Source organism: Phalangium opilio, unplaced genomic scaffold (genome assembly GCF_054372755.1).
Source record: "Phalangium opilio isolate 3A_F unplaced genomic scaffold, DU_Popi_V2 ptg001675l_1, whole genome shotgun sequence".
Lineage (NCBI taxonomy): Eukaryota > Metazoa > Arthropoda > Arachnida > Opiliones > Phalangiidae > Phalangium > Phalangium opilio.
Genome location: NW_028324261.1, coordinates 1,740,804 through 1,884,982, shown reverse-complemented (window position 1 = coordinate 1,884,982; position 144,179 = coordinate 1,740,804). Strand labels below are relative to the sequence as shown.

The 144,179-nt window shown below is 41.2% G+C and overlaps 2 protein-coding genes and 10 non-coding genes across 12 annotated transcripts; 1 reads left to right on the top strand and 11 right to left on the bottom strand.

Moving 5' to 3' along the window:
- Positions 1-10,952: 10,952 nt before the first annotated feature.
- On the top strand, positions 10,953-11,836 carry LOC149582493 (uncharacterized). Its single transcript, XM_089864133.1, has 2 exons — positions 10,953-10,998; positions 11,141-11,836. Coding segments are annotated over exons 1-2 (681 nt in total). The 5' UTR covers positions 10,953-10,996; the 3' UTR covers positions 11,820-11,836.
- A 4,981-nt stretch (positions 11,837-16,817) lies between these two features.
- LOC149582492 (uncharacterized) lies at positions 16,818-17,701 on the bottom strand. Its single transcript, XM_089864134.1, has 2 exons — positions 17,656-17,701; positions 16,818-17,513 (listed from the first exon to the last, which is right to left on the bottom strand). Coding segments are annotated over exons 1-2 (681 nt in total). The 5' UTR covers positions 17,658-17,701; the 3' UTR covers positions 16,818-16,834.
- A 36,845-nt stretch (positions 17,702-54,546) lies between these two features.
- TRNAH-AUG (transfer RNA histidin (anticodon AUG)) lies at positions 54,547-54,619 on the bottom strand. The gene has a single exon. It is a non-coding gene; the product is annotated as a tRNA-His (tRNA).
- Positions 54,620-56,252: 1,633 nt separating this feature from the next.
- Positions 56,253-56,325, bottom strand: TRNAH-AUG (transfer RNA histidin (anticodon AUG)). Its single transcript has one exon. It is a non-coding gene; the product is annotated as a tRNA-His (tRNA).
- Positions 56,326-57,279: 954 nt separating this feature from the next.
- On the bottom strand, positions 57,280-57,352 carry TRNAH-AUG (transfer RNA histidin (anticodon AUG)). Its single transcript has one exon. It is a non-coding gene; the product is annotated as a tRNA-His (tRNA).
- A 29,268-nt stretch (positions 57,353-86,620) lies between these two features.
- On the bottom strand, positions 86,621-86,693 carry TRNAD-AUC (transfer RNA aspartic acid (anticodon AUC)). Its single transcript has one exon. It is a non-coding gene; the product is annotated as a tRNA-Asp (tRNA).
- A 221-nt stretch (positions 86,694-86,914) lies between these two features.
- TRNAD-GUC (transfer RNA aspartic acid (anticodon GUC)) lies at positions 86,915-86,987 on the bottom strand. The gene has a single exon. It is a non-coding gene; the product is annotated as a tRNA-Asp (tRNA).
- Positions 86,988-87,649: 662 nt separating this feature from the next.
- On the bottom strand, positions 87,650-87,722 carry TRNAD-GUC (transfer RNA aspartic acid (anticodon GUC)). Its single transcript has one exon. It is a non-coding gene; the product is annotated as a tRNA-Asp (tRNA).
- A 2,420-nt stretch (positions 87,723-90,142) lies between these two features.
- Positions 90,143-90,215, bottom strand: TRNAI-AAU (transfer RNA isoleucine (anticodon AAU)). The gene has a single exon. It is a non-coding gene; the product is annotated as a tRNA-Ile (tRNA).
- An 806-nt stretch (positions 90,216-91,021) lies between these two features.
- TRNAI-AAU (transfer RNA isoleucine (anticodon AAU)) lies at positions 91,022-91,094 on the bottom strand. The gene has a single exon. It is a non-coding gene; the product is annotated as a tRNA-Ile (tRNA).
- Positions 91,095-99,934: 8,840 nt separating this feature from the next.
- TRNAN-AUU (transfer RNA asparagine (anticodon AUU)) lies at positions 99,935-100,007 on the bottom strand. The gene has a single exon. It is a non-coding gene; the product is annotated as a tRNA-Asn (tRNA).
- A 6,939-nt stretch (positions 100,008-106,946) lies between these two features.
- Positions 106,947-107,019, bottom strand: TRNAN-AUU (transfer RNA asparagine (anticodon AUU)). Its single transcript has one exon. It is a non-coding gene; the product is annotated as a tRNA-Asn (tRNA).
- Positions 107,020-144,179: the final 37,160 nt, after the last annotated feature.

Below are 144,179 nucleotides of genomic sequence, written 5' to 3'. Positions count from 1 at the left end.
GCTCGTAACTCTGTTTCTACTGGAGATACGGGGATGTCCTTTGAGTATTTTATAGTCCAATTTGTCACCCATCTAACCATACTAAAAACATTGAGCTACGACAAACAGGGGCCGAGATATTAAGCAAAATGTTCGTCAACTTTGGTATCGTCTCACTTATTTTTATTATGTTAGTTTTGATTTTTGCACTAAATTTTGGAGGCTCATAACTCTTGTTCTACAAGAGATACTGGGATCTCCTTTGGATATGTTATATCACTCTTTGCTCCCCATACAAGGATACTTTAAACTTAAGGCTACCTCAATATCGTCGTCAACTTATTTTTTGTCTCACTTATTGTTAGAAGGTTACTTTTGATTTTTGAAAATAAACTTTGCAGGCTCGTATCTCTGGTTCTACCAGAGATACGGGGATGTAAATAATGTGACCTTGACACAAATGTTCGGATAATTATAAAGGTCTTTGCATGTTCCAAGCAAAAAAAAAACTTCGCGGTTTCGAACCTGTGGCCTTCCGGGAGTGAGGCGGATGCGATAACCGCTACACTAAAACAAGCAACCCGTCCAAAGGAAATGCATTAGACTATGCTTTGCAGGCCCATAACTCTGTGTCTACTAGAGATACGGGGATGTCCTTAGGATATGTTATAGTCCAAATTGTCCTTCAGCTAACCATACTAAAAACTTTGGGCTACGACAAACAGCGGCCGAGTACTTAAGCAAAACGTAAAGAAACAAACCCCCTCCATAGGAAATGAGTTAGACTATATTTTGCAGGCTCGTAACTCTGTTTCCACTGGAGATACGGGGATGTCCTTTGAGTATGTTATAGTCCAATTTGTCTCCCATCTAACCATGTTAAAAACATTGAGCTACGACAAACAGGGGCCGAGTAATTAAGCTAAACGTAAACAAACAACCCGTCCATAGGAAATGCATTAGACTATACTTTGCAGGCCCATAACTCTGTGTCTACTAGAGATACGGGGATGTCCTTAGGATATGTTATAGTCCAAATTGTCCCCCATCTAACCATACTAAAAACATTGAGCTAAGACAAACAGGGGCCGAGATATTAAGCAAAATGTTCGTCAACTTTGGTATCGTCTCACTTATTTTTATTATGTTACTTATGATTTTTGCACTAAACTTTGGAGGCTCATAACTCTTGTTCTACAAGAGGTACTGGGATCTCCTTTGGATATGTTATAGTACTCTTTGCCCCCATACAAGGATACTTTAAACTTGAGGCTACCTCAATATCGTCGTCAACTTACTTTTTGTCTCACTTATTGTTAGAAGGTTACTTTTGATTTTTGAAAATATACTTTGCAGGCTCGTAACTCTGTTTCTACTGGAGATACGGGGATGTCCTTTGAGTATGTTATAGACCAATTTGTCCCCCATCTAGCCATACTAAGAATTAGGGCTACGACAAACAGTAGTCGAGTAATTAAGCTAATCGTAAACAAACAAACCCCTCCATAGGAAATACATTAGACTAAATTCTGGAGGCTCGTAACTCTGGTTCTACCAGAGATACGGGGATGTAAATAATGTGACCTTGACACAAATGTTCGGATAATTATAAAGGTCTTTGCATGTTCCAAGCAAAAAAAAAAGCTTCGCGGTTTCAAACCTGTGGCCTTCCGGGAGTGAGGCGGATGCGATAACCGATACACTAAAGATATGTTATTATTTTTAATCGAAAGAACAGGGTCAAGTAATTAAGCAATACGTGAACAAACAAACCCCTCCATAGAAAATGCATTAGACTATACTTTGCAAGGCCCATAACTCTGTGTCTACTAGACATACCGGGATGTCCTTAGGATATGTTATAGTCCAATTTGTCATTCATCTAACCATACTAAAAACATTGAGCTACGACAAACAGGGGCCGAGTAATTAAGCTAAACGTAAACAAACAACCTGTCCATAGGAAATGCATTAGACTATACTTTGCAGGCCCATAACTCTGTGTCTACTAGAGATACGGGGATGTCCTTAGGATATGTTATAGTCCAAATTGTCCCCCATCTAACCATACTAAAAACATTGAGCTAAGACAAACAGGGGCCGAGATATTAAGCAAAATGTTCGTCAACTTTGGTATCGTCTCACTTATTTTTATTATGTTACTTATGATTTTTGCACTAAACTTTGGAGGCTCATAACTCTTGTTCTACAAGAGGTACTGGGATCTCCTTTGGATATGTTATAGTACTCTTTGCTCCCCATACAAGGATACTTTAAACTTGAGGCTACCTCAATATCGTCGTCAACTTACTTTTTGTCTCACTTATTGTTAGAAGGTTACTTTTGATTTTTGAAAATATACTTTGCAGGCTCGTAACTCTGTTTCTACTGGAGATAAGGGGATGTCCTTTGAGTATGTTATAGACCAATTTGTCCCCCATCTAGCCATACTAAGAATTAGGGCTACGACAAACAGTAGTCGAGTAATTAAGCTAATCGTAAACAAACAAACCCCTCCATAGGAAATACATTAGACTAAATTCTGGAGGCTCGTAACTCTGGTTCTACCAGAGATACGGGGATGTAAATAATGTGACCTTGACACAAATGTTCGGATAATTATAAAGGTCTTTGCATGTTCCAAGCAAAAAAAAAAGCTTCGCGGTTTCAAACCTGTGGCCTTCCGGGAGTGAGGCGGATGCGATAACCGCTACACTAAAGATATGTTATTATTTTTAATCGAAAGAACAGGGTCAAGTAATTAAGCAATACGTGAACAAACAAACCCCTCCATAGAAAATGCATTAGACTATACTTTGCAAGGCCCATAACTCTGTGTCTACTAGACATACCGGGATGTCCTTAGGATATGTTATAGTCCAATTTGTCATTCATCTAACCATACTAAAAACTTTGGGCTACGACAAACAGGGGCCGAGTACTTAAGCAAAACGTAAAGAAACAAACCCCCTCCATAGGAAATGAGTTAGACTATACTTTGCAGGCTCGTAACTCTGTTTCTACTGGAGATACGGGGATGTCCTTTGAGTATTTTATAGTGCAATTTGTCCCCCATCTAACCATACTAAAAACATTGAGCTACGACAAACAGGGGCCGAGTAATTAAGCTAAACGTAAACAAACAACCCGTCCAAAGGAAATGCATTAGACTACGCTTTGCACGCCCATAACTCTGTGTTTACTAGAGATACGGGGATGTCCTTAGGATATGTTATAGTCCAAATTGTCCCCCATCTAACCATACTAAAAACATTGAGCTACGACAAACAGGGGCCGAGATATTAAGCAAAATGTTCGTCAACTTTGGTATCGTCTCACTTATTTTTATTATGTTACTTATGATTTTTGCACTAAACTTTGGAGGCTCATAACTCTTGTTCTACAAGAGATACTGGGATCTCCTTTGGATATGTTATAGTACTCTTTGCTTCCCATACAAGGATACTTTAAACTTGAGGCTACCTCAATATCGTCGTTAACTTATTTTTTGTCTCACTTATTGTTAGAAGGTTACTTTTGATTTTTGAAAATAAAGTTTGCAGGCTCGTAACTCTGGTTCTACCAGAGATACGGGGATGTAAATAATGTGACCTTGACACAAATGTTCGGATAATTATAAAGGTCTTTGCATGTTCCAAGCAAAAAAAAAAACTTCGCGGTTTCGAACCTGTGGCCTTCCGGGAGTGAGACGGATGCGATAACCGCTACACTAAAGATAAGTTATTATTTTTAATCGAAAGAACAGGGTCAAGTAATTAAGCAATACGTGAACAAACAAACCCCTCCTTAGAAAATGCATTAGACTATACTTTGCAGGCCCATAACTCTGTGTCTACTAGAGATACCGGGATGTCCTTAGGATATGTTATAGTCCAATTTGTCCTTCATCTAAATATACTAAAAACTTTGGGCTACGACAAACAGGGGCCGAGTACTTAAGCAAAACGTAAAGAAACAAACCCCCTCCATAGGAAATGAGTTAGACTATACTTTGCAGGCTCGTAACTCTGTTTCTACTGGAGATACGGGGATGTCCTTTGAGTATTTTATAGTGCAATTTGTCCCCCATCTAACCATACTAAAAACATTGAGCTACGACAAACAGGGGCCGAGTAATTAAGCTAAACGTAAACAAACAACCCGTCCAAAGGAAATGCATTAGACTACGCTTTGCACGCCCATAACTCTGTGTTTACTAGAGATACGGGGATGTCCTTAGGATATGTTATAGTCCAAATTGTCCCCCATCTAACCATACTAAAAACATTGAGCTACGACAAACAGGGGCCGAGATATTAAGCAAAATGTTCGTCAACTTTGGTATCGTCTCACTTATTTTTATTATGTTAGTTTTGATTTTTGCACTAAATTTTGGAGGCTCATAACTCTTGTTCTACAAGAGATACTGGGATCTCCTTTGGATATGTTATAGTACTCTTTGCTCCCCATACAAGGATACTTTAAACTTGAGGCTACCTCAATATCGTCGTCAACTTATTTTTTGTCTCACTTATTGTTAGAAGGTTACTTTTGATTTTTGAAAATAAACTTTGCAGGCTCGTATCTCTGGTTCTACCAGAGATACGGGGATGTAAATAATGTGACCTTGACACAAATGTTCGGATAATTATAAAGGTCTTTGCATGTTCCAAGCAAAAAAAAAACTTCGCGGATTCGAACCTGTGGCCTTCCGGGAGTGAGGCGGATGCGATAACCGCTACACTAAAACAAGCAACCCGTCCAAAGGAAATGCATTAGACTATGCTTTGCAGGCCCATAACTCTGTGTCTACTAGAGATACGGGGATGTCCTTAGGATTTGTTATAGTCCAAATTGTCCCCCATCTAACCATACTAAAAACATTGAGCTACGACAAACAGGGGCCGAGATATTAAGCAAAATGTTCGTCAACTTTGGTATCGTCTCACTTATTTTTATTGTGTTAGTTTTGATTTTTGCACTAAATTTTGGAGGCTCATAACTCTTGTTCTACAAGAGATACTGGGATCTCCTTTGGATATGTTATAGTACTCTTTGCTCCCCATACAAGGATACTTTAAACTTAAGGCTACCTCAATATCGTCGTCAACTTATTTTTTGTCTCACTTATTGTTAGAAGGTTTCTTTTGATTTTTGAAAATAAACTTCGCAGGCTCGTATCTCTGGTTCTACCAGAGATACGGGGATGTAAATAATGTGACCTTGACACAAATGTTCGGATAATTATAAAGGTCTTTGCATGTTCCAAGCAAAAAAAAAACTTCACGGTTTCGAACCTGTGGCCTTCCGGGAGTGAGGCGGATGCGATAACCGCTACACTAAAACAAGCAACCCGTCCAAAGGAAATGCATTAGACTATGCTTTGCAGGCCCATAACTCTGTGTCTACTAGAGATACGGGGATGTCCTTAGGATATGTTATAGTCCAAATTGTCCTTCAGCTAACCATACTAAAAACTTTGGGCTACGACAAACAGCGGCCGAGTACTTAAGCAAAACGTAAAGAAACAAACCCCCTCCATAGGAAATGAGTTAGACTATATTTTGCAGGCTCGTAACTCTGTTTCCACTGGAGATACGGGGATGTCCTTTGAGTATGTTATAATCCAATTTGTCTCCCATCTAACCATGTTAAAAACATTGAGCTACGACAAACAGGGGCCGAGTAATTAAGCTAAACGTAAACAAACAACCCGTCCATAGGAAATGCATTAGACTATACTTTGCAGGCCCATAACTCTGTGTCTACTAGAGATACGGGGATGTCCTTAGGATATGTTATAGTCCAAATTGTCCCCCATCTAACCATACTAAAAACATTGAGCTAAGACAAACAGGGGCCGAGATATTAAGCAAAATGTTCGTCAACTTTGGTATCGTCTCACTTATTTTTATTATGTTACTTATGATTTTTGCACTAAACTTTGGAGGCTCATAACTCTTGTTCTACAAGAGGTACTGGGATCTCCTTTGGATATGTTATAGTACTCTTTGCTCCCCATACAAGGATACTTTAAACTTGAGGCTACCTCAATATCGTCGTCAACTTACTTTTTGTCTCACTTATTGTTAGAAGGTTACTTTTGATTTTTGAAAATATACTTTGCAGGCTCGTAACTCTGTTTCTACTGGAGATACGGGGATGTCCTTTGAGTATGTTATAGACCAATTTGTCCCCCATCTAGCCATACTAAGAATTAGGGCTACGACAAACAGTAGTCGAGTAATTAAGCTAATCGTAAACAAACAAACCCCTCCATAGGAAATACATTAGACTAAATTCTGGAGGCTCGTAACTCTGGTTCTACCAGAGATACGGGGATGTAAATAATGTGACCTTGACACAAATGTTCGGATAATTATAAAGGTCTTTGCATGTTCCAAGCAAAAAAAAAAGCTTCGCGGTTTCAAACCTGTGGCCTTCCGGGAGTGAGGCGGATGCGATAACCGCTACACTAAAGATATGTTATTATTTTTAATCGAAAGAACAGGGTCAAGTAATTAAGCAATACGTGAACAAACAAACCCCTCCATAGAAAATGCATTAGACTATACTTTGCAAGGCCCATTACTCTGTGTCTACTAGACATAACGGGATGTCCTTAGGATATGTTATAGTCCAATTTGTCATTCATCTAACCATACTAAAAACTTTGGGCTACGACAAACAGGGGCCGAGTACTTAGCGAAACGTAAAGAAACAAACCCCCTCCATAGGAAATGAGTTAGACTATACTTTGCAGGCTCGTAACTCTGTTTCCACTGGAGATACGGGGATGTCCTTTGAGTATGTTATAGTCCAATTTGTCCCCCATCTAACCATACTAAAATCATTGAGCTACGAAAAACAGGGGCCGAGTAATTAAGCTAAACGTAAACAAACAACCCGTCCAAAGGAAATGCATTAGACTATGCTTTGCAGGCCCATAACTCTGTGTTTACTAGAGATACGGGGATGTCCTTAGGATATGTTATAGTCCAAATTGTCCCCCATCTAACCATACTAAAAACATTGAGCTACGACAAACAGGGGCCGAGATATTAAGCAAAATGTTCGTCAACTTTGGTATCGTCTCACTTATTTTTATTATGTTACTTATGATTTTTGCACTAAACTTTGGAGGCTCATAACTCTTGTTCTACAAGAGATACTGGGATCTCCTTTGGATATGTTATAGTACTCTTTGCTTCCCATACAAGGATACTTTAAACTTGAGGCTACCTCAATATCGTCGTCAACTTATTTTTTGTCTCACTTATTGTTAGAAGGTTACTTTTGATTTTTGAAAATAAACTTTGCAGGCTCGTATCTCTGGTTCTACCAGAGATACGGGGATGTAAATAATGTGACCTTGACACAAATGTTCGGATAATTATAAAGGTCTTTGCATGTTCCAAGCAAAAAAAAAACTTCGCGGTTTCGAACCTGTGGCCTTCCGGGAGTGAGGCGGATGCGATAACCGCTACACTAAAACAAGCAACCCGTCCAAAGGAAATGCATTAGACTATGCTTTGCAGGCCCATAACTCTGTGTCTACTAGAGATACGGGGATGTCCTTAGGATATGTTATAGTCCAAATTGTCCTTCAGCTAACCATACTAAAAACGTTGGGCTACGACAAACAGCGGCCGAGTACTTAAGCAAAAAGTAAAGAAACAAACCCCCTCCATAGGAAATGAGTTAGACTATATTTTGCAGGCTCGTAACTCTGTTTCCACTGGAGATACGGGGATGTCCTTTGAGTATGTTATAGTCCAATTTGTCCCCCATCTAACCATACTAAAAACATTGAGCTACGACAAACAGGGGCCGAGTAATGAAGCTAAACGTAAACAAACAACCCGTCCATAGGAAATGCATTAGACTATACTTTGCAGGCCCATAACTCTGTGTCTACTAGAGATACCGGGATGTCCTTAGGATATGTTTTAGTCCAATTTGTCCTTCATCTAACCATACTAAAAACATTGAGCTACGACAAACAGGGGCCGAGTAATTAAGCTAAACGTAAACAAACAACCTGTCCATAGGAAATGCATTAGACTATACTTTGCAGGCCCATAACTCTGTGTCTACTAGAGATACGGGGATGTCCTTAGGATATGTTATAGTCCAAATTGTCCCCCATCTAACCATTCTAAAAACATTGAGCTAAGACAAACAGGGGCCGAGATATTAAGCAAAATGTTCGTCAACTTTGGTATCGTCTCACTTAAGTAGGTAGAAAAGGCCGATTCAAATTCACTTGGTATTCAATGGTATCGATGGTATCGATGGTATTCAATGGTATCAATGGTATTCAATGGTATCGACGCCATTTTTTCTGGGCGCCATTTTTTTTTCTCGGCGCCATCTTGTTTTTCTCTGACGTCATTCTCGGCGCCATTTTTTTCTCGGTGGTATTTTCTTCTCGGCGCCATTTTGTTTTTATTTGGGCGGGAAATTTGAAAATGTTAAGCCTTATCGGACTTCAATCAAGACCAAAGTTCATTGTGATTTTCAAAATCCTGAGTTTGCTGATAAGGCAAGCAAAGATTGGGATGTCATACTACAGTTATAATGTATTAGGAACTAAACGTCTTATATACTAAGATATTTTGGGAATGGTGACAGACGGCATACATTCTGATTCAAACCTTAATATTAATTAATACATACCATTAATAATAATTTTATTGACTTAACAGGGTGCAACGCACGCTAACTTAAATAATTGTCGAAGAAAATAATTAATATTAATTATATTTATTTAAATATTTAAGAAAAACTGGAAATTCAAAAACACTTCAAAACTTTGACACGAAATTTGAAATTGTTAAGCCTTTGCGTGGGTAATTTAAATCTCGGGTATAAAACCAAACCAAACCCAACCTATTCTAAGCCTATCGCACTGCGAATATTCTATTTAAATCTCTACACTTATCCCCTAAGTTGATATTTTCAAATCTCGCGCCAAAGTGGAAATGGGATCGGAATTCCTGCTGTCTGTCCAAAATGTTTGTTTAGGAACTTTAGGGCTTTAGTCGACCTCGGGATGAAGTCAATTAACTAATATATTTAGCTAAATTATATAATTGTCGAAGAAAATAATTAATATTAATTGCATTTATTTAAATATTTAAGAAAAACTGGAAATTCAAAACACTTCAAAACTTTGACACGAAATTTGAAATTCTTAAGCCTTTGCGTGGGTAATCTAAATCTCGGGTATAAAACCAAACCAAACCTAACCTAACCTATTCTATCGTGCTTGAAAGTGTTGTTAAATGAATGAAAAGTCGTAGAAAGTGATGTTAAATTAATAAAAAGTCGTTGAAATGGCTGAGGAAAAAAAAAAAGATGGTTGAATGCGCTTATAAATGACTAAAAAGTGGTTGAAAGTGCCGTTAAATGACTAAAACATTAATGGAAACGTCTTTAAATGACAAAAACATTAATTAAAATGTCATTAAATGACTAAACATGATAGAAAATGTCGTTAAATTACTGAAAAGCGGTTGGAGGTGTTGTGAAATGGGTAAAATTTGGTTGAAAGTGTTGTTCGATGAGTAAATCGTGCGTGAAAGTGCTGTTATATGAATAAAAAGTCGTTGAAAGGGTTGAGAAAAAGATGGTTGAACTTGTTGATAAATGACTAAAATGTGATGACTGAAATGTGGTTGAAAGTGGCGTTAAATGACTAAAATGTGATGACTGAAATGTGGTTGAAAGTGTCGTTAAATGACTAAAATGTAGTTGAAAGTGTCGTTAAATGACTAATACATGATAGAAAATGTCGTTAAATTACTGAAAAGCGGTTGGAGGTGTTGTTAAATGGCTAAAATTTGGTTGAAAGTGTTGTTAAATGACTAAATCGTGCGTGAAAGTGCTGTTAAATGAATAAAAAGTCGTTGAAAGGGTTGAGGAAAAGATGGTTGAACTTGTTGATAAATGACTAAAATGTGTTTGAAAGTGTCGTTAAATTACTAACACATTAATGGAAACTTCGTTAAATGACTATTTATTTAAGTGGGTGTTGCTTGTCTCCGAAACAAAACATACGAATAATAAGAAAACTTGGTAAGAACTGTATGTAAATATAAGTTATAAACTGAATATTAAGCCTCGGATCTCTGTTTACAGTATATGGTAGTAGATATGCAATATTTCACCTATAAAATAAATTCAACTCACCATTTAAAACCATTCCGGAGGAGAATTAAAATGTTTAGACGGGTTTACATGTGGTGGTGGTTTGAAATATCTAGATATGTGAATGGACACGTTCCCGGCGATAAAAAAGAACCGATAAGAAATATGGAATCTTCTATCAATAAGATATGTTTCCACGTGGTAGGAAAATTTCCAGATAGTAAACTAGAACCGAAACTAGAACTATTTATCGATAAGATATCTTTCCACGTGGCGACGGAAACCAGAACCGAAACTAGAACTGTTTATCGATATCGTTTCACGTGGTGGGGGTAAACCAGAACCGATAACTGAAACAAGAACTGTTTATCGATATATTTCCACATGGCATGGGTAAACCAGAACCGATATCGTGCTATTTCCAAACTTATCGATGTCTTGGAGATCTTATCGGGCTTATCAAAGGTTTCTCAAGTATAAAAACTCCTGCACGTGGTGATAAGATATGTTTCTACGTGGTAGGAAAATTTCCAGATAGTATAGTAAACCAGAACCGAAACTAGAACTATTTATCGATAAGATATATTTTCACGTGGTGGGGGTAAACCAGAACCGATAACGGAAACAAGAACTGTTTATCGATATCTTTCCACGTGGTGGGGAAAAACCAGAACCGATATCGTGCTATTTCCAAGCTTATCGATGTCTTCATCGAGTGTTATCAGACTTATCAAAGGTTTTTGAGTTTATCGGGCATAAAAAATCAGGCACACGATGATAAGATCATTCTACGGCTAACCTAACTCTCTCCAGCAACTAAAGTACCAGCAGGACTCTCTCTCTCACCGCAGGAAACTCTACGCTAATGTAAGTACACTCTCCGGAGTCTAAAATTCTATCCTTAATTAAATATATATATAGAACATGTCTTAGACATTTAGAATATTTCTAGAGATAGGTTTAAATTATGTGTGTGTGGATTTTAATTAATTTGTTTTTCTCTAATTAGGGACACCACCAATATCTTCGAAATATCATCCACGAAGTCCGTCTCGGTTACTCCTGACTGTAAAGTTAGACTAGGCTTAACGGACGGTTCAACCGGCATCACGTTGACGGAGGCTGAATATTATCAACTCTACGGAATGCGGGAACAAGTAACCAACTATTTCCTGAATGATGGTGCTACACCGTCGTCTTCGTTCTTTGATGGGTCGAACCTGAAACGTATCGAACTGAATATGTACCAGGATTGGAAAGTACTCAACATTCGTGAGATGAGGGCGGGAAGTGGTGTAAACTACGGAACACTCTACCCGACCAGGATTGGGTTTGCAATTGGAGCCGTCCTTTGGGGGAAACTTTTGGAGAAGCACGATCAAGTGGTAACATTTCTAAACGCCGCTAAGCGCGTGTCCTCGGAGGTCGACGAGATTGTTAAACAACAACTGACCAAGTACATAAAGGATGCCTGCAACGGTTGTATCATATCCCACGGATCTCAGCTACAACACGAGTGCATGACTATGGACTGGATTGAACGCGTGAATTTACATTACGAAAATGCTGTTAATAATTTAGATATCAATGTAATTATCCAATTGTTTAATAATTCAACATTTTTAAGTATGGAATTTTGTAAAAGAATTGCTTCAAATGTAATATGTTATTCAAAACTTGCTTTATGAATAAAACTTGAAAAATATTGAAGTCTTATCATTTATAATGAATAATTAAATAGGTTAGTTTAAATTAGGCCTAAGGTTTTTGTGAATTAGAAGGTTCGCATCCTCGAAATGACTAAAAATATAATTTCGCACATTTTATTAATGTTTTACGGGGTCCATCTCCACGTGCTATAATTATATCGCGGACTTTCTATAACTACGTCTGACCTCGATTGTCTAAACGTGAAAGATTTATATCAATATAATATGGTTGAAAATGTATTTAAGACGAGTTGTATCTTTAAAACCATTCCGGAGGAGAATTAAAATGCTAAGACTGGTTTACACGTGGTGGTGGTTTGAAATATCTAGATACGTGAATAGACACGTTGCCGGCGATAAACAAGAACCGATAAGAAATATGAAATCTTCTATCGATAAGATATGTTTCCACGTGGTAGGAAAATTTCCAGATAGTAAACCAGAACCTAAACTAGAACTATTTATCAATATATTTCCACATGGCGGGGGTAAACCAGAACCGATAACCGATATCACTCACGCTATTTCCAAACTTATCGGGCTTATCGATGTCTTCATCGAAACTAGAAATCTTATCGGGTTTATCGATGTTTTCATTGAGACTAGAAATCTTATCGGGCTTATCAAAGGTCTCCGGTTTATCATGTATAAAAACTCCTGCACGTGGCGATAAGATCATTTTACGGCTAACCCAGCTCTCTCCAGCAACTAAAGTACCACAGCAGCGGAATTCAGCAACTATAGTCCCGCAAGAAACTCTACGTTATAATGTAAGTACACTCTCTGGAATCTAAATTTCTTAGTTTGTAATTTTATACATATAGTGCATGACCATAGTAATTTAAATTACTTAAATTAATATATATTAAATAATGTACAACTAAAATTGTTCCTAAATCATCTTTAATGCAAGTATGATTTTTTTTATGTTAAACCTATTTCTTTCGATATTATATTTTGTTCTCTGAGTATACTATATACTAGATCTTTCTCTCTCAATATTTTATTTTGTTCTCTGGGTATTTTATATACGATATCTTTCTCTCGATTTCAACAGGGATACACTCAAGGAAGAGTTGGAGAAATTGGGATTCGGCACTGTACCCGTTAGTGGAGAATTGGAGTGCCCCTACTGCGAGGGCGAGTTAAAGGAGTCCCCCGATTGCGGAAAACTTAACCACTATTGCATTTCACCGGAATGTGAAAGATTTCGGAGGGTCGTCCTTGTCCAGAGGAAAACCATCCTGAGGATTCCAACCACCGCCGAGTCTCGGCACTTATTGGACGCCCGGAACCATTGCGCTGAATGCGGGCAGTATAAGCGCGTCATTAAAAGTATTTGTCCATGTCGGGAGTGGGTAAAGGAAAACGAATGATGTATTTCAATTGTTTTGATTAAAAAAGAACATTTTGCACCGTCCTTAATGTGTATGCATTCATTTTTTTTTTAACTATTTTAAATCTGATGTTTTCATTGTTATTTACAAACATCCCATTACTACAGCTTAACACAGCACAGCCGCATTTATCACGATGTCAGAGATTAGGCGTATTTAAAAAAAAACATTTACTCTTGACTTCTATTTCAAAGCCCAATAACCTAAATTTCTATCAGATGTTATGGTGCAAACCCTAAGGCTTGACAATGAATTCCTAGAAGAGACGCCTTACTCTTAACCGAGATACATTAAAAACCAGTAAATTTCTGATTTTACAATGTTTTTGTTTGGTGCGATGTAGACTATAGATAAATTCATCAACCCACTTTAAAGGTTTAGGAAAAACGAATGTTCAAGGTGGCAGGTGCAGGGTGTAAAACGGGTGATTTGAATGCTCAAGCTAAATAACACAAAATCGTTGAAACACCATACGTTTAACATTAATTTCCAGTTTTATATTATCGCAGTTTAGTTGCCAATTAATTTATGGGGATTTGTGTAAGAGACCACGTTGTCAATTGACTGAAATGCGATTGATTTAGTTCTTAAGAAACTTAAAAGCGATTGAAACTGACATGAAATGACTACAACTCAATTAAGAGTATCAGCAAAACTCTTAAAAACTACGTTCAAGCTTCTTTAAATGTATTTATGTTTAATGACTAGTGGTACGGTAAAAAAGTGTTGCTATCCTACTTAAATGTTGTTAAAACGATGTCAAATAAACAACTTTCAATATAACGTGGAATTACTAACAATGCAGATGAAATTTTCGCTATTCATTCTACTTCAAATTTACCAATGTTTCACATATTCATCTAAACAAAATGGAATATCAAACCATTAATGACTGATATGCCATAACCCTGGCACGCTTGGGAGATACAGAACCTTATTCACAGTGTATTTGGAATAGAATAGGTTAGGTTTGGTTTTCAATGGGGTTAATTTTCCGAAAACCCAAGAAATGCCACTGCTCAGGGATAAAAAGGTCAAGTCTTTAAACCTCAAGGCTAGGGGGGCCGCCTAATAAAACACGCACCGGCGAATAGCAAAAACACGCGTGCGGCGGCCCTCCCAGCCTTGAGGTTTAAAGACTTGACCTTTTTATCCCTGAGCAGTGGCATTTCTTGGGTTTTCGGAAAATTAACCCCATTGAAAACCAAACCTAACCTATTCTATTCCAAATACACTGTGAATAAGGTTCTGTATCTCCCAAGCGTGCCAGGGTTATGGCATATCAGTCATTAATGGTTTGATATTCCATTTTGTTTAGATAAATATGTGAAACATTGGTAAATTTGAAGTAGAATGAATAGCGAAAATTTCATCTGCATTGTTAGTAATTCCACGTTATATTGAAAGTTGTTTATTTGACATCGTTTTAACAACATTTAAGTAGGATAGCAACACTTTTTTACCGTACCACTAGTCATTAAACATAAATACATTTAAAGAAGCTTGAACGTAGTTTTTAAGAGTTTTGCTGATACTCTTAATTGAGTTGTAGTCATTTCATGTCAGTTTCAATCGCTTTTAAGTTTCTTAAGAACTAAATCAATCGCATTTCAGTCAATTGACAACGTGGTCTCTTACACAAATCCCCATAAATTAATTGGCAACTAAACTGCGATAATATAAAACTGGAAATTAATGTTAAACGTATGGTGTTTCAACGATTTTGTGTTATTTAGCTTGAGCATTCAAATCACCCGTTTTACACCCTGCACCTGCCACCTTGAACATTCGTTTTTCCTAAACCTTTAAAGTGGGTTGATGAATTTATCTATAGTCTACATCGCACCAAACAAAAACATTGTAAAATCAGAAATTTACTGGTTTTTAATGTATCTCGGTTAAGAGTAAGGCGTCTCTTCTAGGAATTCATTGTCAAGCCTTAGGGTTTGCACCATAACATCTGATAGAAATTTAGGTTATTGGGCTTTGAAATAGAAGTCAAGAGTAAATGTTTTTTTTTTAAATACGCCTAATCTCTGACATCGTGATAAATGCGGCTGTGCTGTGTTAAGCTGTAGTAATGGGATGTTTGTAAATAACAATGAAAACATCAGATTTAAAATAGTTAAAAAAAAAATGAATGCATACACATTAAGGACGGTGCAAAATGTTCTTTTTTAATCAAAACAATTGAAATACATCATTCGTTTTCCTTTACCCACTCCCGACATGGACAAATACTTTTAATGACGCGCTTATACTGCCCGCATTCAGCGCAATGGTTCCGGGCGTCCAATAAGTGCCGAGACTCGGCGGTGGTTGGAATCCTCAGGATGGTTTTCCTCTGGACAAGGACGACCCTCCGAAATCTTTCACATTCCGGTGAAATGCAATAGTGGTTAAGTTTTCCGCAATCGGGGGACTCCTTTAACTCGCCCTCGCAGTAGGGGCACTCCAATTCTCCACTAACGGGTACAGTGCCGAATCCCAATTTCTCCAACTCTTCCTTGAGTGTATCCCTGTTGAAATCGAGAGAAAGATATCGTATATAAAATACCCAGAGAACAAAATAAAATATTGAGAGAGAAAGATCTAGTATATAGTATACTCAGAGAACAAAATATAATATCGAAAGAAATAGGTTTAACATAAAAAAAATCATACTTGCATTAAAGATGATTTAGGAACAATTTTAGTTGTACATTATTTAATATATATTAATTTAAGTAATTTAAATTACTATGGTCATGCACTATATGTATAAAATTACAAACTAAGAAATTTAGATTCCAGAGAGTGTACTTACATTATAACGTAGAGTTTCCTGCGGGACTATAGTTGCTGAATTCCGCTGCTGTGGTACTTTAGTTGCTGGAGAGAGCTGGGTTAGCCGTAAAATGATCTTATCGCCACGTGCAGGAGTTTTTATACATGATAAACCGGAGACCTTTGATAAGCCCGATAAGATTTCTAGTCTCAATGAAAACATCGATAAACCCGATAAGATTTCTAGTTTCGATGAAGACATCGATAAGCCCGATAAGTTTGGAAATAGCGTGAGTGATATCGGTTATCGGTTCTGGTTTACCCCCGCCATGTGGAAATATATTGATAAATAGTTCTAGTTTAGGTTCTGGTTTACTATCTGGAAATTTTCCTACCACGTGGAAACATATCTTATCGATAGAAGATTTCATATTTCTTATCGGTTCTTGTTTATCGCCGGCAACGTGTCTATTCACGTATCTAGATATTTCAAACCACCACCACGTGTAAACCAGTCTTAGCATTTTAATTCTCCTCCGGAATGGTTTTAAAGATACAACTCGTCTTAAATACATTTTCAACCATATTATATTGATATAAATCTTTCACGTTTAGACAATCGAGGTCAGACGTAGTTATAGAAAGTCCGCGATATAATTATAGCACGTGGAGATGGACCCCGTAAAACATTAATAAAATGTGCGAAATTATATTTTTAGTCATTTCGAGGATGCGAACCTTCTAATTCACAAAAACCTTAGGCCTAATTTAAACTAACCTATTTAATTATTCATTATAAATGATAAGACTTCAATATTTTTCAAGTTTTATTCATAAAGCAAGTTTTGAATAACATATTACATTTGAAGCAATTCTTTTACAAAATTCCATACTTAAAAATGTTGAATTATTAAACAATTGGATAATTACATTGATATCTAAATTATTAACAGCATTTTCGTAATGTAAATTCACGCGTTCAATCCAGTCCATAGTCATGCACTCGTGTTGTAGCTGAGATCCGTGGGATATGATACAACCGTTGCAGGCATCCTTTATGTACTTGGTCAGTTGTTGTTTAACAATCTCGTCGACCTCCGAGGACACGCGCTTAGCGGCGTTTAGAAATGTTACCACTTGATCGTGCTTCTCCAAAAGTTTCCCCCAAAGGACGGCTCCAATTGCAAACCCAATCCTGGTCGGGTAGAGTGTTCCGTAGTTTACACCACTTCCCGCCCTCATCTCACGAATGTTGAGTACTTTCCAATCCTGGTACATATTCAGTTCGATACGTTTCAGGTTCGACCCATCAAAGAACGAAGACGACGGTGTAGCACCATCATTCAGGAAATAGTTGGTTACTTGTTCCCGCATTCCGTAGAGTTGATAATATTCAGCCTCCGTCAACGTGATGCCGGTTGAACCGTCCGTTAAGCCTAGTCTAACTTTACAGTCAGGAGTAACCGAGACGGACTTCGTGGATGATATTTCGAAGATATTGGTGGTGTCCCTAATTAGAGAAAAACAAATTAATTAAAATCCACACACACATAATTTAAACCTATCTCTAGAAATATTCTAAATGTCTAAGACATGTTCTATATATATATTTAATTAAGGATAGAATTTTAGACTCCGGAGAGTGTACTTACATTAGCGTAGAGTTTCCTGCGGTGAGAGAGAGAGTCCTGCTGGTACTTTAGTTGCTGGAGAGAGTTAGGTTAGCCGTAGAATGATCTTATCATCGTGTGCCTGATTTTTTATGCCCGATAAACTCAAAAACCTTTGATAAGTCTGATAACACTCGATGAAGACATCGATAAGCTTGGAAATAGCACGATATCGGTTCTGGTTTTTCCCCACCACGTGGAAAGATATCGATAAACAGTTCTTGTTTCCGTTATCGGTTCTGGTTTACCCCCACCACGTGGAAATATATCTTATCGATAAATAGTTCTAGTTTCGGTTCTGGTTTACTATACTATCTGGAAATTTTCCTACCACGTAGAAACATATCTTATCACCACGTGCAGGAGTTTTTATACTTGAGAAACCTTTGATAAGCCCGATAAGATCTCCAAGACATCGATAAGTTTGGAAATAGCACGATATCGGTTCTGGTTTACCCATGCCATGTGGAAATATATCGATAAACAGTTCTTGTTTCAGTTATCGGTTCTGGTTTACCCCCACCACGTGAAACGATATCGATAAACAGTTCTAGTTTCGGTTCTGGTTTCCGTCGCCACGTGGAAAGATATCTTATCGATAAATAGTTCTAGTTTCGGTTCTAGTTTACTATCTGGAAATTTTCCTACAACGTGGAAACATATCTTATTGATAGAAGATTCCATATTTCTTATCGGTTCTTTTTTATCGCCGGCAACGTGTCCATTCACATATCTAGATATTTCAAACCACCACCACATGTAAACCCGTCTAAACATTTTAATTCTCCTCCGGAATGGTTTTAAATGGTGAGTTGAATTTATTTTATAGGTGAAATATTGCATATCTACTACCATATACTGTAAACAGAGATCCGAGGCTTAATATTCAGTTTATAACTTATATTTACAAACAGTTCTTACCAAGTTTTCTTATTATTCGTATGTTTTGTTTCGGAGACAAGCAACACCCACTTAAATAAATAGTCATTTAACGAAGTTTCCATTAATGTGTTAGTAATTTAACGACACTTTCAAACACATTTTAGTCATTTATCAACAAGTTCAACCATCTTTTCCTCAACCCTTTCAACGACTTTTTATTCATTTAACAGCACTTTCACGCACGATTTAGTCATTTAACAACACTTTCAACCAAATTTTAGCCATTTAACAACACCTCCAACCGCTTTTCAGTAATTTAACGACATTTTCTATCATGTATTAGTCATTTAACGACACTTTCAACTACATTTTAGTCATTTAACGACACTTTCAACCACATTTCAGTCATCACATTTTAGTCATTTATCAACAAGTTCAACCATCTTTTTCTCAACCCTTTCAACGACTTTTTATTCATTTAACAGCACTTTCACGCACGATTTACTCATCGAACAACACTTTCAACCAAATTTTACCCATTTCACAACACCTCCAACCGCTTTTCAGTAATTTAACGACATTTTCTATCATGTTTAGTCATTTAATGACATTTTAATTAATGTTTTTGTCATTTAAAGACGTTTCCATTAATGTTTTAGTCATTTAACGGCACTTTCAACCACTTTTTAGTCATTTATAAGCGCATTCAACCATCTTTTTTTTTTCCTCAGCCATTTCAACGACTTTTTATTAATTTAACAACACTTTCTACGACTTTTCATTCATTTAACAACACTTTCAAGCACGATAGAATAGGTTAGGTTAGGTTTGGTTTGGTTTTATACCCGAGATTTAGATTACCCACGCAAAGGCTTAAGAATTTCAAATTTCGTGTCAAAGTTTTGAAGTGTTTTGAATTTCCAGTTTTTCTTAAATATTTAAATAAATGCAATTAATATTAATTATTTTCTTCGACAATTATATAATTTAGCTAAATATATTAGTTAATTGACTTCATCCCGAGGTCGACTAAAGCCCTAAAGTTCCTAAACAAACATTTTGGACAGACAGCAGGAATTCCGATCCCATTTCCACTTTGGCGCGAGATTTGAAAATATCAACTTAGGGGATAAGTGTAGAGATTTAAATAGAATATTCGCAGTGCGATAGGCTTAGAATAGGTTGGGTTTGGTTTGGTTTTATACCCGAGATTTAAATTACCCACGCAAAGGCTTAACAATTTCAAATTTCGTGTCAAAGTTTTGAAGTGTTTTTGAATTTCCAGTTTTTCTTAAATATTTAAATAAATATAATTAATATTAATTATTTTCTTCGACAATTATTTAAGTTAGCGTGCGTTGCACCCTGTTAAGTCAATAAAATTATTATTAATGGTATGTATTAATTAATATTAAGGTTTGAATCAGAATGTATGCCGTCTGTCACCATTCCCAAAATATCTTAGTATATAAGACGTTTAGTTCCTAATACATTATAACTGTAGTATGACATCCCAATCTTTGCTTGCCTTATCAGCAAACTCAGGATTTTGAAAATCACAATGAACTTTGGTCTTGATTGAAGTCCGATAAGGCTTAACATTTTCAAATTTCCCGCCCAAATAAAAACAAAATGGCGCCGAGAAGAAAATACCACCGAGAAAAAAATGGCGCCGAGAATGACGTCAGAGAAAAACAAGATGGCGCCGAGAAAAAAAAATGGCGCCCAGAAAAAATGGCGTCGATACCATTGAATACCATTGATACCATTGAATACCATCGATACCATCGATACCATTGAATACCAAGTGAATTTGAATCGGCCTTTTCTACCTACTCACTTATTTTTATTATGTTACTTATGATTTTTGCACTAAACTTTGGAGGCTCATAACTCTTGTTCTACAAGAGGTACTGGGATCTCCTTTGGATATGTTATAGTACTCTTTGCTCCCCATACAAGGATACTTTAAACTTGAGGCTACCTCAATATCGTCGTCAACTTACGTTTTGTCTCACTTATTGTTAGAAGGTTACTTTTGATTTTTGAAAATATACTTTGCAGGCTCGTAACTCTGTTTCTACTGGAGATACGGGGATGTCCTTTGAGTATGTTATAGACCAATTTGTCCCCCATCTAGCCATACTAAGAATTAGGGCTACGACAAACAGTAGTCGAGTAATTAAGCTAATCGTAAACAAACAAACCCCTCCATAGGAAATACATTAGACTAAATTCTGGAGGCTCGTAACTCTGGTTCTACCAGAGATACGGGGATGTAAATAATGTGACCTTGACACAAATGTTCGGATAATTATAAAGGTCTTTGCATGTTCCAAGCAAAAAAAAAACTTCGCGGTTTCGAACGTGTGGCCTTCCGAGAGTGAGGCGGATGCGATAACCGCTACACTAAAGGTATGTTATTATTTTTAATCGAAAGAACAGGGTCAAGTAATTAAGCAATACGTGAACAAACAAACCCCTCCATAGAAAATGCATTAGACTATACTTTGCAGGCTCGTAACTCTGTTTCTACTGGAGATACGGTGATGTCCTTAGGATATGTTATAGTCCAATTTGTCATTCATCTAACCATACTAAAAACTTTGGGCTACGACAAACAGGGGCCGAGTACTTAAGCGAAACGTAAAGAAACAAACCCCCTCCATAGGAAATGAGTTAGACTATACTTCGCAGGCTCGTAACTCTGTTTCCACTGGAGATACGGGGATGTCCTTTGAGTATGTTATAGTCCAATTTGTCCCCCATCTAACCATACTAAAAATATTGAGCTACGACAAAAAGGGGCCGAGTAATTAAGCTAAACGTAAACAAACAACCCGTCCAAAGGAAATGCATTAGACTATATTTTGCAGGCCCATAACTCTGTGTCTACTAGAGATACGGAGATGTCCTTAGGATATGTTATAGTCCAAATTCTCCCCCATCTAACCATATTAAAGACATTGAGCTACGACAAACAAGGGCCGAGATATTAAGCAAAATGTTCGTCAACTTTGGTATCGTCTCACTTATTTTTATTATGTTACTTATGATTTTTGCACTAAACTTTGGAGGCTCATAACTCTTGTTCTACAAGAGATACTGGGATCTCCTTTGGATATGTTATAGTACTCTTTGCTCCCCATACAAGGATACTTTAAACTTGAGGCTACCTCAATATCGTCGTCAACTTATTTTTTGTCTCACTTATTGTTAGATGGTTGCTTTTGATTTTTGAAAATAAACTTTGCAGGCTCGTAACTCTGTTTCTACTGGAGATACGGGGATGTCCTTTGAGTATGTTATAGACCAATTTGTCCCCCATCTAGCCATACTAAGAATTAGGGCTTCGACAAACAGTAGTCGAGTAATTAAGCTAATCGTAAACAAACAAACCCCTCCATAGGAAATACATTAGACTAAATTCTGGAGGCTGGTAACTCTGGTTCTACCAGAGATACGGGGATGTAAATAATGTGACCTTGACACAAATGTTCGGATAATTATAAAAAAAAACTTCGCGGTTTCGAACCTGTGGCCTTCCGGGAGTGAGGCGGATGCGATAACCGCTACACTAAAGATATGTTATTATTTTTAATCGAAAGAACAGGGTCAAGTAATTAAGCAATACGTGAACAAACAAACCCCTCCATAGAAAATGCATTAGACTATACTTTGCAGGCTCGTAACTCTGTTTCTACTGGAGATACGGGGATGTCCTTTGAGTATGTTATAGTCCAATTTGTCCCCCATCTAACCATACTAAAAATATTGAGCTACGACAAACAGGGGCCGAGTAATTAAGCTAAATGTAAACAAACAACCCGTCCATAGGAAATGCATTAGACTATATTTTGCAGGCCCATAACTCTGTGTCTACTAGAGATACGGGGATGTCCTTAGGATATGATATAGTCCAAATTGTCCCCCATCTAACCATACTAAAAACATTGAGCTACGACAAACAGGGGCCGAGATATTAAGCAAAATGTTCGTCAACTTGGTATCGTCTCACTTATTTTTATTATGTTACTTATGATTTTTGCACTAAACTTTGGAGGCTCATAACTCTTGTTCTACAAGAGGTACTGGGATCTCCTTTGGATATGTTATAGTACTCTTTGCTCCCCATACAAGGATACTTTAAACTTGAGGCTACCTCAATATCGTCGTCAACTTATTTTTTGTCTCACTTATTGTTAGAAGGTTACTTTTGATTTTTGAAAATAAACTTTGCAGGCTCGTAACTCTGGTTCTACCAGAGATACGGGGATGTAAATAATGTGACCTTGACACAAATGTTCGGATAATTATAAAGGTCTTTGCATGTTCCAAGCAAAAAAAAAACTTCGCGGTTTCGAACCTGTGGCCTTCCGGGAGTGAGGCGGATGCGATAACCGCTACACTAAAGATATGTTATTATTTCTAATCGAAAGAACAGGGTCAAGTAATTAAGCAATACGTGAATAAACAAACCCCTCCTTAGAAAATGCATTAGACTATACTTTGCAAGGCCCATAACTCTGTGTCTACTAGAGATACCGGGATGTCCTTAGGATATGTTATGGTCCAATTTGTCCTTCATCTAACCATACTAAAAACTTTGGGCTACGACAAACAGGGGCCGAGTACTTAAGCAAAACGTAAAGAAACAAACCCCTCCATAGGAAATGAGTTAGACTATACTTTGCAGGCTCGTAACTCTGTTTCCACTGAAGATACGGGGATGTCCTTTGAGTATGTTATAGTGCAATTTGTCACCCATCTAACCATACTAAAAACATTGAGCTACGACAAACAGGGGCCGAATAATTAAGCCAAACGTAAACAAACACCCGTCCTTAGGAAATGCATTAGACTATACTTTGCAGGCCCATAACTCTGTGTCTACTAGAGATACGGGGATGTCCTTAGGATATGTTATAGTCCAAATTGTCCCCCATCTAATTATATTAAAAACATTGAGCTACGACAAACAAGGGCCGAGATATTAAGCAAAATGTTCGTCAACTTTGGTATCGTCTCACTTATTTTTATTATGTTACTTATGATTTTTGCACTAAACTTTGGAGGCTCATAACTCTTGTTCTACAAGAGATACTGGGATCTCCTTTGGATATGTTATAGTACTCTTTGCTCCCCATACAAGGATACTTTAAACTTGAGGCTACCTCAATATCGTCGTCAACTTATTTTTTGTCTCACTTATTGTTAGATGGTTGCTTTTGATTTTTGAAAATAAACTTTGCAGGCTCGTAACTCTGTTTCTACTGGAGATACGGGGATGTCCTTTGAGTATGTTATAGACCAATTTGTCCCCCATCTAGCCATACTAAGAATTAGGGCTTCAACAAACAGTAGTCGAGTAATTAAGCTAATCGTAAACAAACAAACCCCTCCATAGGAAATACATTAGACTAAATTCTGGAGGCTGGTAACTCTGGTTCTACCAGAGATACGGGGATGTAAATAATGTGACCTTGACACAAATGTTCGGATAATTATAAAAAAAAACTTCGCGGTTTCGAACCTGTGGCCTTCCGGGAGTGAGGCGGATGCGATAACCGCTACACTAAAGATATGTTATTATTTTTAATCGAAAGAACAGGGTCAAGTAATTAAGCAATACGTGAACAAACAAACCCCTCCATAGAAAATGCATTAGACTATACTTTGCAGGCTCGTAACTCTGTTTCTACTGGAGATACGGGGATGTCCTTTGAGTATGTTATAGTCCAATTTGTCCCCCATCTAACCATACTAAAAATATTGAGCTACGACAAACAGGGGCCGAGTAATTAAGCTAAATGTAAACAAACAACCCGTCCATAGGAAATGCATTAGACTATATTTTGCAGGCCCATAACTCTGTGTCTACTAGAGATACGGGGATGTCCTTAGGATATGATATAGTCCAAATTGTCCCCCATCTAACCATACTAAAAACATTGAGCTACGACAAACAGGGGCCGAGATATTAAGCAAAATGTTCGTCAACTTTGGTATCGTCTCACTTATTTTTATTATGTTACTTATGATTTTTGCACTAAACTTTGGAGGCTCATAACTCTTGTTCTACAAGAGGTACTGGGATCTCCTTTGGATATGTTATAGTACTCTTTGCTCCCCATACAAGGATACTTTAAACTTGAGGCTACCTCAATATCGTCGTCAACTTATTTTTTGTCTCACTTATTGTTAGAAGGTTACTTTTGATTTTTGAAAATAAACTTTGCAGGCTCGTAACTCTGGTTCTACCAGAGATACGGGGATGTAAATAATGTGACCTTGACACAAATGTTCGGATAATTATAAAGGTCTTTGCATGTTCCAAGCAAAAAAAAAACTTCGCGGTTTCGAACCTGTGGCCTTCCGGGAGTGAGGCGGATGCGATAACCGCTACACTAAAGATATGTTATTATTTCTAATCGAAAGAACAGGGTCAAGTAATTAAGCAATACGTGAATAAACAAACCCCTCCTTAGAAAATGCATTAGACTATACTTTGCAAGGCCCATAACTCTGTGTCTACTAGAGATACCGGGATGTCCTTAGGATATGTTATGGTCCAATTTGTCCTTCATCTAACCATACTAAAAACTTTGGGCTACGACAAACAGGGGCCGAGTACTTAAGCAAAACGTAAAGTAACAAACCCCTCCATAGGAAATGAGTTAGACTATACTTTGCAGGCTCGTAACTCTGTTTCCACTGAAGATACGGGGATGTCCTTTGAGTATGTTATAGTGCAATTTGTCACCCATCTAACCATACTAAAAACATTGAGCTACGACAAACAGGGGCCGAATAATTAAGCCAAACGTAAACAAACACCCGTCCTTAGGAAATGCATTAGACTATACTTTGCAGGCCCATAACTCTGTGTCTACTAGAGATACGGGGATGTCCTTAGGATATGTTATAGTCCAAATTGTCCCCCATCTAATTATATTAAAAACATTGAGCTACGACAAACAAGGGCCGAGATATTAAGCAAAATGTTCGTCAACTTTGGTATCGTCTCACTTATTTTTATTATGTTACTTATGATTTTTGCACTAAACTTTGGAGGCTCATAACTCTTGTTCTACAAGAGATACTGGGATCTCCTTTGGATATGTTATAGTACTCTTTGCTCCCCATACAAGGATACTTTAAACTTGAGGCTACCTCAATATCGTCGTCAACTTATTTTTTGTCTCACTTATTGTTAGATGGTTGCTTTTGATTTTTGAAAATAAACTTTGCAGGCTCGTAACTCTGTTTCTACTGGAGATACGGGGATGTCCTTTGAGTATGTTATAGACCAATTTGTCCCCCATCTAGCCATACTAAGAATTAGGGCTTCGACAAACAGTAGTCGAGTAATTAAGCTAATCGTAAACAAACAAACCCCTCCATAGGAAATACATTAGACTAAATTCTGGAGGCTGGTAACTCTGGTTCTACCAGAGATACGGGGATGTAAATAATGTGACCTTGACACAAATGTTCGGATAATTATAAAAAAAAACTTCGCGGTTTCGAACCTGTGGCCTTCCGGGAGTGAGGCGGATGCGATAACCGCTACACTAAAGATATGTTATTATTTTTAATCGAAAGAACAGGGTCAAGTAATTAAGCAATACGTGAACAAACAAACCCCTCCATAGAAAATGCATTAGACTATACTTTGCAGGCTCGTAACTCTGTTTCTACTGGAGATACGGGGATGTCCTTTGAGTATGTTATAGTCCAATTTGTCCCCCATCTAACCATACTAAAAATATTGAGCTACGACAAACAGGGGCCGAGTAATTAAGCTAAATGTAAACAAACAACCCGTCCATAGGAAATGCATTAGACTATATTTTGCAGGCCCATAACTCTGTGTCTACTAGAGATACGGGGATGTCCTTAGGATATGATATAGTCCAAATTGTCCCCCATCTAACCATACTAAAAACATTGAGCTACGACAAACAGGGGCCGAGATATTAAGCAAAATGTTCGTCAACTTTGGTATCGTCTCACTTATTTTTATTATGTTACTTATGATTTTTGCACTAAACTTTGGAGGCTCATAACTCTTGTTCTACAAGAGGTACTGGGATCTCCTTTGGATATGTTATAGTACTCTTTGCTCCCCATACAAGGATACTTTAAACTTGAGGCTACCTCAATATCGTCGTCAACTTATTTTTTGTCTCACTTATTGTTAGAAGGTTACTTTTGATTTTTGAAAATAAACTTTGCAGGCTCGTAACTCTGGTTCTACCAGAGATACGGGGATGTAAATAATGTGACCTTGACACAAATGTTCGGATAATTATAAAGGTCTTTGCATGTTCCAAGCAAAAAAAAAACTTCGCGGTTTCGAACCTGTGGCCTTCCGGGAGTGAGGCGGATGCGATAACCGCTACACTAAAGATATGTTATTATTTCTAATCGAAAGAACAGGGTCAAGTAATTAAGCAATACGTGAATAAACAAACCCCTCCTTAGAAAATGCATTAGACTATACTTTGCAAGGCCCATAACTCTGTGTCTACTAGAGATACCGGGATGTCCTTAGGATATGTTATGGTCCAATTTGTCCTTCATCTAACCATACTAAAAACTTTGGGCTACGACAAACATGGGGCCGAGTACTTAAGCAAAACGTAAAGTAACAAACCCCTCCATAGGAAATGAGTTAGACTATACTTTGCAGGCTCGTAACTCTGTTTCCACTGAAGATACGGGGATGTCCTTTGAGTATGTTATAGTGCAATTTGTCACCCATCTAACCATACTAAAAACATTGAGCTACGACAAACAGGGGCCGAATAATTAAGCCAAACGTAAACAAACACCCGTCCTTAGGAAATGCATTAGACTATACTTTGCAGGCCCATAACTCTGTGTCTACTAGAGATACGGGGATGTCCTTAGGATATGTTATAGTCCAAATTGTCCCCCATCTAATTATATTAAAAACATTGAGCTACGACAAACAAGGGCCGAGATATTAAGCAAAATGTTCGTCAACTTTGGTATCGTCTCACTTATTTTTATTATGTTACTTATGATTTTTGCACTAAACTTTGGAGGCTCATAACTCTTGTTCTACAAGAGATACTGGGATCTCCTTTGGATATGTTATAGTACTCTTTGCTCCCCATACAAGGATACTTTAAACTTGAGGCTACCTCAATATCGTCGTCAACTTATTTTTTGTCTCACTTATTGTTAGATGGTTGCTTTTGATTTTTGAAAATAAACTTTGCAGGCTCGTAACTCTGTTTCTACTGGAGATACGGGGATGTCCTTTGAGTATGTTATAGACCAATTTGTCCCCCATCTAGCCATACTAAGAATTAGGGCTTCGACAAACAGTAGTCGAGTAATTAAGCTAATCGTAAACAAACAAACCCCTCCATAGGAAATACATTAGACTAAATTCTGGAGGCTGGTAACTCTGGTTCTACCAGAGATACGGGGATGTAAATAATGTGACCTTGACACAAATGTTCGGATAATTATAAAAAAAAACTTCGCGGTTTCGAACCTGTGGCCTTCCGAGAGTGAGGCGGATGCGATAACCGCTACACTAAAGATATGTTATTATTTTTAATCGAAAGAACAGGGTCAAGTAATTAAGCAATACGTGAACAAACAAACCCCTCCATAGAAAATGCATTAGACTATAATTTGCAGGCTCGTAACTCTGTATCTACTGGAGATACGGGGATGTCCTTAGGATATGTTATAGTCCAATTTGTCCCCCATCTAACCATACTAAAAACATTGAGCTACGACAAACATGGGCCGAGATATTAAGCAAAATGTTCGTCAACTTTGGTATCGTCTCACTTATTTTTATTATGTTACTTATGATTTTTGCACTAAACTTTGGAGGCTCATATCTCTTGTTCTACAAGAGATACTGGGATCTCCTTTGGAAATGTTATAGTACTCTTTGCTCCCCATACAAGGATACTTTAAACTTGAGGCTACCTCAATATCGTCGTCAACTTATTTTTTGTCTCACTTATTGTTAGAAGGTTACTTTTGATTTTTGAAAATAAAGTTTGCAGGCTCGTAACTCTGGTTCTACCAGAGATACGGGGATGTAAATAATGTGACCTTGACACAAATGTTCGGATAATTATAAAGGTCTTTGCATGTTCCAAGCAAAAAAAAAAAACTTCGCGGTTTCGAACCTGTGGCCTTCCGGGAGTGAGGCGGATGCGATAACCGCTACACTAAAGATATGTTATTATTTTTAATTGAAAGAACAGGTTCAAGTAATTAAGCAATACATGAACAAACAAACCCCTCCTTGTTCACAGTGGCTGGTGCTCTGAAGTGTGAAAAATTGAGATTCCAAATTTTTCGTCGGTTGCTGATAAAATAAGAGATATTCGATTTTATTTTTTATATAGCGGGCGTTGAATGTTTCACGAAAGTACGTTGGTCTTGAATTTACACGCCAGTTTTTTTAGGTTGCGACGCAATTACAGAAGATTTTTTAACACGGTTTGCTAGTTACTCGTTTTTGATGGGGCCGGATTTGGCAACAAAACTAATCGATCACGAGCGAAAGCGAACTGATTTCTCACAAGTAGGGCACCACAGAAAGATAGCAATAATCACGGTAGTGGGAGCGTCGAGAATGCAGTTAGATCTTGTTACCAGTGACTGAAGCTCCAAAGCGTTGAGATCACAATTTAAATCCTCGGTTGTAGATGAGATAAGCGAGAGTAGTTCCTTTCTTTTTTTTTGGAAGCGGGCGTTGATTTTTTTAAGAAGACCGATGCTCTTGGCTTTGCACGCCAGGTCTTTTTTAAGCGACGCAAGAACGGATGTTTTTTGTTTCAGCACGGATTGTAAGTTATGCGTTAATGGTACTTATCACGAGGCAAATACGGGTCTTGGAGAAAGCTGTCCACCAGCAAAAGCGGGATCACTTACGACGATTTGCAAGTAGCTAAGCCGACGGTAGCGATCACAGTGGAAGGCGAGACGTTGAATACGTTAATCGAAAGGCTGGTGGTTCAGGCCCACCCGGAAGAGGTGTTGTGGGGTCTCAGATGTAGCGTAAAAAGTCAAAACTTATCCACAATACGTGACAACCATTTAATTACTGAGCTTCCGTGGCTCAATGGTTAGCGCGTTCGGCTGTTAACCGAAAGGTTGGTGGTTCGAGCCCAACCGGAAGAGGTGTTGTAGGGTCACACATGTAACGTAAAAAGTCGTAACTTATCCACAATACCTGACGAACATTTAATTTTTGGGCTTCCGTGGCGCAATTATTAGCGCGTTCAACTGTTAATCGAAAGGCTGGTGGTTCAGGCCCACCCGGAAGAGGTGTTGTGGGGTCTCAGATGTAGCGTAAAAAGTCAAAACTTATCCACAATACGTGACAACCATTTAATTTCTGAGCTTCCGTGGCTCAATGGTTAGCGCGTTCGGCTGTTAACCAATAGGTTGGTGGTTCGAGCCCACCCGGGAGCGGTGGTGTGGGATCTCAAATGTAACGTAGAAAGCCAAAGTTTTGCCACAATACTTGACGACCATTAAATTTTTGGGCTTCCTTGGCGCAATGGTTAGCGCGTTCGGCTGTTAACCGAAAGGTTGGTGGTTCGAGCCCAACCGGAAGAGGTGTTGTTGGGTCACACATGTAACGTAAAAAGTCATAACTTATCCACAATACCTGACAACCATTTAATTTCTGAGCTTCCGTGGCTCAAAGGTTAGCGCGTTCGGCTGTTAACCAATAGGTGTGTGGTTCGAGCCCATCCGGGAGCGGTTTTGTGACGTCTCAGATGTGACGTAAAAATTCAAGGTTTTTTCCACAACACTTGACGACCATTTAATTTTTGGTCTTCCGTGGCGCAATGGTTAGCGCGTTCGGCTGTTAACCAATAGGTTGGTGGTTCGAGCCCATCCGGGAGCGGTGTTGTGAGGTCTCAGATGTAACGTAAAATGTCAGAGTTTTTCCATAATACCTGACGAACATTTAATTTTTGGGCTTCCGTGGCGCAATGATTAGCGCGTTCAGCTGTTAACCGAAAGGTTGGTGGTTCGAGCCCATCCGGGAGCGGTGTTGTGACGTCTCAGATGTAACGTAAAATGTCAAAACGTTTCCACAATATGTGACAACCACTTAAATTCTGAGCTTCCGTGGCTCAATGGTTAGCGAATTCGGCTGTTAACCAACAGGTTGGTGGTTCGAGCCCACCCGGGAGCGGTATTTTGGGATCTCAAAAGTAACGTTGAAAGCCAAAATTTTTCCACAATACCTGACGACCATTTAATTTTTGGGCTTCCGTGGCGCAATTATTAGCGCGTTCAACTGTTAATCGAAAGGCTGGCGGTTCAAGCCCACCCGGAAGAGGTGTTGTGGGGTCTCAGATGTAGTGTAAAAAGTCAAAACCTATCCACAATACGTGACAACCATTTAATTTCTGAGCTTCCGTGGCTCAATGGTTAGCGCGTTCGGCTGTTAACCAATAGGTTGGTGGTTCGAGCCCACCCGGGACCGGTGGTGTGGGATCTCAAATGTAACGTAGAAAACCAAAGTTTTGCCACAATACCTGACGACCATTAAATTTTTGGGCTTCCTTGGCTCAAAGGTTAGCGCGTTCGGCTGTTAACGAATAGGTGTGTGGTTCGAGCCCATCCGGGAGAGTTGTTGTGACGTCTCAGATGTGACGTAAAAAGTCAAGGTTTTTTCCACAGCACCTGACGACCATTTAATTTTTGGGCTTCCGTGGCGCAATGATTAGCGCGTTCAGCTGTTAATCGAAAGGTTGAAGGTTCGAGCCCACCCGAGAGAGGTGTTGTGGGGTCTCAGATGTAGCGTAAAAAGTCAAAACCTTTCCGCAATACGTGACAACCATTTAAATTCTGAGCTTCCGTGGCTGAATGGTTAGCGCGTTCGCCTGTTAACCAATAGGTTGGTGGTTCGAGCCCATCCGGGAGCGGTGTTGTGACGTCTCAGATGTAGCGTAAAAAGTCAAAACTTTTCCACAATACGTGACAACCATTTAATTTCTGAGCTTCCGTGGCTGAATGGTTAGCGCGTTCGGCTGTTAACCAATAGGTTGGTGGTTAGAGCCCATCCGGGAGCGGTGTTGTGAGATCTCAGATGTAACGTAAAATGTCAGAGTTTTTCCACAATACCTGACGAACATTTAATTTTTGGGCTTCCGTGGCGCAATTATTAGCGCGTTCAACTGTTAATCGAAAGGCTGGTGGTTCAGGCCCACCCGGAAGAGGTGTTGTGGGGTCTCAGATGTAGCGTAAAAAGTCAAAACTTATCCACAATACGTGACAACCATTTAATTTCTGAGCTTCCGTGGCTCAATGGTTAGCGCGTTCGGCTGTTAACCAATAGGTTGGTGGTTCGAGCCCACCCGGGAGCGGTGGTGTGGGATCTCAAATGTAACGTAGAAAGCCAAAGTTTTGCCACAATACCTGACGACCATTAAATTTTTGGGCTTCCTTGGCGCAATGGTTAGCGCGTTCGGCTGTTAACCGAAAGGTTGGTGGTTCGAGCCCAACCAAAGAGGTGTTGTAGGGTCACACATGTAACGTAAAAAGTCATAACTTATCCACAATACCTGACAACCATTTAATTTCTGAGCTTCCGTGGCTCAAAGGTTAGCGCGTTCGGCTGTTAACCAATAGGTGTGTGGTTCGAGCCCATCCAGGAGCGGTTTTGTGACGTCTCAGATGTGACGTAAAAAGTCAAGGTTTTTTCCACAACACCTGACGACCATTTAATTTTTGGTCTTCCGTGGCGCAATGGTTAGCGCGTTCGGCTGTTAACCAATAGGTTGGTGGTTCGAGCCCATCCGGGAGCGGTGTTGTGAGGTCTCAGATGTAACGTAAAATGTCAGAGTTTTTCCACAATACCTGACGAACATTTAATTTTTGGGCTTCCGTGGCGCAATGATTAGCGCGTTCAGCTGTTAACCGAAAGGTTGGTGGTTCGAGCCCACCTGGGAGAGGTGTTGTACGGTCTAAGATGTAACGTAAAAAGTCATAACTTATCCACAAAACCTAACAACCATTTAATTTCTGAGCTTCTGTGGCTCAATGGTTAGCGCGTTCGGCTGTTAACCAATTGGTTGGTGGTTCGAGCCTATCCGGAAGAAGTGTTGTGACGTCTCAGATGTAACGTAAAATGTCAGAGTTTTTCCACAATACCTGACGAACATTTAATTTTTGGGCTTGCGTGGCGCAATGGTTAGCGCGTTCAGCTGTTAATCGAAAGGTTGGTGGTTCGAGCCCACCCGGGAGAGGTGTTGTTGGGTCTCATATGTAGCGTAAAAAGTCAAAACTTTTCCACAATACGTGACAACCATTTATTTTCTGAGCTTTCGTGGCTCAATGGTTAGCGCGTTCGGCTGTTAACCAATAGGTTGGTGGTTCGAGCCCACCCGGGAGCGGTGTTTTTGGATCTCAAATGTAACGTAAATAGCCAAAATTTTTCCACAATACCTGACGACCATTTAATTTTTGGGCGTCCGTGGCGAATGGTTAGCGCATTCGGCTGTTAACCGAAAGGTTGGTGGTTCGAGCCCATCCGGGAGCGGTGTTGTGAGGTCTCGGATGTGAAGTAAAAAGTTAAAGTTTTACCTCAATACCTGACGAGCATTTATTTTTTGGGCTTCCGTGGCGCAATGGTTAGCGCGTTCAGCTGTTAATCGAAAGGTTGGTGGTTCGAGCCCACCCGGGAGAGGTGTTGTGAGGTCTCAGATGTAGCGTGAAAAGTCAAACTTTTTCCATAATACGTGATAACCATTTATTTTCTGATCTTTCGTGGCTCAATGGTTAGCGCGTTCGGCTGTTAACCAATAGGTTGGTGGTTCGAGCCCACCCGGGAGCGGTGTTTTTGGATCTCAAATGTAACGTAAATAGCCAAAATTTTTCCACAATACCTGACGACCATTTAATTTTTGGGCGTCCGTGGCGAATGGTTAGCGCATTCGGCTGTTAACCGAAAGGTTGGTGGTTCGAGCCCATCCGGGAGCGGTGTTGTGAGGCCTCAGATGTGAAGTAAAAAGTCAAAGTTTTACCTCAATACCTGACGAAAATTTAATTTTTGGGCTTCAGTGGCGCAATGGTCAGCGCGTTCAGCTGTTAACCGAAAGGTTGGTGGTTCGAGCCCAAACGAGAGAGGTTTTGTGGGGTCTCAGATGTAGCGTGAAAAGTCGTAACTTTTCAACAATACCTGACAACCATTTAATTTCTGAGCTTCCGTGGCTCAATGGTTAGCGCGTTCGGCTGTTAACCAATAGGTTGGTGGTTCCAGCCCATCCGGGAGCGGTGTTGTGATGTCTCAGATGTAACGTAAAATGTCAGAGTTTTTCCACAATACCTGACGAACATTTAATTTTTGGGCTTCCATGGCGCAATGGTTAGCGCGTTCAGCTGTTAATCGAAAGGTTGGTGGTTCGAGCCCACCCGGAAGAGGTGATGTGGGGTCTCAGATGTAGCGTAAAAAGTCAAAACTTTTCCACAATACGTGACAACCATTCAATTTCTGAGCTTCCGTGGCTCAATGGTTAGCGCGTTAGGCTGTTAACCAATAGGTTAGTGGTTCGAGCCCACCCGGGAGCGGCGTTGTGGGATCTCAAATGTAACGTAGAAAGCTAAAGTTTTTCCACAATACCTGACGATCATTTAATTTTTGGGCTTCCGTGGCGCAATGGTTAGGGCGTTCGGCTGTTAACTAATAGGTTGGTGGTTCGAGCCCTCCCGGGCGCGGTGTTGTGGGATCTCAAACGTAACGTAGAAAGCCAAAGTTTTTCCACAATACCTGACGACCATTTAATTTTTGGGCTTCCGTGGCGCAATGATTAGCGCGTTCAGCTGTTAATCGAAAGATTGAAGGTTCGAGCCCACCCGGGAGAGGTGTTGTGGGGTCTCAGATGTAGCGTAAAAATTCAAAACTTTTCCACAATACGTGACAACCATTTAATTTCTGAGCTTCCGTGGCTCAATGGTTAGCGCTTTCGGCTGTTAACCAATAGGTTGGTGGTTCGAGCCCATCCGGGAGCGGTGTTGTGAGGTCTCAGATGTGACGTAAAAAGTCAAGGTTTTTACACAATACCTGACGAGCATTTAATTTTTGGGCTTCCGTGGCGCAATGGTTAGCGCGTTCAGCAGTTAACAAATAGGTTAGTGGTTCGAGCCCACCCGGGAGCGGCGTTGTGGGATCTCAAACGTAACGTAGAAAGCCAAAGTTTTTCCACAATACCTGACGACCATTTAATTTTTGGGCTTCCGTGGCGCAATGGTTAACGCGTTCGGCTGTTAACCAATAGGTTGGTGGTTCGAGCCCACCCGGGAGCGGTGTTGTGGGATCTCAAATGTAACGTAGAAAGCCAAAGTTTTTCCACAATACGTGACGACCATTTAATTTCTGAGCTTCCGTGGCTCAATGGTTAGCGCGTTCGGCTGTTAACCAATAGGTTGGTGGTTCTAGCCCATCCGGGAGCGGTGTTGTGATGTCTCAGATGTAACGTAAAATGTCAGAGTTTTTCCACAATACCTGACGAACATTTAATTTTTGGGCTTCCATGGCGCAATGGTTAGCGCGTTCAGCTGTTAATCGAAAGGTTGGTGGTTCGAGCCCACCCGGAAGAGGTGATGTGGGGTCTCAGATGTAGCGTAAAAAGTCAAAACTTTTCCACAATACGTGACAACCATTCAATTTCTGAGCTTCCGTGGCTCAATGGTTAGCGCGTTAGGCTGTTAACCAATAGGTTAGTGGTTCGAGCCCATCCGGGAGCGGTGTTGTGAGGCCTCAGATGTGAAGTAAAAAGTCAAAGTTTTACCTCAATACCTGACGATCATTTAATTTTTGGGCTTCCGTGGCGCAATGGTTAGGGCGTTCGGCTGTTAACCAATAGGTTGGTGGTTCGAGCCCTCCCGGGCGCGGTGTTGTGGGATCTCAAACGTAACGTAGAAAGCCAAAGTTTTTCCACAATACCTGACGACCATTTAATTTTTGGGCTTCCGTGGCGCAATGATTAGCGCGTTCAGCTGTTAATCGAAAGGTTGAAGGTTCGAGCCCACCCGGGAGAGGTGTTGTGGGGTCTCAGATGTAGCGTAAAAATTCAAAACTTTTCCACAATACGTGACAACCATTTAATTTCTGAGCTTCCGTGGCTCAATGGTTAGCGCTTTCGGCTGTTAACCAATAGGTTGGTGGTTCGAGCCCATCCGGGAGCGGTGTTGTGAGGTCTCAGATGTGACGTAAAAAGTCAAGGTTTTTACACAATACCTGACGAGCATTTAATTTTTGGGCTTCCGTGGCGCAATGGTTAGCGCGTTCAGCAGTTAACAAATAGGTTAGTGGTTCGAGCCCACCCGGGAGCGGCGTTGTGGGATCTCAAACGTAACGTAGAAAGCCAAAGTTTTTCCACAATACCTGACGACCATTTAATTTTTGGGCTTCCGTGGCGCAATGGTTAACGCGTTCGGCTGTTAACCAATAGGTTGGTGGTTCGAGCCCACCCGGGAGCGGTGTTGTGGGAACGCGCTAATCATTGCGCCACGGAAGCCCAAAAATTAAATGGTCGTCAGGTATTGTGGAAAAACTTTGGCTTTCTACGTTACGTTTGAGATCCCACAACACCGCGCCCGGGAGGGCTCGAACCACCAACCTATTGGTTAACAGCCGAACGCCCTAACCATTGCGCCACGGAAGCCCAAAAATTAAATGATCGTCAGGTATTGAGGTAAAACTTTGACTTTTTACTTCACATCTGAGGCCTCACAACACCGCTCCCGGATGGGCTCGAACCACTAACCTATTGGTTAACAGCTGAACGCGCTAACCATTGCGCCATGGAAGCCCAAAAATTAAATGTTCGTCAGGTATTGTGGAAAAACTCTGACATTTTACGTTACATCTGATACATCACAACACCGCTCCCGGATGGGCTAGAACCACCAACCTATTGGTTAACAGCCGAACGCGCTAACCATTGAGCCACGGAAGCTCAGAAATTAAATGGTCGTCACGTATTGTGGAAAAACTTTGGCTTTCTACGTTACATTTGAGATCCCACAACACCGCTCCCGGGTGGGCTCGAACCACCAACCTATTGGTTAACAGCCGAACGCGTTAACCATTGCGCCACGGAAGCCCAAAAATTAAATGGTCGTCAGGTATTGTGGAAAAACTTTGGCTTTCTACGTTACGTTTGAGATCCCACAACGCCGCTCCCGGGTGGGCTCGAACCACTAACACCTCTTCCGGGTGGGCCTGAACCACCAGCCTTTCGATTAACAGTTGAACGCGCTAATAATTGCGCCACGGAAGCCCAAAAATTAAATGTTCGTCAGGTATTGTGGATAAGTTATGACTTTTTACGTTACATGTGTGACCCTACAACACCTCTTCCGGTTGGGCTCGAACCACCAACCTTTCGGTTAACAGCCGAACGCGCTAACCATTGAGCCACGGAAGCTCAGAAATTAAATGGTTGTCACGTATTGTGGATAAGTTTTGACTTTTTACGCTACATCTGAGACCCCACAACACCTCTTCCGGGTGGGCCTGAACCACCAGCCTTTCGATTAACAGTTGAACGCGCTAATAATTGCGCCACGGAAGCCCAAAAATTAAATGTTCGTCAGGTATTGTGGATAAGTTATGACTTTTTACGTTACATGTGTGACCCTACAACACCTCTTCCGGTTGGGCTCGAACCACCAACCTTTCGGTTAACAGCCGAACGCGCTAACCATTGCGCCAAGGAAGCCCAAAAATTTAATGGTCGTCGGATGGGCTCTAACCACCAACCTATTGGTTAACAGCCGAACGAAGTGACGTAAAAAGTCAAGGTTTTTACACAATACCTGACAAGCATTTAATTTTTGGGCTTCCGTGGCGCAATGGTTAGCGCGTTCAGCAGTTAACAAATAGGTTAGTGGTTCGAGCCCACCCGGGAGCGGCGTTGTGGGATCTCAAACGTAACGTAGAAGGCCAAAGTTTTTCCACAATACCTGACGACCATTTAATTTTTGGGTTTCCGTGGCGCAATGGTTAACGCGTTCGGCTGTTAACAAATAGGTTGGTGGTTCGAGCCCACCCGGGAGCGGTGTTGTGGGATCTCAAATGTAACGTAGAAAGCCAAAGTTTTTCCACAATACGTGACAACCATTTAATTTCTGAGCTTCCGTGGCTGAATGGTTAGCGCGTTCAGCTTTTAACCAATAGGGTGGTGGTTCGAGCCCACCCGGGAGCGGTGTTGTGGGATCTCAAATGTAACGTAGAAAGACAAAGTTTTTCCACAATACCTGACGACCATTTATTTTTTGGGCTTCCTTGGCGCAATGGTTAGCGCGTTCGGCTGTTAACCGAAAGGTTGGTGGTTCGAGCCCAACCGAGAGAGGTGTTGTAGGGTCTCAGATGTAACGTAATAAGTCATAACTTATCCACAACACCTGACGACCATTTAATTTCTGAGCTTCCGTGGCTCAATGGTTAGCGCGTTCGGCTGTTAACCAATAGGTTGGTGGTTCGAGCCCATCCGGGAGCGGTGTTGTGAGGTCTCAGAAGTGACGTAAAAAGTCAAGGTTTTTCCACAATACCTGACGAACATTTAATTTTTGGGCTTCCATGGCGCAATGGTTAGCGCGTTCGGCTGTTAACCGAAAGGTTGGTGGTTCGAGCCCAACCGGGAGAGGTGTTGTGGGGTCTCAGATGTAACGTAATAAGTCATAACTTATCCACAATACCTGACAACCATTTAATCTCTGAGCTTCCGTGGCTCAATGGTTAGCGCGTTCGGCTGTTAACCAATAGGTTGGTGGTTCGAGCCCATCCGGGAGCGGTGTTGTGAGGTCTCAGATGTAACGTAAAATGTCAGAGTTTTTCCACAATACCTGACGAACATTTAATTTTTGGGCTTCCGTGGCGCAATGGTTAGCGCGTTCGGCAGTTAACCAATAGGTTGGTGGTTCGAGCCCACCCGGGAGCGGTGTTGTGGGATCTCAAATGTAACGTAGAAAGCCAAAGTTTTTCCACAATACGTGACGACCATTTAATTTCTGAGCTTCCGTGGCTCAATGGTTAGCGCGTTCGGCTGTTAACCAATAGGTTGGTGGTTCGAGCCCATCCGGGAGCGGTGTTGTGAGGTCTCAGAAGTGACGTAAAAAGTCAAGGTCTTTCCACAATACCTGACGAACATTTAATTTTTGGGCTTCCATGGCGCAATGATTAGCGCGTTCGGCTGTTAACCGAAAGGTTGGTGGTTCGAGCCCAACCGGGAGAGGTGTTGTGGGGTCTCAGATGTAGCGTAAAAAGTCAAAACTTTTCCACAATACGTGACAACCATTTAATTTCTGAGCTTCCGTGGCTGAATGGTTAGCGCGTTCAGCTTTTAACCAATAGGGTGGTGGTTCGAGCCCACCCGGGAGCGGTGTTGTGGGATCTCAAATGTAACGTAGAAAGACAAAGTTTTTCCACAATAACTGACGACCATTTATTTTTTGGGCTTCCTTGGCGCAATGGTTAGCGCGTTCGGCTGTTAACCGAAAGGTTGGTGGTTCGAGCCCAACCGTGAGAGGTGTTGTAGGGTCTCAGATGTAACGTAATAAGTCATAACTTATCCACAATACCTGACAACCATTTAATCTCTGAGCTTCCGTGGCTCAATGGTTAGCGCGTTCGGCTGTTAACCAATAGGTTGGTGGTTCGAGCCCATCCGGGGAGCGGTGTTGTGAGGTCTCAGATGTAACGTAAAATGTCAGAGTTTTTCCACAATACCTGACGAACATTTAATTTTTGGGCTTCCGTGGCGCAATGGTTAGCGCGTTCGGCTGTTAACCAATAGGTTGGTTGTTCGAGCCCATTCGGGAGCGGTGTTGTGAGGTCTCAGATGTGACGTAAAAAGTCAAGGTTTTTACACAATACCTGACGAGCATTTAACTTTAGGGCTTCCGTGGCGCAACGGTTAGCGCGTTCGGCTGTTAACCAATAGGTTGGTTGTTCGAGCCCATCCGGGAGCGGTGTTGTGAGGTCTCAGATGTGACGCAAAAAGTCAAGGTTTTTACACAATACCTGACGAGCATTTAATTTTTGGGCTTCCGTGGCTCAATGGTTAGCGCGTTCGGCTCTTAACCTAAAGGTTGGGGGTTCGTGCCCATCCGGGAGCGGTGTTGTGACGTCTCAGATGTAACGTAAAATGTCAGAGTTTTTCCACAATACCTGACGAACATTTAATTTTTGGGCTTCCTTGGCGCAATTATTAGCGCGTTCAACTGTTAATCGAAAGGCTGGTGGTTCAAGCCCACCCGGAAGAGGTGTTGTGGGGTCTCAGATGTAGCGTAAAAAGTCAAAACTTATCCACAATACGTGACAACCATTTAATTTCTGAGATTCCGTGGCTCAATGGTTAGCGCGTTCGGCTGTTAACCAATAGGTTGGTGGTTCGAGCCCACCCGGGAGCGGTGGTGTGGGATCTCAAATGTAACGTAGAAAGCCAAAGTTTTGCCACAATACCTGACGACCATTAAATTTTTGGGCTTCCTTGGCGCAATTCTTAGTGCGTTCGGCTGTTAACCGAAAGGTTGGTGGTTCGTGCCCAACCGGAAGAGGTGTTGTAGGGTCTCAGATGTAACGTAAAAAGTCATAACTTATCTACAATACCTGACAACCATTTAATTTGTGAGCTTCCGTGGCTCAAAGGTTAGCGCGTTCGGCTGTTAACTAATAGGTGTGTGGTTCGAGCCCATCCGGGAGCGGTGTTGTGACGTCTCAGATGTGATGTAAAAAGTCAAGGTTTTTTCCACAACACCTGACGACCATTTAAATTTTGGGCTTCCGTGGCGCAATGGTTAGCGCGTTCGGCTGTTAACCAATAGGTTGGTGGTTCGAGCCCATCCGGGAGCGGTGTTGTGAGGTCTCAGATGTAACGTAAAATGTCAGAGTTTTTCCACAATACCTGACGAACATTTAATTTTTGGGCTTCCGTGGCGCAATGATTAGCGCGTTCAGCTGTTAATCGAAAGGTTGAAGGTTCGAGCCCACCCGGGAGAGGTGTTGTTGGGTCTCAGATGTAACGTAAAAAGTCTTAACTTATCTACAATACCTGACAACCATTTAATTTCTGAGCTTCCGTGGCTCAAAGGTTAGCGCGTTCGGCTGTTAACCAATAGGTGTGTGGTTCGAGCCCATCCGGGAGCGGTGTTGTGACGTATCAGATGTGAAGTAAAAAGTCAAGGTTTTTTCCACAACACCTGACGACCATTTAAATTCTGAGCTTCCGTGGCTCAATGGTTAGCGAATTCGGCCGTTAACAAATAGGTTGGTGGTTCGAGCCCACCCGGGAGCGGTGTTTTGGGATCTCAAATGTATCGTTGAAAGACAAAATTTTTCCACAATACCTGACGACCATTTAATTTTTGGGCTTCCGTGGCGCAATGGTCAGCGCGTTCAGCTGTTAACCGAAAGGTTAATGTTCGAGCCCATCCGGGAGCGGTGTTGTGACGTCTCAGATGTAACGTAAAATGTCAGAGTTTTTCGACAATACCTGACGAACATTTAATTTTTGGGCTTCCGTGGCGCAATGATTAGCGCGTTCAGCTGTTAATCGAAAGGTTGAAGGTTCGAGCCCACCCGGGAGAGGTGTTGTGGGGTCTCAGATGTAGCGTAAAAAGTCAAAACATTTCCACAATACGTGACAACCATTTAATTTCTGAGCTTCCGTGGCTCAATGGTTAGCGCGTTCGGCTGTTAACCAATAGGTTGGTGGTTCGAGCCCATCCGGGAGCGGTGTTGTGAGGTCTCAGATGTGACGTAAAAAGTCAAGGTTTTTACACAATACCTGACGAGCATTTAACTTTGGGCTTCCGTGGCTCAATGGTTAGCGCGTTCGGCTGTTAACCAATAGGTTGGTGGTTCGAGCCCATCCGGGAGCGGTGTTGTGAGGTCTCATATGTGACGTAAAAAGTCAAGGTTTTTACACAATACCTGACGAGCATTTAACTTTTGGCTTCCGTGGCTCAATGGTTAGCGCGTTCGGCTGTTAACCAATAGGTTGTTGGTTCGAGCCCATCCGGGAGCGGTGTTGTGAGGTCTCAGATGTAACGTAAAATGTCAGAGTTTTTCCACGATACCTGACGAACATTTAATTTTTGGGTTTCCGTGGCGCAATGATTAGCGCGTTCAGCTGTTAATCGAAAGACTGGTGGTTTGAGCTCTCCCGGGAGCGGTGTTGTTGGATCTCAAATGTAACGTAAAAATTCAAGGTTTTTCCACAATACCTGACGAACATTTAATTTTTGGGGTTCCTTGGGGCAATGGTTAGCGCGTTCGGCTGTTAACCGAAAGGTTGGTGGTTCGATCCCAACCGGGAGAGGTGTTGTAGGGTATCAGATGTAACGTAATAAGTCATAACTTATCCACAATACCTGACAACCATTTAATTTCCGAGCTTCCGTGGCTCAATGGTTATCGCGTTCGGCTGTTAACCAATAGGTTTGTGGTTCGAGCCCATCCGGGATGCGGTGTTGTGAGGTCTCAGATGTAACGTAAAATGTCAGAGTTTTTCATAATACCTGACGAACATTTAATTTTTGGGCTTCCGTGGCGCAATGATTAGCGCATTCAGCTGTTAATCGAAAGGTTGAAGGTTCGAGCCCACCCGGGAGAGGTGTTGTGGGGTCTCATATGTAGCGTAAAAAGTCAAAACTTATCCACAATACGTGACAATTATTTAATTTCTGAGCTTCCGTGGCTCAATGGTTAGCGCGTTCGGCATTTAACCAATAGGTTGGTGGTTCGAGCTCATCCGGGAGCGGTGTTGTGAGGTCTCAGATTTGACGCAAAAAGTCAAGGTTTTTACGCAAAACCTGACGAGCATTTAATTTTTGGGCTTCCGTGGCGCAATGGTTAGCGCGTTCTGCTGTTGACCCATCGGTTGGTGGTTCGAGCCCACCCGGGAGCGGTGTTGTGGGATCTCAAATGTAACGTAGAAAGCCAAAGTTTTTCCACAATACCTGACGACCATTTAATTTCTGAGCTTCCGTGGCTCAATGGTTAGCGCGTTCAGCTGTTAATCGAAAGGTTGGTGGTTGTGGGGTCTCAAATGTAACGTAGAAAGCCAAAGTTTTTCCACAATACTTGACAACCATTTAATTTCTGAGCTTCCGTGGCTCAATGGTTAGCGCGTTCGGCTGTTAGCCAATAGGTTGGTGCTTCAAGCATACCCGGGAGCGGTTTTGTGGGATCTCGAATGTAACGTAGAAAGCCAAAGTTTTTCCATACCTGACGACCATTTAATTTTTGGGCTTCCGTGGCGCAATGGTTAGCGCGTTCGGCTGTTAACCGAAAGGTTGGTGGTTCAAGCCCATCCGGGAGCGGTGTTGCGACGTCTCAGATGTTACGTAAAAAGTCAAGGTTTTTCCACAATACCTGACGACCATTTAATTTTTGGGTTTCCGTGGCTCAATGGTTAGCGCGTTCGGCTGTTAACCAATAGGTTGGTGGTTCGAGGCCACCCGGGAGCGGTGTTGTGGGATCTCACATGTCACGTAGAAAGCCAAAGTTTTTCCACAATACCTGACGACCATTTAGTTTTTGGGCTTCCGTGGCGCAATGGTTAGCGCGTTCGGCTGTTAACCGAAAGGTTGGTGGTTCAAGCCCTACCGGGAGCGGTGTTGTGGGATCACGAATGTAACGTAGAAAGCCAAAGTTTTTCCAGAATACCTGACGACCATTTAATTTTTGGGCTTCCGTGGCGCAATAATTAGCGCGTTCAGCTGTTAATCGAAAGGTTGGTGGTTCGAGCCCACCCGAGAGAGGTGTTGTGGGGTCTCAGATGTAGCGTAAAAAGTCAAAACTTTTCCACAATACGTGACAACCATTTAATTTCTGAGCTTTCGTGGCTCAATGGTTAGCGCGTTCTGCTGTCGGCCAATAGGTTGGTGGTTCGAGCCTACCCGGGAGCGGTGTTGTGGGATCTCAAATGTAACGTAGAAAGCCAAAGTTTTTCCACAATACCTGACGACCATTTAATTTTTGGGCTTCCGGGGCGCAATGGTTAGCGCGTTCAGCTGTTATTCAAAAGACTGGTGGTTTGAGCCCTTTCGGGAGCGGTGTTGTGAGGTCTCAGATGTGACGTAAAAAGTCAAGGTTTTTCCACAATACCTGACGACCATTTAATTTTTGAGCTTCCGTGGCGCAATGGTTTTCGCGTTCTTCTGTTAATCGAAAGGTTGGTGGTTCGAGCCCACCCGGGAGCGGCGTTGTGGGATCTCAAATGTAACGTAGAAAGCCAAAGTTTTTCTACAATACCTGACGACCATTTAATTTCTGAGCTTCCGTGGCTCAATGGTTAGCGCGTTCGGCTGTTAACCAATAGTTTGGTAGTTCGAGCCCATCCGGGAGCGGTGTTGTGAGGTCTCAGATGTGACGTAAAAAGTCAAGGTTTTTCCACAATACCTGACGACCATTTAATTTTTGAGCTTCCGTGGCGCAATGGTTAGCGCGTTTTTCTGTTAATCGAAAGGTTGGTGGTTCGAGCCCATCCGGGAGAGGTGTTGTGGGGTCTCAGATGTAGCGTAAAAAGTCAAAACTTTTCCACAATACGTGACAACGATTTAATTTCTGAGCTTCCGTGGCTCAATGTTTAGCGTGTTCGGCTGTTAACCAATAGGTTGGTGGTTCGGGCCCACCCGGGAGCGGTGTTGTGAGTTCTCAGATGTGACGTAAAATGTCAGAGTTTTCCCACAATACCTGACGAATATTTAATATTTGGGCTTCCTTGGCGCAATGGTTAGCGCGTTTGGCTGTTAACAGAAAGGTTGGTGGTTCGAGCACACCCGGGAGCGGTGCTATGAGGTCTCAGATGTTACGTAAAAAGTCAAGGTTTTTCCACAATACCGGACGACCATTTAATTTCAGAGCTTCCGTGGCTCAATGGCTAGCGCTTTCGGCTTTTAACCGAAATTTTGGTTTTTCGAGCCCATCCGGGAGCGTTTTGTGAGGTCTCAGATGTAACGTAAAAAGTCAGAGTTTTTACAGAATGCATGACGACCATTTAATATTTAGGCTTCCGTGGTGCAATGGTTAGCGCGTTCAGCTGCTATTCAAAAGACTGGTGGTTTGAGCCCTCCCGGGAGCGGTGTTGTGACGTCTCGAATGTAACGTAAAATGTCAGAGTTTTTCCACAATACCTGACGAACATTTAATTTTTGGGCTTCCGTGGCGCAATAATTAGCGCGTTCAGCTGTTAATCGAAAGGTTGGTGGTTCGAGCCCACCCGGGAGAGGTTTTGTGGGGTCTCAGATGTGTGGTTCGAGCCCATCCGGGAGCGGTGTTGTGACGTCTCAGATGTGACGTAAAAAGTCAAGGTTTTTTCCACAGCACCTGACGACCATTTAATTTTTGGGCTTCCGTGGCGCAATGATTAGCGCGTTCAGCTGTTAATCGAAAGGTTGAAGGTTCGAGCCCACCCGAGAGAGGTGTTGTGGGGTCTCAGATGTAGCGTAAAAAGTCAAAACTTTTCCGCAATACGTGACAACCATTTAATTTCTGAGCTTCCGTGGCTGAATGGTTAGCGCGTTCGGCTGTTAACCAATAGGTTGGTGGTTAGAGCCCATCCGGGAGCGGTGTTGTGAGGTCTCAGATGTAACGTAAAATGTCAGAGTTTTTCCACAATACCTGACGAACATTTAATTTTTGGGCTTCCGTGGCGCAATTATTAGCGCGTTCAACTGTTTATCGAAAGGCTGGTGGTTCAGGCCCACCCGGAAGAGGTGTTGTGGGGTCTCAGATGTAGCGTAAAAAGTCAAAACTTATCCACAATACGTGACAACCATTTAATTTCTGAGCTTCCGTGACTCAATGGTTAGCGCGTTCGGCTGTTAACCAATAGGTTGGTGGTTCGAGCACACCCGGGAGCGGTGGTGTGGGATCTCAAATGTAACGTAGAAAGCCAAAGTTTTGCCACAATACCTGACGACCATTAAATTTTTGGGCTTCCTTGGCGCAATGGTTAGCGCGTTCGGCTGTTAACCGAAAGGTTGGTGGTTCGAGCCCAACCGGAAGAGGTGTTGTAGGGTCACACATGTAACGTAAAAAGTCATAACTTATCCACAATACTGACAACCATTTAATTTCTGAGCTTCCGTGGCTCAAAGGTTAGCGCGTTCGGCTGTTAACCAATAGGTGTGTGGTTCGAGCCCATCCGGGAGCGGTTTTGTGACGTCTCAGATGTGACGTAAAAATTCAAGGTTTTTTCCACAACACCTGACGACCATTTAATTTTTGGTCTTCCGTGGCGCAATGGTTAGCGCGTTCGGCTGTTAACCAATAGGTTGGTGGTTCGAGCCCATCCGGGAGCGGTGTTGTGAGGTCTCAGATGTAACGTAAAATGTCAGAGTTTTTCCACAATACCTGACGAACATTTAATTTTTGGGCTTCCGTGGCGCAATGATTAGCGCGTTCAGCTGTTAACCGAAAGGTTGGTGGTTCGAGCCCATCCGGGAGCGGTGTTGTGACGTCTCAGATGTAACGTAAAATGTCAAAACTTTTCCACAATATGTGACAACCACTTAAATTCTAAGCTTCCGTGGCTCAATGGTTAGCGAATTCGGCTGTTAACCAACAGGTTGGTGGTTCGAGCCCACCCGGGAGCGGTATTTTGGGATCTCAAAAGTAACGTTGAAAGCCAAAATTTTTCCACAATACCTGACGACCATTTAATTTTTGGGCTTCCGTGGCGCAATTATTAGCGCGTTCAACTGTTAATCGAAAGGCTGGCGGTTCAAGCCCACCCGGAAGAGGTGTTGTGGGGTCTCAGATGTAGTGTAAAAAGTCAAAACCTATCCACAATACGTGACAACCATTTAATTTCTGAGCTTCCGTGGCTCAATGGTTAGCGCGTTCGGCTGTTAACCAATAGGTTGGTGGTTCGAGCCCACCCGGGACCGGTGGTGTGGGATCTCAAATGTAACGTAGAAAGCCAAAGTTTTGCCACAATACCTGACGACCATTAAATTTTTGGGCTTCCTTGGTTCAAAGGTTAGCGCGTTCGGCTGTTAACGAATAGGTGTGTGGTTCGAGCCCATCCGGGAGAGTTGTTGTGACGTCTCAGATGTGACGTAAAAAGTCAAGGTTTTTACACAATACCTGACGAGCATTTAATTTTTGGGCTTCCGTGGCGCAATGGTTAGCGCGTTCAGCAGTTAACAAATAGGTTAGTGGTTCGAGCCCACCCGGGAGCGGCGTTGTGGGATCTCAAACGTAACGTAGAAAGCCAAAGTTTTCCACAATACCTGACGACCATTTAATTTTTGGGCTTCCGTGGCGCAATGGTTAGCGCGTTCAGCTGTTAATCGAAAGGTTGGTGGTTCGAGCCCACCCGGGAGAGGTGTTGTGGGGTCTCAGATGTAGCGTAAAAAGTCAAAACGTTTCCACAATACGTGACAACCATTTAATTTCTGAGCCTCCGTGGCTCAATGGTTAGCGCGTTCGGCTGTTAACCAATAGGTTAGTGGTTCGAGCCCACCCGGGAGCGGCGTTGTGGGATCTCAAATGTAACGTAGAAAGCTAAAGTTTTTACACAATACCTGACGATCATTTAATTTTTGGGCTTCCGTGGCGCAATGGTTAGGGCGTTCGGCTGTTAACCAATAGGTTGGTGGTTCAAGCCCTCCCGGGCGCGGTGTTGTGGGATCTCAAACGTAACGTAGAAAGCCAAAGTTTTTCCACAATACCTGACGACCATTTAATTTTTGGGCTTCCGTGGCGCAATGATTAGCGCGTTCAGCTGTTAATCGAAAGGTTGAAGGTTCGAGCCCACCCGGGACCGGTGGTGTGGGATCTCAAATGTAACGTAGAAAGCCAAAGTTTTGCCACAATACCTGACGACCATTAAATTTTTGGGCTTCCTTGGTTCAAAGGTTAGCGCGTTCGGCTGTTAACGAATAGGTGTGTGGTTCGAGCCCATCCGGGAGAGTTGTTGTGACGTCTCAGATGTGACGTAAAAAGTCAAGGTTTTTTCCACAGCACCTGACGACCATTTAATTTTTGGGCTTCCGTGGCGCAATGATTAGCGCGTTCAGCTGTTAATCGAAAGGTTGAAGGTTCGAGCCCACCCGAGAGAGGTGTTGTGGGGTCTCAGATGTAGCGTAAAAAGTCAAAACTTTTCCGCAATACGTGACAACCATTTAAATTCTGAGCTTCCGTGGCTCAATGGTTAGCGCGTTCGCCTGTTAACCAATAGGTTGGTGGTTCGAGCCCATCCGGGAGCGGTGTTGTGACGTCTCAGATGTGACGTAAAAAGTCAAGGTTTTTACACAATACCTGACGAGCATTTAATTTTTGGGCTTCCGTGGCGCAATGGTTAGCGCGTTCAGCAGTTAACAAATAGGTTAGTGGTTCGAGCCCACCCGGGAGCGGCGTTGTGGGATCTCAAACGTAACGTAGAAAGCCAAAGTTTTCCACAATACCTGACGACCATTTAATTTTTGGGCTTCCGTGGCGCAATGGTTAGCGCGTTCAGCTGTTAATCGAAAGGTTGGTGGTTCGAGCCCACCCGGGAGAGGTGTTGTGGGGTCTCAGATGTAGCGTAAAAAGTCAAAACGTTTCCACAATACGTGACAACCATTTAATTTCTGAGCCTCCGTGGCTCAATGGTTAGCGCGTTCGGCTGTTAACCAATAGGTTAGTGGTTCGAGCCCACCCGGGAGCGGCGTTGTGGGATCTCAAATGTAACGTAGAAAGCTAAAGTTTTTACACAATACCTGACGATCATTTAATTTTTGGGCTTCCGTGGCGCAATGGTTAGGGCGTTCGGCTGTTAACCAATAGGTTGGTGGTTCAAGCCCTCCCGGGCGCGGTGTTGTGGGATCTCAAACGTAACGTAGAAAGCCAAAGTTTTTCCACAATACCTGACGACCATTTAATTTTTGGGCTTCCGTGGCGCAATGATTAGCGCGTTCAGCTGTTAATCGAAAGGTTGAAGGTTCGAGCCCACCCGGGACCGGTGGTGTGGGATCTCAAATGTAACGTAGAAAGCCAAAGTTTTGCCACAATACCTGACGACCATTAAATTTTTGGGCTTCCTTGGCTCAAAGGTTAGCGCGTTCGGCTGTTAACGAATAGGTGTGTGGTTCGAGCCCATCCGATAGAGTTGTTGTGACGTCTCAGATGTGACGTAAAAAGTCAAGGTTTTTTCCACAGCACCTGACGACCATTTAATTTTTGGGCTTCCGTGGCGCAATGATTAGCGCGTTCAGCTGTTAATCGAAAGGTTGAAGGTTCGAGCCCACCCGAGAGAGGTGTTGTGGGGTCTCAGATGTTGCGTAAAGAGTCAAAACTTTTCCGCAATACGTGACAACCATTTAAATTCTGAGCTTCCGTGGCTCAATGGTTAGCGCGTTCGCCTGTTAACCAATAGGTTGGTGGTTCGAGCCCATCCGGGAGCGGTGTTGTGACGTCTCAGATGTAGCGTAAAAAGTCAAAACTTTTCCACAATACGTGACAACCATTTAATTTCTGAGCTTCCGTGGCTGAATGGTTAGCGCGTTCGGCTGTTAACCAATAGGTTGGTGGTTAGAGCCCATCCGGGAGCGGTGTTGTGAGATCTCAGATGTAACGTAAAATGTCAGAGTTTACCACAATACCTGACGAACATTTAATTTTTGGGCTTCCGTGGCGCAATTATTAGCGCGTTCAACTGCTAATCGAAAGGCTGGTGGTTCGAGCCCAACCGGAAGAGGTGTTGTAGGGTCACACATGTAACGTAAAAAGTCATAACTTATCCACAATACCTGACAACCATTTAATTTCTGAGCTTCCGTGGCTCAAAGGTTAGCGCGTTCGGCTGTTAACCAATAGGTTAGTGGTTCGAGCCCACCCGGGAGCGGCGTTGTGGGATCTCAAATGTAACGTAGAAAGCTAAAGTTTTTCCACAATACCTGACGATCATTTAATTTTTGGGCTTCCGTGGCGCAATGGTTAGGGCGTTCGGCTGTTAACCAATAGGTTGGTGGTTCGAGCCCTCCCGGGCGCGGTGTTGTGGGATCTCAAACGTAACGTAGAAAGCCAAAGTTTTTCCACAATACCTGACGACCATTTAATTTTTGGGCTTCCGTGGCGCAATGATTAGCGCGTTCAGCTGTTAATCGAAAGGTTGAAGGTTCGAGCCCACCCGGGAGAGGTGTTGTGGGGTGTCAGATGTAGCGTAAAAATTCAAAACTTTTCCACAATACGTGACAACCATTTAATTTCTGAGCTTCCGTGGCTCAATGGTTAGCGCTTTCGGCTGTTAACCAATAGGTTGGTGGTTCGAGCCCATCCGGGAGCGGTGTTGTGAGGTCTCAGATGTGACGTAAAAAGTCAAGGTTTTTACACAACACCTGACGAGCATTTAATTTTTGGGCTTCCGTGGCGCAATGGTTAGCGCGTTCAGCAGTTAACAAATAGGTTAGTGGTTCGAGCCCACCCGGGAGCGGCGTTGTGGGATCTCAAACGTAACGTAGAAAGCCAAAGTTTTTCCACAATACCTGATGACCATTTAATTTTTGGGCTTCCGTGGCGCAATGGTTAACGCGTTCGCCTGTTAACCAATAGGTTGGTGGTTCGAGCCCACCCGGGAGCGGTGTTGTGGGATCTCAAATGTAACGTAGAAAGCCAAAGTTTTTCCACAATACGTGACGACCATTTAATTTCTGAGCTTCCGTGGCTCAATGGTTAGCGCGTTCGGCTGTTAACCAATAGGTTGGTGGTTCGAGCCCATCCGGGAGCGGTGTTGTGAGGTCTCAGAAGTGACGTAAAAAGTCAAGGTTTTTCCACAATACCTGACAAACATTTAATTTTTGGGCTTCCTTGGCGCAATGGTTAGCGCGTTCAGCAGTTAACAAATAGGTTAGTGGTTCGAGCCCACCCGGGAGCGGCGTTGTGGGATCTCAAACGTAACGTAGAAAGCCAAAGTTTTTCCACAATACCTGACGACCATTTAATTTTTGGGCTTCCGTGGCGCAATGGTTAACGCGTTCGGCTGTTAGCCAATAGGTTGGTGGTTCGAGCCCACCCGGGAGCGGTGTTGTGGGATCTCAAATGTAACGTAGAAAGCCAAAGTTTTTCCACAATACGTGACGACCATTTAATTTCTGAGCTTCCGTGGCTCAATGGTTAGCGCGTTCGGCTGTTAACCAATAGGTTGGTGGTTCGAGCCCATCCGGGAGCGGTGTTGTGAGGTCTCAGAAGTGACGTAAAAAGTCAAGGTTTTTCCACAATACCTGACGAACATTTAATTTTTGGGCTTCCTTGGCGCAACGGTTAGCGCGTTCGGCTATTAACCGAAAGGTTGGTGGTTCGAGCCCAACCGGGAGAGGTGTTGTAGGGTCTCAGATGTAACGTAATAAGTCATAACTTATCCACAATACCTGACAACCATTTAATTTCTGAGCTTCCGTGGCTCAATGGTTAGCGCTTTCGGCTGTTAACCAATAGGTTGGTGGTTCGAGCCCATCCGGGAGCGGTGTTGTGAGGTCTCAGATGTGACGTAAAAAGTCAAGGTTTTTACACAATACCTGACGAGCATTTAATTTTTGGGCTTCCGTGGCGCAATGGTTAGCGCGTTCAGCTTTTAACCAATAGGTTGGTGGTTCGAGCCCACCCGGGAGCGGTGTTGTGGGATCTCAAATGTAACGTAGAAAGCCAAAGTTTTTCCACAATACGTGACGACCATTTAATTTCTGAGCTTCCGTGGCTCAATGGTTAGCGCGTTCGGCTGTTAACCAATAGGTTGGTGGTTCGAGCCCATCCGGGAGCGGTGTTGTGAGGTCTCAGAAGTGACGTAAAAAGTCAAGGTTTTTCCACAATACCTGACGAACATTTAATTTTTGGGCTTCCTTGGCGCAATGGTTAGCGCGTTCAGCAGTTAACAAATAGGTTAGTGGTTCGAGCCCACCCGGGAGCGGCGTTGTGGGATCTCAAACGTAACGTAGAAAGCCAAAGTTTTTCCACAATACCTGACGACCATTTAATTTTTGGGCTTCCGTGGCGCAATGGTTAACGCGTTCGGCTGTTAGCCAATAGGTTGGTGGTTCGAGCCCACCCGGGAGCGGTGTTGTGGGATCTCAAATGTAACGTAGAAAGCCAAAGTTTTTCCACAATACGTGACGACCATTTAATTTCTGAGCTTCCGTGGCTCAATGGTTAGCGCGTTCGGCTGTTAACCAATAGGTTGGTGGTTCGAGCCCATCCGGGAGCGGTGTTGTGAGGTCTCAGAAGTGACGTAAAAAGTCAAGGTTTTTCCACAATACCTGACGAACATTTAATTTTTGGGCTTCCTTGGCGCAACGGTTAGCGCGTTCGGCTATTAACCGAAAGGTTGGTGGTTCGAGCCCAACCGGGAGAGGTGTTGTAGGGTCTCAGATGTAACGTAATAAGTCATAACTTATCCACAATACCTGACAACCATTTAATTTCTGAGCTTCCGTGGCTCAATGGTTAGCGCTTTCGGCTGTTAACCAATAGGTTGGTGGTTCGAGCCCATCCGGGAGCGGTGTTGTGAGGTCTCAGATGTGACGTAAAAAGTCAAGGTTTTTACACAATACCTGACGAGCATTTAATTTTTGGGCTTCCGTGGCGCAATGGTTAGCGCGTTCAGCTTTTAACCAATAGGGTGGTGGTTCGAGCCCACCCGGGAGCGGTGTTGTGGGATCTCAAATGTAACGTAGAAAGACAATGTTTTTCCACAATACCTGACGACCATTTATTTTTTGGGCTTCCTTGGCGCAATGGTTAGCGCGTTCGGCTGTTAACCGAAAGGTTGGTGGTTCGAGCCCAACCGAGAGAGGTGTTGTAGGGTCTCAGATGTAACGTAATAAGTCATAACTTATCCACGATACCTGACAACCATTTAATTTCTGAGCTTCCGTGGCTCAATGGTTAGCGCGTTCGGCTGTTAACCAATAGGTTGGTGGTTCGAGCCCATCCGGGAGCGGTGTTGTGAGGTCTCAGATTTAACGTAAAATGTCAGAGTTTTTCCACAATACCTGACGAACATTTAATTTTTGGGCTTCCGTGGCGCAATGGTTAGCGCGTTCGGCTGTTAACCAATAGGTGGGTTGTTCGAGCCCATCCGGGAGCGGTGTTGTGACGTCTCAGATGTAACGTAAAAAGTCATAACTTATCTACAATACCTGACAACCATTTAATTTCTGAGCTTCCGTGGCTCAAAGGTTAGCGCGTTCGGCTGTTAACCAATAGGTCACAACACCTCTCCCGGATGAGCTCGAACCACCAACCTATTGGTTAACAGCCGAACGCGCTAACCATTGCGCCACTGAAGCCCAAAAATTAAATTTTCGTCAGGTATTGAGGTAAAACTTTGACTTTTTACTTCACATCTGAGACCTCACAACACCGCTCCCGGATGGGCTCGAACCACCAACCTTTCGATTAACAGCTGAACGCGCTAACCATTGCGCCACTGAAGCCCAAAAATTAAATGCTCGTCAAGTATTGTGGAAAAACTCTGACATTTTACGTTACATCTGAGACGTCACAAGACTTCTCCCGGATGGGCTCGAACCACCAACCTATTGCTTAACAGCCGAACGCGCTAACCATTGAGCCACGGAAGCCCAAAAATTAAATGTTCGTCAGGTATTGTGGAAAAACTCTGACATTTTACGTTACATCTGAGACGTCACAACACTTCTCCCGGATGGGCTCGAACCACCAACCTATTAGTTAACAGCCGAACGCGCTAACCATTGCGCCACGGAAGCTCAGAAAATTAAATGGTCGTCAGGTATTGTGGGAAAACTTTGGGTTTTTACGTTACATTAGAGATCCCAAAACACCGCCGCCGGGTGGGCTCGAACCACCAACCTTTCGGTTAACAGCCGAACGCGCTAACCATAGCGCAACGGAAGCCCAAATATTAAATGGTCGTCAGGTATTGAGGTGAAACTTTGACTTTTCACATCTGAGACCTCACAACACCGCTCCCGGATGGGCTCGAACCTCCAACCTTTCGGTTAACAGCCGAACGCGCTAACCATTGCGCAACGGACGCCCGAAAATTAAATGGTCGACAGGTATTGTGGAAAAACTTTGGCTATTTACGTTACATTTGAGATCCCAAAACACCGCTCCCGGGTGGGCTCGAACCACCAACCTATTGGTTAGCAGCCGAACGCGCTAACAATTGAGCCACGGAAGTTCAGAAAATAAATGGTTATCACGTATTATGGAAAAAGTTTGACTTTTCACGCTACATCTGAGACCTCACAACACCGCTCCCGGATGGGCTCGAACCACCAACCTTTCGATTAACAGCCGAACGCGCTAACCATTGCGCCACGGAAGCCCAAAATTTAAATGGTCGTCAGGTGCTGTGGAAAAACTATGACATTTTACGTTACATCTGAGACCTCACAACACCGCTCCCGGATGGGCTCGAATCACCAACCCATTGGTTAACAGCCGAACGCGCTAACCATTGAGCCACGGAAGCTCAGAAATTAAATGGTTGTCAGGTATTGTGGAGAAACTCTGACTTTTTACGTTACATCTGAGACCCCACAAAACGCTCCCGGAGGGGCTCGAACCACCAACCTTTTGAATAACAGCTGAGCGCACTAACCATTGCGCCACGTAAGCCCAAATATTAAATGGTCGTCAGGTATTGTGGAAAAACTATAACATTTTACGTTACATCTGAGACCTCACAACACCGCTTTCGGGTGGGCTCGAACCACCAACCTTTCGGTTAACAGCCGAACGCGCTAACCATTGCGCCACGGAAGCCCAAATATTAAATGGTCGTCAGGTATTGTGGAAAAACCTCGACTTTTTACGTCACATCTGAGACATCACAACACCGCTCCCGGGTACGCTCGAACCACCAACCTTTTGAATAACAGTTTAGCGCGCTAACCATTGCGCCACGGAAGCCCAAAAATTAAATGTTCGTCAGGTATTGTGGAAAAACTCTGACTTTTTACGTCACATCTGAGACCTCACAACACCGCTCCCGGATGGGCACGAACCACCAACCTTTCGGTTCATAGCCGAACGCGCTAACCAATGCGCCACGGAAACCCAAAAATTCAATGGTCGTCAGGTATTGTGGAAAAACTTTGGTTTTTACGTTACATTTGAGATCCCACAACACCGGTCCCGGGTGGGCTCGAACCACCAACCTATTGGTTAACAGCCGAACGCGCTAACCATTGAGCCACGGAAGCTCAGGAATTAAATGGTTGTCCCGTATTGTGGAAAAACTCTGACATTTTACGTTACATCTGAGACCTCACAGCAACGCTCCCGGGAGGGCTCAAACCACCACTCTTTTGAATAACAGCTGAACGCGCTAACCATTGCGCCACGGAAGCCCAAAAATTGAATGGTCGTCAGGTATTGTGGAAAAACCATGACTTTTTACGCCACATCTGAGACCTCACAACACCGATTTCGGGTGGGCTCGAACCACCAACTTACTGGTTAACAGCCGAACGCGCTAACCATTGAGCCACGGAAGTTCAGAAATTATATGGTTGTCTCGTATTGTGGAAAAACTCTGACTTTTTACGTCACATCTGAGACCTCACAACACCGCTCCCGGGAGGGCTTAAACCACCAGCTTTTGAATAACAGCTGAACGCGCTAACCATTGCGCCACGGAAGCCCAAATATTAAACGGTCGTGAGGTATTGTGGAAAACTCTTGACTTTTACGTCACATCTGAGACCTCACAACACCGCTCCCGGATGGGCTCGAACCACCAACCTTTCGGTTAACAGCCGAACGCGCCAACCATTGAGCCACGGAAGCTCAGTAATTAAATGGTTGTCAGGTATTGTGGAGAAACCTTGACTTTTTACGCCACATCTGAGACCTCACAACACCGGCTTCGGGTGGGCTCGAACCACCAACTTACTGGTTAGCAGCCGAACGCGCTAACCATTGAGCCACGGAAGTTCAGAAATTATATGGTTGTCTCGTATTGTGGAAAAACTCTGACTTTTTACGTTACATCTGAGACCCCACAAAACGCTCCCGGAGGGGCTCGAACCACCAACCTTTGGAATAACAGCTGAGCGCACTAACCATTGCGCCACGGAAGCCCAAAAATTAAATGTTCGTCAGGTATTGTGGAAAAACTCTGACTTTTCACGTTACATCTGAGACACAACAAAACGCTCCCGGATAAGCTCGAACCACCAAACTTTCGGTTCGTCAGTTATTGTGGAAAACGTTTGACTTTTTACGTTACATCTGAGACCTCACAACACCGCTCCCAGATGGGCTCGAACCACCAACCTATTGGTTAACAGCCGAACGCGCTAACCATTGAGCCACGGAAGTTCAGAAATTAAATGTTCGTCAGTTATTGTGGAAAAACTATGACATTTTACGTTACATCTGAGACCTCACAACACCGCTTTCGGGTGGGCTCGAACCACCAACCTTTCGGTTAACAGCCGAACGCGCTAACCATTGCGCCACGGAAGCCCAAATATTAAATGGTCGTCAGGTATTGTGGAAAAACCGCGACTTTTTACGTCACATCTAAGACATCACAACACCGCTCCCGGGTACGCTCGAACCACCAACCTTTTGAATAACAGTTGAGCGCGCTAACCATTGCGCCACGGAAGCCCAAAAATTAAATGTTCGTCAGGTATTGTGGAAAAACTCTGATTTTTACGTCACATCTGAGACCTCACAACACCGCTCCCGGATGGGCACGAACCACCAACCTTTCGGTTCATAGCCGAACGCGCTAACCAATGCGCCACGGAAACCCAAAAATTCAATGGTCGTCAGGTATTGTGGAAAAACTTTGGTTTTTACGTTACATTTGAGATCCCACAACACCGGTCCCGGGTGGGCTCGAACCACCAACCTATTGGTTAACAGCCGAACGCGCTAACAATTAAGCCACGGAAGCTCAGAAATTAAATGGTTATCACGTATTGTGGAAAAGTTTTGAATTTTTATGCTACATCTGAGACCCCACAACACCGCTCCCGGGTGGGCTCGAACCACCAACCTATTGGTTAACAGCCGAACGCGCTAACCATTGAGCCACGGAAGCTCAGGAATTAAATGGTTGTCCCGTATTGTGGAAACGTTTTGACTTTTTACGCTACATCTGAGACCCCACAACACCTCTCCCGGGTGGGCTCGAACCACCAACCTTTCGGTTAACTGCTGAACGCACTAACCATTGCTCCACGGAAGCCCAAAAATAAAATGTTCGTCAGTTATTGTGGAAAAACTCTGACATTTTACGTTACATCTGAGACCTCACAGCACCGCTCCCGGGAGGGCTCAAACCACCACTCTTTTGAATAACAGCTGAACGCGCTAACCATTGCGCCACGGAAGCCCAAAAATTGAATGGTCGTCAGGTATTGTGGAAAAACCTTGACTTTTTACGCCACATCTGAGACCTCACAACACCGGTTTCGGGTGGGCTAGAACCACCAACTTACTGGTTAACAGCCGAACGCGCTAACCATTGAGCCACGGAAGTTCAGAAATTATATGGTTGTCTCGTATTGTGGAAAAACTCTGACTTTTTACGTCACATCTGAGACCTTACAACACCGCTCCCGGGAGGGCTTAAACCACCAGCTTTTGAATTACAGCTGAACGCGCTAACCATTGCGCCACGGAAGCCCAAATATTAAATGGTCGTCAGGTATTGTGGAAAACTCTTGACTTTTTACGTCACATCTGAGACCTCACAACACCGCTCCCGGATGGGCACGAACCACCAACCTTTCGGTTCATAGCCGAACGCGCTAACCAATGCGCCACGGAAACCCAAAAATTCAATGGTCGTCAGGTATTGTGGAAAAACTTTGGTTTTTACGTTACATTTGAGATCCCACAACACCGGTCCCGGGTGGGCTCGAACCACCAACCTATTGGTTAACAGCCGAACGCGCTAACAATTAAGCCACGGAAGCTCAGAAATTAAATGGTTATCACGTATTGTGGAAAAGTTTTGAATTTTTATGCTACATCTGAGACCCCACAACACCGCTCCCGGGTGGGCTCGAACCACCAACCTATTGGTTAACAGCCGAACGCGCTAACCATTGAGCCACGGAAGCTCAGGAATTAAATGGTTGTCCCGTATTGTGGAAACGTTTTGACTTTTTACGCTACATCTGAGACCCCACAACACCTCTCCCGGGTGGGCTCGAACCACCAACCTTTCGGTTAACTGCTGAACGCACTAACCATTGCTCCACGGAAGCCCAAAAATAAAATGTTCGTCAGTTATTGTGGAAAAACTCTGACATTTTACGTTACATCTGAGACCTCACAGCACCGCTCCCGGGAGGGCTCAAACCACCACTCTTTTGAATAACAGCTGAACGCGCTAACCATTGCGCCACGGAAGCCCAAAAATTGAATGGTCGTCAGGTATTGTGGAAAAACCTTGACTTTTTACGCCACATCTGAGACCTCACAACACCGGTTTCGGGTGGGCTAGAACCACCAACTTACTGGTTAACAGCCGAACGCGCTAACCATTGAGCCACGGAAGTTCAGAAATTATATGGTTGTCTCGTATTGTGGAAAAACTCTGACTTTTTACGTCACATCTGAGACCTTAAAACACCGCTCCCGGGACGGCTTAAACCACCAGCTTTTGAATAACAGCTGAACGCTCTAACCATTGCGCCACGGAAGCCCAAATATTAAATGGTCGTCAGGTATTGTGGAAAACTCTTGACTTTTTACGTCACATCTGAGACCTCACAACACCGCTCCCGGATGGGCTCGAACCACCAACCTTTCGGTTAACAGCCGAACGCGCCAACCATTGCGCCATGGAAGCTAGAAACTTATATGGTCGTCAGGTATTGTGGAAAAACTTTGACTTTTTACGTCACATCTGAGACCTCACAACACCTCTCCCGGGTGGGCTCGAACCACCAAACTTTCGGTTAACAGCTGTACGAGCTAACCATTGAGCCACGGAAATTCAGAAATTAAATGTTTGTCCCGTATTGTGGAAAAGTTTTGACTTTTTACGCTACAACTGAGACCCCACAACGCCTCTCCTGGGTGGGCTCGAAACACCAACCTTTCGGTTAACTGCTGAACGCGCTAACCATTGCTCCACGGAAGCCCAAATGTTAAATGTTCGTCAGTTATTGTGGAAAAACTATGACATTTTACGTTACATCTGAGACCTCACAACACCGCTTTCGGGTGGGCTCGAACCACTAACCTTTCGGTGAACAGCCGAACGCGCTAACCATTGCGCCACGGTAGACCAAATATTAAATGGTCGTCAGGTATTGTGAAAAAACCTCGACTTTTTACGTCACATCTGAGACATCACAACACCACTCCCGGGTACGCTCGAACCACCAACCTTTTGAATAACAGTTGAGCGCGCTAACCATTGCGCCACGGAAGCCCAAATATTAAATGTTTGTCAGGTATTGTGGAAAAACTCTGACTTTTTACGTCACATCTGAGACCTCACAACACCGCTCCCGGATGGGCACGAACCACCAACCTTTCGGTTCATAGCCGAAAGCGCTAACCAATGCTGCACGGAAACCCAAAAATTAAATGGTTGTCAGGTATTGTGGAAAAACTTGGGTTTTTACGTTACATTTGAGATCCCACAACACCGGTCCCGGGTGGGCTCGAACCACCACTTTCAATGAGTGTTTTATAGGGAATTAAGCTGAATTCGGTCAAAAATTCCTCCAAAAAAATGCATTCAAAAAAGTACCGAAAAAATCGCAGGTTTTCCTTCTTCAAGACACAAAATCCGTGAATACGATTTCTTATTGAAAATTGAATTTTAAGTTTTTTGAATGAATATCGTTACATTGCTTGAATTAAAGCAAAAAGTATAAAAATAATGGTTTCAATGAATATATTTGAAAATAGTGAAGAAATACTCAAAGTATGATTCTTTGGCCGTGAAACGTCGATTTTGAAAATGTTATTAAAAATCGAGGTACATTTTTATTTATTGTTCAATCGAGATGAAATCACTTTTATTGAGTGTTTTATAGGGAATTAAGCTGAATTCGGTCAAACATTTCTCCAGGAAAAAATGCATTCAAAAGTGTACCGAAAAAATCGCATGTTTTTCTTCTTCAAGATACAAAATCCGTGACAACGATTTCTTATTGAAAAATTGAATTTTAACAGTTTTTTGAATGAATATCGTTATATTTGCTTGAATTAAAGCAAAAAGTATAAAAATAATGGTTTCAGTGGTTATATTTGAAAATAGTGAAGAAATACTCAAAATATGCTTCTTTGGCCGTGAAACGTCGATTTTGAAAATGTTATTAAAAATCGAGGTACATTTTTATTTATTGTTCAATCGAGATGAAATCACTTTTAATGAGTGTTTTATAGGGAATTAAGCTGAATTGGGTCAAAAATTTCTCCAGAAAAAAATGCATTCAAAAAAGTACCGAAAAAATCGCATGTTTTTCTTCTTCAAGATACAAAATCCGTGACAACGATTTCTGATTGAAAAATTTAATTTTAACAGTTTTTTGATTGAATATCGTTACATTTGCTTGAATTAAAGCAAAAAGTATAAAAATAATGGTTTCAGTGAACATATTTGAAAATAGTGAAGAAATACTACAGTCACTGGTAACAAGATCTAACTGCATTCTCGACGCTCCCACTACCGTGATTATTGCTATTTTTCTGTTGTGCCCTACTTGTGAGAAGTCAGTTCGCTTTCGCTCGTGATCGATTAGTTTTGTTGCCAAATCCGGCCCCATCAAAAACGAGTAACTAGCAAACCGTGTTAAAAAATCTTCTGTTATTGCGTCGCAAGCTAAAAAAAATGGCGTGTAAATTCAAGACCAACGTACTTTCGTGAAACATTCAACGCCCGCTATATAAAAAATAAAATCGAATATCTCTTATTTTATCAGCAACCGACGAAAAATTTGGAATCTCAATTTTTCACTCTTCAGAGCACCAGCCACTGTGAACAAGGACTAACTGTATTCTATCTTTCAGGTATGAATGATCACCTTTAACGTATTCAACGTCTCGCCTTCCACTGTGATCGCTACCGTCGGCTTAGCTACTTGCAAATCGTCGTAAGTCATCCCGCTTTTGCTGGTGGACAGCTTTCTCCAAGACCCGTATTTGCCTCGTGATAAGTACCATTAACGCATAACTTACAATCCGTGCTGAAACAAAAAACATCCGTTCTTGCGTCGCTTAAAAAATACCTGGCGTGCAAAGCCAAGAGCATCGGTCTTCTTAAAAAAATCAACGCCCGCTTCTAAAAAAAAAGAAAGGAACTACTCTCGCTTATCTCATCTACAACCGAGGATTTAAATTGTGATCTCAACGCTTTGGAGCTTCAGTCACTGGTAACAAGATCTAACTGCATTCTCGACGCTCCCACTACCGTGATTATTGCTATCTTTCTGTTGTGCCCTACTTGTGAGAAGTCAGTTCGCTTTCGCTCGTGATCGATTAGTTTTGTTGCCAAATCCGGCCCCATCAAAAACGAGTAACTAGCAAACCGTGTTAAAAAATCTTCTGTTATTGCGTCGCAACCTAAAAAAACTGGCGTGTAAATTCAAGACCAACGTACTTTCGTGAAACATTCAACGCCCGCTATATAAAAAATAAAATCGAATATCTCTTATTTTATCAGCAACCGACGAAAAATTTGGAATCTCAATTTTTCACACTTCAGAGCACCAGCCACTGTGAACAAGGAGGGGTTTGTTTGTTCATGTATTGCTTAATTACTTGAACCTGTTCTTTCAATTAAAAATAATAACATATCTTTAGTGTAGCGGTTATCGCATCCGCCTCACTCCCGGAAGGCCACAGGTTCGAAACCGCAAAGTTTTTTTTTTTTGCTTGGAACATGCATAGACCTTTATAATTATCCGAACATTTGTGTCAAGGTCACATTATTTACATCCCCGTATCTCTGGTAGAACCAGAGTTACGAGCCTGCAAACTTTATTTTCAAAAATCAAAAGTAACCTTCTAACAATAAGTGAGACAAAAAATAAGTTGACGACGAAATTGAGGTAGCCTTAGATGGGGGTCAATTTGGACTATAACATATCCTAAGGACATCCCCGTATCTCTAGTAGACACAGAGTTATGGGCCTGCAAAGTATAGTCTAATGCATTTCCTAAGGACGGGTTGTTTGTTTACGTTTAGCTTAATTACTCGGCCCCTGTTTGTCGTAGCTCAATGTTTTTAGTATGGTTAGATGGGGGACAAATTGGACTATAACATACTCAAAGGACATCCCCGTATCTCCAGTGGAAACAGAGTTACGAGCCTGCAAAGTATAGTCTAACTCATTTCCTATGGAGGGGGTTTGTTTCTTTACGTTTCGCTTAAGTACTCGGCCCCTGTTTGTCGTAGCCCAAAGTTTTTAGTATGGTTAGATGAATGACAAATTGGACTATAACATATCCTAAGGACATCCCGGTATCTCTAGTAGACACAGAGTTATGGGCCTTGCAAAGTATAGTCTAATGCATTTTCTATGGAGGGGTTTGTTTGTTCACGTATTGCTTAATTACTTGACCCTGTTCTTTCGATTAAAAATAATAACATATCTTTAGTGTAGCGGTTATCGCATCCGCCTCACTCCCGGAAGGCCACAGGTTCGAAACCGCGAAGCTTTTTTTTTTGCTTGGAACATGCAAAGACCTTTATAATTATCCGAACATTTGTGTCAAGGTCACATTATTTACATCCCCGTATCTCTGGTAGAACCAGAGTTACGAGCCTGCAAAGTTTATTTTCAAAAGTCAAAAGTAACCTTCTAACAATAAGTGAGACAAAAAATAAGTTGACGACGATATTGAGGTAGCCTCAAGTTTAAAGTATCCTTGTATGGGGAGCAAAGAGTACTATAACATATCCAAAGGAGATCCCAGTATCTCTTGTAGAACAAGAGTTATGAGCCTCCAAAGTTTAGTGCAAAAATCATAAGTAACATAATAAAAATAAGTGAGACGATACCAAAGTTGACGAACATTTTGCTTAATATCTCGGCCCTTGTTTGTCGTAGCTCAATGTTTTTAGTATGGTTAGATGGGGGACAATTTGGACTATAACATATCCTAAGGACATCCCCGTATCTCTAGTAGACACAGAGTTATGGGCCTGCAAAATATAGTCTAATGCATTTCCTATGGACGGGTTGTTTGTTAAGTTTAGCTTAATTACTCGGCCCCTGTTTGTCGTAGCTCAATGTTTTTAGTATGGTTAGATGGGGGACAATTTGCACTATAACATATCCTAAGGACATCCCCGTATCTCCAGTGGAAACAGAGTTACGAGCCTGCAAAGTATAGTCTAACTCATTTCCTATGGAGGGGGTTTGTTTCTTTACGTTTCGCTTAAGTACTCGGCCCCTGTTTGTCGTAGCCCAAAGTTTTTAAAATGGTTAGATGAATGACAAATTGGACTATAACATATCCTAAGGACATCCCGGTATCTCTAGTAGACACAGAGTTATGGGCCTTGCAAAGTATAGTCTAATGCATTTTCTATGGAGGGGTTTGTTTGTTCACGTATTGCTTAATTACTTGACCCTGTTCTTTCGATTAAAAATAATAACATATCTTTAGTGTAGCGGTTATCGCATCCGCCTCACTCCCGGAAGGCCACAGGTTCGAAACCGCGAAGCTTTTTTTTTTGCTTGGAACATGCAAAGACCTTTATAATTATCCGAACATTTGTGTCAAGGTCACATTATTTACATCCCCGTATCTCTGGTAGAACCAGAGTTACGAGCCTGCAAAGTTTATTTTCAAAAATCAAAAGTAACCTTCTAACAATAAGTGAGACAAAAAATAAGTTGACGACGATATTGAGGTAGCCTCAAGTTTAAAGTATCCTTGTATGGGGAGCAAAGAGTACTATAACATATCCAAAGGAGATCCCAGTATCTCTTGTAGAACAAGAGTTATGAGCCTCCAAAGTTTAGTGCAAAAATCATAAGTAACATAATAAAAATAAGTGAGACGATACCAAAGTTGACGAACATTTTGCTTAATATCTCGGCCCTTGTTTGTCGTAGCTCAATGTTTTTAGTATGGTTAGATGGGGGACAATTTGGACTATAACATATCCTAAGGACATCCCCGTATCTCTAGTAGACACAGAGTTATGGGCCTGCAAAATATAGTCTAATGCATTTCCTATGGACGGGTTGTTTGTTAAGTTTAGCTTAATTACTCGGCCCCTGTTTGTCGTAGCTCAATGTTTTTAGTATGGTTAGATGGGGGACAATTTGCACTATAACATATCCTAAGGACATCCCCGTATCTCCAGTGGAAACAGAGTTACGAGCCTGCAAAGTATAGTCTAACTCATTTCCTATGGAGGGGGTTTGTTTCTTTACGTTTCGCTTAAGTACTCGGCCCCTGTTTGTCGTAGCCCAAAGTTTTTAAAATGGTTAGATGAATGACAAATTGGACTATAACATATCCTAAGGACATCCCGGTATCTCTAGTAGACACAGAGTTATGGGCCTTGCAAAGTATAGTCTAATGCATTTTCTATGGAGGGGTTTGTTTGTTCACGTATTGCTTAATTACTTGACCCTGTTCTTTCGATTAAAAATAATAACATATCTTTAGTGTAGCGGTTATCGCATCCGCCTCACTCCCGGAAGGCCACAGGTTCGAAACCGCGAAGCTTTTTTTTTTGCTTGGAACATGCAAAGACCTTTATAATTATCCGAACATTTGTGTCAAGGTCACATTATTTACATCCCCGTATCTCTGGTAGAACCAGAGTTACGAGCCTGCAAAGTTTATTTTCAAAAATCAAAAGTAACCTTCTAACAATAAGTGAGACAAAAAATAAGTTGACGACGATATTGAGGTAGCCTCAAGTTTAAAGTATCCTTGTATGGGGAGCAAAGAGTACTATAACATATCCAAAGGAGATCCCAGTATCTCTTGTAGAACAAGAGTTATGAGCCTCCAAAGTTTAGTGCAAAAATCATAAGTAACATAATAAAAATAAGTGAGACGATACCAAAGTTGACGAACATTTTGCTTAATATCTCGGCCCTTGTTTGTCGTAGCTCAATGTTTTTAGTATGGTTAGATGGGGGACAATTTGGACTATAACATATCCTAAGGACATCCCCGTATCTCTAGTAGACACAGAGTTATGGGCCTGCAAAATATAGTCTAATGCATTTCCTATGGACGGGTTGTTTGTTTACGTTTAGCTTAATTACTCGGCCCCTGTTTGTCGTAGCTCAATGTTTTTAGTATGGTTAGATGGGGGACAATTTGCACTATAACATATCCTAAGGACATCCCCGTATCTTTAGTAGACACAGAGTTATGGGCCTGCAAAGTATAGTCTAATGCATTTCCTAAGGACGGGTTGTTTGTTTACGTTTAGCTTAATTACTCGGCCCCTGTTTGTCGTAGCTCAATGTTTTTAGTATGGTTAGATGGGGGACAAATTGGACTATAACATACTCAAAGGACATCCCCGTATCTCCAGTGGAAACAGAGTTACGAGCCTGCAAAGTATAGTCTAACTCATTTCCTATGGAGGGGGTTTGTTTCTTTACGTTTCGCTTAAGTACTCGGCCCCTGTTTGTCGTAGCCCAAAGTTTTTAGTATGGTTAGATGAATGACAAATTGGACTATAACATATCCTAAGGACATCCCGGTATCTCTAGTAGACACAGAGTTATGGGCCTTGCAAAGTATAGTCTAATGCATTTTCTATGGAGGGGTTTGTTTGTTCACGTATTGCTTAATTACTTGACCCTGTTCTTTCGATTAAAAATAATAACATATCTTTAGTGTAGCGGTTATCGCATCCGCCTCACTCCCGGAAGGCCACAGGTTCGAAACCGCGAAGCTTTTTTTTTTGCTTGGAACATGCAAAGACCTTTATAATTATCCGAACATTTGTGTCAAGGTCACATTATTTACATCCCCGTATCTCTGGTAGAACCAGAGTTACGAGCCTGCAAAGTTTATTTTCAAAAATCAAAAGTAACCTTCTAACAATAAGTGAGACAAAAAATAAGTTGACGACGATATTGAGGTAGCCTCAAGTTTAAAGTATCCTTGTATGGGGAGCAAAGAGTACTATAACATATCCAAAGGAGATCCCAGTATCTCTTGTAGAACAAGAGTTATGAGCCTCCAAAGTTTAGTGCAAAAATCATAAGTAACATAATAAAAATAAGTGAGACGATACCAAAGTTGACGAACATTTTGCTTAATATCTCGGCCCTTGTTTGTCGTAGCTCAATGTTTTTAGTATGGTTAGATGGGGGACAATTTGGACTATAACATATCCTAAGGACATCCCCGTATCTCTAGTAGACACAGAGTTATGGGCCTGCAAAATATAGTCTAATGCATTTCCTATGGACGGGTTGTTTGTTTACGTTTAGCTTAATTACTCGGCCCCTGTTTGTCGTAGCTCAATGTTTTTAGTATGGTTAGATGGGGGACAATTTGCACTATAACATATCCTAAGGACATCCCCGTATCTTTAGTAGACACAGAGTTATGGGCCTGCAAAGTATAGTCTAATGCATTTCCTAAGGACGGGTTGTTTGTTTACGTTTAGCTTAATTACTCGGCCCCTGTTTGTCGTAGCTCAATGTTTTTAGTATGGTTAGATGGGGGACAAATTGGACTATAACATACTCAAAGGACATCCCCGTATCTCCAGTGGAAACAGAGTTACGAGCCTGCAAAGTATAGTCTAACTCATTTCCTATGGAGGGGGTTTGTTTCTTTACGTTTCGCTTAAGTACTCGGCCCCTGTTTGTCGTAGCCCAAAGTTTTTAGTATGGTTAGATGAATGACAAATTGGACTATAACATATCCTAAGGACATCCCGGTATCTCTAGTAGACACAGAGTTATGGGCCTTGCAAAGTATAGTCTAATGCATTTTCTATGGAGGGGTTTGTTTGTTCACGTATTGCTTAATTACTTGACCCTGTTCTTTCGATTAAAAATAATAACATATCTTTAGTGTAGCGGTTATCGCATCCGCCTCACTCCCGGAAGGCCACAGGTTCGAAACCGCGAAGCTTTTTTTTTTGCTTGGAACATGCAAAGACCTTTATAATTATCCGAACATTTGTGTCAAGGTCACATTATTTACATCCCCGTATCTCTGGTAGAACCAGAGTTACGAGCCTGCAAAGTTTATTTTCAAAAATCAAAAGTAACCTTCTAACAATAAGTGAGACAAAAAATAAGTTGACGACGATATTGAGGTAGCCTCAAGTTTAAAGTATCCTTGTATGGGGAGCAAAGAGTACTATAACATATCCAAAGGAGATCCCAGTATCTCTTGTAGAACAAGAGTTATGAGCCTCCAAAGTTTAGTGCAAAAATCATAAGTAACATAATAAAAATAAGTGAGACGATACCAAAGTTGACGAACATTTTGCTTAATATCTCGGCCCTTGTTTGTCGTAGCTCAATGTTTTTAGTATGGTTAGATGGGGGACAATTTGGACTATAACATATCCTAAGGACATCCCCGTATCTCTAGTAGACACAGAGTTATGGGCCTGCAAAATATAGTCTAATGCATTTCCTATGGACGGGTTGTTTGTTTACGTTTAGCTTAATTACTCGGCCCCTGTTTGTCGTAGCTCAATGTTTTTAGTATGGTTAGATGGGGGACAATTTGCACTATAACATATCCTAAGGACATCCCCGTATCTTTAGTAGACACAGAGTTATGGGCTTGCAAAGTATAGTCTAATGCATTTCCTAAGGACGGGTTGTTTGTTTACGTTTAGCTTAATTACTCGGCCCCTGTTTGTCGTAGCTCAATGTTTTTAGTATGGTTAGATGGGGGACAAATTGGACTATAACATACTCAAAGGACATCCCCGTATCTCCATTGGAAACAGAGTTACGAGCCTGCAAAGTATAGTCTAACTCATTTCCTATGGAGGGGGTTTGTTTCTATACGTTTCGCTTAAGTACTCGGCCCCTGTTTGTCGTAGCCCAAAGTTTTTAGTATGGTTAGATGAATGACAAATTGGACTATAACATATCCTAAGGACATCCCGGTATCTCTAGTAGACACAGAGCTATGGGCCTTGCAAAGTATAGTCTAATGCATTTTCTATGGAGGGGTTTGTTTGTTCACGTATTGCTTAATTACTTGACCCTGTTCTTTCGATTAAAAATAATAACATATCTTTAGTGTAGCGGTTATCGCATCCGCCTCACTCCCGGAAGGCCACAGGTTCGAAACCGCGAAGCTTTTTTTTTTGCTTGGAACATGCAAAGACCTTTATAATTATCCGAACATTTGTGTCAAGGTCACATTATTTACATCCCCGTATCTCTGGTAGAACCAGAGTTACGAGCCTGCAAAGTATATTTTCAAAAATCAAAAGTAACCTTCTAACAATAAGTGAGACAAAAAATAAGTTGACGACGATATTGAGGTAGCCTCAAGTTTAAAGTATCCTTGTATGGGGAGCAAAGAGTACTATAACATATCCAAAGGAGATCCCAGTACCTCTTGTAGAACAAGAGTTATGAGCCTCCATAGTTTAGTGCAAAAATCATAAGTAACATAATAAAAATAAGTGAGACGATACCAAAGTTGACGAACATTTTGCTTAATATCTCGGCCCCTGTTTGTCGTAGCTCAATGTTTTTAGTATGGTTAGATGGGGGACAATTTGGACTATATCATATCCTAAGGACATCCCCGTATCTCTAGTAGACACAGAGTTATGGGCCTGCAAAATATAGTCTAATGCATTTCCTATGGACGGGTTGTTTGTTTACGTTTAGCTTAATTACTCGGCCCCTGTTTGTCGTAGCTCAATGTTTTTAGTATGGTTAGATGGGGGACACTTTGGACTATAACATATCCTAAGGACATCCCCGTATCTCTAGTAGACACAGAGTTATGGGCCTGCAAAGTATAGTCTAATGCATTTCCTAAGGACGGGTTGTTTGTTTACGTTTAGCTTAATTACTCGGCCCCTGTTTGTCGTAGCTCAATGTTTTTAGTATGGTTAGATGGGGGACAAATTGGACTATAACATACTCAAAGGACATCCCCGTATCTCCAGTAGATACAGAGTTACGAGCCTGCAAAGTATAGTCTAATGCATTTTCTATGGAGGGGTTTGTTTGTTCACGTATTGCTTAATTACTTGACCCTGTTCTTTCGATTAAAAATAATAACATATCTTTAGTGTAGCGGTTATCGCATCCGCCTCACTCTCGGAAGGCCACAGGTTCGAAACCGCGAAGTTTTTTTTTGCTTGGAACATGCAAAGACCTTTATAATTATCCGAACATTTGTGTCAAGGTCACATTATTTACATCCCCGTATCTCTGGTAGAACCAGAGTTACGAGCCTACAGTATTTAGTCTAATGTATTTCCTATGGAGGGGTTTGTTTGTTTACGATTAGCTTAATTACTCGACTACTGTTTGTCGTAGCCCTAATTCTTAGTGTGGCTAGATCGGGACAAATTGGTCTATAACATACTCTAAGGACATCCCCATATCTCTGGTAGAACCAGAGTTACGAGCCTGCAAAGTATATTTTCAAAAATCAAAAGTAACCTTCTAACAATAAGTGAGACAAAAAGTAAGTTGACGACGATATTGAGGTAGCCTCAAGTTTAAAGTATCCTTGTATGGGGAGCAAAGAGTACTATAACATATCCAAAGGAGATCCCAGTACCTCTTGTAGAACAAGAGTTATGAGCCTCCAAAGTTTAGTGCAAAAATCATAAGTAACATAATAAAAATAAGTGAGACGATACCAAAGTTGACGAACATTTTGCTTAATATCTCGGCCCCTGTTTGTCGTAGCTCAATGTTTTTAGTATGGTTAGATGGGGGACAATTTGGACTATATCATATCCTAAGGACATCCCCGTATCTCTAGTAGACACAGAGTTATGGGCCTGCAAAATATAGTCTAATGCATTTCCTATGGACGGGTTGTTTGTTTACGTTTAGCTTAATTACTCGGCCCCTGTTTGTCGTAGCTCAATATTTTTAGTATGGTTAGATGGGGGACAAATTGGACTATAACATACTCAAAGGACATCCCCGTATCTCCAGTAGAAACAGAGTTACGAGCCTGCAAAGTATAGTCTAATGCATTTCCTATGGAGGGGGTTTGTTTCGTTACGTTTTGCCTAAGTACTCGGCCCCTGTTTGTCGTAGCCCAAAGTTTTTAGTATGGTTAGATGGGGGACAATTTGGACTATAACAAATCCTAAGGACATCCCCGTATCTCTAGTAGACACAGAGTTATGGGCCTGCAAAGTATAGTCTAATGCATTTCCTATGGAGGGGTTTGTTTGTTTACGATTAGCTTAATTACTCGACTACTGTTTGTCGTAGCTCAATGTTTTTAGTATGGTTAGATGGGGGACAAATTGGACTATAACATACTCAAAGGACATCCCCGTATCTCCAGTAGAAACAGAGTTACGAGCCTGCAAAGTATAGTCTAATGCATTTCCTATGGAGGGGTTGTTTGTTTACGTTTAGCTTAATTACTCGGCCCCTGTTTGTCGTAGCCCAAAGTTTTTAGTATGGTTAGATGGGGGACAATTTGGACTATATCATATCCTAAGGACATCCCCGTATCTCTAATAGACACAGAGTTATGGGCCTGCAAAGTATAGTCTAATGCATTTCCTATGGACGGGTTGTTTGTTTACGTTTAGCTTAATTACTCGGCCCCTGTTTGTCGTAGCTCAATGTTTTTAGTATGGTTAGATGGGGGACAATTTGCACTATAACATATCCTAAGGACATCCCCGTATCTCTAGTAGACACAGAGTTATGGGCCTGCAAAGTATAGTCTAATGCATTTCCTAAGGACGGGTTGTTTGTTTACGTTTAGCTTAATTACTCGGCCCCTGTTTGTCGTAGCTCAATGTTTTTAGTATGGTTAGATGGGGGACAAATTGGACTATAACATACTCAAAGGACATCCCCGTATCTCCTGTGGAAACAGAGTTACGAGCCTGCAAAGTATAGTCTAACTCATTTCCTATGGAGGGGGTTTGTTTCTTTACGTTTCGCTTAAGTACTCGGCCCCTGTTTGTCGTAGCCCAAAGTTTTTAGTATGGTTAGATGAATGACAAATTGGACTATAACATATCCTAAGGACATCCCGGTATCTCTAGTAGACACAGAGTTATGGGCCTTGCAAAGTATAGTCTAATGCATTTTCTATGGAGGGGTTTGTTTGTTCACGTATTGCTTAATTACTTGACCCTGTTCTTTCGATTAAAAATAATAACATATCTTTAGAGTAGCGGTTATCGCATCCGCCTCACTCTCGGAAGGCCACATGTTCGAAACCGCGAAGTTTTTTTTTGCTTGGAACATGCAAAGACCTTTATAATTATCCGAACATTTGTGTCAAGGTCACATTATTTACATCCCCGTATCTCTGGTAGAACCAGAGTTACGAGCCTGCAAAGTTTATTTTCAAAAATCAAAAGTAACCTTCTAACAATAAGTGAGACAAAAAATAAGTTGACGACGATATTGAGGTAGCCTCAAGTTTAAAGTATCCTTGTATGGGGAGCAAAGAGTACTATAACATATCCAAAGGAGATCCCAGTATCTCTTGTAGAACAAGAGTTATGAGCCTCCAAAGTTTAGTGCAAAAATCATAAGTAACATAATAAAAATAAGTGAGACGATACCAAAGTTGACGAACATTTTGCTTATTATCTCGGCCCTTGTTTGTCGTAGCTCAATGTTTTTAATATAATTAGATGGGGGACAATTTGGACTATAACATATCCTAAGGACATCCCCGTATCTCTAGTAGACACAGAGTTATGGGCCTGCAAAGTATAGTCTAATGCATTTCCTAAGGACGGGTGTTTGTTTACGTTTGGCTTAATTTTTCGGCCCCTGTTTGTCGTAGCTCAATGTTTTTAGTATGGTTAGATGGGTGACAAATTGCACTATAACATACTCAAAGGACATCCCCGTATCTTCAGTGGAAACAGAGTTACGAGCCTGCAAAGTATAGTCTAACTCATTTCCTATGGAGGGGGTTTGTTTCTTTACGTTTTGCTTAAGTACTCGGCCCCTGTTTGTCGTAGCCCAAAGTTTTTAGTATGGTTAGATGAAGGACAAATTGGACCAAAACATATCCTAAGGACATCCCGGTATCTCTAGTAGACACAGAGTTATGGGCCTTGCAAAGTATAGTCTAATGCATTTTCTATGGAGGGGTTTGTTTGTTCACGTATTGCTTAATTACGTGACCCTGTTCTTTCGATTAAAAATAATAACATATCTTTAGTGTAGCGGTTATCGCATCCGCCTCACTCCCGGAAGGCCACAGGTTCGAAACCGCGAAGCTTTTTTTTTTTTGCTTGGAACATGCAAAGACCTTTATAATTATCCGAACATTTGTGTCAAGGTCACATTATTTACATCCCCGTATCTCTGGTAGAACCAGAGTTACGAGCCTCCAGAATTTAGTCTAATGTATTTCCTATAGAGGGGTTTGTTTGTTTACGATTAGCTTAATTACTCGACTACTGTTTGTCGTAGCCCTAATTCTTAGTGTGGCTAGATGGGGGACAAATTGGTCTATAACATACTCTAAGGACATCCCCGTATCTCTGGTAGAACCAGAGTTACGAGCCTGCAAAATATATTTTCAAAAATCAAAAGTAACCTTCTAACAATAAGTGAGACAAAAAGTAAGTTGACGACGATATTGAGGTAGCCTCAAGTTTAAAGTATCCTTGTATGGGGAGCAAAGAGTACTATAACATATCCAAAGGAGATCCCAGTACCTCTTGTAGAACAAGAGTTATGAGCCTCCAAAGTTTAGTGCAAAAATCATAAGTAACATAATAAAAATAAGTGAGACGATACCAAAGTTGACGAACATTTTGCTTAATATCTCGGCCCCTGTTTGTCGTAGCTCAATGTTTTTAGTATGGTTAGATGGGGGACAATTTGGACTATATCGTATCCTAAGGACATCCCCGTATCTCTAGTAGACACAGAGTTATGGGCCTGCAAAATATAGTCTAATGCATTTCCTATGGACGGGTTGTTTGTTTACGTTTAGCTTAACTACTCGGCCCCTGTTTGTCGTAGCTCAATATTTTTAGTATGGTTAGATGGGGGACAAATTGGACTATAACATACTCAAAGGACATCCCCGTATCTCCAGTAGAAACAGAGTTACGAGCCTGCAAAGTATAGTCTAATGCATTTCCTATGGAGGGGGTTTGTTTCGTTACGTTTTGCCTAAGTACTCGGCCACTGTTTGTCGTAGCCCAAAGTTTTTAGTATGGTTAGATGGGGGACAATTTGGACTATAACATATCCTAAGGACATCCCCGTATCTCTAGTAGACACAGAGTTATGGGCCTGCAAAGTATAGTCTAATGCATTTCCTATGGAGGGGTTTGTTTGTTTACGATTAGCTTAATTACTCGACTACTGTTTGTCGTAGCTCAATGTTTTTAGTATGGTTAGATGATGGACAAATTGGACTATAACATACTCAAAGGACATCCCCGTATCTCCAGTAGAAACAGAGTTACGAGCCTGCAAAGTATAGTCTAATGCATTTCCTATGGAGGGGTTGTTTGTTTACGTTTAGCTTAATTACTCGGCCCCTGTTTGTCGTAGCCCAAAGTTTTTAGTATGGTTAGATGGAGGACAATTTGGACTATATCATATCCTAAGGACATCCCCGTATCTCTAATAGACACAGAGTTATGGGCCTGCAAAGTATAGTCTTATGCATTTTCTATAGAGGGGTTTGTTTGTTCACGTATTGCTTAATTACTTGACCCTGTTCTTTCGATTAAAAATAATAACATATCTTTAGTGTAGCGGTTATCGCATCCGCCTCACTCTCGGAAGGCCACAGGTTCGAAACCGCGAAGTTTTTTTTTGCTTGGAACATGCAAAGACCTTTATAATTATCCGAACATTTGTGTCAAGGTCACATTATTTACATCCCCGTATCTCTGGTAGAACCAGAGTTACGAGCCTCCAGAAATTAGTCTAATGTATTTCCTATGGAGGGGTTGTTTGTTTACGATTAGCTTAATTACTCGACTACTGTTTGTCGTAGCTCAATGTTTTTAGTATGGTTAGATGGGGGACAAATTGGACTATAACATACTCAAAGGACATCCCGGTATCTCTAGTAGACACAGAGTTATGGGCCTTGCAAAGTATAGTCTAATGCATTTTCTATGGAGGGGTTTGTTTGTTCACGTATTGCTTAATTACTTGACCCTGTTCTTTCGATTAAAAATAATAACATATCTTTAGTGTAGCGGTTATCGCATCCGCCTCACTCCCGGAAGGCCACAGGTTCGAAACCGCGAAGCTTTTTTTTTTGCTTGGAACATGCAAAGACCTTTATAATTATCCGAACATTTGTGTCAAGGTCACATTATTTACATCCCCGTATCTCTGGTAGAACCAGAGTTACGAGCCTGCAAAGTTTATTTTCAAAAATCAAAAGTAACCTTCTAACAATAAGTGAGACAAAAAATAAGTTGACGACGATATTGAGGTAGCCTCAAGTTTAAAGTATCCTTGTATGGGGAGCAAAGAGTACTATAACATATCCAAAGGAGATCCCAGTATCTCTTGTAGAACAAGAGTTATGAGCCTCCAAAGTTTAGTGCAAAAATCATAAGTAACATAATAAAAATAAGTGAGACGATACCAAAGTTGACGAACATTTTGCTTAATATCTCGGCCCTTGTTTGTCGTAGCTCAATGTTTTTAGTATGGTTAGATGGGGGACAATTTGGACTATAACATATCCTAAGGACATCCCCGTATCTTTAGTAGACACAGAGTTATGGGCCTGCAAAATATAGTCTAATGCATTTCCTATGGACGGGTTGTTTGTTTACGTTTAGCTTAATTACTCGGCCCCTGTTTGTCGTAGCCCAAAGTTTTTAGTATGGTTAGATGGGGGACAATTTGGACTATAACATATCCTAAGGACATCCCCGTATCTCTAGTAGACACAGAGTTATGGGCCTGCAAAGTATAGTCTAATGCATTTCCTATGCAGGGGTTTGTTTGTTTACGATTAGCTTAATTACTCGACTACTGTTTGTCGTAGCTCAATGTTTTTAGTATGGTTAGATGGGGGACAAATTGGACTATAACATACTCAAAGGACATCCCCGTATCTCCAGTAGATACAGAGTTACGAGCCTGCAAAGTATAGTCTAATGCATTTTCTATGGAGGGGTTTGTTTGTTCACGTATTGCTTAATTACTTAACCCTGTTCTTTCGATTAAAAATAATAACATATCTTTAGAGTAGCGGTTATCGCATCCGCCTCACTCTCGGAAGGCCACATGTTCGAAACCGCGAAGTTTTTTTTTGCTTGGAACATGCAAAGACCTTTATAATTATCCGAACATTTGTGTCAAGGTCACATTATTTACATCCCCGTATCTCTGGTAGAACCAGAGTTACGAGCCTGCAAAGTTTATTTTCAAAAATCAAAAGTAACCTTCTAACAATAAGTGAGACAAAAAATAAGTTGACGACGATATTGAGGTAGCCTCAAGTTTAAAGTATCCTTGTATGGGGAGCAAAGAGTACTATAACATATCCAAAGGAGATCCCAGTATCTCTTGTAGAACAAGAGTTATGAGCCTCCAAAGTTTAGTGCAAAAATCATAAGTAACATAATAAAAATAAGTGAGACGATACCAAAGTTGACGAACATTTTGCTTAATATCTCGGCCCTTGTTTGTCGTAGCTCAATGTTTTTAGTATGGTTAGATGGGGGACAATTTGGACTATAACATATCCTAAGGACATCCCCGTATCTTTAGTAGACACAGAGTTATGGGCCTGCAAAATATAGTCTAATGCATTTCCTATGGACGGGTTGTTTGTTTACGTTTAGCTTAATTACTCGGCCCCTGTTTGTCGTAGCCCAAAGTTTTTAGTATGGTTAGATGGGGGACAATTTGGACTATAACATATCCTAAGGACATCCCCGTATCTCTAGTAGACACAGAGTTATGGGCCTGCAAAGTATAGTCTAATGCATTTCCTATGCAGGGGTTTGTTTGTTTACGATTAGCTTAATTACTCGACTACTGTTTGTCGTAGCTCAATGTTTTTAGTATGGTTAGATGGGGGACAAATTGGACTATAACATACTCAAAGGACATCCCCGTATCTCCAGTAGATACAGAGTTACGAGCCTGCAAAGTATAGTCTAATGCATTTTCTATGGAGGGGTTTGTTTGTTCACGTATTGCTTAATTACTTAACCCTGTTCTTTCGATTAAAAATAATAACATATCTTTAGAGTAGCGGTTATCGCATCCGCCTCACTCTCGGAAGGCCACATGTTCGAAACCGCGAAGTTTTTTTTTGCTTGGAACATGCAAAGACCTTTATAATTATCCGAACATTTGTGTCAAGGTCACATTATTTACATCCCCGTATCTCTGGTAGAACCAGAGTTACGAGCCTGCAAAGTTTATTTTCAAAAATCAAAAGTAACCTTCTAACAATAAGTGAGACAAAAAATAAGTTGACGACGATATTGAGGTAGCCTCAAGTTTAAAGTATCCTTGTATGGGGAGCAAAGAGTACTATAACATATCCAAAGGAGATCCCAGTATCTCTTGTAGAACAAGAGTTATGAGCCTCCAAAGTTTAGTGCAAAAATCATAAGTAACATAATAAAAATAAGTGAGACGATACCAAAGTTGACGAACATTTTGCTTATTATCTCGGCCCTTGTTTGTCGTAGCTCAATGTTTTTAATATGGTTAGATGGGGGACAATTTGGACTATAACATATCCTAAGGACATCCCCGTATCTCTAGTAGACACAGAGTTATGGGCCTGCAAAATATAGTCTAATGCATTTCCTATGGACGGGTTGTTTGTTTACGTTTAGCTTAATTACTCGGCCCCTTTTTAGTCGTAGCTCAATATTTTTAGTATGGTTAGATGGGGGACAAATTGGACTATAACATACTCAAAGGACATCCCCGTATCTCCAGTGGAAACAGAGTTACGAGCCTGCAAAGTATAGTCTAACTCATTTCCTATGGAGGGGGTTTGTTTCTTTACGTTTCGCTTAAGTACTCGGCCCCTGTTTGTCGTAGCCCAAAGTTTTTAGTATGGTTAGATGAATGACAAATTGGACTATAACATATCCTAAGGACATCCCGGTATGTCTAGTAGACACAGAGTTATGGGCCTTGCAAAGTATAGTCTAATGCATTTTCTATGGAGGGGTTTGTTTGTTCACGTATTGCTTAATTACTTGACCCTGTTCTTTCGATTAAAAATAATAACATATCTTTAGTGTAGCGGTTATCGCATCCGCCTCACTCTCGGAAGGCCACACGTTCGAAACCGCGAAGTTTTTTTTTGCTTGGAACATGCAAAGACCTTTATAATTATCCGAACATTTGTGTCAAGGTCACATTATTTACATCCCCGTATCTCTGGTAGAACCAGAGTTACGAGCCTCCAGAATTTAGTCTAATGTATTTCCTATGGAGGGGTTTGTTTGTTTACGATTAGCTTAATTACTCGACTACTGTTTGTCGTAGCCCTAATTCTTAGTATGGCTAGATGGGGGACAAATTGGTCTATAACATACTCAAAGGACATCCCCGTATCTCCAGTAGAACCAGAGTTACGAGCCTGCAAAGTTTATTTTCAAAAATCAAAAGTAACCTTCTAACAATAAGTGAGACAAAAAATAAGTTGACGATGATATTGAGGTAGCCTCAAGTTTAAAGTATCCTTGTATGGGAAGCAAAGAGTACTATAACATATCCAAAGGAGATCCCAGTATCTCTTGTAGAACAAGAGTTATGAGCCTCCAAAGTTTAGTGCAAAAATCATAAGTAACATAATAAAAATAAGTGAGACGATACCAAAGTTGACGAACATTTTGCTTAATATCTCGGCCCTTGTTTGTCGTAGCTCAATGTTTTTAATATGGTTAGATGGGGGACAATTTGGACTATAACATATCCTAAGGACATCCCCGTATCTCTAGTAAACACAGAGTTATGGGCCTGCAAAGCATAGTCTAATGCATTTCCTTTGGACGGGTTGTTTGTTTACGTTTAGCTTAATTACTCGGCCCTTGTTTTTCGTAGCTCAATGTTTTTAGTATGGTTAGATGGGGGACAAATTGGACTATAACATACTCAAAGGACATCCCCGTATCTCCAGTGGAAACAGAGTTACGAGCCTGCAAAGTATAGTCTAACTCATTTCCTATGGAGGGGGTTTGTTTCTTTACGTTTCGCTTAAGTACTCGGCCCCTGTTTGTCGTAGCCCAAAGTTTTTAGTATGGTTAGATGAATGACAAATTGGACTATAACATATCCTAAGGACATCCCGGTATGTCTAGTAGACACAGAGTTATGGGCCTTGCAAAGTATAGTCTAATGCATTTTCTATGGAGGGGTTTGTTTGTTCACGTATTGCTTAATTACTTGACCCTGTTCTTTCGATTAAAAATAATAACATATCTTTAGTGTAGCGGTTATCGCATCCGCCTCACTCCCGGAAGGCCACAGGTTCGAAACCGCGAAGCTTTTTTTTTTTTGCTTGGAACATGCAAAGACCTTTATAATTATCCGAACATTTGTGTCAAGGTCACATTATTTACATCCCCGTATCTCTGGTAGAGCCAGAGTTAAGAGCCTGCAAACTTTATTTTCAAAAATCAAAAGTAACCTTCTAACAATAAGTGAGACAAAAAATAAGTTGACGACGATATTGAGGTAGCCTCAAGTTTAAAGTATCCTTGTATGGGGAGCAAAGAGTACTATAACATATCCAAAGGAGATCCCAGTATCTCTTGTAGAACAAGAGTTATGAGCCTCCAAAGTTTAGTGCAAAAATCATAAGTAACATAATAAAAATAAGTGAGACGATACCAAAGTTGACGAACATTTTGCTTAATATCTAGGCCCCTGTTTGTCGTAGCTCAATGTTTTTAGTATGGTTAGATGGGGGACAATTTGGACTATAACATATCCTAAGGACATCCCCGTATCTCTAGTAAACACAGAGTTATGGGCCTGCAAAGCATAGTCTAATGCATTTCCTTTGGACGGGTTGTTTGTTTACGTTTAGCTTAATTACTCGGCCCCTGTTTTTCGTAGCTCAATGTTTTTAGTATGGTTAGATGGGGGACAAATTGGAATATAACATACTCAAAGGACCTCGCCGTATCTACAGTAGAAACAGAGTTACGAGCCTGCAAAGTATAGTCTAATGCATTTTCTATGGAGGGGTTTGTTTGTTCATGTATTGCTTAATTACTTGAACCTGTTCTTTCGATTAAAAATAATAACATATCTTTAGTGTAGCGGTTATCGCATCCGCCTCACTCCCGGAAGGCCACAGGTTCGAAACCGCGAAGCTTTTTTTTTTTGCTTGGAACATGCAAAGACCTTTATAATTATCCGAACATTTGTGTCAAGGTCACATTATTTACATCCCCGTATCTCTGGTAGAACCAGAGTTACGAGCCTGCAAAGTATAGTCTAATGCATTTCCTATGGAGGGGGTTTGTTTCGTTACGTTTTGCTTAAGTACTCGGCCCCTGTTTGTCGTAGCCCAAAGTTTTTAGTATGGTTAGATGGGGGACAATTTGGACTATAACATATCCTAACGACATCCCCGTATCTCTAGTAGACACAGAGTTATGGGCCTGCAAAGTATAGTCTAATGCATTTCCTATGGAGGGGTTTGTTTGTTTACGATTAGCTTAATTACTCGACTACTGTTTGTCGTAGCTCAATGTTTTTAGTATGGTTAGATGCGGGACAAATTGGACTATAACATACTCAAAGGACATCCCCGTATCTCCAGTAGAAACAGAGTTATGGGCCTGCAAAGTATAGTCTAACTCATTTCCTATGGAGGGGGTTTGTTTCTTTACGTTTCGCTTAAGTACTCGGCCCCTGTTTGTCGTAGCCCAAAGTTTTTAGTATGGTTAGATGAATGACAAATTGGACTATAACATATCCTAAGGACATCCCGGTATGTCTAGTAGACACAGAGTTATGGGCCTTGCAAAGTATAGTCTAATCATTCATCTAACCATACTAAAAACTTTGGGCTACGACAAACAGGGGCCGAGTACTTAAGCGAAACGTAAAGAAACAAACCCCCTCCATAGGAAATGAGTTAGACTATACTTTGCAGGCCCATAACTCTGTGTCTATTAGAGATACGGGGATGTCCTTTGAGTATGTTATAGTCCAATTTGTCCCCCATCTAACCATACTAAAAACATTGAGCTACGAAAAACAGGGGCCGAGTAATTAAGCTAAACGTAAACAAACAACCCGTCCAAAGGAAATGCATTAGACTATGCTTTGCAGGCCCATAACTCTGTGTTTACTAGAGATACGGGGATGTCCTTAGGATATGTTATAGGTCAAATTGTCCCCCATCTAACCATTCTAAAAACATTGAGCTACGACAAACAGGGGCCGAGATATTAAGCAAAATGTTCGTCAACTTTGGTATCGTCTCACTTATTTTTATTATGTTACTTATGATTTTTGCACTAAACTTTGGAGGCTCATAACTCTTGTTCTACAAGAGATACTGGGATCTCCTTTGGATATGTTATAGTACTCTTTGCTCCCCATACAAGGATACTTTAAACTTGAGGCTACCTCAATATCGTCGTCAACTTATTTTTTGTCTCACTTATTGTTAGAAGGTTACTTTTGATTTTTGAAAATAAAGTTTGCAGGCTCGTAACTCTGGTTCTACCAGAGATACGGGGATGTAAATAATGTGACCTTGACACAAATGTTCGGATAATTATAAAGGTCTTTGCATGTTCCAAGCAAAAAAAAAAGCTTCGCGGTTTCGAACTTGTGGCCTTCCGGGAGTGAGGCGGATGCGATAACCGCTACACTAAAGATATGTTATTATTTTTAATCGAAAGAACAGGGTCAAGTAATTAAGCAATACGTGAACAAACAAACCCCTCCATAGAAAATGCATTAGACTATACTTTGCAAGGCCCATAACTCTGTGTCTACTAGACATACCGGGATGTCCTTAGGATATGTTATAGTCCAATTTGTCATTCATCTAACCATACTAAAAACTTTGGGCTACGACAAACAGGGGCCGAGTAATTAAGCTAAACGTAAACAAACAACCCCTCCATAGGAAATGCATTAGATTATACTTTGCAGGCTCGTAACTCTGTTTCTACTGGAGATACGGGGATGTCCTTTGAGTATGTTATAGTCCAATTTGTCCCGCATCTAACCATACTAAAAACATTGAGCTACGACAAACAGGGGCCGAGTAATTAAGCTAAACGTAAACAAACAACCCGTCCATAGGAAATGCATTAGACTATATTTTGCAGGCCCATAACTCTGTGTCTACTAGAGATACGGAGATGTCCTTAGGATATGATATAGTCCAAATTGTGCCCCATCTAACCATACTAAAAACATTGAGCTACGACAAACAGTAGTCGAGTAATTAAGCTAATCGTAAACAAACAAACCCCTCCATAGGATATGCATTAGACTATACTTTGCAGGCCCATAACTCTGTGTCTACTAGAGATACGGGGATGTCGTTAGGATATGTTATAGTCCAAATTGTCCCCCATCTAACCATACTAAAAACTTTGGGCTACGACAAACAGGGGCCGAGTACTAAAGCAAAACGTAACGAAACAAACCCCCTCCATAGGAAATGCATTAGACTATACTTTGCAGGCTCGTAACTCTGTTTCTACTGGAGATACGGGGATGTCCTTTGAGTATGTTATAGTCCAATTTGTCCCCCATCTAACCATACTAAAAATATTGAGCTACGACAAACAGGGGCCGAGTAATTAAGCTAAACGTAAACAAACAACCCGTCCATAGGAAATGCATTAGACTATATTTTGCAGGCCCATAACTCTGTGTCTACTAAAGATACGGAGATGTCCTTAGGATATGATATAGTCCAAATTGTGCCCCATCTAACCATACTAAAAACATTGAGCTACGACAAACAGGGGCCGAGATATTAAGCAAAATGTTCGTCAACTTTGGTATCGTCTCACTTATTTTTATTATGTTACTTATGATTTTTGCACTAAACTTTGGAGGCTCATAACTCTTGTTCTACAAGAGATACTGGGATCTCCTTTGGATATGTTATAGTACTCTTTGCTCCCCATACAAGGATACTTTAAACTTGAGGCTACCTCAATATCGTCGTCAACTTATTTTTTGTCTCACTTATTGTTAGAAGGTTACTTTTGATTTTTGAAAATAAACTTTGCAGGCTCGTAACTCTGGTTCTACCAGAGATACGGGGATGTAAATAATGTGACCTTGACACAAATGTTCGGATAATTATAAAGGTCTTTGCATGTTCCATGCAAAAAAAAAAAGCTTCGCGGTTTCGAACCTGTGGCCTTCCGGGAGTGAGGCGGATGCGATAACCGCTACACTAAAGATATGTTATTATTTTTAATCGAAAGAACAGGGTCAAGTAATTAAGCAATACGTGAACAAACAAACCCCTCCATAGAAAATGCATTAGACTATACTTTGCAAGGCCCATAACTCTGTGTCTACTAGACATACCGGGATGTCCTTAGGATATGTTATAGTCCAATTTGTCATTCATCTAACCATACTAAAAACTTTGGGCTACGACAAACAGGGGCCGAGTACTTAAGCGAAACGTAAAGAAACAAACCCCCTCCATAGGAAATGAGTTAGACTATACTTTGCAGTCTCGTAACTCTGTTTCCACTGGAGATACGGGGATGTCCTTTGAGTATGTTATAGTCCAATTTGTCCCCCATCTAAACATACTAAAAACATTGAGCTACGAAAAACAGGGGCCGAGTAATTAAGCTAAACGTAAACAAACAACCCGTCCAAAGGAAATGCATTAGACTATGCTTTGCAGGCCCATAACTCTGTGTTTACTAGAGATACGGGGATGTCCTTAGGATATGTTATAGTCCAAATTGTCCCCCATCTAACCATAGTAAAAACATTGAGCTACGACAAACAGGGGCCGAGATATTAAGCAAAATGTTCGTCAACTTTGGTATCGTCTCACTTATTTTTATTATGTTACTTATGATTTTTGCACTAAACTTTGGAGGCTCATAACTTTTGTTCTACAAGAGATACTGGGATCTCCTTTGGATATGTTATAGTACTCTTTGCTCCCCATACAAGGATACTTTAAACTTGAGGCTACCTCAATATCGTCGTCAACTTATTTTTTGTCTCACTTATTGTTAGAAGGTTACTTTTGATTTTTGAAAATAAAGTTTGCAGGCTCGTAACTCTGGTTCAACCAGAGATACGGGGATGTAAATAATGTGACCTTGACACAAATGTTCGGATAATTATAAAGGTCTTTGCATGTTCCAAGCAAAAAAAAAAAAACTTCGCGGTTTCGAACCTGTGGCCTTCCGGGAGTGAGGCGGATGCGATAACCGCTACACTAAAGATATGTTATTATTTTTAATCGAAAGAACAGGTTCAAGTAATTAAGCAATACATGAACAAACAAACCCCTCCATAGAAAATGCATTAGACTATACTTTGCAGGCTCGTAACTCTGTTTCTACTGTAGATACGGCGAGGTCCTTTGAGTATGTTATATTCCAATTTGTCCCCCATCTAACCATACTAAAAACATTGAGCTACGACAAACAGGGGCCGAGTAATTAAGCTAAACGTAAACAAACAACCCGTCCATAGGAAATGCATTAGACTATATTTTGCAGGCCCATAACTCTGTGTCTACTAGAGATACGGAGATGTCCTTAGGATATGTTATAGTCCAATTTGTCCTTCATCTAAATATACTAAAAACTTTGGGCTACGACAAACAGGGGCCGAGTACTTAAGCAAAACGTAAAGAAACAAACCCCCTCCATAGGAAATGAGTTAGACTATACTTTGCAGGCTCGTAACTCTGTTTCTACTGGAGATACGAGGATGTCCTTTGAGTATTTTATAGTCCAATTTGTCCACCATCTAACCATACTAAAAACATTGAGCTACGAAAAACAGGGGCCGAGTAATTAAGCTAAACGTAAACAAACAACCCGTCCAAAGGAAATGCATTAGACTATGCTTTGCAGGCCCATAACTCTGTGTTTACTAGAGATACGGGGATGTCCTTAGGATATGTTATAGTCCAAATTGTCCCCCATCTAACCATACTAAAAACATTGAGCTACGACAAACAGGGGCCTAGATATTAAGCAAAATGTTCGTCAACTTTGGTATCGTCTCACTTATTTTTATTATGTTACTTATGATTTTTGCACTAAACTTTGGAGGCTCATAACTCTTGTTCTACAAGAGATACTGGGACCCCACAAAACCTCTCTCGTTTGGGCTCGAACCACCAACCTTTCGGTTAACAGCTGAACGCGCTGACCATTGCGCCACTGAAGCCCAAAAATTAAATTTTCGTCAGGTATTGAGGTAAAACTTTGACTTTTTACTTCACATCTGAGGCCTCACAACACCGCTCCCGGATGGGCTCGAACCACCAACCTTTCGGTTAACAGCCGAATGCGCTAACCATTCGCCACGGACGCCCAAAAATTAAATGGTCGTCAGGTATTGTGGAAAAATTTTGGCTATTTACGTTACATTTGAGATCCAAAAACACCGCTCCCGGGTGGGCTCGAACCACCAACCTATTGGTTAACAGCCGAACGCGCTAACCATTGAGCCACGAAAGCTCAGAAAATAAATGGTTGTCACGTATTGTGGAAAAGTTTTGACTTTTTACGCTACATATGAGACCCAACAACACCTCTCCCGGGTGGGCTCGAACCACCAACCTTTCGATTAACAGCTGAACGCGCTAACCATTGCGCCACGCAAGCCCAAAAATTAAATGTTCGTCAGGTATTGTGGAAAAACTCTGACATTTTACGTTACATCTGAGACGTCACAACACTTCTCCCGGATAGGCTCGAACCACCAACCAATTGGTTAACAGCCGAACGCGCTAACCATTGAGCCACAGAAGCTCAGAAATTAAATGGTTGTTAGGTTTTGTGGATAAGTTATGACTTTTTACGTTACATCTTAGACCCTACAACACCTCTCCCAGGTGGGCTCGAACCACCATCCTTTCGGTTAACAGCCGAACGCGCTAACCATTGCGCCAAGGAAGCCCAAAAATTAAATGGTTGTCACGTATTGTGGAAAAGTTTTGACTTTTAACGCTACATCTGAGACCCCACAACACCTCTTACGGGTGGGCTCGAACCACCAACCTTTCGATTAAGAGCTGGACGCGATAATTACTGCGCCACGGAAGCCCAAAAATTAAATGTTCGTCAGGTATTGTGGAAAAACTCTGACATTTTACGTAACATCTGAGACGTCACAACACCGCTCCCGGATGGGCTCGAACCACCAACCTTTCGGTTAACAGCCGAACGCGCTAGCCATTGCGCCACGGACGCCCAAAAATTAAATGGTTGTCAGGTATTGTTGAAAAGTTACGACTTTTCACGCTACATCTGAGACCCCACAAATCCTTTCTCGTTTGGGCTCGAACCACCAACCTTTCGGTTAACAGCTGAACGCACTAACCATTGCGCCACGGAAGCCCAAAAATTAAATGGTCGTCAGGTATTGTAGAAAAACTTTGGCTATTTACGTTACATTTGAGATCCAAAAACACCGCTCCCGGGTGGGCTCGAACCACCAACCTATTGGTTAACAGCCGAACGCGCTAACCATTGAGCCACGAAAGCTCAGAAAATAAATGGTTGTCACGTATTGTGGAAAAGTTTTGACTTTTTACGCTACATATGAGACCCAACAACACCTCTCCCGGGTGGGCTCGAACCAACAACCTTTCGATTAACAGCTGAACGCGCTAACCATTGCGCCACGCAAGCCCAAAAATTAAATGTTCGTCAGGTATTGTGGAAAAACTCTGACATTTTACGTTACATCTGAGACGTCACAACACTTCTCCCGGATAGGCTCGAACCACCAACCAATTGGTTAACAGCCGAACGCGCTAACCATTGAGCCACAGAAGCTCAGAAATTAAATGGTTGTTAGGTTTTGTGGATAAGTTATGACTTTTTACGTTACATCTGAGACCCTACAACACCTCTCCCAGGTGGGCTCGAACCACCATCCTTTCGGTTAACAGCCGAACGCGCTAACCATTGCGCCAAGGAAGCCCAAAAATTAAATGGTTGTCACGTATTGTGGAAAAGTTTTGACTTTTAACGCTACATCTGAGACCCCACAACACCTCTTCCGGGTGGGCTCGAACCACCAACCTTTCGATTAAGAGCTGGACGCGCTAATTAATGCGCCACGGAAGCCCAAAAATTAAATGTTCGTCAGGTATTGTGGAAAAACTCTGACATTTTACGTAACATCTGAGACGTCACAACACCGCTCCCGGATGGGCTCGAACCACCAACCTTTCGGTTAACAGCCGAACGCGCTAGCCATTGCGCCACGGATGCCCAAAAATTAAATGGTTGTCAGGTATTTTTGAAAAGTTACGACTTTTCACGCTTCATCTGAGACCCCACAAATCCTCTCTCGTTTGGGCTCGAACCACCAACCTTTCGGTTAACAGCTGAACGCACTAACCATTGCGCCACGGAAGCCCAAAAATTGAATGGTCGTCAGGTATTGTAGAAAAACTTTGGCTATTTACGTTACATTTGAGATCCAAAAACACCGCTCCCGGGTGGGCTCGAACCACCAAGCTATTGGTTAACAGCCTAACGCGCTAACCATTGAGCCACGAAAGATCAGAAAATAAATGGTTATCACGTATTATGGAAAAATTTTGACTTTTCACGCTACATCTGAGACCTAACAACACCTCTCCCGGTTGGGCTCGAACCACCAACCTTTCGGTTAACAGCTGAACGCGCTGACCATTGCGCCACTGAAGCCCAAAAATTAAATTTTCGTCAGGTATTGAGGTAAAACTTTGACTTTTTACTTCACATCCGAGACCTCACAACACCGCTCCCGGATGGGATCGAACCACCAACCTTTCGATTGATAGCCGAACGCGCTAACCATTGAGCCACGGAAGCCCAAAAATTAAATGCTCGTCAGGTATTGTGGAAAAACTCTCACATTTTACGTTACATCTGAGACGTCACAACACCGCTCCCGGGAGGGCTCGAACCACCAACCTTTCGGTTAACAGCTGAACGCGCTGACCATTGCGCCACTGAAGCCCAAAAATTAAATTTTCGTCAGGTATTGAGGTAAAACTTTGACTTTTTACTTCACATCCGAGACCTCACAACTCCGCTCCCGGATGGGATCGAACCACCAACCTTTCGATTGACAGCCGAACGCGCTAACCATTGAGCCACGGAAGATCAGAAATTAAATGGTTGTCACGTATTGTGGAAAAGTTTTGACTTTTAACGCTACATCTGAGACCCCACAACACCTCTTCCGGGTGGGCTCAAACCACCAACCTTTCGGTTAACAGCTGAACGCACTAACCATTGCGCCACGGAAGCCCAAAAATTAAATGGTCGTCAGGTATTGTAGAAAAACTTTGGCTATTTACGTTACATTTGAGATCCAAAAACGCCGCTCCCGGGTGGGCTCGAACCACCAAGCTATTGGTTAACAGCCGAACGCGCTAACCATTGAGCCACGAAAGATCAGAAAATAAATGGTTATCACGTATTATGGAAAAAGTTTGACTTTTCACGCTACATCTGAGACCTCACAACACCTCTCCCGGGTGGGCTCGAACCACCAACCTTTCGATTAACAGCTGAACGCGCTAACCATTGCGCCACGGAAGCCCAAAAATTAAATGCTCGTCAGGTATTGTGGAAAAACTCTCACATTTTACGTTACATCTGAGACGTCACAACACCGCTCCCGGGTGGGCTCGAACCACCAACCTTTCGGTTAACAGCTGAACGCGCTGACCATTGCGCCACTGAAGCCCAAAAATTAAATTTTCGTCAGGTATTGAGGTAAAACTTTGACTTTTTACTTCACATCCGAGACCTCACAACACCGCTCCCGGATGGGATCGAACCACCAACCTTTCGATTGACAGCCGAACGCGCTAACCATTGAGCCACGGAAGCTCAGAAATTAAATGGTTGTCAGGTATTGTGGAAAAGTTACGACTTTTCAAGCTACATCTGAGACCCCACAAAACCTCTCTCGTTTGGGCTCGAACCACCAACCTTTCGGTTAACAGCTGAACGCGCTGACCATATCGCCACTGAAGCCCAAAAATTAAATTTTCGTCAGGTATTGAGGTAAAACTTTGACTTTTTACTTCACATCTGAGGCCTCACAACACCGCTCCCGGATGGTCTAGAACCTCCAACCTATAGGTTAACAGCCGAACGCGCTAACCATTGAGCCACGGAAGCCCAGAAATTAAATGGTTGTCAGGTATTGTTGAAAAGTTACGACTTTTCAAGCTACATCTGAGACCCCACAAAACCTCTCTCGTTTGGGCTCGAACCACCAACCTTTCGGTTAACAGCTGAACGCGCTGACCATTGCGCCACTGAAGCCCAAAAATTAAATGTTCGTCAGGTATTGTGGAAAAACTCCGACATTTTACGTTACATCTGAGACGTCACAACACTTCTCCCGGATGGGCTCGAACCACCAACCTATTGGTTAATAGCCGAACGCGCTAACCATTGCGCCACTGAAGCCCAAAAATTAAATTTTCGTCAGGTATTGAGGTAAAACTTTGACTTTTTACTTCACATCTGAGGCCTCACAACACCGCTCCCGGATGGGCTCGAACCACCAACCTTTCGGTTAACAGCCGAACGCGCTAACCATTGCGCCACGGACGCCCAAAAATTAAATTTTCGTCAGGTATTGAGGTAAAACTTTGACTTTTTACTTCACATCTGAGGCCTCACAACACCGCTCCCGGATGGGCTCGAACCACCAACCTTTCGGTTAACAGCCGAACGCGCTAACCATTGCGCCACGGACGCCCAAAAAAAATGGTCGTCAGGTATTGCGGAAAAACTTTGGCTATTTACGTTACATTTGAGATCCAAAAACACCGCTCCCGGGTGGGCTCGAACCACCAAGCTATTGGTTAACAGCCGAACGCGCTAACCATTGAGCCACGAATGACCAGAAAATAAATGGTTATCACGTATTATGGAAAAAGTTTGACTTTTCACGCTTCATCTGAGACCTCACAACACCTCTCCCGGGTGGGCTCGAATACCAACCTTTCGATTAACAGCTGAACGCGCTAACCATTGCGCCACGGAAGCCCAAAAATTAAATGCTCGTCAGGTATTGTGGAAAAACTCTGACATTTTACGTTACATCTGAGACGTCACAACACCGCTCCCGGGAGGGCTCGAACCACCAACCTTTCGGTTAACAGCTGAACGCGCTGACCATTGCGCCACTGAAGCCCAAAAATTAAATTTTCGTCAGGTATTGAGGTAAAACCTTGTCTTTTTACTTCACATCTGAGACCTCACAACACCGCTCCCGGATGGGCTCGAACCACCAACCTTTCGGTTAACAGCCGAACACGCTAACCATTGCGCCACGGAAGCCCAAAAATTAAATGGTCGTCAGGTATTGTGGAAAAACTTTGGCTATTTACGTTACATTTGAGATCCAAAAACACCGCTCCCGGGTGGGCTCGAACCACCAAGCTATTGGTTAACAGCCGAACGCGCTAACCATTGAGCCACGGAAGATCAGAAATTAAATGGTTGTCACGTATTGTGGAAACGTTTTGACATTTAACGCTACATCTGAGATCCCACAACACCTCTTCCGGGTGGGCTCGAACCACCAACCTTTCGATTAAGTGCTCGACGCGCTAATTATTGCGCCACGGAAGGCCAAAAATTAAATGTTCGTCAGGTATTGTGGAAAAACTCTGACATTTTTCGTAACATCTGAGACGTCACAACACCGCTCCCAGATGGGCTCGAACCACCAACCTTTCAGTTAACAGCCGAACGCGCTAGCCATTGCGCCACGGACGCCCAAAAATTAAATGGTTGTCAGGTTTTGTTGAAAAGTTACGACTTTTCACGCTACATCTGAGACCCCACAAAACCTCTCTTTTGGGCTCGAACCACCAACCTTTCGGTTAACAGCTGAACGCGCTGACCATTGCGCCACTGAAGCCCAAAAATTAAATGTTCGTCAGGTATTGTGGAAAAACTCTGACATTTTACGGTACATCTGAGACGTCACAACACTTCTCCCGGATGGGCTCGAACCACCAACCTATTGGTTAATAGCCGAACGCGCTAACCATTGCGCCACTGAAGCCCAAAAATTAAATTTTCGTCAGGTATTGAGGTAAAACTTTGACTTTTTACTTCACATCTGAGGCCTCACAACACCGCTCCCGGATGGGCTCGAACCACCAACCTTTCGGTTAACAGCCGAATGCGCTAACCATTCGCCACGGACGCCCAAAAATTAAATGGTCGTCAGGTATTGTGGAAAAACTTTGGCTATTTACGTTACATTTGAGATCCAAAAACACCGCTCCCGGGTGGGCTCGAACCACCAACCTATTGGTTATTAGCCGAACGCGCTAACCATTGAGCCACGAAAGCTCAGAAAATAAATGGTTGTCACGTATTGTGGAAAAGTTTTGACTTTTTACGCTACATATGAGACCCAACAACACCTCTCCCGGGTGGGCTCGAACCACCAACCTTTCGATTAACAGCTGAACGCGCTAACCATTGCACCACGCAAGCCCAAAAATTAAATGTTCGTCAGGTATTGTGGAAAAACTCTGACATTTTTCGTAACATCTGAGACGTCACAACACCGCTCCCAGATGGGCTCGAACCACCAACCTTTCAGTTAACAGCCGAACGCGCTAGCCATTGCGCCACGGACGCCCAAAAATTAAATGGTTGTCAGGTTTTGTTGAAAAGTTACGACTTTTCACGCTACATCTGAGACCCCACAAAACCTCTCTTTTGGGCTCGAACCACCAACCTTTCGGTTAACAGCTGAACGCGCTGACCATTGCGCCACTGAAGCCCAAAAATTAAATGTTCGTCAGGTATTGTGGAAAAACTCTGACATTTTACGGTACATCTGAGACGTCACAACACTTCTCCCGGATGGGCTCGAACCACCAACCTATTGGTTAATAGCCGAACGCGCTAACCATTGCGCCACTGAAGCCCAAAAATTAAATTTTCGTCAGGTATTGAGGTAAAACTTTGACTTTTTACTTCACATCTGAGGCCTCACAACACCGCTCCCGGATGGGCTCGAACCACCAACCTTTCGGTTAACAGCCGAATGCGCTAACCATTCGCCACGGACGCCCAAAAATTAAATGGTCGTCAGGTATTGTGGAAAAACTTTGGCTATTTACGTTACATTTGAGATCCAAAAACACCGCTCCCGGGTGGGCTCGAACCACCAACCTATTGGTTATTAGCCGAACGCGCTAACCATTGAGCCACGAAAGCTCAGAAAATAAATGGTTGTCACGTATTGTGGAAAAGTTTTGACTTTTTACGCTACATATGAGACCCAACAACACCTCTCCCGGGTGGGCTCGAACCACCAACCTTTCGATTAACAGCTGAACGCGCTAACCATTGCACCACGCAAGCCCAAAAATTAAATGTTCGTCAGGTATTGTGGAAAAACTCTGACATTTTACGTTACATCTGAGACGTCACAACACTTCTCCCGGATAGGCTCGAACCACCAACCAATTGGTTAACAGCCGAACGCGCTAACCATTGAGCCACAGAAGCTCAGAAATTAAATGGTTGTTAGGTTTTGTGGATAAGTGTGACATTATGCTTTGTATTATTAGTAGGCCAGTTTATGAACAGCCCCATATTAGCTTAATGTCTATTATTTATCTAATCTCTCGTGTATAAAAAGGCCCCCTCTCTGTGTTAAAAATTCAGTCTATCTCGGACCTCGATCATGTATAAATCATTGTAAATAAAACCATAGTTTTAAAGTATCAACTCCTGTGTAGTCGTACAAACACACAACATGGTGTCAGAAGTTCGTTAATGTGGTATTTAGTCGCGCGATATCACGGTTAGCTTTAATTCGTTAATCAGTAATCGACTAGATTTGCGGTCTACCTCGACACGGAAAATGCAGAACGCCGCAGCCTTTCAAGTGCAACCGCCTTGCCAATTCAACTTTTCGAATTCCAATGAGTGGCCCCGATGGAGGAGGAGGTTCGAGAGATTCAGATCCGCGTCCGGTCTTAGTTCCAAGACAGGAGAGGAACAAGTCAACGCGTTAATATACATGATGGGCGACAAAGCTGATGACGTATTCTTGTCATTTAAGTTTGCCACCGATGCAGAGAAGTCTGACTTCAATGTCGTTATGAATAAATTCGAAGGACATTTCATTCTCCGGAGGAACGTTATCTACGAGCGAGCAACCTTCAACTCACGAGTTCAGCAAGATGGCGAACCGGTAGAAGAGTTTATCACCGCGTGTCGAGCCCAGATTGAGAAATGTGCCTACGGAACTCTCCAAGACGAATTGCTGAGAGACCGAATAGTAGTCGGGGTGCGAGACAAAGCCCTGTCGGAAAAAATGCAATTAGACGGAAACCTTACACTGGAGAAAGCGATCTCAACCGCCCGCCATGCCGAAGAAGTTCGCCGACAACAACAAGAATTAAACGCAGGAAGTTATAAAAACGGAACTCCGGCTGTTGTCGAAAAGCTTGGCTCTCGAAACACCTCTCAGACGAAGGAGAACAGGCGACCAAGAGCAACTCATCCTTCAAGACCAATTCAACGCGATCAAAAGGTTACTTCAGATACCTGCAAGAAATGCGGAATGTTCGAGAAACACAATCGAGAGCGATGCCCAGCATATAGAGCAGTTTGCAGGAAGTGTAAGAAGATTGGCCGCTACGAGCGTGTGTGTCAAAGGTCAACCACCAACTACAATCGTGAGGTCACATCGCAAATGATCTCTGTGGATGATGATGACTCAACGCCAATGGATACGTTCTTGGGAAAAGTCAGCAGCGACGAGATACAAGATCGTTGGATGGTAAACATTAGGATTAATGCAAAACAAGTTCAATTCAAGATAGATACCGGCGCGGACGTTTGCGTATTACCAGACTCGCTGTACAAGGCGAAATTTCAAGACTTAGCACTGAATAAATCTGACCGACGTCTGTTTGGACCAGGGAAGACCTTGATTAACTGCAAAGGTTTCATTGAAGCCTACCTGTCAAGTAGAGATACCACCATCCATGACAAGGTCTATGTCATCGACCAATTGCAAGTTCCACTTCTAAGCCTCAGAGCAAGTGAAGACCTGAAAATAGTTCAAAGAATCGATGAGCTGCAACTCACGGAGACGAGTATAAGACCAAAGGACCATTATCCTCAACTATTTACCGGCTTAGGACGAGTCAAACGAAGCTACAAACTGAAGCTGAAACCGAACGCAGTACCGTATGCAGTGACGACTCCACGTCGAGTTGCGATTCCTTTGATGTCACAAGTCGAAGCTGAATTGAAACGAATGGTGGACTTGGGAGTAATCCGGAGAGTCGAGGACCCCACAGACTGGTGCGCTCCCATGGTGGTCGTGAGAAAGGATTCTGGCGAATTAAGGATATGCGTGGATTATACGCAACTGAATAACTACGTACAACGTGAACGGTACCAGATACCGGCTGTAGACCATACGCTTGGACGACTGGCTGGAGCCGAGATCTTCTCAAAACTTGATTGTAATTCCGGTTATTGGCAGATACCGCTACATCCGGACTCCATATTACTAACGACTTTCATGACGCCATTTGGAAGATATTGCTGCAATTGCCTGCCCTTTGGTTTAACATCTGCATCCGAGCACTACCAAAGCCAAATGTCTTCGTATATTGAAGGCGTCAAGAACACAGTTTGTCATCAGGACGACATTCTAGTATGGGGCAAGGACATGGCCGAACATGATGAAAACCTAAAGGAAGTTCTCGAAAGATTGAAAGACCAAGGAGTCACGCTCAATGAAAGGAAATGCCTCTTTGGAGTCAAAATTCAAATTCAAATTCAAATTCAAAATGTTTATTTTTTACTTATCATTACATATACAGTTTGCTACGGGGCTAAGTCACATTGTGACTTGTAAGCCCCGTGCCTATCTGCTTAATTTAATACAACAATTTAATTTAAAAAATAGATTTAACAATGGTGTATTATAATAATTAGTGTTAAAGATTCATGAAAAAAGAATTAATGAATTTATGTTATATCCACTTAAAATTGAACAGTGGCATGGTATATTATAAAAAATTTAACAAAAGGATCAAGTTTTTGGGGCACGTAATAGACAGTGCCGGGATCAGTCCAGACGAGGAGAAGGTTCGAGCCATAGTCGAGATGAAATCACCATCTGATGTCGCAGAGCTACGTCGTCTATTAGGAATGGTAAATTATCTTGGAAAGTTCATTCCCCGAATGGCCGAGCAGCTTAAACCACTAAGTAGTCTATTGAGCACCAAGAACAGCTGGATTTGGGGCCCAAGTCAAGAAATGGCCTTCAAATACCTCAAGACGACACTCACAAGCAAGCCTGTTTTGGGTATCTTCGATCCGAGGAAGCCAACAGTAGTATCCGCCGATGCGTCAAGCTATGGGATTGGAGCAATACTTCGACAAGAACAAGCCAATGGAACTTACAAAGTCATTGCCTATGCCTCGAAGACGTTATCCTCGACAGAACAACGCTATGCGCAGATCGAGAAGGAGGCGTATGCATTAACGTGGGCATGCCAGCGATTTGAGGATTTCATAACGGGTATAACAATAAAGCTAGAAACTGATCATCAGCCCCTTGTTTCCATATTGCATTCGAAACAACTGGACGATTTATCTCCGAGACTGCAAAGGCTACGTCTACGCATGATGCGATACTCGTACAAGGTCTCCTACGTGCCTGGAAAATCCTTAGTTGCCGCTGATACATTGTCTAGAGCTCCGTTGATAGACGTTGACGACAACGAGCTACAACAAGAAATTTCTGCTCACGTACAGTTAGTAATGATGAACCTACCCACTACAGATCCAAAGCTTGCGGAAATTCTTCATAAACAACAGGAAGATGCTACATGCAGAACATTACAACGTTACCTCGAACATGGATGGCCGGAGAAAAAACTCGTACACAGTAGTTGTAATGACTACTTCAGCTACAGGCATGAAATCACCATCCAAGACGGAATCATCATGAAAGGCAGCAGACTGCTCATTCCAAGTTCCATGCGTCCAGAAATAATGGATCGAATTCATCAAGGTCACATGGGAATCGTCAAATGTCGAGAAAGAGCCAAACAATCCGTCTGGTGGCCTGGAATTTCACGGGAAATCGAAGATAAGGTGAAAAGATGCGAACGATGTCTCAAAGAATCAGTCAACTTTCATGAGCCCTTAAAGCCAACAAGCTTACCCGAACGACCATGGCAAGCAGTTGCCATAGATATGCTACATCATGGGAGAAAATGGTACCTGGTCATGATGGACTACTACTCAAAATATCTGGAATTGGCTCGAATGAAAGATCAAACTACAAAAACTGTCATCGAGATCATCGAAGATATATTTGCACGACACGGAATTCCAGAGGTGGTCCGCAGCGATAATGGCACTAATTTATCAGCGACAAGAACCTTGGAATTCATCGCATTCTCCAAGAAATATGGATTTCGATCTATCACGAGCAGCCCAAGATATCCTCAAAGTAATAGGTTCGCAGAAGCAGCAGTAAAGACAGCGAAATCCATTTTAAAGAAATCTGACAACATCCCTTTGGCACTGTTGGCGTACCGATCTACACCGACGTCCAATGGTTTCAGTCCAGCACAAATGCTTATGAGTCGCCATCTCCGAACAACGCTCCCATTACCGTCAAACATGCTTGTCCCGACGATCTTATCAGCAGAACGTATCAAAGAAACATCACTAACGCAGAAAAAAACTCAGAAACGAAATTACGACCAACGCCATAGAGTCAGAGAGCTACACAAATTAGATCTTGGGAAAAGGGTATGGATAACCGATTTACGCAAAGAAGGAACCGTTTTCGAGAAAGCAGAGGAGCCCGGATCATATATAATCGAGACGTCTAAAGGAAGGATTCGAAGAAACCGGTTCCATCTAGTTCCCCTACCGGACAGTCATCAAAATCACAAAATCAAGTCTTTCACTCCGGAATCGAGTATTGGCCCAGAGGACGTCATAGATCCACCAAACATCATTGATCGAGAGGAACCTGTCTCTGAGCCAGCCCACGACAATCATCCATGCAATGCTGAAAACCTTCAAGATACCGACAGAGAGAACTTGCGAGCTGATCCATCTGAGTCCAATACCACGAGGTCACCGGAAAGTACGAATAAGAGAAAGACAAGAAGCAAATTGCCAAAAGACGACAAAGGGACAGTAACACGATCCGGAAGAATCTCAAAGCCATCGACTAAGTTAAATTTATAAAACGCATTCTTATTTGTATAAAAAAAGGGGATGTGACATTATGCTTTGTATTATTAGTAGGCCAGTTTATGAACAGCCCCATATTAGCTTAATGTCTATTATTTATCTAATCTCTCGTGTATAAAAAGGCCCCCTCTCTGTGTTAAAAATTCAGTCTATCTCGGACCTCGATCATGTATAAATCATTGTAAATAAAACCATAGTTTTAAAGTATCAACTCCTGTGTAGTCGTACAAACACACAACAATAAGTTATGACTTTTTACGTTACATCTGAGACCCTACAACACCTCTCCCAGGTGGGCTCGAACCACCATCCTTTCGGTTAACAGCCGAACGCGCTAACCATTGCGCCAAGGAAGCCCAAAAATTAAATGGTAGTCAGGTATTGTGGAAAAACTTTGGCTTTCTACGTTACATTTGAGATCCCACAACACCGCTCCCGGGTGGGCTCGAACCACCAACCTTTCGATTAACAGCTGGACGCGCTAATTATTGCGCCACGGAAGCCCAAAAATTAAATGTTCGTCAGGTATTGTGGAAAAACTCTGACATTTTACGTAACATCTGAGACGTCACAACACCGCTCCCGGATGGGCTCGAACCACCAACCTTTCGGTTAACAGCCGAACGCGCTAACCATTGCGCCACGGACGCCCAAAAAAAATGGTCGTCAGGTATTGTGGAAAAACTTTGGCTTTCTACGTTACATTTGAGACCCCACAACACCTTTCCCGGGTGGGCTCGAACCACCAACCTTTCGATTAACAGCTGAACGCGCTAACCATAGCGCCACGGGAGCCCAAAAATTAAATGCTCGTCAGGTATTGTGTAAAAACCTTGACTTTTAACGTCACATCTGAGACCTCACAACACCACTCCCGGATGGGCTCGAACCACCAACCTATTGGTTAACAGCCGAACGCGCTAACCATTGCGCCACGGAAGCCCAAAAGTTAAATGCTCGTCAGGTATTATGTAAAAACCTTGACTTTTTATGTCACATCTGAGACCTCACAACACCGCTCCCGGATGGGGTCGAACCACCAACCTATTGGTTAACAGCCGAACGCGCTAACCATTGCGCCACGGAAGCCCAAAAATTAAATGGTCGTCATTTATTGTGCAAAAACTTTGGCTTTCTACGTTACATTTCAGATCCCACAACACCGCTCCCGGGTGGGCTCGAACCACCAACCTATTGGTTAACAGCCGAACGCGCTAACCATTGAGCCACGGAAGCTCCGAAATTAAATGGTTGTCAGGTATTGTGGAAAACCTTGACTTTTTACGTCACATCTGAGACCTCACAACACGGCTCCCGGATGGGCTCGAACCACCAACCTATTGGTTAACAGCCGAACGTGCTAACCATTGCGCCACGGAAGCCCAAAAATTAAATGGTCGTCAAGTATTGTGGAAAAACTTTGGCTTTCTACGTTACATTTGAGATCACACAACACCGCTCCCGGATGGGCTCGAACCACCAACCTATTGGTTAACAGCCGAACGCGCTAACCATTGAGCCACGGAAGCTCAGAAATTAAATGGTTGTCAGCTATTGTGGAAAAACTTTAGCTTTCTACGTTACATTTGAGACCCCACAACACCTTTCCCGGGTGGGCTCGAACCACCAACCTTTCGATTAACAGCTGAACGCGCTAACCATAGCGCCACGGGAGCCCAAAAATTAAATGCTCGTCAGGTATTGTGTAAAAACCTTGACTTTTAACGTCACATCTGAGACCTCACAACACCACTCCCGGATGGGCTCGAACCACCAACCTATTGGTTAACAGCCGAACGCGCTAACCATTGCGCCACGGAAGCCCAAAAGTTAAATGCTCGTCAGGTATTATGTAAAAACCTTGACTTTTTACGTCACATCTGAGACCTCACAACACCGCTCCCGGATGGGGTCGAACCACCAACCTATTGGTTAACAGCCGAACGCGCTAACCATTGCGCCACGGAAGCCCAAAAATTAAATGGTCGTCATTTATTGTGCAAAAACTTTGGCTTTCTACGTTACATTTCAGATCCCACAACACCGCTCCCGGGTGGGCTCGAACCACCAACCTATTGGTTAACAGCCGAACGCGCTAACCATTGAGCCACGGAAGCTCCGAAATTAAATGGTTGTCAGGTATTGTGGAAAACCTTGACTTTTTACGTCACATCTGAGACCTCACAACACGGCTCCCGGATGGGCTCGAACCACCAACCTATTGGTTAACAGCCGAACGTGCTAACCATTGCGCCACGGAAGCCCAAAAATTAAATGGTCGTCAAGTATTGTGGAAAAACTTTGGCTTTCTACGTTACATTTGAGATCACACAACACCGCTCCCGGATGGGCTCGAACCACCAACCTATTGGTTAACAGCCGAACGCGCTAACCATTGAGCCACGGAAGCTCAGAAATTAAATGGTTGTCAGCTATTGTGGAAAAACTTTAGCTTTCTACGTTACATTTGAGACCCCACAACACCTTTCCCGGGTGGGCTCGAACCACCAACCTTTCGATTAACAGCTGAACGTGCTAACCATTGCGCCACGGGAGCCCAAAAATTAAATGCTCGTCAGGTATTGTGTAAAAACCTTGACTTTTTACGTCACATCTGAGACCTCACAACACCGCTCCCGGATGGGCTCGAACCACCAACCTATTGGTTAACAGCCGAACGCGCTAACCATTGCGCCACGGAAGCCCAAAAATTAAATGGTCGTCATTTATTGTGCAAAAACTTTGGCTTTCTACGTTACATTTGAGATCCCACAACACCGCTCCCGGGTGGGCTCGAACCACCAACCTATTGGTTAACAGCCGAACGCGCTAACCATTGAGCCACGGAAGCTCAGAAATTAAATGGTTGTCAGGTATTGTGGAAAAACTTTGGCTTTCTACGTTACATTTGAGATCATACAACACCGCTCCCGGGTGGGCTCGAACCACCAACCTATTGGTTAACAGCCGAACGCGCTAACCATTGCGCCACGGAAGCCCAAAAGCTAAATGCTCGTCAGGTATTGTGCAAAAAACTTGACTTTTTACGTCACATCTGAGACCTCACAACACCGCTCCCGGATGGGCTCGAACCACCAACCTATTGGTTAACAGCCGAACGCGCTAACCATTGCCCCACGGAAGCCCAAAAGTTAAATGATCGTTAGGTATTGTGTAAAAACCTTGACTTTTTACGTCACATCTGAGACCTCACAACACCGCTCCCGGATGGGCTCGAACCACCAACCTATTGGTTAACAGCCGAACGCGCTAACCAATGCGCCACGGAAGCCCAAAAGTTGAATGCTCGTCAGGTATTATGTAAAAACCTTGACTTTTTACGTCACATCTGAGACCTCACAACACCGCTCCCGGATGGGGTCGAACCACCAACCTATTGGTTAACAGCCGAACGCGCTAACCATTGCGCCACAAAAGCCCAAAAATTAAATGGTCGTCATTTATTGTGCAAAAACTTTGGCTTTCTACGTTACATTTCAGATCCCACAACACCGCTCCCGGGTGGGCTCGAACCACGTACCTATTGGTTAACAGCCGAACGCGCTAACCATTGAGCCACGGAAGCTCCGAAATTAAATGGTTGTCAGGTATTGTGGAAAACCTTGACTTTTTACGTCACATCTGAGACCTCACAACACGGCTCCCGGATGGGCTCGAACCACCAACCTATTGGTTAACAGCCGAACGTGCTAACCATTGCGCCACGGAAGCCCAAAAATTAAATGGTCGTCAAGTATTGTGGAAAAACTTTGGCTTTCTACGTTACATTTGAGATCACACAACACCGCTCCCGGATGGGCTCGAACCACCAACCTATTGGTTAATAGCCGAACGCGCTAACCATTGAGCCACGGAAGCTCAGAAATTAAATGGTTGTCAGCTATTGTGGAAAAACTTTAGCTTTCTACGTTACATTTGAGACCCCACAACACCTTTCCCGGGTGGGCTCGAACCACCAACCTTTCGATTAACAGCTGAACGCGCTAACCATAGCGCCACGGGAGCCCAAAAATTAAATGCTCGTCAGGTATTGTGTAAAAACCTTGACTTTTAACGTCACATCTGAGACCTCACAACACCGCTCCCGGATGGGCTCGAACCACCAACCTATTGGTTAACAGCCGAACGCGCTAACCATTGCGCCACGGAAGCCCAAAAGTTAAATGCTCGTCAGGTATTATGTAAAAACCTTGACTTTTTACGTCACATCTGAGACCTCACAACACCGCTCCCGGATGGGGTCGAACCACCAACCTATTGGTTAACAGCCGAACGCGCTAACCATTGCGCCACGGAAGCCCAAAAATTAAATGGTCGTCATTTATTGTGCAAAAACTTTGGCTTTCTACGTTACATTTCAGATCCCACAAAACCGCTCCCGGGTGGGCTCGAACCACCAACCTATTGGTTAACAGCCGAACGCGCTAACCATTGCGCCACGGAAGCCCAAAAATTAAATGGTCGTCATTTATTGTGCAAAAACTTTGGCTTTCTACGTTACATTTCAGATCCCACAACACCGCTCCCGGGTGGGCTCGAACCACGTACCTATTGGTTAACAGCCGAACGCGCTAACCATTGAGCCACGGAAGCTCCGAAATTAAATGGTTGTCAGGTATTGTGGAAAACCTTGACTTTTTACGTCACATCTGAGACCTCACAACACGGCTCCCGGATGGGCTCGAACCACCAACCCATTGGTTAACAGCCGAACGTGCTAACCATTGCGCCACGGAAGCCCAAAAATTAAATGGTCGTCAAGTATTGTGGAAAAACTTTGGCTTTCTACGTTACATTTGAGATCACACAACACCGCTCCCGGATGGGCTCGAACCACCAACCTATTGGTTAACAGCCGAACGCGCTAACCATTGAGCCACGGAAGCTCAGAAATTAAATGGTTGTCAGCTATTGTGGAAAAACTTTAGCTTTCTACGTTACATTTGAGACCCCACAACACCTTTCCCGGGTGGGCTCGAACCACCAACCTTTCGATTAACAGCTGAACGCGCTAACCATAACGCCACGGGAGCCCAAAAATTAAATGCTCGTCAGGTATTGTGTAAAAACCTTGACTTTTAACGTCACATCTGAGACCTCACAACACCTCTTCCGGGTGGGCTCGAACCACCAACCTTTCGATTAAGAGCTAGACGCGCTAAATACTGCGCCACGGAAGCCCAAAAATTAAATGGTCGTCAGGTATTGTGGAAAAACTTTGGCTTTCTACGTTACACTTGAGATCACACAACACCGCTCCCGGGTGGGCTCGAACCACCAACCTATTGGTTAACAGCTGAACGCGCTAACCATTGAGCCACGGAAGCTCAGAAATTAAATGGTTGTCAGCTATTGTGGAAAAACTTTAGCTTTCTACGTTACATTTGAGACCCCACAACACCTTTCCCGGGTGGGCTCGAACCACCAACCTTTCGATTAACAGCTGAACGCGCTAACCATAACGCCACGGGAGCCCAAAAATTAAATGCTCGTCAGGTATTGTGTAAAAACCTTGACTTTTAACGTCACATCTGAGACCTCACAACACCGCTCCCGGATGGGCTCGAACCACCAACCTATTGGTTAACAGCCGAACGCGCTAACCATTGCGCCACGGAAGCCCAAAAATTAAATGGTCGTCAGGTATTGTGGAAAAACTTTGGCTTTCTACGTTACACTTGAGATCACACAACACCGCTCCCGGGTGGGCTCGAACCACCAACCTATTGGTTAACAGCTGAACGCGCTAACCATTGAGCCACGGAAGCTCAGAAATTAAACGGTTGTCAGGTATTGTGGAAAAACTTTGGCTTTCTACGTTACATTTGAGACCCCACAACACCTCTCCCTGGTGGGCTCGAACCACCAACCTTTCGATTAACAGCTGAACGCGCTAACCATTGCACCACGGAAGCCCAAAAATTAGATGCTCGTCAGATATTGTGTAAACACCTTGACTTTTTACGTCACATCTAAGACCTCACAACACCGCTCCCGGATAGGCTCGAACCACCAACCTATTGGATAACAGCCGAACGCGCTAACCATTGCGCCACGGACGCCCAATAATTAAATGGTTGTCAGGTATTGTTGAAAAGTTACGACTTTTCACGCTTTTTCTGAGACCCCACAAATCCTCTCTCGTTTGAGCTCGAACCACCAACCTATTGGTTAACAGCTGAACGCGCTAACCATTGAGCCACGGAAGCTCAGAAATTAAACGGTTGTCAGGTATTGTGGAAAAACTTTGGCTTTCTACGTTACATTTGAGACCCCACAACACCTCTCCCGGGTGGGCTCGAACCACCAACCTTTCGGTTAACAGCTGAACGCGCTAACCATTGCGCCACTGAGGCCCAAAAATTAAATGGTCGTCAGGTATTGTGGAAAAACTTTGGCTATTTACGTTACATTTGAGATCCCAAAACACCGCTCCCGGGTGGGCTCGAACCACCAACCTATTGGTTAACAGCCGAACGCGCTAAACATTGAGCCACGGAAGCTCAGAAAATAAATGGTTATCACGTATTATGGAAAAGTTTGACTTTTCACGCTACATCTGAGACCTCACAACACCGCTCCCGGATGGGCTCGAACCACCAACCTTTCGATTAACAGCCGAACGCGCTAACCATTGAGCCACGGAAGCTGAGAAATTAAATGGTTGTCACGTATTGTGGAAAAGTTTTGACTTTTTACGCTACATCTGAGACCACACAATACCTCTTCCGGGCGGGCTCGAACCACCAACCTTTCGATTAACAGCTGAACGCGCTACCCATTGCGCCACGGAAGCCCAAAAGTTAAATGTTCGTCAGGTGTTTTGGAAAAACTCTGACATTTTACGTTACATCTGAGACGTCACCACACCGCTCCCGGGAGGGCTCGAACCACCAACCTTTCGGTTAACAGCTGAACGCGCTGACCATTGCGCCACTGTAGCCCAAAAATTAAATTTTCGTCAGGTATTGAGGTAAAACCTTGACTTTTTACTTCACATCTGAGACCTCACAACACCGCTCCCGGGTGGGCTCGAACCACCAACCTTTCGATTAACAGCTGAACGCGCTAACCATAGCGCCACGGGAGCCCAAAAATTAAATGCTCGTCAGGTATTGTGTAAAAACCTTGACTTTTAACGTCACATCTGAGACCTCACAACACCACTCCCGGATGGGCTCGAACCACCAACCTATTGGTTAACAGCCGAACGCGCTAACCATTATGTAAAAACCTTGACTTTTTACGTCACATCTGAGACCTCACAACACCGCTCCCGGATGGGGTCGAACCACCAACCTATTGGTTAACAGCCGAACGCGCTAACCATTGCGCCACGGAAGCCCAAAAATTAAATGGTCGTCATTTATTGTGCAAAAACTTTGGCATTCTACGTTACATTTCAGATCCCACAACACCGCTCCCGGGTGGGCTCGAACCACCAACCTATTGGTTAACAGCCGAACGCGCTAACCATTGAGCCACGGAAGCTCCGAAATTAAATGGTTGTCAGGTATTGTGGAAAACCTTGACTTTTTACGTCACATCTGAGACCTCACAACACGGCTCCCGGATGGGCTCGAACCACCAACCTATTGGTTAACAGCCGAACGTGCTAACCATTGCGCCACGGAAGCCCAAAAATTAAATGGTCGTCAAGTATTGTGGAAAAACTTTGGCTTTCTACGTTACATTTGAGATCACACAACACCGCTCCCGGATGGGCTCGAACCACCAACCTATTGGTTAACAGCCGAACGCGCTAACCATTGAGCCACGGAAGCTCAGAAATTAAATGGTTGTCAGCTATTGTGGAAAAACTTTAGCTTTCTACGTTACATTTGAGACCCCACAACACCTTTCCCGGGTGGGCTCGAACCACCAACCTTTCGATTAACAGCTGAACGTGCTAACCATTGCGCCACGGGAGCCCAAAAATTAAATGCTCGTCAGGTATTGTGTAAAAACCTTGACTTTTTACGTCACATCTGAGACCTCACAACACCGCTCCCGGATGGGCTCGAACCACCAACCTATTGGTTAACAGCCGAACGCGCTAAACATAGCGCCACGGAAGCCCAAAAGTTAAATGCTCGTCAGGTATTGTGTAAAAACCTTGACTTTTTACGTCACATCTGAGACCTCACAACACCGCTCCCGGATGGGCTCGAACCACCAACCTATTGGTTAACAGCCGAACGCGCTAACCATTGCGCCACGGAAGCCCAAAAATTAAATGGTCGTCATTTATTGTGCAAAAACTTTGGCTTTCTACGTTACATTTGAGATCCCACAACACCGCTCCCGGGTGGGCTCGAACCACCAACCTATTGGTTAACAGCCGAACGCGCTAACCATTGAGCCACGGAAGCTCAGAAATTAAATGGTTGTCAGGTATTGTGGAAAAACTTTGGCTTTCTACGTTACATTTGAGATCACACAACACCGCTCCCGGGTGGGCTCGAACCACCAATCTATTGGTTAACAGCCGAACGCGCTAACCATTGCGCCACGGAAGCCCAAAAGCTAAATGCTCGTCAGGTATTGTGCAAAAAACTTGACTTTTTACGTCACATCTGAGACCTCACAACACCGCTCCCGGATGGGCTCGAACCACCAACCTATTGGTTAACAGCCGAACGCGCTAACCATTGCGCCACGGAAGCCCAAAAGTTAAATGCTCGTCAGGTATTGTGCAAAAACTTTGGCTTTCTACGTTACATTTCAGATCCCTCAACACCGCTCTCGGGTGGGCTCGAACCACCAACCTATTGGTTAACAGCCGAACGCGCTAACCATTGCGCCACGGAAGCCCAAAAGTTAAATGCTCGTCAGGTATTGTGTAAAAACCTTGACTTTTTACGTCACATCTGAGACCTCACAACACCGCTCCCGGATGGGCTCGAACCACCAACCTATTGGTTAACAGCCGAACGCGCTAACCATTGCCCCACGGAAGCCCAAAAGTTAAATGATCGTTAGGTATTGTGTAAAAACCTTGACTTTTTACGTCACATCTGAGACCTCACAACACCGCTCCCGGATGGGCTCGAACCACCAACCTATTGGTTAACAGCCGAACGCGCTAACCAATGCGCCACGGAAGCCCAAAAGTTGAATGCTCGTCAGGTATTATGTAAAAACCTTGACTTTTTACGTCACATCTGAGACCTCACAACACCGCTCCCGGATGGGCTCGAACCACCAACCTATTGGTTAACAGCCGAACGCGCTAAACATAGCGCCACGGAAGCCCAAAAGTTAAATGCTCGTCAGGTATTGTGTAAAAACCTTGACTTTTTACGTCACATCTGAGACCTCACAACACCGCTCCCGGATGGGCTCGAACCACCAACCTATTGGTTAACAGCCGAACGCGCTAACCATTGCGCCACGGAAGCCCAAAAATTAAATGGTCGTCATTTATTGTGCAAAAACTTTGGCTTTCTACGTTACATTTGAGATCCCACAACACCGCTCCCGGGTGGGCTCGAACCACCAACCTATTGGTTAACAGCCGAACGCGCTAACCATTGAGCCACGGAAGCTCAGAAATTAAATGGTTGTCAGGTATTGTGGAAAAACTTTGGCTTTCTACGTTACATTTGAGATCACACAACACCGCTCCCGGGTGGGCTCGAACCACCAATCTATTGGTTAACAGCCGAACGCGCTAACCATTGCGCCACGGAAGCCCAAAAGCTAAATGCTCGTCAGGTATTGTGCAAAAAACTTGACTTTTTACGTCACATCTGAGACCTCACAACACCGCTCCCGGATGGGCTCGAACCACCAACCTATTGGTTAACAGCCGAACGCGCTAACCATTGCGCCACGGAAGCCCAAAAGTTAAATGCTCGTCAGGTATTGTGCAAAAACTTTGGCTTTCTACGTTACATTTCAGATCCCTCAACACCGCTCTCGGGTGGGCTCGAACCACCAACCTATTGGTTAACAGCCGAACGCGCTAACCATTGCGCCACGGAAGCCCAAAAGTTAAATGCTCGTCAGGTATTGTGTAAAAACCTTGACTTTTTACGTCACATCTGAGACCTCACAACACCGCTCCCGGATGGGCTCGAACCACCAACCTATTGGTTAACAGCCGAACGCGCTAACCATTGCCCCACGGAAGCCCAAAAGTTAAATGATCGTTAGGTATTGTGTAAAAACCTTGACTTTTTACGTCACATCTGAGACCTCACAACACCGCTCCCGGATGGGCTCGAACCACCAACCTATTGGTTAACAGCCGAACGCGCTAACCAATGCGCCACGGAAGCCCAAAAGTTGAATGCTCGTCAGGTATTATGTAAAAACCTTGACTTTTTACGTCACATCTGAGACCTCACAACACCGCTCCCGGATGGGGTCGAACCACCAACCTATTGGTTAACAGCCGAACGCGCTAACCATTGCGCCACGGAAGCCCAAAAATTAAATGGTCGTCATTTATTGTGCAAAAACTTTGGCTTTCTACGTTACATTTCAGATCCCACAACACCGCTCCCGGGTGGGCTCGAACCACGTACCTATTGGTTAACAGCCGAACGCGCTAACCATTGAGCCACGGAAGCTCCGAAATTAAATGGTTGTCAGGTATTGTGGAAAACCTTGACTTTTTACGTCACATCTGAGACCTCACAACACGGCTCCCGGATGGGCTCGAACCACCAACCTATTGGTTAACAGCCGAACGTGCTAACCATTGCGCCACGGAAGCCCAAAAATTAAATGGTCGTCAAGTATTGTGGAAAAACTTTGGCTTTCTACGTTACATTTGAGATCACACAACACCGCTCCCGGATGGGCTCGAACCACCAACCTATTGGTTAATAGCCGAACGCGCTAACCATTGAGCCACGGAAGCTCAGAAATTAAATGGATGTCAGCTATTGTGGAAAAACTTTAGCTTTCTACGTTACATTTGAGACCCCACAACACCTTTCCCGGGTGGGCTCGAACCACCAACCTTTCGATTAACAGCTGAACGCGCTAACCATAGCGCCACGGGAGCCCAAAAATTAAATGCTCGTCAGGTATTGTGTAAAAACCTTGACTTTTAACGTCACATCTGAGACCTCACAACACCGCTCCCGGATGGGCTCGAACCACCAACCTATTGGTTAACAGCCGAACGCGCTAACCATTGCGCCACGGAAGCCCAAAAGTTAAATGCTCGTCAGGTATTATGTAAAAACCTTGACTTTTTACGTCACATCTGAGACCTCACAACACCGCTCCCGGATGGGGTCGAACCACCAACCTATTGGTTAACAGCCGAACGCGCTAACCATTGCGCCACGGAAGCCCAAAAATTAAATGGTCGTCATTTATTGTGCAAAAACTTTGGCTTTCTACGTTACATTTCAGATCCCACAAAACCGCTCCCGGGTGGGCTCGAACCACCAACCTATTGGTTAACAGCCGAACGCGCTAACCATTGAGCCACGGAAGCCCAAAAATTAAATGGTCGTCAAGTATTGTGGAAAAACTTTGGCTTTCTACGTTACATTTGAGATCACACAACACCGCTCCCGGATGGGCTCGAACCACCAACCTATTGGTTAACAGCCGAACGCGCTAACCATTGAGCCACGGAAGCTCAGAAATTAAATGGTTGTCAGCTATTGTGGAAAAACTTTAGCTTTCTACGTTACATTTGAGACCCCACAACACCTTTCCCGGGTGGGCTCGAACCACCAACCTTTCGATTAACAGCTGAACGCGCTAACCATAACGCCACGGGAGCCCAAAAATTAAATGCTCGTCAGGTATTGTGTAAAAACCTTGACTTTTAACGTCACATCTGAGACCTCACAACACCTCTTCCGGGTGGGCTCGAACCACCAACCTTTCGATTAAGAGCTAGACGCGCTAATTACTGCGCCACGGAAGCCCAAAAATTAAATGGTCGTCAGGTATTGTGGAAAAACTTTGGCTTTCTACGTTACACTTGAGATCACACAACACCGCTCCCGGGTGGGCTCGAACCACCAACCTATTGGTTAACAGCTGAACGCGCTAACCATTGAGCCACGGAAGCTCAGAAATTAAATGGTTGTCAGCTATTGTGGAAAAACTTTAGCTTTCTACGTTACATTTGAGACCCCACAACACCTTTCCCGGGTGGGCTCGAACCACCAACCTTTCGATTAACAGCTGAACGCGCTAACCATAACGCCACGGGAGCCCAAAAATTAAATGCTCGTCAGGTATTGTGTAAAAACCTTGACTTTTAACGTCACATCTGAGACCTCACAACACCGCTCCCGGATGGGCTCGAACCACCAACCTATTGGTTAACAGCCGAACGCGCTAACCATTGCGCCACGGAAGCCCAAAAATTAAATGGTCGTCAGGTATTGTTGAAAAACTTTGGCTTTCTACGTTACACTTGAGATGACACAACACCGCTCCCGGGTGGGCTCGAACCACCAACCTATTGGTTAACAGCTGAACGCGCTAACCATTGAGCCACGGAAGCTCAGAAATTAAACGGTTGTCAGGTATTGTGGAAAAACTTTGGCTTTCTACGTTACATTTGAGACCCCACAACACCTCTCCCTGGTGGGCTCGAACCACCAACCTTTCGATTAACAGCTGAACGCGCTAACCATTGCGCCACGGAAGCCCAAAAATTAGATGCTCGTCAGATATTGTGTAAAAACCTTGACTTTTTACGTCACATCTAAGACCTCACAACACCGCTCCCGGATAGGCTCGAACCACCAACCTATTGGATAACAGCCGAACGCGCTAACCATTGCGCCACGGACGCCCAATAATTAAATGGTTGTCAGGTATTGTTGAAAAGTTACGACTTTTCACGCTTTTTCTGAGACCCCACAAATCCTCTCTCGTTTGGGCTCGAACCACCAACCTATTGGTTAACAGCTGAACGCGCTAACCATTGCGCCACGGACGCCCAATAATTAAATGGTTGTCAGGTATTGTTGAAAAGTTACTTTTCACGCTACTTCTGAGACCCCACAAATCCTCTCTCGTTTGGGCTCGAACCACCAACCTTTCGGTTAACAGCTGAACGCGCTAACCATTGCGCCACTGAGGCCCAAAAATTAAATGGTCGTCAGGTATTGTGGAAAGAATTTGGCTATTTACGTTACATTTGAGATCCCAAAACACCGCTCCCGGGTGGGCTCGAACCACAAACCTATTGGTTAACAGCCGAACGCGCTAACCATTGAGCCACGGAAGCTCAGAAAATAAATGGTTATCACGTATTATGGAAAAGTTTGACTTTTTACGCTACATCTGAGACCCCACAACACCTCTTCCGGGTGGGATCGAACCACCAACCTTTCGATTAAGAGCTAGACGCGCTAATTACTGCGCCACGGAAGCCCAAAAATTAAATGGTCGTCAGGTATTGTGGAAAAACTTTGGCTTTCTACGTTACACTTGAGATCACACAACACCGCTCCCGGGTGGGCTCGAACCACCAACCTATTGGTTAACAGCTGAACGCGCTAACCATTGAGCCACGGAAGCTCAGAAATTAAACGGTTGTCAGGTATTGTGGAAAAACTTTGGCTTTCTACGTTACATTTGAGACCCCACAACACCTCTCCCTGGTGGGCTCGAACCACCAACCTTTCGATTAACAGCTGAACGCGCTAACCATTGCGCCACGGAAGCCCAAAAATTAGATGCTCGTCAGATATTGTGTAAAAACCTTGACTTTTTACGTCACATCTAAGACCTCACAACACCGCTCCCGGATGGGCTCGAACCACCAACCTATTGGTTAACAGCCAAACGCGCTAACCATTGCGCCACGGACGCCCAATAATTAAATGGTTGTCAGGTATTGTTGAAAAGTTACTTTTCACGCTACTTCTGAGACCCCACAAATCCTCTCTCGTTTGGGCTCGAACCACCAACCTTTCGGTTAACAGCTGAACGCGCTAACCATTGCGCCACTGAGGCCCAAAAATTAAATGGTCGTCAGGTATTGTGGAAAGAATTTGGCTATTTACGTTACATTTGAGATCCCAAAACACCGCTCCCGGGTGGGCTCGAACCACAAACCTATTGGTTAACAGCCGAACGCGCTAACCATTGAGCCACGGAAGCTCAGAAAATAAATGGTTATCACGTATTATGGAAAAAGTTTGACTTTTCACGCTACATCTGAGACCTCACAACACCGCTCCCGGATGGGCTCGAACCACCAACCTTTCGATTAACAGCCGAACGCGCTAACCATTGAGCCACGGAAGCTCAGAAATTAAATGGTTGTCACGTATTGTGGAAAAGTTTTGACTTTTTACGCTACATCTGAGACCACACAATACCTCTTCCGGGCGGGCTCGAACCACCAACCTTTCGATTAACAGCTGAACGCGCTAACCATTGCGCCACGGAAGCCCAAAAGTTAAATGTTCGTCAGGTGTTTTGGAAAAACTCTGACATTTTACGTTACATCTGAGACGTCACAACACCATTCCCGGGAGGGCTAGAACCACCAACCTTTCGGTTAACAGCTGAACACGCTGACCATTGCGCCACTGTAGCCCAAAAATTAAATTTTCGTCAGGTATTGAGGTAAAACCTTGACTTTTTACTTACCATCTGAGACCTCACAACACCGCTCCCGGATGGGCTCGAACCACCAACCTTTCGGTTAACAGCCGAACGCGCTAACCATTCGCCACAAAGGCCTAAAAATTAAATGGTCGTCAGGTATTGTGGAAAAACTTTGGCTATTTACGTTACATTTGAGATCCAAAAACACCGCTCCCGGGTGGGCTCGAACCACCAACCTATTGGTTAACAGCCGAACGCGCTAACCATTGAGCCACGGAAGATCAGAAATTAAATGGTTGTCACGTATTGTGGAAAAGTTTTGACTTTTAACGCTACATCTGAGACCCCACAACACCTCTTCTGGGTGGGCTCGAACCACCAACCTTTCGATTAAGAGCTGGACGCGCTAATTACTGCGCCACGGAAGCCCAAAAATTAAATGTTCGTCAGGTATTGTGGAAAAACTCTGACATTTTACGTAACATCTGAGACGTCACAACACCGCTCCCGGATGGGCTCGAACCACCAACATTTCGGTTAACAGCCGAACGCGCTAACCATTGCGCCACGGACACCCAAAAATTAAATGGTTGTCAGGTATTGTTGAAAAGTTACGAATTTTCACGCTACATCTGAGACCCCACAAAACCTCTCTCGTTTGGGCTCGAACCACCAACCTTTCGGTTAACAGCTGAACGCGCTGACCATTGCGCCACTGAAGCCCAAAAATTAAATGTTCGTCAGGTATTGTGGAAAAACTCCGACATTTTACGTTACATCTGAGACGTCACAACACTTCTCCCGAATGGGCTCGAACCACCAACCTATTGGTTAATAGCCGAACGCGCTAACCATTGCGCCACTGAAGCCCAAAAATTAAATTTTCGTCAGGTATTGAGGTAAAACTTTGACTTTTTACTTCACATCTGAGGCCTCACAACACCGCTCCCGGATGGGCTCGAACCACCAACCTTTCGGTTAACAGCCGAACGCGCTAACCATTGCGCCACGGACGCCCAAAAAATAATGGTCGTCAGGTATTGCGGAAAAACCTTGGCTATTTACGTTACATTCGAGATCCAAAAACACCGCTCCCGGGTGGGCTCGAACCACCAACCTATTGCTTAACAGCCGAACGCGCTAACCATTGAACCACGAAAGCTCAGAAAATAAATGGTTATCACGTATTATGGAAAAAGTTTGACTTTTCACGCTACATCTGAGACCTCACAACACCGCTCCCGGATGGGCTCGAACCACCAACCTTTCGATTAACAGCCGAACGCGCTAACATTGAGCCACGGAAGCCCAAAAGTTAAATGTTCGTCAGGACAATAAATAAAAATGTACCTCGATTTTTAATAACATTTTCAAAATCGACGTTTCACGGCCAAAGAAGCATATTTTGAGTATTTCTTCACTATTTTCAAATATAACCACTGAAACCATTATTTTTATACTTTTTGCTTTAATTCAAGCAATGTAACGATATTCATTCAAAAAACTGTTAAAATTCAATTTTCAATAAGAAATCGTATTCACGGATTTTGTGTCTTGAAGAAGAAAAACCTGCGATTTTTTCGGTACTTTTTTTGAATGCATTTTTTTCTGGAGAAATTTTTGACCGAATTCAGCTTAATTCCCTATAAAACACTAATTAAAAGTGATATCATCTCCAGAAAAAAAAAATTTCTCCAGAAAAAAAAGCATTCAAAAAAGTACCGAAAAAATCGCAGGTTTTTCTTCTTCAAGACACAAAATCCGTGAATACGATTTCTTATTGAAAATTGAATTTTAACAGTTTTTTGAATGAATATCGTTACATTGCTTGAATTAAAGCAAAAAGTATAAAAATAATGGTTTCAGTGGTTATATTTGAAAATAGTGAAGAAATACTCAAAATATGCTTCTTTGGCCGTGAAACGTCGATTTTGAAAATGTTATTAAAAATCGAGGTACATTTTTATTTATTGTTCAATCGAGATGAAATCACTTTTATTGAGTGTTTTATAGGGAATTAAGCTGAATTCGGTCAAAAATTTCTCCAGAAAAAAATGCATTCAAAAAAGTACCGAAAAAATCGCATGTTTTTCTTCTTCAAGATACAAAATCCGTGACAACGATTTCTTATTGAAAAATTTAATTTTAACAGTTTTTTGATTGAATATCGTTACATTTGCTTGAATTAAAGCAAAAAGTATAAAAATAATGGTTTCAGTGAACATATTTGAAAATAGTGAAGAAACACTCAAAGTATGCTTCTTTGGCCGTGAAACGTCGATTTTGAAAATGTTATTAAAAATCGAGGTAAATTTTTAATTATTGTTAAATCGAGATGAAATCACTTTCAATGAGTGTTTTATAGGGAATTAAGCTGAATTCGGTCAAACATTTCTCCAGAAAAGAATGCATTCAAAAGTGTACCGAAAAAATCGCATGTTTTTCTTCTTCAAGATACAAAATCCGTGACAACGATTTCTTATTGAAAAATTTAATTTTAACAGTTTTTTGGTTGAATATCGTTACATTTGCTTGAATTAAAGCAAAAAGTATAAAAATAATGGTTTCAGTGGTTATATTTGAAAACAGTGAACAAATACTCAAAATGTTTTTCTTAGGCCGAGTTACGTCGATTTTGAAAATGTTATTAAAAATCAAGGTACATTTTTATTTATTGTTCAATCGAGATGACATCACTTTTAATGAGTGTTTTATAGGGAATTTAGCTGAATTCGGTCAAAAATTTCTCCAGAAAAAAATGCATTCAAAAAAGTACCGAAAAAATCGCATGTTTTTCTTCTTCAAGATACAAAATCCGTGACAACGATTTCTTATTGAAAAATTTAATTTTAACAGTTTTTTGATTGAATATCGTTACATTTGCTTAAATTAAAGCAAAAAGTATAAAAATAATGGTTTCAGTGAATATATTTGTAAATAGTGAAGAAATACTCAAAATATGCTTCGTTGGCGGTGAAACGTCGATTTTTAAAATGTTATTAAAAATCGAGGTACATTTTTAATTATTGTTCAATCGAGATGAAATCACTTTTAATGAGTGTTTTATAGGGAATTAAGCTGAATTCGGTCAAACATTTCTCCAGAAAAAAATGCATTTAAAAGTGTACCGAAAAAATCGCATGTTTTTTTTTTCAAGATACAAAATCCGTGACAACGATTTCTTATTGAAAAATTGAATTTTAACAGTTTTTTGAATGAATATCGTTACAATTGCTTGAATTAAAGCAAAAAGTATAAAAATAATGGTTTCAGTGGTTATATTTGAAAATAGTGAAGAAATACTCAAAGTATGCTTCTTTGGCCGTGAAACGTCGAATTTGAAAATGTTATTAAAAATCGAGGTAAATTTTTAATTATTGTTCAATCGAGATGAAATCACTTTCATTGAGTGTTTTATAGGGAATTAAGCTGAATTCGGTCAAACATTTCTCCAGAAAAAAATGCATTCAAAAGTGTACCGAAAAAATCGCATGTTTTTCTTCTTCAAGATACAAAATCCGTGACAACGATTTCTTATTGAAAAATTTAATTTTAACAGTTTTTTGGTTGAATATCGTTACATTTGCTTGAATTAAAGCAAAAAGTATAAAAATAATGGTTTCAGTGGTTATATTTGAAAACAGTGAACAAATACTCAAAATGTTTTTCTTAGGCCGAGTTACGTCGATTTTGAAAATGTTATTAAAAATCGAGGTACATTTTTATTTATTGTTCAATCGAGATGAAATCACTTTTAATGAGTGTTTTATAGGAAATTAAGCTGAATTCGGTCAAAAATTCTACAGAAAAAAATGCATTCAAAAGTGTACCGAAAAAATCGCATGTTTTTTTTCTTCAAGATACAAAATCCGTGACAACGATTTCTTATTTAAAATTGAATTTTAACAGTTTGTTGAATGAATATCGTTACATTTGCTTGAATTAAAGCAAAAAGTATAAAAATAATGGTTTCAGTGGTTATTTTTGAAAATAGTGAAGAAATACTCAAAATATGCTTCTTTGGCCGTGAAACGTCGATTTTGAAAATGTTATTAAAAATCGAGGTACATTTTTATTTATTGTTCAATCGAGATGAAATCACTTTTAATGAGTGTTTTATAGGGAATTAAGATGAATTCGGTCAAAAATTTCTCCTGAAAAAAATGCATTCAAAAAAGTACCGAAAAAATCGCATATTTTTCTTCTTCAAGACACAAAATCCGTGAATACGATTTCTTACTGAAAATTGAATTTTAACAGTTTTTTGAATGAATATCGTTACATTGCTTGAATTAAAGCAAAAAGTATAAAAATAATGGTTTCAGTGGTTATATTTGAAAATAGTGAAGAAATACTCAAAATATGCTTCTTTGGCCGTGAAACGTCGATTTTGAAAATGTTATTAAAAATCGAGGTACATTTTTATTTATTGTTCAATCGAGATGAAATCACTTTTAATGAGTGTTTTATAGGGAATTAAGCTGAATTCGGTCAAAAATTTCTCCTGAAAAAAATGCATTCAAAAAAGTACCGAAAAAATCGCATATTTTTCTTCTTCAAGATACAAAATCCGTGACAACGATTTCTAATTGAAAAATTTAATTTTAACAGTTTTTTGATTGAATATCGTTACATTTGCTTGAATTAAAGCAAAAAGTATAAAAATAATGGTTTCAGTGAACATATTTGTAAATAGTGAAGAAATACTCAAAGTAAGCTTCTTTGGCCGTGAAACGTCGATTTTGAAAATGTTATTAAAAATCGAGGTAAATTTTTAATTATTGTTCAATCGAGATGAAATCACTTTCAATGAGTGTTTTATAGGGAATTAAGCTGAATTCGCTCAAACATTTCTCCAGAAAAAAATGCATTCAAAAGTGTACCGAAAAAATCGCATGTTTTTTTTCTTCAAGATACAAAATCCGTGACAACGATTTCTTATTTAAAATTGAATTTTAACAGTTTGTTGAATGAATATCGTTACATTTGCTTGAATTAACGCAAAAATTACAAAAATAATGGTTTCAGTGGTTATATTTGAAAACAGTGAACAAATACTCAAAATGTTTTCCTTAGGCCGAGTTACGTCGATTTTGAAAATGTTATTAAAAATCGAGGTACATTTTTATTTATTGTTCAATCGAGATGAAATCACTTTCAATGAGTGTTTTATAGGGAATTAAGCTGAATTCGGTCAAAAATTTCTCCAGAAAAAAATTCATTCAAAAAAGTACCGAAAAAATCGCAGGTTTTCTTCTTCAAGACACAAAATCCGTGAATACGATTTCTTACTGAAAATTGAATTTTAACAGTTTTTTGAATGAATATCGTTACATTGCTTGAATTAAAGCAAAAAGTATAAAAATAATGGTTTCAGTGAACATATTTGAAAATAGTGAAGAAATACTCAAAGTATGCTTCTTTGGCCGTGAAACGTCGATTTTGAAAATGTTATTAAAAAACGAGGTAAATTTTTAATTATTGTTCAATCAAGATGAAATCACTTTCAATGAGTGTTTTATAGGGAATTAAGCTGAATTCGCTCAAACATTTCTCCAGAAAAAAATGCATTCAAAAGTGTACCGAAAAAATCGCATGTTTTTTTTCTTCAAGATACAAAATCCGTGACAACGATTTCTTATTTAAAATTGAATTTTAACAGTTTGTTGAATGAATATCGTTACATTTGCTTGAATTAACGCAAAAATTACAAAAATAATGGTTTCAGTGGTTATATTTGAAAACAGTGAACAAATACTCAAAATGTTTTCCTTAGGCCGAGTTACGTCGATTTTGAAAATGTTATTAAAAATCGAGGTACATTTTTATTTATTGTTCAATCGAGATGAAATCACTTTCAATGAGTGTTTTATAGGGAATTAAGCTGAATTCGGTCAAAAATTTCTCCAGAAAAAAATTCATTCAAAAAAGTACCGAAAAAATCGCAGGTTTTTCTTCTTCAAGACACAAAATCCGTGAATACGATTTCTTATTGAAAATTGAATTTTAACAGTTTTTTGAATGAATATCGTTACATTGCTTGAATTAAAGCAAAAAGTATAAAAATAATGGTTTCAGTGGTTATATTTGAAAATAGTGAAGAAATACTCAAAATATGCTTCTTTGGCCGTGAAACGTCGATTTTGAAAATGTTATTAAAAATCGAGGTACATTTTTATTTATTGTTCAATCGAGATGAAATCACTTTTAATGAGTGTTTTATAGGGAATTAAGCTGAATTCGGTCAAAAATTTCTCCTGAAAAAAATGCATTCAAAAAAGTACCGAAAAAATCGCATGTTTTTCTTCTTCAAGATACAAAATCCGTGACAACGATTTCTTATTGAAAAATTTAATTTTAACAGTTTTTTGATTGAATATCGTTACATTTGCTTGAATTAAAGCAAAAAGTATAAAAATAATGGTTTCAGTGGTTATTTTTGAAAATAGTGAAGAAATACTCAAAGTATGCTTCTTTAGCCGTGAAACGTCGATTTTGAAAATGTTATTAAAAATCGAGGTAAATTTTTAATTATTGTTCAATCGAGATGAAATCACTTTCAATGAGTGTTTTATCGGGAATTAAGCTGAATTCGGTCAAAAATTTCTCCAGAAAAAAATGCATTCAAAAAAGTACCGAAAAAAATCGCATGTTTTTCTTCTTCAAGATACAAAATCCGTGACAACGATTTCTTATTTAAAATTGAATTTTAACAGTTTGTTGAATGAATATCGTTACATTTGCTTGAATTAACGCAAAAATTACAAAAATAATGGTTTCAGTGGTTATATTTGAAAACAGTGAACAAATATTCAAAATGTTTTCCTTAGGCCGAGTTACGTCGATTTTGAAAATGTTATTAAAAATCGAGGTACATTTTTATTTATTGTTCAATCGAGATGAAATCACTTTCAATGAGTGTTTTATAGGGAATTAAGCTGAATTCGGTCAAAAATTTCTCCAGAAAAAAATTCATTCAAAAAAGTACCGAAAAAATCGCATGTTTTTCTTCTTCAAGATACAAAATCCGTGACAACGATTTCTTATTGAAAAATTTAATTTTAACAGTTTTTTGATTGAATATCGTTACATTTGCTTGAATTAAAGCAAAAAGTATAAAAATAATGGTTTCAGGGGTTATTTTTGAAAATAGTGAAGAAATACTCAAAATATGCTTCTTTGGCCGTGAAACGTCGATTTTGAAAATGTTATTAAAAATCGAGGTACATTTTTATTTATTGTTCAATCGAGATGAAATCACTTTTAATGAGTGTTTTATAGGGAATTAAGCTGAATTCGGTCAAAAATTTCTCCAGAAAAAAATTCATTCAAAAAAGAACCGAAAACATCGCAGGTTTTTCTTCTTCAAGACACAAAATCCGTGAATACGATTTCTTACTGAAAATTGAATTTTAACAGTTTTTTGAATGAATATCGTTACATTGCTTGAATTAAAGCAAAAAGTATAAAAATAATGGTTTCAGTGAACATATTTGAAAATAGGGAAGAAATACTCAAAGTATGCTTCTTTGGCCGTGAAACGTCGATTTTGAAAATGTTATTAAAAATCGAGGTAAATTGTTAATTATTGTTCAATCAAGATGAAATCACTTTCAAAGAGTGTTTTATAGGGAATTAAGCTGAATTCGGTCAAACATTTCTCAAAAAAAAAATGCATTCAAAAGTGTACCGAAAAAATCGCATGTTTTTTTTCTTCAAGATACAATATCCGTGACAACGATTTCTTATTGAAAATTGAATTTTAACAGTTTTTTGAATGAATATCGTTACATTGCTTGAATTAAAGCCAAAAGTATAAAAATAATGGTTTCAGTGGTTATATTTGAAAATAGTGAAGAAATACTCAAAATATGCTTCTTTGGCCGTGAAACGTCGATTTTGGAAATGTTATTAAAAATCGAGGTACATTTTTATTTATTGTTCAATCGAGATGAAATCACTTTTAATGAGTGTTTTATACGGAATTAAGCTGAATTCGGTCAAAAATTTCTCCAGAAAAAAATGCATTCAAAAAAGTACCGAAAAAATCGCATGTTTTTCTTCTTCAAGATACAAAATCCGTGACAACGATTTCTTATTGAAAAATTGAATTTTAACAGTTTTTTGAATGAATATCGTTACATTTGCTTGAATTAAAGCAAAAAGTATAAAAATAATGGTTTCAGTGAATATTTTTGTAAATAGTGAACAAATACTCAAAATGTTTTTCTTAGGCCGAGTTACGTCGATTTTGAAAATGTTATTAAAAATCGAGGTACATTTTTATTTATTGTTCAATCGAGATGAAATCACTTTCAATGAGTGTTTTATAGGGAATTAAGCTGAATTGGGTCAAAAATTTCTCCAGAAAAAAATGCATTCAAAAAAGTTTAGAAAAAATCGCATGTTTTTCTTCTTCAAGATACAAAATCCGTGACAACGATTTCTTATTGAAAAATTGAATTTTAACAGTTTTTTGAATGAATATCGTTACATTTGCTTGAATTAAAGCAAAAAGTATAAAAATAATGGTTTCAGTGAATATATTTGTAAATAGTGAACAAATACTCAAAATGTTTTTCTTAGGCCTAGTTACGTCGATTTTGAAAATGTTATTAAAAATCGAGGTACATTTTTATTTATTGTTCAATCGAGATGAAATCACTTTTATTGAGTGTTTTATAGGGAATTAAGCTGAATTCGGTCAAACATTTCTCCAGAAAAAAATGCATTCAAAAGTGTACCGAAAAAATCGCATGTTTTTTTTCTTCAAGATACAAAATCCGTGACAACGATTTCTTATTTAAAATTGAATTTTAACGGTTTGTTGAATGAATATCGTTACATTTGCTTGAATTAACGCAAAAATTACAAAAATAATGGTTTCAGTGGTTATATTTGAAAACAGTGAACAAATACTCAAAGTAAGCTTCTTTGGCCGTGAAACGTCGATTTTGAAAATGTTATTAAAAATCGAGGTAAATTTTTAATTATTGTTCAATCGAGATGAAATCAATTTCAATGAGTGTTTTATAGGGAATTAAGCTGAATTCGGTCAAACATTTCTCCAGAAAAAAATGCATTCAAAAGTGTACCGAAAAAATCGCATGTTTTTTTTCTTCAAGATACAAAATCCGTGACAACGATTTCTTATTTAAAATTGAATTTTAACAGTTTGTTGAATGAATATCGTTACATTTGCTTGAATTAAAGCAAAAAGTATAAAAATAATGGTTTCAGTGAATATATTTGTAAATAGTGAACAAATACTCAAAATGTTTTTCTTAGGCCGAGTTACGTCGATTTTGAAAATGTTATTAAAAATCGAGGTACATTTTTATTTATTGTTCAATCGAGATGAAATCACTTTAATTGAGTGTTTTATAGGGAATTGAGCTGAATTCGGTCAAAAATTTCTCCAGAAGAAAATGCATTCAAAAAAGTACCGAAAAAATCGTATGTTTTTTTTCTTCTAGATACAAAATCCGTGACAACGATTTCTTATCTAAAATTGAATTTTAACAGTTTGTTGAATGAATATCGTTACATTTGCTTGAATTAAAGCAAAAAGTATAAAAATAATGCTTTCAGTGGTTATTTTTGAAAATAGTGAAGAAATACTCAAAATATGCTTCTTTGGCCGTGAAACGTCGATTTTGAAAATGTTATTAAAAATCGAGGTAAATTTTTAATTATTGTTCAATCGAGATGAAATCACTTTCAATGAGTGTTTTATAGGGAATTAAGATGAATTCGGTCAAACATTTCTCCAGAAAAAAATGCATTCAAAAGTGTACCGAAAAAATCGCATGTTTTTTTTCTTCAAGATACAAAATCCGTGACAACGATTTCTTATTTAAAATTGAATTTTAACAGTTTGTTGAATGAATATCGTTACATTTGCTTGAATTAACGCAAAAATTACAAAAATAATGGTTTCAGTGGTTATATTTGAAAACAGTGAACAAATACTCAAAATGTTTTTCTTAGGCCGAGTTACGTCGATTTTGAAAATGTTATTAAAAATCGAGGTACATTTTTATTTATTGTTCAATCGAGATGAAATCACTTTCAATGAGTGTTTTATAGGGAATTAAGCTGAATTGGGTCAAAAATTTCTCCAGAAAAAAATGCATTCAAAAAAGTTTAGAAAAAATCGCATGTTTTTCTTCTTCAAGATACAAAATCCGTGACAACGATTTCTTATTGAAAAATTGAATTTTAACAGTTTTTTGAATGAATATCGTTACATTTGCTTGAATTAAAGCAAAAAGTATAAAAATAATGGTTTCAGTGAATATATTTGTAAATAGTGAACAAATACTCAAAATGTTTTTCTTAGGCCTAGTTACGTCGATTTTGAAAATGTTATTTAAAATCGAGGTACATTTTTATTTATTGTTCAATCGAGATGAAATCACTTTTATTGAGTGTTTTATAGGGAATTAAGCTGAATACGGTCAAAAATTTCTCCAGAAAAAAATGCATTCAAAAAAGTACCGAAAAAATCGCATGTTTTTTTCTTCAAGATACAAAATCCGTGACAACGATTTCTTATTTAAAATTGAATTTTAACGGTTTGTTGAATGAATATCGTTACATTTGCTTGAATTAACGCAAAAATTACAAAAATAATGGTTTCAGTGGTTATATTTGAAAACAGTGAACAAATACTCAAAGTAAGCTTCTTTGGCCGTGAAACGTCGATTTTGAAAATGTTATTAAAAATCGAGGTAAATTTTTAATTATTGTTCAATCGAGATGAAATCAATTTCAATGAGTGTTTTATAGGGAATTAAGCTGAATTCGGTCAAACATTTCTCCAGAAAAAAATGCATTCAAAAGTGTACCGAAAAAATCGCATGTTTTTTTTCTTCAAGATACAAAATCCGTGACAACGATTTCTTATTTAAAATTGAATTTTAACAGTTTGTTGAATGAATATCGTTACATTTGCTTGAATTAACGCAAAAATTACAAAAATAATGGTTTCAGTGGTTATATTTGAAAATAGTGAACAAATACTCAAAAGGTTTTTCTTAGGCCGAGTTACGTCGATTTGGAAAATGTTATTAAAAATCGAGGTACATTTTTATTTATTGTTCAATCGAGATGAAATCACTTTTATTGAGTGTTTTATAGGCAATTAAGCTGAATTCGGTCAAAAATTTATCCAGAAAAAAATGCATTCAAAAAAGTACCGAAAAAATCGCATGTTTTTCTTCTTCAAGATACAAAATCCGTGACAACGATTTCTTATGGAAAAATTGAATTTTAACAGTTTTTTGAATGATTATCGTTACATTTGCTTGAATTAAAGCAAAAAGTATAAAAATAATGGTTTCAGTGGTTATATTTGAAAATAGTGAAGAAATACTCAAAATATGCTTCTTTGGCCGTGAAACGTCGATTTTGAAAATGTTATTAAAAATCGAGGTACATTTTTATTTATTGTTCAATCGAGATGAAATCACTTTTAATGAGTGTTTTATAGGGAATTAAGCTGAATACGGTCAAACATTTCTCCAGAAAAAAATGCATTCAAAAAAGTTTAGAAAAAATCGCATGTTTTTCTTCTTCAAGTTACAAAATCCGTGACAACGATTTCTTATTGAAAAATTGAATTTTAACAGTTTTTTGAATGAATATCGTTACATTTGCTTGAATTAAAGCAAAAAGTATAAAAATAATGGTTTCAGTGAATATATTTGTAAATAGTGAACAAATACTCAAAATGTTTTTCTTAGGCCTAGTTACGTCGATTTTGAAAATGTTATTAAAAATCGAGGTACATTTTTATTTATTGTTCAATCGAGATGAAATCACTTTTATTGAGTGTTTTATAGGGAATTAAGCTGAATTCGGTCAAACATTTCTCCAGAAAAAAATGCATTCAAAAAAGTACCGAAAAAATCGCATGTTTTTTTTCTTCAAGATACAAAATCCGTGACAACGATTTCTTATTTAAAATTGAATTTAAACGGTTTGTTGAATGAATATCGTTACATTTGCTTGAATTAACGCAAAAATTACAAGAATAATGGTTTCAGTGGTTATATTTGACAACAGTGAACAAATACTCAAAGTAAGCTTCTTTGGCCGTGAAACGTCGATTTTGAAAATGTTATTAAAAATCGAGGTAAATTTTTAATTATTGTTCAATCGAGATGAAATCAATTTCAATGAGTGTTTTATAGGGAATTAAGATGAATTCGGTCAAACATTTCTCCAGAAAAAAATGCATTCAAAAGTGTACCGAAAAAATCGCATGTTTTTTTTCTTCAAGATACAAAATCCGTGACAACGATTTCTTATTTAAAATTGAATTTTAACAGTTTTTTGAATGAATATCGTTACATTTGCTTGAATTAAAGCAAAAAGTATAAAAATAATGGTTTCAGTGAATATATTTGTAAATAGTGAACAAATACTCAAAATGTTTTTCTTAGGCCTAGTTACGTCGATTTTGAAAATGTTATTAAAAATCGAGGTACATTTTTATTTATTGTTCAATCGAGATGAAATCACTTTTATTGAGTGTTTTATAGGCAATTAAGCTGAATTCGGTCAAAAATTTATCCAGAAAAAAATGCATTCAAAAAAGTACCGAAAAAATCGCATGTTTTTCTTCTTCAAGATACAAAATCCGTGACAACGATTTCTTATGGAAAAATTGAATTTTAACAGTTTTTTGAATGATTATCGTTACATTTGCTTGAATTAAAGCAAAAAGTATAAAAATAATGGTTTCAGTGGTTATATTTGAAAATAGTGAAGAAATACTCAAAATATGCTTCTTTGGCCGTGAAACGTCGATTTTGAAAATGTTATTAAAAATCGAGGTACATTTTTATTTATTGTTCAATCGAGATGAAATCACTTTTAATGAGTGTTTTATAGGGAATTAAGCTGAATTCGGTCAAAAATTTCTCCAGAAAAAAATGCATTCAAAAAAGTACCGAAAAAATCGCATGTTTTTCTTCTTCAAGATACAAAATCCGTGACAACGATTTCTTATGGAAAAATTGAATTTTAATAGTTTTTTGAATGATTATCGTTACATTTGCTTGAATTAAAGCAAAAAGTATAAAAATAATGGTTTCAGTGGTTATATTGGAAAATAGTGAAGAAATACTCAAAATATGCTTCTTTGGCCGTGAAACGTCGATTTTGAAAATGTTATTAAAAATCGAGGTACATTTTTATTTATTGTTCAATCGAGATGAAATCAATTTCAATGAGTGTTTTATAGGGAATTAAGCTGAATTCGGTCAAACATTTCTCCAGAAAAAAATGAATTCAAAAAAGTACCGAAAAAATCGCATGTTTTTCTTCTTCAAGATACAAAATCCGTGACAACGATTTCTTATTTAAAATTGAATTTTAACAGTTTGTTGAATGAATATCGTTACATTTGCTTGAATTAACGCAAAAATTACAAAAATAATGGTTTCAGTGGTTATATTTGAAAACAGTGAACAAATACTCAAAGTAAGCTTCTTTGGCCGTGAAACGTCGATTTTGAAAATGTTATTAAAAATCGAGGTAAATTTTTAATTATTGTTCAATCGAGATGAAATCAATTTCAATGAGTGTTTTATAGGGAATTAAGATGAATTCGGTCAAACATTTCTCCAGAAAAAAATGCATTCAAAAGTGTACCGAAAAAATCGCATGTTTTTTTTCTTCAAGATACAAAATCCGTGACAACGATTTCTTATTTAAAATTGAATTTTAACAGTTTGTTGAATGAATATCGTTACATTTGCTTGAATTAACGCAAAAATTACAAAAATAATGGTTTCAGTGGTTATATTTGAAAACAGTGAACAAATACTCAAAATGTTTTTCTTAGGCCGAGTTACGTCGATTTTGAAAATGTTATTAAAAATCGAGGTACATTTTTATTTATTGTTCAATCGAGATGAAATCACTTTCAATGAGTGTTTTATAGGGAATTAAGCTGAATTGGGTCAAAAATTTCTCCAGAAAAAAATGCATTCAAAAAAGTTTAGAAAAAATCGCATGTTTTTCTTCTTCAAGATACAAAATCCGTGACAACGATTTCTTATTGAAAAATTGAATTTTAATAGTTTTTTGAATGATTATCGTTACATTTGCTTGAATTAAAGCAAAAAGTATAAAAATAATGGTTTCAGTGGTTATATTGGAAAATAGTGAAGAAATACTCAAAATATGCTTCTTTGGCCGTGAAACGTCGATTTTGAAAATGTTATTAAAAATCGAGGTACATTTTTATTTATTGTTCAATCGAGATGAAATCAATTTCAATGAGTGTTTTATAGGGAATTAAGCTGAATTCGGTCAAACATTTCTCCAGAAAAAAATGCATTCAAAAGTGTACCGAAAAAATCGCATGTTTTTTTTCTTCAAGATACAAAATCCGTGACAACGATTTCTTATTTAAAATTGAATTTTAACAGTTTGTTGAATGAATATCGTTACATTTGCTTGAATTAAAGCAAAAAGTATAAAAATAATGGTTTCAGTGAATATATTTGTAAATAGTGAACAAATACTCAAAATGTTTTTCTTAGGCCGAGTTACGTCGATTTTGAAAATGTTATTAAAAATCGAGGTACATTTTTATTTATTGTTCAATCGAGATGAAATCACTTTTATTGAGTTTTTTATAGGGAATTAAGCTGAATTCGGTCAAAAATTTCTCCAGAAAAAAATGAATTCAAAAAAGTACCGAAAAAATCGCATGTTTTTCTTCTTCAAGATACAAAATCCGTGACAATGATTTCTTATTTAAAATTGAATTTTAACGGTTTGTTGAATGAATATCGTTACATTTGCTTGAATTAACGCAAAAATTACAAAAATAATGGTTTCAGTGGTTATATTTGAAAACAGTGAACAAATACTCAAAGTAAGCTTCTTTGGCCGTGAAACGTCGATTTTGAAAATGTTATTAAAAATCGAGGTAAATTTTTAATTATTGTTCAATCGAGATGAAATCAATTTCAATGAGTGTTTTATAGGGAATTAAGATGAATTCGGTCAAACATTTCTCCAGAAAAAAATGCATTCAAAAGTGTACCGAAAAAATCGCATGTTTTTTTTTCTTCAAGATACAAAATCCGTGACAACGATTTCTTATTTAAAATTGAATTTTAACAGTTTGTTGAATGAATATCGTTACATTTGCTTGAATTAACGCAAAAATTACAAAAATAATGGTTTCAGTGGTTATATTTGAAAACAGTGAACAAATACTCAAAATGTTTTTCTTAGGCCGAGTTACGTCGATTTTGAAAATGTTATTAAAAATCGAGGTACATTTTTATTTATTGTTCAATCGAGATGAAATCACTTTCAATGAGTGTTTTATAGGGAATTAAGCTGAATTGGGTCAAAAATTTCTCCAGAAAAAAATGCATTCAAAAAAGTTTAGAAAAAATCGCATGTTTTTCTTCTTCAAGATACAAAATCCGTGACAACGATTTCTTATTGAAAAATTGAATTTTAATAGTTTTTTGAATGATTATCGTTACATTTGCTTGAATTAAAGCAAAAAGTATAAAAATAATGGTTTCAGTGGTTATATTGGAAAATAGTGAAGAAATACTCAAAATATGCTTCTTTGGCCGTGAAACGTCGATTTTGAAAATGTTATTAAAAATCGAGGTACATTTTTATTTATTGTTCAATCGAGATGAAATCAATTTCAATGAGTGTTTTATAGGGAATTAAGCTGAATTCGGTCAAACATTTCTCCAGAAAAAAATGCATTCAAAAGTGTACCGAAAAAATCGCATGTTTTTTTTCTTCAAGATACAAAATCCGTGACAACGATTTCTTATTTAAAATTGAATTTTAACAGTTTGTTGAATGAATATCGTTACATTTGCTTGAATTAAAGCAAAAAGTATAAAAATAATGGTTTCAGTGAATATATTTGTAAATAGTGAACAAATACTCAAAATGTTTTTCTTAGGCCGAGTTACGTCGATTTTGAAAATGTTATTAAAAATCGAGGTACATTTTTATTTATTGTTCAATCGAGATGAAATCACTTTTATTGAGTTTTTTATAGGGAATTAAGCTGAATTCGGTCAAAAATTTCTCCAGAAAAAAATGAATTCAAAAAAGTACCGAAAAAATCGCATGTTTTTCTTCTTCAAGATACAAAATCCGTGACAATGATTTCTTATTTAAAATTGAATTTTAACGGTTTGTTGAATGAATATCGTTACATTTGCTTGAATTAACGCAAAAATTACAAAAATAATGGTTTCAGTGGTTATATTTGAAAACAGTGAACAAATACTCAAAGTAAGCTTCTTTGGCCGTGAAACGTCGATTTTGAAAATGTTATTAAAAATCGAGGTAAATTTTTAATTATTGTTCAATCGAGATGAAATCAATTTCAATGAGTGTTTTATAGGGAATTAAGATGAATTCGGTCAAACATTTCTCCAGAAAAAAATGCATTCAAAAGTGTACCGAAAAAATCGCATGTTTTTTTTTCTTCAAGATACAAAATCCGTGACAACGATTTCTTATTTAAAATTGAATTTTAACAGTTTGTTGAATGAATATCGTTACATTTGCTTGAATTAACGCAAAAATTACAAAAATAATGGTTTCAGTGGTTATATTTGAAAACAGTGAACAAATACTCAAAATGTTTTTCTTAGGCCGAGTTACGTCGATTTTGAAAATGTTATTAAAAATCGAGGTACATTTTTATTTATTGTTCAATCGAGATGAAATCACTTTCAATGAGTGTTTTATAGGGAATTAAGCTGAATTGGGTCAAAAATTTCTCCAGAAAAAAATGCATTCAAAAAAGTTTAGAAAAAATCGCATGTTTTTCTTCTTCAAGATACAAAATCCGTGACAACGATTTCTTATTGAAAAATTGAATTTTAACAGTTTTTTGAATGAATATCGTTACATTTGCTTGAATTAAAGCAAAAAGTATAAAAATAATGGTTTCAGTGAATATATTTGTAAATAGTGAACAAATACTCAAAATGTTTTTCTTAGGCCTAGTTACGTCGATTTTGAAAATGTTATTAAAAATCGAGGTACATTTTTATTTATTGTTCACTCGAGATGAAATCACTTTTATTGAGTGTTTTATAGGGAATTAAGCTGAATACGTTCAAAAATTTCTCCAGAAAAAAATGCATTCAAAAAAGTACCGAAAAAATCGCATGTTTTTTTTCTTCAAGATACAAAATCCGTGACAACGATTTCTTATTTAAAATTGAATTTTAACGGTTTGTTGAATGAATATCGTTACATTTGCTTGAATTAACGCAAAAATTACAAAAATAATGGTTTCAGTGGTTATATTTGAAAACAGTGAACAAATACTCAAAGTAAGCTTCTTTGGCCGTGAAACGTCGATTTTGAAAATGTTATTAAAAATCGAGGTAAATTTTTAATTATTGTTCAATCGAGATGAAATCAATTTCAATGAGTGTTTTATAGGGAATTAAGCTGAATTCGGTCAAACATTTCTCCAGAAAAAAATGCATTCAAAAGTGTACCGAAAAAATCGCATGTTTTTTTTCTTCAAGATACAAAATCCGTGACACGATTTCTTATTTAAAATTGAATTTTAACAGTTTGTTGAATGAATATCGTTACATTTGCTTGAATTAACGCAAAAATTACAAAAATAATGGTTTCAGTGGTTATATTTGAAAATAGTGAACAAATACTCAAAATGTTTTTCTTAGGCCGAGTTACGTCGATTTTGAAAATGTTATTAAAAATCGAGGTACATTTTTATTTATTGTTCAATCGAGATGAAATCACTTTTATTGAGTGTTTTATAGGCAATTAAGCTGAAATCGGTCAAAAACTTATCCAGAAAAAAATGCATTCAAAAAAGTACCGAAAAAATCGCATGTTTTTCTTCTTCAAGATACAAAATCCGTGACAACGATTTCTTATGGAAAAATTGAATTTTAACAGTTTTTTGAATGATTATCGTTACATTTGCTTGAATTAAAGCAAAAAGTATAAAAATAATGGTTTCAGTGGTTATATTTGAAAATAGTGAAGAAATACTCAAAATATGCTTCTTTGGCCGTGAAACGTCGATTTTGAAAATGTTATTAAAAATCGAGGTACATTTTTATTTATTGTTCAATCGAGATGAAATCACTTTTAATGAGTGTTTTATAGGGAATTAAGCTGAATTCGGTCAAAAATTTCTCCAGAAAAAAATGCATTCAAAAAAGTACCGAAAAAATCGCATGTTTTTCTTCTTCAAGATACAAAATCCGTGACAACGATTTCTTATGGAAAAATTGAATTTTAATAGTTTTTTGAATGATTATCGTTACATTTGCTTGAATTAAAGCAAAAAGTATAAAAATAATGGTTTCAGTGGTTATATTGGAAAATAGTGAAGAAATACTCAAAATATGCTTCTTTGGCCGTGAAACGTCGATTTTGAAAATGTTATTAAAAATCGAGGTACATTTTTATTTATTGTTCAATCGAGATGAAATCAATTTCAATGAGTGTTTTATAGGGAATTAAGCTGAATTCGGTCAAACATTTCTCCAGAAAAAAATGCATTCAAAAGTGTACCGAAAAAATCGCATGTTTTTTTTCTTCAAGATACAAAATCCGTGACAACGATTTCTTATTTAAAATTGAATTTTAACAGTTTGTTGAATGAATATCGTTACATTTGCTTGAATTAAAGCAAAAAGTATAAAAATAATGGTTTCAGTGAATATATTTGTAAATAGTGAACAAATACTCAAAATGTTTTTCTTAGGCCGAGTTACGTCGATTTTGAAAATGTTATTAAAAATCGAGGTACATTTTTATTTATTGTTCAATCGAGATGAAATCACTTTTATTGAGTGTTTTATAGGGAATTAAGCTGAATTCGGTCAAAAATTTCTCCAGAAAAAAATGAATTCAAAAAAGTACCGAAAAAATCGCATGTTTTTCTTCTTCAAGATACAAAATCCGTGACAACGATTTCTTATTTAAAATTGAATTTTAACAGTTTGTTGAATGAATATCGTTACATTTGCTTGAATTAACGCAAAAATTACAAAAATAATGGTTTCAGTGGTTATATTTGAAAACAGTGAACAAATACTCAAAATGTTTTTCTTAGGCCGAGTTACGTCGATTTTGAAAATGTTATTAAAAATCGAGGTACATTTTTATTTATTGTTCAATCGAGATGAAATCACTTTCAATGAGTGTTTTATAGGGAATTAAGCTGAATTGGGTCAAAAATTTTTCCAGAAAAAAATGCATTCAAAAAAGTTTAGAAAAAATCGCATGTTTTTCTTCTTCAAGATACAAAATCCGTGACAACGATTTCTTATTGAAAAATTGAATTTTAACAGTTTTTTGAATGAATATCGTTACATTTGCTTGAATTAAAGCAAAAAGTATAAAAATAATGGTTTCAGTGAATATATTTGTAAATAGTGAACAAATACTCAAAATGTTTTTCTTAGGCCTAGTTACGTCGATTTTGAAAATGTTATTAAAAATCGAGGTACATTTTTATTTATTGTTCAATCGAGATGAAATCACTTTTATTGAGTGTTTTATAGGGAATTAAGCTGAATTCGGTCAAAAATTTCTCCAGAAAAAAATGCATTCAAAAAAGTACCGAAAAAATCGCATGTTTTTTTCTTCAAGATACAAAATCCGTGACAACGATTTCTTATTTAAAATTGAATTTTAACGGTTTGTTGAATGAATATCGTTACATTTGCTTGAATTAAAGCAAAAAGTATAAAAATAATGGTTTCAATGAATATATTTGAAAATAGTGAAGAAATACTCAAAGTAAGCTTCTTTGGCCGTGAAACGTCGATTTTGAAAATGTTATTAAAAATCGAGGTAAATTTTTAATTATTGTTCAATCGAGATGAAATCACTTTCAATGAGTGTTTTATAGGGAATTAAGCTGAATTCGGTCAAACATTTCTCCAGAAAAAAATGCATTCAAAAGTGTACCGATAAAATCGCATGTTTTTCTTCTTCAAGATACAAAATCCGTGACAACGATTTCTTATGGAAAAATTGAATTTTAACAGTTTTTTGAATGATTATCGTTACATTTGCTTGAATTAAAGCAAAAAGTATAAAAATAATGGTTTCAGTGGTTATATTTGAAAATAGTGAAGAAATACTCAAAATATGCTTTTTTGGCCGTGAAACGTCGATTTTGAAAATGTTATTAAAAATCGAGGTACATTTTTATTTATTGTTCAATCGAGATGAAATCACTTTTAATGAGTGTTTTATAGGGAATTAAGCTGAATTCGGTCAAAAATTTCTCCAGAAAAAAATGCATTCAAAAAAGTACCGAAAAAATCGCATGTTTTTCTTCTTCAAGATACAAAATCCGTGACAACGATTTCTTATGGAAAAATTGAATTTTAACAGTTTTTTGAATGATTATCGTTACATTTGCTTGAATTAAAGCAAAAAGTATAAAAATAATGGTTTCAGTGGTTATATTGGAAAATAGTGAAGAAATACTCAAAATATGCTTCTTTGGCCGTGAAACGTCGATTTTGAAAATGTTATTAAAAATCGAGGTACATTTTTATTTATTGTTCAATCGAGATGAAATCACTTTTAATGAGTGTTTTATAGGGAATTAAGCTGAATTCGGTCAAAAATTTCTCCAGAAAAAAATGCATTCAAAAAAGTACCGAAAAAATCGCATGTTTTTCTTCTTCAAGATACAAAATCCGTGACAACGATTTCTTATTGAAAAATTTAATTTTAACAGTTTTTTGATTGAATATCGTTACATTTGCTTGAATTAAAGCAAAAAGTATAAAAATAATGGTTTCAGTGTGGATAAACTTTGGGTTTTTACGTTACATTAGAGATCCCACAACACCGCTCCCGGGTGGGCTCGAACCACCAACCTTTCGGTTAACAGCCGAACGCGCTAACCATTGCGCCACGGACGCCCAAAAATTAAATGGTCGTCAGGTATTGTGGGAAAATTTGGGTTTTTACGTTACATTAGAGATCCCACAACACCGCTCCCGGGTGGGCTCGAACCACCAACCTTTCGGTTAACAGCCGAACGCGCTAACCATAGCGCAACGGAAGCCCAAATATTAAATGTTCGTCAGGTATTGTAGAAAAACTCTGACATTTTACGTTACATCTGAGACGTCACAACACCGCTCCCGGGAGGGCCCGAACCACCAACCTATTGGTTAACAGCCGAACGCTCTAACCATTGAGCCACGGAAGCCCAAAAATTAAATGTTCGTCAGGTATTGTGGAAAAACTCTGACATTTTACGTTACATCTGAGACGTCACAACACCGCTCCCGGGAGGGCCCGAACCACCAACCTATTGGTTAACAGCCGAACGCTCTAACCATTGAGCCACGGAAGCCCAAAAATTAAATGTTCGTCAGGTATTGTGGAAAAACTCTGACATTTTACGTTACATCTGAGACGTCACAACACCTCTCCCGGATGGGCTCGAACCACCAACCTATTGGTTAACAGCCGAACGCGCTAACAATTGAGCCAAGGAAGCTAAGAAAATAAATGGTTATCACGTATTATGGAAAAAGTTTGACTTTTCACGCTACATCTGAGACCTCACAACACCGCTCCCGGATGGCCTCGAACCACCAACCTTTCGATTAACAGCCGAACGCGCTAACCATTGAGCCACGGAAGCCCAAAAATTAAATGTTCGTCAGATATTGTGGAAAAACTCTGACATTTTACGTTACATCTGAGACGTCACAACACCGCTCCCGGGAGGGCCCGAACCACCAACCTATTGGTTAACAGCCGAACGCTCTAACCATTGAGCCACGGAAGCCCAAAAATTAAATGTTCGTCAGGTATTGTGGAAAAACTCTGACATTTTACGTTACATCTGAGACGTCACAACACCGCTCACGGGAGGGCCCGAACCACCAACCTATTGGTTAACAGCCGAACGCTCTAACCATTGAGCCACGGAAGCCCAAAAATTAAATGTTCGTCAGGTATTGTGGAAAAACTCTGACATTTTACGTTACATCTGAGACGTCACAACACCGCTCCCGGGAGGGCCCGAACCACCAACCTATTGGTTAACAGCCGAACGCTCTAACCATTGAGCCACGGAAGCCCAAAAATTAAATGTCCGTCAGGTATTGTAGAAAAACTCTGACATTTTACGTTACATCTGAGACCTCACAACACCGCTCCCGGATGGCCTCGAACCACCAACCTTTCGATTAACAGCCGAACGCGCTAACCATTGAGCCACAGAAGCCCAAAAATTAAATGTTCGTCAGGTATTGTGGAAAAACTCTGACATTTTACGTTACATCTGAGACGTCACAACACCGCTCCCGGGAGGGCCCGAACCACCAACCTATTGGTTAACAGCCGAACGCTCTGACCATTGAGCCACGGAAGCCCAAAAATTAAATGTTCGTCAGGTATTGTGGAAAAACTCTGACATTTTACGTTACATCTGAGACGTCACAACACCGCTCCCGGGAGGGCCCGAACCACCAACCTATTGGTTAACAGCCGAACGCTCTAACCATTGAGCCACGGAAGCCCAAAAATTAAATGTTCGTCAGGTATTGTAGAAAAACTCTGACATTTTACGTTACATCTGAGACGTCACAACACCGCTCCCGGGAGGGCCCGAACCACGAACCTATTGGTTAACAGCCGAACGCTCTAACCATTGAGCCACGGAAGCCCAAAAATTAAATGTTCGTCAGGTATTGTGGAAAAACTCTGACATTTTACGTTACATCTGAGACGTCACAACACCTCTCCCGGATGGGCTCGAACCACCAACCTATTCGTTAACAGCCGAACGCGCTAACAATTGAGCCACGGAAGCTAAGAAAATAAATGGTTATCACGTATTATGGAAAAAGTTTGACTTTTCACGCTACATCTGAGACCTCACAACACCGCTCCCGGATGGCCTCGAACCACCAACCTTTCGATTAACAGCCGAACGCGCTAACCATTGAGCCACGGAAGCCCAAAAATTAAATGTTCGTCAGGTATTGTGGAAAAACTCTGACATTTTACGTTACATCTGAGACGTCACAACACCGCTCCCGGGAGGGCCCGAACCACCAACCTATTGGTTAACAGCCGAACGCTCTAATCATTGAGCCACGGAAGCCCAAAAATTAAATGTTCGTCAGGTATTGTGGAAAAACTCTGACATTTTACGTTGCATCTGAGACGTCACAACACCGCTCCCGGGAGGGCCCGAACCACGAACCTATTGGTTAACAGCCGAACGCTCTAACCATTGAGCCACGGAAGCCCAAAAATTAAATGTTCGTCAGGTATTGTGGAAAAACTCTGACATTTTACGTTACATCTGAGACGTCACAACACCTCTCCCGGATGGGCTCGAACCACCAACCTATTCGTTAACAGCCGAACGCGCTAACAATTGAGCCACGGAAGCTAAGAAAATAAATGGTTATCACGTATTATGGAAAAAGTTTGACTTTTCACGCTACATCTGAGACCTCACAACACCGCTCCCGGATGGCCTCGAACCACCAACCTTTCGATTAACAGCCGAACGCGCTAACCATTGAGCCACGGAAGCCCAAAAATTAAATGTTCGTCAGGTATTGTGGAAAAACTCTGACATTTTACGTTACATCTGAGACGTCACAACACCGCTCCCGGGAGGGCCCGAACCACCAACCTATTGGTTAACAGCCGAACGCTCTAATCATTGAGCCACGGAAGCCCAAAAATTAAATGTTCGTCAGGTATTGTGGAAAAACTCTGACATTTTACGTTGCATCTGAGACGTCACAACACCGCTCCCGGGAGGGCCCGAACCACCAACCTATTGGTTAACAGCCGAACGCTCTAACCATTGAGCCACGGAAGCCCAAAAATTAAATGTTCGTCAGGTATTGTAGAAAAACTCTGACATTTTACGTTACATCTGAGACGTCACAACACCGCTCCCGGATGGCCTCGAACCACCAACCTTTCGATTAACAGCCGAACGCGCTAACCATTGAGCCACAGAAGCCCAAAAATTAAATGTTCGTCAGGTATTGTGGAAAAACTCTGACATTTTACGTTACATCTGAGACGTCACAACACCGCTCCCGGGAGGGCCCGAACCACCAACCTATTGGTTAACAGCCGAACGCTCTAACCATTGAGCCACGGAAGCCCAAAAATTAAATGTTCGTCAGGTATTGTGGAAAAACTCTGACATTTTACGTTACATCTGAGACGTCACAACACCGCTCCCGGGAGGGCCCGAACCACCAACCTATTGGTTAACAGCCGAACGCTCTAACCATTGAGCCACGGAAGCCCAAAAATTAAATGTTCGTCAGGTATTGTAGAAAAACTCTGACATTTTACGTTACATCTGAGACCTCACAACACCGCTCCCGGATGGCCTCGAACCACCAACCTTTCGATTAACAGCCGAACGCGCTAACCATTGAGCCACAGAAGCCCAAAAATTAAATGTTCGTCAGGTATTGTGGAAAAACTCTGACATTTTACGTTACATCTGAGACGTCACAACACCGCTCCCGGGAGGGCCCGAACCACCAACCTATTGGTTAACAGCCGAACGCTCTGACCATTGAGCCACGGAAGCCCAAAAATTAAATGTTCGTCAGGTATTGTGGAAAAACTCTGACATTTTACGTTACATCTGAGACGTCACAACACCGCTCCCGGGAGGGCCCGAACCACCAACCTATTGGTTAACAGCCGAAAGCTCTAACCATTGAGCCACGGAAGCCCAAAAATTAAATGTTCGTCAGGTATTGTAGAAAAACTCTGACATTTTACGTTACATCTGAGACGTCACAACACCGCTCCCGGGAGGGCCCGAACCACCAACCTATTGGTTAACAGCCGAACGCTCTAACCATTGAGCCACGGAAGCCCAAAAATTAAATGTTCGTCAGGTATTGTGGAAAAACTCTGACATTTTACGTTACATCTGAGACGTCACAACACCGCTCCCGGGAGGGCCCGAACCACCAACCTATTGGTTAACAGCCGAACGCTCTAACCATTGAGCCACGGAAGCCCAAAAATTAAATGTTCGTCAGGTATTGTAGAAAAACTCTGACATTTTACGTTACATCTGAGACCTCACAACACCGCTCCCGGATGGCCTCGAACCACCAACCTTTCGATTAACAGCCGAACGCGCTAACCATTGAGCCACAGAAGCCCAAAAATTAAATGTTCGTCAGGTATTGTGGAAAAACTCTGACATTTTACGTTACATCTGAGACGTCACAACACCGCTCCCGGGAGGGCCCGAACCACCAACCTATTGGTTAACAGCCGAACGCTCTGACCATTGAGCCACGGAAGCCCAAAAATTAAATGTTCGTCAGGTATTGTGGAAAAACTCTGACATTTTACGTTACATCTGAGACGTCACAACACCGCTCCCGGGAGGGCCCGAACCACCAACCTATTGGTTAACAGCCGAAAGCTCTAACCATTGAGCCACGGAAGCCCAAAAATTAAATGTTCGTCAGGTATTGTAGAAAAACTCTGACATTTTACGTTACATCTGAGACGTCACAACACCGCTCCCGGGAGGGCCCGAACCACCAACCTATTGGTTAACAGCCGAACGCTCTAACCATTGAGCCACGGAAGCCCAAAAATTAAATGTTCGTCAGGTATTGTAGAAAAACTCTGACATTTTACGTTACATCTGAGACGTCACAACACCGCTCCCGGGAGGGCCCGAACCACCAACCTATTGGTTAACAGCCGAACGCTCTAACCATTGAGCCACGGAAGCCCAAAAATTAAATGTTCGTCAGGTATTGTGGAAAAACTCTGACATTTTACGTTACATCTGAGACGTCACAACACCTCTCCCGGATGGGCTCGAACCACCAACCTATTGGTTAACAGCCGAACGCGCTAACAATTGAGCCACGGAAGCTAAGAAAATAAATGGTTATCACGTATTATGGAAAAAGTTTGACTTTTCACGCTACAACTGAGACCTCACAACACCGCTCCCGGAGGGCCTCGAACCACCAACCTTTCGATTAACAGCCGAACGCGCTAACCATTGAGCCACGGAAGCCCAAAAATTAAATGTTCGTCAGGTATTGTGGAAAAACTCTGACATTTTACGTTACATCTGAGACGTCACAACACCGCTCCCGGGAGGGCCCGAACCACCAACCTATCGGTTAACAGCCGAACGCTCTAATCATTGAGCCACGGAAGCCCAAAAATTAAATGTTCGTCAGGTATTGTGGAAAAACTCTGACATTTTACGTTACATCTGAGACGTCACAACACCGCTCCCGGGAGGGCCCGAACCACCAACCTATTGGTTAACAGCCGAACGCTCTAACCATTGAGCCACGGAAGCCCAAAAATTAAATGTTCGTCAGGTATTGTGGAAAAACTCTGACATTTTACGTTACATCTGAGACGTCACAACACCGCTCCCGGGAGGGCCCGAACCACCAACCTATTGGTTAACAGCCGAACGCTCTAACCATTGAGCCACGGAAGCCCAAAAATTAAATGTTCGTCAGGTATTGTAGAAAAACTCTGACATTTTACGTTACATCTGAGACCTCACAACACCGCTCCCGGATGGCCTCGAACCACCAACCTTTCGATTAACAGCCGAACGCGCTAACCATTGAGCCACAGAAGCCCATAAATTAAATGTTCGTCAGGTATTGTGGAAAAACTCTGACATTTTACGTTACATCTGAGACGTCACAACACCGCTCCCGGGAGGGCCCGAACCACCAACCTATTGGTTAACAGCCGAACGCTCTGACCATTGAGCCACGGAAGCCCAAAAATTAAATGTTCGTCAGGTATTGTGGAAAAACTCTGACATTTTACGTTACATCTGAGACGTCACAACACCGCTCCCGGGAGGGCCCGAACCACCAACCTATTGGTTAACAGCCGAAAGCTCTAACCATTGAGCCACGGAAGCCCAAAAATTAAATGTTCGTCAGGTATTGTAGAAAAACTCTGACATTTTACGTTACATCTGAGACGTCACAACACCGCTCCCGGGAGGGCCCGAACCACCAACCTATTGGTTAACAGCCGAACGCTCTAACCATTGAGCCACGGAAGCCCAAAAATTAAATGTTCGTCAGGTATTGTAGAAAAACTCTGACATTTTACGTTACATCTGAGACGTCACAACACCGCTCCCGGGAGGGCCCGAACCACCAACCTATTGGTTAACAGCCGAACGCTCTAACCATTGAGCCACGGAAGCCCAAAAATTAAATGTTCGTCAGGTATTGTGGAAAAACTCTGACATTTTACGTTACATCTGAGACGTCACAACACCGCTCCCGGGAGGGCCCGAACCACCAACCTATTGGTTAACAGCCGAACGCTCTAACCATTGAGCCACGGAAGCCCAAAAATTAAATGTTCGTCAGGTATTGTAGAAAAACTCTGACATTTTACGTTACATCTGAGACCTCACAACACCGCTCCCGGATGGCCTCGAACCACCAACCTTTCGATTAACAGCCGAACGCGCTAACCATTGAGCCACAGAAGCCCAAAAATTAAATGTTCGTCAGGTATTGTGGAAAAACTCTGACATTTTACGTTACATCTGAGACGTCACAACACCGCTCCCGGGAGGGCCCGAACCACCAACCTATTGGTTAACAGCCGAACGCTCTGACCATTGAGCCACGGAAGCCCAAAAATTAAATGTTCGTCAGGTATTGTGGAAAAACTCTGACATTTTACGTTACATCTGAGACGTCACAACACCGCTCCCGGGAGGGCCCGAACCACCAACCTATTGGTTAACAGCCGAAAGCTCTAACCATTGAGCCACGGAAGCCCAAAAATTAAATGTTCGTCAGGTATTGTAGAAAAACTCTGACATTTTACGTTACATCTGAGACGTCACAACACCGCTCCCGGGAGGGCCCGAACCACCAACCTATTGGTTAACAGCCGAACGCTCTAACCATTGAGCCACGGAAGCCCAAAAATTAAATGTTCGTCAGGTATTGTAGAAAAACTCTGACATTTTACGTTACATCTGAGACGTCACAACACCGCTCCCGGGAGGGCCCGAACCACCAACCTATTGGTTAACAGCCGAACGCTCTAACCATTGAGCCACGGAAGCCCAAAAAGTAAATGTTCGTCAGGTATTGTGGAAAAACTCTGACATTTTACGTTACATCTGAGACGTCACAACACCTCTCCCGGATGGGCTCGAACCACCAACCTATTGGTTAACAGCCGAACGCGCTAACAATTGAGCCACGGAAGCTAAGAAAATAAATGGTTATCACGTATTATGGAAAAAGTTTGACTTTTCACGCTACATCTGAGACCTCACAACACCGCTCCCGGATGGCCTCGAACCACCAACCTTTCGATTAACAGCCGAACGCGCTAACCATTGAGCCACGGAAGCCCAAAAATTAAATGTTCGTCAGGTATTGTGGAAAAACTCTGACATTTTACGTTACATCTGAGACGTCACAACACCGCTCCCGGGAGGGCCTGAACCACCAACCTATTGGTTAACAGCCGAACGCTCTAATCATTGAGCCACGGAAGCCCAAAAATTAAATGTTCGTCAGGTATTGTGAAAAAACTCTGACATTTTACGTTACATCTGAGACGTCACAACACCGCTCCCGGGAGGGCCCGAACCACCAACCTATTGGTTAACAGCCGAACGCTCTAACCATTGAGCCACGGAAGCCCAAAAATTAAATGTTCGTCAGGTATTGTGGAAAAACTCTGACATTTTACGTTACATCTGAGACGTCACAACACCGCTCCCGGGAGGGCCCGAACCACCAACCTATTGGTTAACAGCCGAACGCTCTAACCATTGAGCCACGGAAGCCCAAAAATTAAATGTTCGTCAGGTATTGTAGAAAAACTCTGACATTTTACGTTACATCTGAGACCTCACAACACCGCTCCCGGATGGCCTCGAACCACCAACCTTTCGATTAACAGCCGAACGCGCTAACCATTGAGCCACAGAAGCCCAAAAATTAAATGTTCGTCAGGTATTGTGGAAAAACTCTGACATTTTACGTTACATCTGAGACGTCACAACACCGCTCCCGGGAGGGCCCGAACCACCAACCTATTGGTTAACAGCCGAACGCTCTGACCATTGAGCCACGGAAGCCCAAAAATTAAATGTTCGTCAGGTATTGTGGAAAAACTCTGACATTTTACGTTACATCTGAGACGTCACAACACCGCTCCCGGGAGGGCCCGAACCACCAACCTATTGGTTAACAGCCGAAAGCTCTAACCATTGAGCCACGGAAGCCCAAAAATTAAATGTTCGTCAGGTATTGTAGAAAAACTCTGACATTTTACGTTACATCTGAGACGTCACAACACCGCTCCCGGGAGGGCCCGAACCACCAACCTATTGGTTAACAGCCGAACGCTCTAACCATTGAGCCACGGAAGCCCAAAAATTAAATGTTCGTCAGGTATTGTAGAAAAACTCTGACATTTTACGTTACATCTGAGACGTCACAACACCGCTCCCGGGAGGGCCCGAACCACCAACCTATTGGTTAACAGCCGAACGCTCTAACCATTGAGCCACGGAAGCCCAAAAATTAAATGTTCGTCAGGTATTGTGGAAAAACTCTGACATTTTACGTTACATCTGAGACGTCACAACACCTCTCCCGGATGGGCTCGAACCACCAACCTATTGGTTAACAGCCGAACGCGCTAACAATTGAGCCACGGAAGCTAAGAAAATAAATGGTTATCACGTATTATGGAAAAAGTTTGACTTTTCACGCTACATCTGAGACCTCACAACACCGCTCCCGGATGGCCTCGAACCACCAACCTTTCGATTAACAGCCGAACGCGCTAACCATTGAGCCACGGAAGCCCAAAAATTAAATGTTCGTCAGGTATTGTGGAAAAACTCTGACATTTTACGTTACATCTGAGACGTCACAACACCGCTCCCGGGAGGGCCCGAACCACCAACCTATTGGTTAACAGCCGAACGCTCTAATCATTGAGCCACGGAAGCCCAAAAATTAAATGTTCGTCAGGTATTGTGGAAAAACTCTGACATTTTACGTTACATCTGAGACGTCACAACACCGCTCCCGGGAGGGCCCGAACCACCGACCTATTGGTTAACAGCCGAACGCTCTAACCATTGAGCCACGGAAGCCCAAAAATTAAATGTTCGTCAGGTATTGTAGAAAAACTCTGACATTTTACGTTACATCTGAGACGTCACAACACCGCTCCCGGGAGGGCCCGAACCACCAACCTATTGGTTAACAGCCGAACGCTCTAACCATTGAGCCACGGAAGCCCAAAAATTAAATGTTCGTCAGGTATTGTAGAAAAACTCTGACATTTTACGTTACATCTGAGACGTCACAACACCGCTCCCGGGAGGGCCCGAACCACCAACCTATTGGTTAACAGCCGAACGCTCTAACCATTGAGCCACGGAAGCCCAAAAATTAAATGTTCGTCAGGTATTGTGGAAAAACTCTGACATTTTACGTTACATCTGAGACGTCACAACACCTCTCCCGGATGGGCTCGAACCACCAACCTATTGGTTAACAGCCGAACGCGCTAACCATTGCGCCACTGAAGCCCAAAAATTAAATTTTCGTCAGGTATTGAGGTAAAACTTTGACTTTTTACTTCACATCTGAGACCTCACAACACCGCTCCCGGATGGGCTCGAACCACCAACCTTTCGGTTAACAGCCGAACGCGCTAACCATTCGCCACGGACGCCCAAAAATTAAATGGTCGTCAGGTATTGTGGAAAAACTTTGGCTATTTACGTTACATTTGAGATCCAAAAACACCGCTCCCGGGAGGGCCCGAACCACCAACCTATTGGTTAACAGCCGAACGCTCTAACCATTGAGCCACGGAAGCCCAAAAATTAAATGTTCGTCAGGTATTGTGGAAAAACTCTGACATTTTACGTTACATCTGAGACGTCACAACACCTCTCCCGGATGGGCTCGAACCACCAACCTATTGGTTAACAGCCGAACGCGCTAACAATTGAGCCACGGAAGCTAAGAAAATAAATGGTTATCACGTATTATGGAAAAAGTTTGACTTTTCACGCTACATCTGAGACCTCACAACACCGCTCCCGGATGGCCTCGAACCACCAACCTTTCGATTAACAGCCGAACGCGCTAACCATTGAGCCACGGAAGCCCAAAAATTAAATGTTCGTCAGGTATTGTGGAAAAACTCTGACATTTTACGTTACATCTGAGACGTCACAACACCGCTCCCGGGAGGGCCCGAACCACCAACCTATTGGTTAACAGCCGAACGCTCTAATCATTGAGCCACGGAAGCCCAAAAATTAAATGTTCGTCAGGTATTGTGGAAAAACTCTGACATTTTACGTTACATCTGAGACGTCACAACACCGCTCCCGGGAGGGCCCGAACCACCGACCTATTGGTTAACAGCCGAACGCTCTAACCATTGAGCCACGGAAGCCCAAAAATTAAATGTTCGTCAGGTATTGTAGAAAAACTCTGACATTTTACGTTACATCTGAGACGTCACAACACCGCTCCCGGGAGGGCCCGAACCACCAACCTATTGGTTAACAGCCGAACGCTCTAACCATTGAGCCACGGAAGCCCAAAAATTAAATGTTCGTCAGGTATTGTAGAAAAACTCTGACATTTTACGTTACATCTGAGACGTCACAACACCGCTCCCGGGAGGGCCCGAACCACCAACCTATTGGTTAACAGCCGAACGCTCTAACCATTGAGCCACGGAAGCCCAAAAATTAAATGTTCGTCAGGTATTGTGGAAAAACTCTGACATTTTACGTTACATCTGAGACGTCACAACACCTCTCCCGGATGGGCTCGAACCACCAACCTATTGGTTAACAGCCGAACGCGCTAACCATTGCGCCACTGAAGCCCAAAAATTAAATTTTCGTCAGGTATTGAGGTAAAACTTTGACTTTTTACTTCACATCTGAGACCTCACAACACCGCTCCCGGATGGGCTCGAACCACCAACCTTTCGGTTAACAGCCGAACGCGCTAACCATTCGCCACGGACGCCCAAAAATTAAATGGTCGTCAGGTATTGTGGAAAAACTTTGGCTATTTACGTTACATTTGAGATCCAAAAACACCGCTCCCGGGTGGGCTCGAACCACCAACCTTTCGGTTAACAGCTGAACGCGCTGACCATTGCGCCACTGAAGCCCAAAAATTAAATTTTCGTCAGGTATTGAGGTAAAACTTTGACTTTTTACTTCACATCTGAGACCACACAACACCGCTCCCGGATGGGCTCGAACCACCAACCTTTCGGTTAACAGCCGAACGCGCTAACCATTGCGCCACGGACGCCCAAAAATTAAATGGTCGTCAGGTATTGTGGGAAAATTTGGGTTTTTACGTTACATTAGAGATCCCCCAACACCGCTCCCGGGTGGGCTCGAACCACCAACCTTTCGGTTAACAGCCGAACGCGCTAACCATAGCGCAACGGAAGCCCAAATATTAAATGGTCGTCAGGTATTGAGGAAAACCCTCGACTTTTTACGTCACATCTGAGACATCACAACACCGCTCCCGGGTACGCTCGAACCACCAACCTTTCGGTTAACAGCCGAACGCGCTAACCTTTGCGCCACGGAAGCCCAAATATTAAATGGTCGTCAGGTATTGTGGAAAACCCTCGACTTTTTACGTCACATCTGAGACATCACAACACCGCTCCCGGGTACGCTCGAACCACCAACCTTTTGAATAACAGTTGAGCTTGCTAACCATTGCGCCACGGAAGCCCAAAAATTAAATGTTCGTCAGGTATTGTGGAAAAACTCTGACTTTTTACGTCACATCTGAGACCTCACAACACCGCTCCCGGATGGGCACGAACCACCAACCTTTCGGTTAACAGCCGAACGCGCTAACCATTGCGCCACGGACGCCCAAAAATTAAATGGTCGTCAGGTATTGTGGGAAAATTTGGGTTTTTACGTTACATTACAGATCCCACAACACCGCTCCCGGGTGGGCTCGAACCACCAACCTTTCGATTAACAGCTGGACGCGCTAATTATTGCGCCACGGAAGCCCAAAAATGAAATGTTCGTCAGGTATTGTGGAAAAACTCTGACATTTTACGTAACATCTGAGACGTCACAACACCGCTCCCGGATGGGCTCGAACCACCAACCTCTCGGTTAACAGCCGAACGCGCTAACCATTGCGCCACGGACGCCCAAAAATGAAATGTTCGTCAGGTATTGAGGTAAAACTTAGGCTATTTACGTTACATTTGAGATCCCAAAACACCGCTCCCGGGTGGGCTCGAACCACCAACCTATTGGTTAAAAGCCGAACGCGCTAACAATTGAGCCACGGAAGCTCAGAAAATAAATGGTTATCACGTATTATGGAA